Raw genomic sequence first — 144179 nt, 5'->3', positions numbered from 1 at the left:
CCTGGAAGTCTTCAGTAATATCTTGCAATTCAGTCAAAATCATCCAGATCCTTCAGCTGAATTTTCTTTGACCCCCACTTTGTAGCACACGGCTGACCAGCTCTCTCTAATTTGATGGTTGATTCTAGTCATACAGCCAGTCTAGATAATTCACTCTTTTTTCCTGAAGGCAAGTACTCGTTGCCCTAAGAGTTGAACCCATCGAGTTGGCTCCTAGGCACCCTCTTTCAGAGCCATTCCCTTGCGCCGTGGTTATGGACTGAGTTGAATAGACCTCCCAAATGTATTCTCCTCAAAGACCGTGGCTTTTGCACTGATTCAGCTAGGACAGACAGTCTGATTCCTTCCTCCTGCAGACTGAAAATTGTGGCAAGTGTTTGGTAGTAGGCGGTGTTCTGGCTAGCCCTTGTCTACAGCAGGAGGCTGTTTTTTCCTGTGGTGACCTGCAAACCTTTGATTTCCTTTTCTGAGTGTTTTTTTTCAGTTTCTTAACTCTTTGCTGTGGTTCATCTTGGCTTGTAAATTGGCCAAAGCCTTTCTTGTGCCTCTTATTTTCTGGAAAACATTCTTTTCCATGATAGTCATGCTGCTGATCACCTCTTTGATCCATCTTGCCATTTTAAACTGGGAATCTTCCAGGAGAGTTTCGCACTCTGGACACTGAAGCCTTTTATCCTTGTCTGCAGGTGACCTCTTATAAAACTCTCTTAGAAGTTTCCAGATGTTGCTTGAACTCCTTTTGCAAGGTCTCCAGCTCTCTCTGCTCATGTTTTGCATCTTTTGGTCATTTTCGATTTCTGTTCCCACTTGGTTCCAGAGGAATCCCAGAATTAGGACTTCGCCTCCTAGAAGCTGAGTCTCACTCCGGACATTGTTTCCGCAATTTGAAGATTTGCAGGTTGTTCCAGAGAGGATGAAGCTGGCAAAGATGCTCCAGAAATGCTCCAAGTGCTTCCACAAGGAGGTGCTCCAGAAATGCTCACCCCCTGCTCCCCACCCCAGAAACCATGCAAAGCCCTGCTGTCCTGCCCATGGGAGGAATCAGCTGGAGGAAGCTGGCTTCTCTTTCAGAATTCAAGCTCCCTTTGAGTCAGCACTCCCCCAAAAGGTCTCCATGTGCTTTATCTCAGGGTTAAGCTCCTTCTTCTATTTGGGCTGTGCCTCCAGTTTTCTTTCAAAGACCAGTCCAGTCAGGAGGAGAGGAATTTCATGCTGAAGGTGCTTGTTTCTCTCCACTGACTAGCAAGAGAGCCTGTAGCTCCATCTTAGATGTCCAACATGGATGCCTAACTTGGGGCAACCAATGCCACCCTGCGTGGCTAACTGCTGCTGGCACATGCCCACAGCCAGCAAGTTTCAGTTGCAGTCTGCAATCCCCCTTCCCGAGGGAGCAGGTCTATATAGCCCAGCCTATGTAAGTTTGCTTTTCTCACCAGCAGCAGATTCTCCCAACCACCTCTGTAGCAGTCCACAAGCCTCTCCTTCTGACACCCCCAAATATAACCTATAGGCATGTGGCATACATTTATGTTGTTTATTTTTAGCCCCCAGTTTAGTTGCACTGACAGTGTGAAAATGTCATCAGGTTAACAGGAAAAGAGCTATATAAGCCTGCAGTGCCACTTGCTTGCCTGCCAAGCAGGAGCCTCTAACACCTCATCGCAGCCCTCGCTGCTCCTAAAACCTCATTCGCACTTTACACACGGGCAGTGCGGTTTCAGCCGCCCCCCGGGTATAAAAATCACGAGTTACCCTCCTTGAGAAGATTCCCTGTAAAGCACGATCGTTAGAAAGGAATGATGTGAGGCTCTTGTCTCTCTTTTGGCTGGCGGGGGCGTGCTGTTTATTGGGCTAATTCCCCCCACAGCTGCTGTGGGAGCCCGAAACTGCCCTCTCCTCAGTGTGCGTGGCGGGATTGGGGGTCACGCACCCCCAGGAGCCGGAGCGGACGGAAGGGAGGGAGCAAAGCTGAACCCAATGAAAGGCAAGTGGTCAGGGCTGGCTTAAACGGGGGGGGAATAAACGCATCTCTATGGATCGCCTCTGCTGACACTTCCCGCCTGCGGTTCCCGCCGGGAATACCGGAGAGAACGCCGCCAGCCCGGCCGTGTGTCGGGGGCGGGGTGTGTGTGTGTGCTCCTCTCCCCCCGCACAGCACGTGGGGACAGGGCCGCTGCACACCCCGCACCCCCCCCCAAACACCCCGCACGTTGCAGGGCCGCACATGCCGCGCCGGCGTGCACGCACAGCACACACGCAGGGACAGACACGCGGGGACACACACGCGGGGACACACACACACAGCGCCTCTGCTCGGGGCACGAGGAAGAGCATCCCATTTCCTCGGGGCAGAAGCATCCCCCTTCCGCTGGCAGGGGGGTCCTGGCGGGCTGCCCGCTGCCCGGGGCGAGAGGGGCACGGTGCCCGCTACCCCGAGCTGGGGGGTACCCGGTGCCGCCCGGTGCCGCCGGGTGCCGGCGCCTGCTGGCGGGGGGCGGCGGGACCGGGCCGCCCGGTGCTGCCGGCGGCAGTGATGTGGCAGCAGGTCGGGTCACGTTGCCGGCCCTGTGCTCGTACCAGTGTGAGACGGGATTAGGGAGGCGGCTGCCGGTGCCGCCGCCGGCGGGGAGCGGGGGCTGCGCGGGCGCGCCCGGCGCGCAGGGAGGGGGCGGGGGGGCGGGGGGGTTCCCGCCCCGCCCCGTCCCGGGGCTGCCGCGGCGGGTCACGCTGCACCGCTGCAAATTTTCTCCCAATGTCACCCCCTGCGCCCCGCAGGGATGCGAGCTGCCCGTCAGGAGGGCAGCGTCAAAATACGGTGTGTTTATATTATACGTATACGTATTTTTATATATAAGTATGCATATATATGTCCGTATGTATACAAGAAACGATTTTGCCGCGGTCTGGCGGTGCAGGCGGATCCGGCTCCCGTCCAAAGGTTGGGCGGGAGAGCCGCCCGGAGCAGCGGCGGCCGGGCGGTATCACCGGGGAGCGAGAGCTGCGGCACGGCGGCGCCGAGCCAGGGAGCGCCCCGCGCTGCCACTGCCGCACCGCAAAAACACGCGTGTGCGCGTGTTCGTGCCCAGGCACCCGTAAGTGTATCTGAAACGTATACCAAACGTGACACCCTACCCGCACCCCAAGGAGAGGCTGGCGGCTGCCCCCCCCCCCCTCCCGTGTGGGGGTCGCTTTGCCTTAGGGGCAGCTGGCGCGCTCCGGGGACAGGGGCTCGATCCCCCGTGGGCACGTTTTCCGCGGGCGGGTCTCCTTCCCGAATACGAATAAAACAATAAAAATAAAATTATAAAAACAATAAAAATGAAATTATAAAAATGCAATAATAATGTCAATAATTATGGCGATAACAATGACGACGATAACGGTAACAGCAGCAGCCATAACACGGGGGAAAGCCGCTTGTCTCGCAGGGCGACCCCCGGCCCGGCGGCGGGGACCCCCCCCCGCCTCGGTCCCGCCCGCCCCGCCCCCCGGCCCCGCCTCCCGCCCGCCCGGCGCGCGCCGCACGTGAGCCGGGTGCGGGGCTGGCTGGCGGCGCGCGTGCCCCGCGGGCAGGCACGGCGCGGCGGCGGCAGCGGCGGCGGCGGCGGCGGCGGCGGGTGCAAAGTCGCGGCGCAGGCTGTGCCGCGGGCGTGTGCGCGGGGAGCGGGAGCGAGGCGGGCAGGGGGAGCGGCAGCGGCGGAGGCAGGGGGGACGAACTGCCGCACACTTTCGCCACTGCACGGGAGAGGGGGACGTGAGGCTGCATGTGCACAGCGTCGCTCGCGGATCTCCACAGAGCGATCTCGGCATCCCGCAGGCTCCATCAAAAGCAGCGACGAAACGTCAGCCCCTGCCAGACATGGATGAAGGAATCTCCCGCTTGCCGGAGAGGCAGCTGCTGGAGCACAGGGATTTTATAGGGTAAGGCGCCAGGGCAGCATCTCCGTCTCCCGTCTCTACGGCGTTTCGTCTTCTTGAGAAAGTGCTGTGCAGCGCTGGAAGCGGAGCCGGCGCCCCGGCGGTGCGCGGGGATCGCCTCCCTCCGCGGGCGGACCCGGGCGGTCCCTTGCCCGGCCCTTCGGGCAGAGCGCTCGGCTCCCCGCGCGGCGCTGGGGGTCCGTTTGCCCACTCGAGGAGGTGCTAGGCTAGCTCTCGCTCTTGGCCATGCTGGATCTTTGTGTTTTTCCCCAGGCTGGACTACCCTTCCCTGTATATGTGCAAACCCAAAAGAGGCGTGAAGAGGGACGAGAGCAAGGTAAGAGTAAGTTTCTGGGGCTGTTCTCGCTGGAGCGCTTAATTGGGGTTCGCTGAATTTTACAGCGCAGCTTCACTCCCAAGAGCATCCCCGGGGGCTGCGCTTTTAACTTCCCCCCGAAGCGCAAGCGGGTTTACGAGCGAGCTGGCACGGCGGGGAGAGCGGTGCCTCGGCGATAATTTGCGCGGCATGTGGTCGGCATGACATTTGTTTTGGTTTTGCTCGTCGTTCCGAGGGACTCTGTCTAACGCTCGGCTTTTCCGGATTTTGCTAATTAGGAAACGTACAAACTGCCACATAGACTGATAGAAAAGAAGAGGCGAGACAGGATTAACGAATGCATTGCCCAGCTGAAGGATTTACTGCCCGAGCATCTGAAATTGACGGTAAGGTGCAGAGGAGCGTATATGTACATGCAGGTGCAGGCGCCGGCAGCCTGCCCGCTGCGCAGCCCCCGGGGCGGCGGGGGCGCGGGACGCCGGGCGGGCTGCCTGCCTGCCTGCCTGCCTGCCTGCCTGCCGGCTGCCTGCCTGCCCGCCCGCCCGGCTGCAGCGGCGGCCGCCCTGGCCGTGACGCCCCTCGGGGACCAATTTCCCCGAAGTTACGGAGGCGGCGTTTGGCGGTGGCCGAGCGTGCCGGGAGGTAGCCGAGCCGCCCCCTTCCCTTCCCTTGGCAGACGCTGGGACACCTGGAGAAAGCGGTGGTGCTGGAATTGACTTTGAAACACTTGAAAGCGCTAACAGCCTTAACGGAGCAGCAGCACCAGAAGATCATTGCTTTGCAGAACGGTAAGCTGGCCCCGGGGGGCGCCGCCGCAGGGGCGCACCGGGGGCGGGCGAGGGGAGGCGGGGAGCGGGGCACCCCACGCCGGAGCCGCGGGCAAACGCTGTCCCCTCTCGGTCTCCCCCGCAGGGGAGCGGTCCATGAAGTCTCCCGTGCAGGCCGACCTGGACGCCTTCCACTCGGGCTTTCAGACGTGCGCCAAGGAAGTGCTGCAGTACCTCTCCCGCTTCGAGAGCTGGACCCCCCGCGAGCAGCGATGCGCCCAGCTCCTCGGCCACCTGCACTCCATCTCCTCCCAGTTCCTCCCCGGCCCCCAGCTCCTCTCCCCGCCGCCGGGCCCCCTCAGCAAGGGATCCTCCTCCTCTGCCTCCCCGCCCGCCCCCCCCTGCGCGCCGGGCCACAAGCCGGAGGGCCAGGCTAACTGCGTGCCCGTCATCCAGCGGACTCACGCCGCCGAGCCCAGCGCCGAGACCGACACGGACACGGACAGCGGCTACGGCGGGGAGGGCGAGGCGCGCCCCGAGCGCGGCTCCGCCGCGGCGGCGGCCGGGGGCGCGCTGCCCGCCCTGTCCATCAAGCAGGAGCCGTCGGGGGACGAGGCGCCCCCCGCGCCCAAGCGGCTGAAGCTGGACCGCGGCGGCAGCCCCCTGCCCGGCCCGCCGGGGTTGGCGGTGCGGGGCGCGGAGGCGGCGGCGGCAGCTGCGGCGCTGGTGAGACCCGACGCCGCCCTGCTGAGCTCGCTGATGGCCCTGGGGGCGGGCGGCGGGGCCCCCTTCGGACAGCCGGCGGCGGCGGCCCCTTTCTGCCTGCCCTTCTACTTCATCTCCCCCTCCGCCGCCGCCGCCTACATGCAGCCCTTCCTGGATAAAGGCAGCCTGGAGAAGTACCTCTACCCCGCCGCCCCCATCCCGCTCCTCTACCCGGGCATCCCGGCCCAGGCGGCCGCCACCGCGGCCGCCGCCGCCGCCTCCTTCCCCTGCCTCTCCTCCGTGTTCGGCCCCGCCGAGAAGGCGGCGGCTGCCGCCGCCGGGCTGCCCCCGGCGCCCCACCTCCCGCACCCCTTCGCTGCTGCCGCCGCCGCCGGGCTGGCCGCCGCCGCCGAGCCCGGCGAGGAGGTCGAGGCCGCAGCCGCCGAGGAGCCCGGCGCCGAGGGCCCGTGAGACGCCGCCGGCCGGGAGCGCCGCCGCCGCTGCCCTCCTCTCGGACTGGCCGCCCCGCCGCGGGGCGGGGAGGGGCCATCGGGCCGGCACCTGCGCCCCCGGTTTCCTACGGAGGGCAGGGCGGTGTCTGCAAAGGGTCGCCGGGGCCGGGCCGGGCCGGGCCGGGCCGGGCCGGGCCGGGCGGCGCCGGGAGCTGGCGGCCGCGGGGTACCGGGGCCCGGCCCGGGGGAGCCCCGCGCCCCGCTGCCGAGGCGGTTGGTCCCGGCGCTGCCCCCGCAGAGGACCGTCAAGGATAAAATTTGCTACTCAGTATTTTTTTAATGTTTGGCTTTATAAATGCATAAATATGTTAAGGAAAAAGAAAAAAGAAGAAGGAAGAAAAAATAGTAAGGATACTTTTTTTTCCTCTCTCTAAGGTAACTTAAGTGTCGCACCTTATTTGGAATGGGTTTATACAGTGTCCCTAAGTCCCACTTGGGAACTTGCACTTGTTGTCCGGGGGACCTGGGTGGGCCCGGGGCGGGGGCAGCGAGGCGAGGGAGGACAGGCAGACCCCAGCACCTGTGCTAGCACTTTATTGAGGACCGGAGCGAGGACGGATGGACCCTGAGCCCAAACCTGCAGTGCCTTGAGCACCCCGGGGGTGCCACTGGCTCCGGCGAGTTTTGGGTGTGCAAGGGAAGGAGGGTCAGACCCATTACATAACCTTGTGTTTATTTTGTCATTTTTTTTCGGCTAAGGTATACAGGTGTGGCAAGTGCATTTGTTCTCACCCCGTCTTTATTTAATTCAGTACGTCCCCGAGAGATTTTTCCTCGAACCTTGCTGTATAAAACGAATGTTTCTGCACTGAACTACAAAAAGAACACACACACCCCCCCCCGCCCAAGAAAACACAGAGCAGCTCATCAGCCTGAACTCATTTTGTCCTAAATTCCGAATGACACAAACTGGAGGCCGTAGGTGAACACCTTGCTGTGCAATCAGAAGCGATTAGACCGCTTCGGGTAAGTTTCCCATAGGGGTTCTCCCCTCACCCCATGCTCAAATACCGCGATTTCCCTTTCTGGAGACAAACCAGACGCCAGATAATCACACAGATAAAGCTCTTATAATAAGGCTTAAACCAAGACCTTGCCTAGATATTTTTAGTTTGTTGCCAAGGTAGCACTGTGAGAAATCTCACTTGAATGTTATGTAAGAGGTGAGACACAACAGCCTGGCGAGGAGCGAGTCCGTATCCGGGGTCTGTCCGTCCGTTTGGTGCATCTGCTGCTGCTGTTGCTACTGTTTGCCTCAAACGCTGTGTTTAAACAACGTTAAAAAAAATCTTACTAGCCTACAGAGTGGCTGTATGTAAATAGTTGTTAATACATCCAATTAATGATGTCTGACATGCTATTTTTGTAGGGAGAAAATACGTGTTAATGATATTTTGAGTTAAATATCTTTTGGGAGGATTTGCTGAAAAAGTTGCACTTTTGTTAAAATGCTTATGCTTGATACAAGCTTATGCTGTCTTAAATTATTAAAAAAATAAATCCTGTCTGCAAGAAACCAGCTGTTTTAGAACAGTTTAGTATGTGATATATTAGAAATCAATCTTTATATTCAGTATTTTCCAGCACTCCATGAATTCTATTATCTAAATATTTCCACACTATTTTGTGATTAAAAAAATTCTTACTAAGGAATAAAAACTTTAATACACAAAACGGGGTTGTCTACTAATTAAAAATCTTAATGATAATACATAATAATGGGTGCATTGAACTTCAAAATGTATGATTGTGCGGCTGACGATAACCATTTAATGCCTTTTCACATTTGTAATCTGGGTTTGAATTTGCTTGGTTTCCTTTAACTCACTTTAGCAAACTCTGTTTTAAGACATGCGTGTTTCACAAAGCAAAGTGTAAAGCATGCATGTGGAACATACGTGTTTCTTCCTGACATCGACTTTTTTCCTCTCCTTTTTGCAACATATTAATTTTCTCTTTAAAATTAACACTTTACAGCCCTGGTGCTGCGTGGAAGCTATCTTTGTTCACAATGAGCAAACTTTACGATTTGTGTGACAATCCAGTGATGTATCATAAACTCTGGAGGAAGGATGTGTGTCCCAGCTTGGAAATCCTCTAGGAAAACCCAACATTTTTTGGAGGGGGGAAGCAGGACGGGGAATGGAGTGGTGGAAACAAGCAAGTAATTCACAGCACGGACATGCGGCACCCTAAAGACTTCCACAGATTTAATATTGGAGCCGCTGATCATCTTTTCTTTCAAAAATTATTCTTCCAGAGAAATAAAATTAAGAAAACCCTCAAACAGTAGCCAATGTTTATGTAAGAGAGAATATAAAGGAAGCGTTTGGTGCTCCCTCTACTGGTTCTTTAACACCAGTAACTCCGTGCTCTGTAGCTACTGTAGCTACGCTGACAATGAATGGAGTTGGAAGGCAAATGTAATAGAAAACTCTAAGACTCATCTTGATTCCAGCAGTCCTTTAGAATATAGGAGGAATTATAAATTGGGTGAAAAATAAGCGCTCCTTTTAAGCTGTTCAAATGGGATTGTTAAGAAATAGGTATATGTCTTTTCACATGGAAGCTATAGTAAAATTAATTCCTATCAGAAAGAGAAGCAGAAAGGCTATCTGTACAAATACCAATGGACGCACAGAAGTGCTTTTTCCATAAAGTGATGATAATGGACCAAAGGCCACTACGTTGCATCAGTATACCTGCTGAAGTCAATTATTTGTGGGCTGAAATCAAAGCTTATCACAGGCAATGGAAAAACCCACGCCTGACTTCAGTTGTCTTCCGATCCTGTTCTGCGCCTTGCGTTATCACAGGAACGAAAGTGAACGAGGTTCAACTCTTTAACTCGGTAACTCGCCAACCACCTTACTTTGACCTGCATACTTAAACGGCTTAACACTTGTTACGTGGCCAGAGTTACACGGGGACGAACGTGCTCACGTACTCCAACTCCTCATACTAGGGAGGGAATCAGCCTTACTGAGCATGAAGCCCTTCCTACCATTTTATTATATGCACAGAAAAGGTGGAGCCACAACCACTTTTCAAAAAAATTGTACCCCTCATGAACAACTTGGGTGGTTTGAAACCTGAGCATGGGCCAGGCTTTGTGACTTTTTCAAATTTCCAGCCTTTGGCATATGAAACAGTTTAGATTCCATTGGGCTATAAACCTAGTTCCTTATAGGGTTTTATCAATTTCAGTATTTACCATGTACAATAACAGGAAGGCTTATTTTTATTAGCCCTTGAATCAAACGTGCCAAATGACTTCCCGCCAAGTTGCAGCATCAGTGGAGTCTATTAAATTTTATTACATAAAACATAAAGACAAAATATGTGTGTTCAGATAATACTAATGCCTAACAAAAGCAAACACATGAAAAAAAGGTTTGTAATTGAGGCTGATAACCCACTGCTGCTGGAGGCAAAAGGCAAATGACAGGAGGGACCCTACAGTCATCTTTAATTATTAAATTCCAGCTTCCTCAGATCCCTTTGGAGCCTAAATCGAATTGTATGTTTTGTATTTTCTCGAGGTTAAAAAAATCATACAAGCAATGGATAAGAGCCTGACAGGCTTAAATATACATTCACTTATGTGCAAATATATATTATCAACACTTGTTATTTCCTACCTACTTTCTATAACTCTGTGATATACAGACTCTCATCTGCACTTCTCAAGTGCTAAGAGTGCAGGACTGAGTGCTACATTTACTGGATACACTCAAGTACATACTCTATTTTCTCATAAACCACAAGATAAGGGATGTAAGTTGGCAAATGTATTTTCTTAAGCAATAAACTTTGAAAACAGGTCGTATTTATCCAGTATATTATAGTGGCATGAAAGGCTCTATTATAATGTGTCAAACAAACACCGCTGAGATTGTTAAGCCAATGGAAGGTAATATCATGTACCTCCCACTGAAGGCAATGAAAGTTTTATGTTTGGAAGGATTACAGTTATAGAACTCAAATTGACTATCAGCCCTGTTTAAGAAAGGCCTGACCTACCAATTCAGTCAATGTGAGTCCTCTTCTTGAGCGAAATGGGCTTTGGAGTAGGTCCTAAGTCTATGTTTTGGGGCTTGTTTGTATGTCTAGTTTGCACTTCTAGTCAAGGCAGACTGAATGTCTTCGACATCCAGCAAGCCTGGGGACTGTGCGCAATGTGTTTCAGCGCCAGTAAACTTACAGTCTGCCCTGTACCCTGGGTCTCGCAACGTATTTCCTTTTCCTTTCAAACATCAGCTCCTGGAGTCATGTGATCTCTGCTGCCTTTGAGAATTTTCCTGCCTGCCAGTTGCAGAAATGAACTTCAACGCCTGACCTCAAAGAAAGCAAGTAACAAAACCACCAAATTTCCTCTCCGCAAAAAAAGACTTGGATTTTTTAGAGCCAGTTTCACTCAAGAAAGACTGAATCTCTGTTTGCTGTCTCTGGTTATACTGCAGCCTCAGTAGCTCACTGCAAAGCAGCAGGGAGAAGCCAGTGGCTCACCTGCCACTAGCAGCAGCTGCGCAAGTCCTAGACACGTGTGGGCTGGACGTGAGCAAGGGTGAGCTGCCACTGTCACTTCACTCTCTGCATCCTTCCTGTGGCTACAGCATTTCAGTCTCCAGGGTTGTCAATCTGTCACAAACACTAAACTCATCGCAGCCTCAATTACGGCAGTGCCGCGGGCTGCGCAGAGCTGCCCTGCCCCAGGCTGAGCAGCAGAAGCTGTTCTGCCTCACTGAACTCACGGGGCACCCAGTGGCAGCGCACCTGCCGCTGCCGCTGCTGCCCTTTCCTGGGGTGCAAGCATGCCTCTTCCTGCCTGGCACCCCCGCCGCGCCCCAGAGGAGGCTGGTCACACCCGGGTCAGGCAGGAAGACGAGACCTTGTGTTTTGGAAAGCAGGGGCTGTGATCCCAGGCAGCTCTACTGGGCCATGGAGGCTGGGGAGAGCTCTTTTTCCTGCCTCCATAAAAGCCTGTTGGTCGTTTGGGTTTTTTTTACTTTTAAATATTTTTAAAGCTCAATTTCCCTGTCCCTATTTGTCCTGTTTTAGTTTAAAAGCAGGTGCACTGATTTTCACTACTCTTTACAGATTTTTTGACCTCAGCTGAGATCTTCTGGAATCAAATTAGAAATGCAGATCTGTTCCTTATTAGAAGCACATCCACATTCCCTTTCCCCTCACAGTTTATCACAGGGAGGTGCTTGATCTAACAGAAACTACACGATACGAACTAGCGCAAATCTTTGATGAGTGCTTTGGGAATGGGTCCCCTTGATCCTCCGATATCAGCAGTTCCCTGAGTGTAGACATCTGCTGGGTATTGCTGTCTGCATGACTGCAGCCTCGCAGCCAGAAAAGGGAAGCAACTCCTGATTTCATCTTGCTTGTTTTGCTCTCAGAGCTCAAAGGTGAGTCTAGCTCTCATTCTAAAATACTTCCATCCAGACCAAAACCTGGAGAACCAGGTACCAAAAAAGAAATCCTTGTGGCCAAGTCACTCTCACAGCTGAGCAATTTCTAAATAACAACCTCAGGAAAAGAGCTATGTAAATATGGTACCTTCTTACTCAGCAGAAAATTGGCTCCCCAAGTATGTTTGGAGTAATACCTGCACTACAGAGCCAACTGAGCTGACAGATACTGAAGTGGATTCTATTCTCACTGTACTTTATCAACAAAATTGCTAAGGCTCCAGCCCTGCAGTTGGTGCAGGCAGACACACAGCTTTGCTTACACATAACGTTGTTGGCAAAGAAACCCATCTGCATAGGAGCAGTAGTCCATCTGCATGGTCCTAGTTATAGCATTAAGGGCTTCAGACTTGGTTAGACCCCACTGAATTGACTTCAGGCTTGCATCCTGCGAGTGGTGATCCTGATTAGCATTTCCGTGGTATGAAGATCACAGCTTCTAGTAAAGGTTATAAGACAGGGCCCTAGGTTCCAGCTGCAGGACCTACTTTCCTCCTTGGCTGGAATATGAGTATCTCCATCAAAAACAAATGGAAACAATCATAAGCCACCGACTGCAGACTCTGTAACAATAAGGCAGCCTGAGATGCAGGAAAAAAGCTTTTCTTGGCAGCAAGATCTTCAAATGTGTTTGCAGGACTAGCAGTCAGAGAAACAGAAAGTCTTTTTTTAATATGCAAGAACTCTTCTATTCTGCAAGTGACTGAGAGGCTGAAAAGAATGGCCCTCCTGAAGATGAAAAATATTTTATGCTATGCTTGAAAAGAAAGAGACTGTCTGATTTAGCTAATCTGCATTTGTGCAGATGGTAGAAGAGGTAAAGCAGTACAGCAGTACTTCTGGGCACGTGACTGGCTGCGCACCCACCTCTGGTTTTAAGAGCCAGGGCTTATACATCCGCGTTAGTGCTGGACAGCAATTCTGGGAGACACAGGCACGGAACCTGAGGGGGGAAAAGAGGTCGTTCATCTTATTCCGTCAGAGAACCGTCTGCCTTCCCTTTAGGGTTCTGCAGAGGCACCCATAAGGCTGGCTACAGTTGGCTTGCCGCGGAAGGATGGGATCAGACCTGCCTGGAGGCGGGTCCGCCACAGAGGAGACCACCGCGCGGCGGGATCGCACGGAGAGCCGCCTCAGCCGGTTGCCTGGCGATAAGGCTGCCCCGACCCCCTCCCCCGCGGCCCCGCCTCGCCGCAGTCCAAAGTGCGCGGCCGCCTCTGAGGCAGCCGGAGGCACCAACAGCCCCCTCGCCCCGCCAGCGGCACGGCAGTCACGCGCGCGCCCACGTGACCCCGCGCACGCTGCGCGGCACGTGCGCGCGGGCCGCGCCGGCTCGGAGCGGGGGGACGCGCGGGGGGGGCGGGGCCGTGACCGTCCCCTGGCAACGGCGCAGGGCTGCGGGGCCACCCCGCCCCCGCCATCCCGCCCCGCCCCCGAGCAGTCGTTGGCCGTTGCGCAGGCTGCGCCCCTCCTCGCGGAGCCACCGCCCGGGCGTTGGAGGCGGCCCACCCCAGGGGGGGACGGCGGGCGTTACTTCAGGCTTACCGGCCGCCGGCCCTGTGGGGTGAGGGGCGACTGCTCTGAGAAACGGCCGCCACCGCCCTGGCCGGGCCCCGGTCGCCGCGCTGCTGGCTGGCTGGCTGGCTGGCTGTCGAGGCGGCTCCGGGCGAGGGACTGCCCCGCGGGCGGTGTCTCTCCTCGGCTGGCGGCGGCTGCGGGCCCCGCCGGTCTCCGCCCGCCCCGGGGCGAGAGGGGGAGGCTGCCGCTGCACGCCGTCCGCGGGTTCAGGGCCCACCCGGGGCGGGTACGATTTCATTCGCAACCCCTGGCCGAGCAGGGAAACCCGTTACGCGCATCAATCGTGTGTCGGCAGCCCCGTGTGGGCTTCGTGGCTTGATGGTCTTATGAGGAAACTGAATTTGCCTTTGTCCCTTCAAGCACCCCCCGAGCGTACCATGTAAGTGTGATGAAGTGGCACTCGTGGCCTTTGGACTGTGTCTGTAAAGCTTATAACGCCAGCAATGTCGCTGCAGATTAGGGGCGGTGGTAAGTTTTAGCACTGCCCGGGGGCAGCATTGAAGATTTAAAACAAGTTGGATCCGGAGTCCTGGCATTCAAGAGGTTTGCTCAATGCATTTTGAGCAAACAGAATGCAGCATTATGCAGGTATGGACCAATTCTGCTTTCTTGTACAGAAAATAACAAAGAACAAGAGGTTGTAGCCCTTGAGGCATTAGCTGGAGGGCTAATAAACCATGATCGGGGAACTCCTTAGCAGAGGCTGTTTTTTCACTTTGATTCTTGTCAAATAGTAATGTTGTGACTGTGAAGATCTATGGATGTAAGCGAAGCATGGTCTGTAGGGGAAGGCAGGACCTTTTATTAGCACAGCTGATGCTACTGGAAAACCAGGCTAGCTTTCAAGCACCCCAGCCTTTTCATAGGTTCACAAGAGGACTTTAGCACCAGGAGTGCTTAACCCGCTAGCAGAATCTGCTATGCATTTTATATACCTGAACTTTTTATTTATTTAGGAGCTGCTAATCCTCCCTTACCCTGCCTGTCACATACCCATTCCTCCCATGTGTGTACCTGTGTTTCTGAGACATACCTGAGAAAGCCCAAGGCTGGAGGACCATGAATGGCATCCCATGGACCCTCCTGCTTGGGCCAGGGAAAGGCATTGATACCAGCCTCAGCAGCTCTGGCACGTTTCTTTCTGACCACACCCAAGGGGCCCAGAGCAGTCATCGGTGCTGGCCGCAGCATAATCCTGCTGCCGCTCACATGACACAGTCTGGACACAAGAGCCAGTGGGTTCTGTGTGAGAGCCACAGCCACCCTGCGGACAGCTGCCTGGGACATGAATTCACCACAGGCGGTGGGGCCAGAAGAGAACCCTGCAAACTGGTTAATAGGACACATCTCTACTCCCTGCCTGCTCTGGGCCTCAGATGATTGTCACTGCCTTTTACTCAGATCTCGGCCTTAAAGCCTTTCACAGAGGTAGATGCGCAAATCAGTGTGTTTTGCAACAGCTGAACTAGATTCACTATCTTTATTTCAAAACTGTCGGCGGTGGCAGCGCTCACCAGGTGGCCAGGGAGGCTGCGGCTGGAGGCACCTGCTGGTCAGCACGGAACGATCAGAAGATAATGCCGTCATCTGAGAGGGGAAACCTAGATTCCAGCCCTGCTTTGCAGCATGTTTATGTATTTTACACTACGGACCCACTGGAAAAAAACACAGACCTTCACAGGAGTTGGGGTAGGAACTGACACTCTGGTTTCCCCTTCACCCAGGTGAAGACCCTAATCAATAGGCTAAAGCTATTTGCTTAATTATTCTGTGCAAACTAGGACAAGATCCTCAAGAGAAACAGTACACATGTCTCTGAGAACAGCTTTTGGCCAGGGCCTTTCCACAGGGAGTGGGAGATACAGAGGTGAACATCCTTGGAGGAAGAATATTCAATCCCAATCACCTACTGAGAAAGAAATGTTCTAGTTACCAAACTATTATTCAAATACAGGGCTGCTCCTCTTCCAGCTGCAGCTTTTTGTGTGAAGAGTGGCGCCCTCTGTTGTTTTAGAGAGAAGCTGCTATGAGTTAGGGGAATGAAAGCGTGAATGTGAGGTTGGTTTGTTTTTTCCAGTACTGCAAGCTCTTACAGATGCTCTGCTTTTGACATAGCCGCAGTTTGCTGGCTCTGTCGTGCTGAATGCACTACAACCGGGACTTTGGTTTCCAGAGGGAAGTCGGGAAGGAGGCATCTGTAGAGGGGTATGTATCAACATGAGTAGGAAAAGACTGTTTAATGTCAGACTGCTTAAAAGATAGAAAAGGTGTGTAGCATAGGCAAGAGCTGCTTATTACAGGTGCTATCAAGGTAACTGAAGAGTATGGGAATGTCTGTGGGCAAGGGTCAGAGTTAAGGCTGCCTATGCATCCTTCAACATCTCCTGACATCTGAGAGAGAAGGAGCTACCATGGCCTAACAAGCTGCCGTCATTAGACAATCCTTGTGGGCACTCCTACTCCATCTGTAAAGGAAAATGTGATTGTGTAAACCCGGGCTGCATGTGTTCCTGCTCCTTGGCACAACAGAGAGAAGTTGTGTGCTTGGATTGCTATTTGTTCTACAGAGCAGAGAAATGAGAAAGATGTATCTGTCTGTCTGCAAAACGTGAAGTGGCTTTGCAAAATGCCTAACACAACTCGTCACGGGGCCAATTCCGGTGTTGTAAATTACAAGGTAAGTACAGTTATTTAAAATGACCTTTGAGAGTAATCTGTGGGCCATGCTCCAGGAGCCATCTATGGGAAGCGTGCTCCCATCAGTGTCCTGCCAGGCCCAGAAGGTGTTTCCAGGAGTCCAGCTGTTTGCTGTGACTGCTGCACATGCTGAGTCTGCAATAACTGTTTTTAAAAGTACACAGTAATGTCATGGGGTTGCTTGAGTTTAGTAACGCCAAGGAAATACATTCAAAGGGGTAGAGTGCAATTCAGTTGCCTGTCAAGTCAGTGAGAAGGTACTGCATGTCCCTTCCTTTCGTTTTACTCTGAGATCATCTATACCTTCTCCAGGAATAAAGCTGCCTGGTCTGGAACGGCACGCTGCTAGTTTAGGGCTACCCTAGCATTTTCCCTAGTGGGTATAGTCAATCATTTGTATTTGTACAAGCCTGTAAAGAGGGGGTCTCCTCCCTTTCCCCAGACGTTCCCGATGAGTCCACGTGACAGTGCCTTCAAGATGCTCACCTGCCCCTTTGACTGAAGGCACTTCCATGTTTCAGGAGAGTCTCAAGCTTCTGGCTGGGCCAGCAGGAGCAGAAAGGCAGTTCAGAACCACTGCCTCACAACTGCATGCTGCACAGCTGAGAACGCTTTCCTCCTTCTGATCCATCCCTGTTATCAGTACCGCAGGGTAGGTGAAACTGCAATTCAGCCATGCGGTAGTGAACCGAAGCAGGAACACCACTGTGAAATGCCAACTTTTTTGGATGTATGGTTTGAAACCACTGTAGTTTCTTGCGTGGCTTCAAATCTAAATATAATCACAGTTGGCTCTTTCTAGGTTTGCTGCACGGCTTTTCTGGCAAAACGGGTAACTTGCATAAGCTGACAAGAGAAGCAATAAGCTAAGTACAATTACCTGAAGAAGAAATCAGAACAGACTCAAATTTTTCACCCCAAACAGCCACTCCAGAATTGCATCACTCAGATGGTGTTCCTTTTACTAATACCCCTCAGTTACCTTTCCACCTTCCAGCTTTAATCAGACATGGAGGCAGTGAAATGCAGTGAGCCTGTGCATCAGAGAGTGTGTGCATTTCTATAGCCAAAATGAGACAGAACAATGCCATTGTAGGAAGATTTCCCATATTCTTAGTTCAGGCTCTTAAGAATATTTTACATCTCGAAGGTGAAAAACTGATGGAGGTAACTGGAGTCTTGATGATCTGCACTACAAGAAAATACAAACCTGACATTTTATCATAGAATAGCTTGTTATTATTGTGGTTAATTTCGACTTCCCTGCTTGCAGTCCCTGCCAAAGAACTTAAAACAAATGGGCTTAATTCTGCAAGGATCTGAACTCCTCCTGCATATGCTGAAACCAGCGTGCCAAAATCAATGGTAGATGAAGACATTCATTTTGCAGAGTAAAGCTTTAAGTTTAAAACAGACTAATTAGATCTCAAAGGTAAAAGCTTTATTGGTCGAACCTGGCGCAACACTTGCAAAAGGAGAGATTAAGAGTCACTTCTTTGGAAGTGCTTAGATTGTTTAGTTTGGAACGGAGATAAATCCTCTGCTATCAGGAAGAGGTTTAAGCTCTGACTGAAGGGTTAGGGAAAGCTTCCCCTCCGAGTGGGTTATTTCGGTAACTCCAGACCAGGGTACTGTTTACTATTGAGCTGCCTGTGCCCATTCAGCTCTTGCTATAGAGTGAGAGGCTGAATGCTAGGCCAGATGGCCCTCCAGCCTGACTGAAGCGTTGTTGGCCAACTCTGTATTTCTGTGTGATCAGAACAGACTTTTTAGTGAAACATCCATACACAAAAGTAGGTACACAGAGATGAAGGGCATGTACTCCTTCTGTGAAGGCCCTTCACCTCCCTGGGCCTTAGTTTCCCAGCCTGACAAAAGGGATAATGATATCCAATGACTGCATACACATATATGTGTTTGTGCACATATAAAAAATGTATATGCTTGGGATCATTGTTACTCAATGATAATAACATAAAAAGACAGTTTTTATTTCTTGGGAATTTTAGGCTGTGTTCCAACAATGAACAAAGATATGTCAAACAAGCAATTTCACGCTTCTCAGGCTACTGAACCTGGTCTTGCGGTTGCTCACAGCACCCGAAGCATGTGCTTGTCCTGTGTGACTGCACGCCTGGGGCAGGCCAAGTCCATTTTTCCTACCAAAGGAGAGATGTGTTCCTAGAATTAGGTGCTTCCTGCTGTACAGTTCCTCAGATGACCACGGACAAAGGTAGCAGCAAGAACTTTATTGAGCAGGACATGAGATAAGATGCCGTGGGACTGATTATTTATTGCTTTGTCAAATGCCAGCAGCTGCACTAATTATTACCTAAATGGGTTCAGATGGCAACATCTTAAAATGATCTTTAATCTCAGAACTGAGCAGTAGGGTTGAGTTTCTGTGCTCGGGCATGCTGCAGGATGCTCATTCTGTGCAGGTCTCCAGAGTAAGTGCAGCTGAGGTGTTTGTTAGTTAATTAAATTTATTGGGAGCATGTAGAAAAAATGTTGGAATCAGGAAACAACCAAAAAAAGGCATTCTTCTACGGTTATAACTCTTGCGCACTGTATCTCTTCAGCCCCTAATACCAAAGGGCACTTAGGTAGCTACAGACTACCGTGAAATAGCAACCTGTCATGGTGGATTACTAGTTGCTTGCACATTGTTAGAACATCATCAGACTTGTGGAAACACTGGAACATTTAGGACCACCAAGCAAATCTCAGCCTGCTCAGTTAATTGTTTTTATCGATTAGGTACAACACAATCCCACGTAGCACTTGCAAAAGGATTTAGGCTGCCTCTTGTAATAGCATCGCTTTGCAAGAAGAATAGAGTTGAGCAAAAGTTGAAATGAGGTTTTATTCCTTTACTTGCCTTTTCTTTTTACCGCTTTAGAAAAAGAAATCCACCTAAACTAAACAAGAATTCATCTTCAGAAACCTCCAGCTTCCCTCAGCACATCTGCATCTTGCTCTCACTGTAACATAAAACTAATTCAGAGTGACTTCTTGTCATCCTCTTGGTACGATATAAAAATATACTTCATTGCAATAGTATCTAGATGGCACAGCCAAGATCAGGACCACATTGTGCTGAGTACTATCTGCCAAACAAATAGGAAACGAGATGCTGTTCCCCACAGGGCTTGCAGTATATAGAGACAAAGTCAAAGGGGATGAAGCAGTATTATCTCAAGCTCACAGCTGGGGGACTCCAATCCAGAGGGATTATAGTAGCTTGCCCAAGGTCACACACAGGAAATCTGTGGCAGAGCTGGGAAGTGAAACAAGAACTTCCCGGTCCTAGGCAAATATGCCAGGCACCGGATAATCTCTAAAGCGGAATGTTTTGACTCACATCTGTACAAGTTTCAGAAAGCTACCAGGCCTGAGCCCTCCTCACAAAGTGCAGGAATTGCATCATTTGTGCGTCAGCTACACACACGCTGCGACTAGGACATGGTTCTTTATAAGTATTATTGCATCCTTTCTGAAGGAACATATTTAAAGAAGGAATGTTGCATATTTTACATGATTCTCTATCATGTGCTATATATACCTATAAAATCTGCTTTTCAACTAGCTGCGTGGCTACGCTGCTCCAGGCTTGCCAGCATGTATTGCTGCCCTCTTGTGTAGACCTTGCTGTAACTGCAGTGACAGAACAGAGTTGAGGGGACAAGATTATCTGGTGCCCTGCATCTAGTGTAACCTTTCACAGCTAATGGACATTGTTATCTTTCTCATTTAGCCTAGTCGCTCTCTCGGCCTCGCTCTTTTGTACCTGAGACACAGGTACATGACAATGGAGCTACTTGACAATGGAGAATCCAGGTCACAGTCTCAGTAACCAGGATGCAGATTTGCTAGGTCAAGAGAACAGTTAAGACAACTTTGTAGCCACAAAGCATAGTTAAAGGTTGGCTGGTGTTCTCGGGTTTCTCTTTAGCTTTCCAGAAGGGGCAGTTCTACCGCACTGATCGAAGTTCACCTCAGGTTGATTGTGACTGCTAAAGTCAAACCATCTTTTCTGGGCACATAACATTTAATGAAAAGCAGTTTGGTACACCTGATAAAAGGGATATGCCATTGCAGGTTGTGACAGGTAGTAATTTACGAGAAGCTTCATAGGCAACAACAAAGAAATTCCAGTTATTCCCTACTTACAGGCTGGCCTGAATTTTATTTTAGCAACAGCTACTGATGGTACCCTGTGATGTACCTAAAGCTGGATGATTCCTTTCACCTTCCATCACACGGGTAATGAAAGGGACTTCAGGGCAAACACGAATCAGGTTAAAGGTGTTTTACTTGGTGTACATCCCCCTTGCCTCCTCCTTCCCCCTTTTTTTTTCTGTTGTTTTAACCGGAAGCCCTCCCCTTTAAAATACCTAGGCAGGTAATTATTGGCACTTATTTGCACTTCATTAGATAAGGTTTTTCTAAGTGGACTTTTCATAAGCCCAGCTGGAGCTCTTCTGAATATTTTTCTTCAAACTTTTGCTCATTAAAAAGAAATCATAGAAAACTTTTCTTCCCTCCACCTTGACCCAGGATTGAATATTAGATCTTTTATATTGCATTTTCTCACTAAGTCTTCAAATTACTTATTGCCTTCCTCCTTTTGCAGAGGGGTAAAGCAAGACAAAGTGCATAGCTGAAACAATAGGCACAAAATAGCACATGCAAAGAAGATGCATAGAAAGGGAAAACTATAGCTTGAACAATAGCATCATTCTCTATTTTGCAGGAACAGTATATGTGAAAGCATGCTATTGGGGAACAAGCCAATACAGAGGTAATTAATAAAGTAATTACATTACGAGACAGGGTTGTAGGACATAGCTTGTAACTGTTGCAGGCTAAATCCCATTCATCAGTGTGTTACGGTACAGGAATCTGTCCTGCTGATTGCACTTCACATTGTTTCCGTAGCTCTGCATCTCCTTGATATCCCTGTGACTCAAGAGGACTGGAAACTGAAATCAAAGTCTCGTATACTTAACCCGTGTGGACCAAAGCAAATACTGGAGGATTAACACCCAACTGCCAGCTCTCGCAGCTGCAGACCCATTCTGCTGTAGCTGTATTTCACCTCCTTCAACTTCTGGATGACTGAACAAAAGAGTGTGATGATACTGTGATGACACGCTCTCACTCCGCAAGAGATTGCAGAGATCCCTGCAGCCTTTCCATAGCCAGGGATTCAGATCTGAAAAGCCTCTCTAGAAATCAAACTTTAGTTTGCATGAGGGACGGATGCCTGTCTGAGCCAGGAGTCAGTGCAGAGCAAATACACATTCACGGGAGAGAAACACCAGGGCCGTCTATACGACAGCAAGGAGGTTTCTTGCCCAGGGGAAGCACAGACAGACCCACCAGAAGCGGCATGAGGACACTGGCAGTGTCCGAGTTGATCAGACAAGTGGTGAGATTGCTCAATTAAGTTTATCATCTCTGTTTGCATCAAGTTCCTTTTTGCACTAGCACATGCCAAAGAGGCTCTTTTCACCCACTGGACGGTAGCTCATGTTTAACAATCAACCCCACAGTTTGCTGATCTGACAGCACACAGAACAACAAACCCGCTGCGAAGTTTGGAAAAAAGTACACTGCATACCCACCTGGAAAAATGGAACAAAACAGATCCATTGAGACTGTCTCCATCCAATATTTCTGGAGAAAGTTAATGATGAAGCAGTGGCTGACCTAGAAAATACTCACTCATTAACACTAGCTACAATACCAAAGGTAGCAAATATATAATTTTCAAGAAAGGCAATAATGGGGACCGTTGTTCATTGTGCCCTACTTCAGACACTAGACTTAGTTGAAACAATCATTAAAAATTGGGATTATAAAGAAATACCACCTAGCTGACAAAGATGCGACAGGCAGAACTCCTTAGTACAGCTTCTCAACAAAATGGACCATTGATCTGGTCTGGTTTTGCAACTCATCAGAGGTCCAGTTACACTGAGCTAGTTACTGCTGCAGCAGTCACGCACAAATATACCACTTTGTTCTTTACAGGCAAAGCAAAAGATCAGAACCATTAGCTGTACCCCTACTGAGCATGCTGGGAAACCTTAGCTAGCAACAAAACCCAGCCAGTTGACTTGCACCGAAGCAGGAAAGGGTACCTTTCAGGAGCAGAGGTCCTCTGCAACTTACATGGTCCTGCCAATACGAATGCCACATGCTAGGGTTTCAGTGAAGCTCATGACATTCTTTGTCTTGCTGCCAGCCAACAGTGCTACTACTGTTAGCTTATTTCTTCTCACATCTAATGAGATTAGGCTCCAGTTGACTTAGGAAAAGCCATTTGGGCTATTAGACTGAGGACTGCATTTGGATGGCTTAAATCACAAGTCCCCAGCTGTAGCAAGTTCCCTGACTTGATTAACTCAAATAATCTCAAGCGATCTTCACAGGGCCTCCGGTTTTCAGCACAAGGACTAAGCCTGAATCGGGTCTTCAGTTCCTTGTTCAAAGCTTAATTTCTTCCTGCTCTCTGAAGCGTCTGTGCACCTTGTATTTGTTGTGTGAAGATTCTGTATATTCAATTCCTCTCCCTGAGCATCTCCAAACAACCCCCTGCCTCTGCTTTAAGTTACACTTCCTCTGAGCTGCTGACCAATCCTATCTTTTCAGGGTTAATACTGATCTTAGTAACAGTTCCTCAGTTGAAAACAAGCTGCTCCATTCTCTTACAGTTCCTGGGCTATATCTGATTAAAATACAGCATGTGCACCCTTTATGGTAGAGGACCTCTCTGGTCTTCCATAAGAGTCCTCACACCAACCAGTTTTATGTCCCACACCTGCAAGTAAATTGCCATTTAGGAGTGTTCACTGTGTCCTAATGCTCGACACACGGCCACTTCTGAAAGCGTTAGAGCTCTAGACACACGGAGCATTACCTTGGCCTGCTTTCAGGCTACATGTTCTTTGACGCACAGAGTTCCAGTAGCTGTATCACGAGATATGCGCGAGATGTACACTGCAATTCCAGCAAACCACGAACTGTAAAGACCCAAAGTTTCAGAGGGGAATTTATTGTATGGGAGCATATCCAATATCTTTTGTCAACCATTCATGAGAATAATAAAAAATAGAAGCTTTTTAAATGACAAAAAATATAGTTACATATAATACAGATTTTCATCTTGCATTGAAGCAGAGCAGGAATAAAATGCTCACTCGTATTTTCACAGTTAGTTTGCTTTGCTTCTCTTAGGTTAAAGCGTCAGCAACTCAAATCTTCCAGTCAGAACCCCAGGTTAGTAGTTTCACGGGGTGACCATGAGGGTGACCGTTCTCTGCATTTTGATACTCTCTACAAACGGAGCAGGTATACTTGGTCCATCTCAGAACTACGCAAATTTTCAGAGGTACCAGCTACGCCTGGAACAAGGCATCCTTGCTGCAACTGAAAGATTTTTGTATCAGAACATGCTTTTAGGCCCAGTTCAGAAATACATCTATGGAATACTCAAGAATGTGCTTAAATCCCAGTTGGTTCAAAGGGCTCCGAGTTGATCCTTTGTGACCACCTCTACTTGCTCTGCCCCTCACAAGCACTGCACGCCGGCATAAAGCACTAACCAGTGTTTGATCACACGTGTAAGTTGCTTACCAGACCACAAAGGATTCGAACATTCTTTTCAGCGCTCCATTTACTTAAGACCTACCTGCATTCGCTGCATGCATATATTTATGTATATACTACACACACTTATCCCAACCCCTCCTCACAATATTATTGCAATAATTCTTTGCTGGTATAACAGTTTATATACCAAGTTTCACCTATTTAGTTTTCTATAAATATAGAAAAAAAACACCTGAAGAGAGCTAGAACAGCTTTCAATCAGTCACTATATTGGCATTGAAAGCTTTATTTTGAAAACTTTAAGCAGCAATACTGAATAAATAGACAGAATGATTGTTTTGTCATCTCCATACAACCGATGGCCTTCATCCAAAACATTAAAATACTGTAGCAAATAGAATAAACATGCATGTTTCAATGTTCTTAAAAAAAAAAAAGGTGTAATATAAAAGTAACATTTTGACACTTATTTTAATACAGTACAGACCATTAGAGACTATTTTCTGGAAAAAATATCTGAATACAGTTTTATTATTTACATGGATCATTAAGGCCCAATTCACTCAAGTTAATGCACATCAGGAATTTATATGCTTCAAGATAACTCACTAAAAATTACAAGATCAATTTTTTTGCTCATACTCATATGATCTCAGTTCACTAAAATAATGCAATACTCTTCACACTAAAAACAAGGCAATTATTGCCCCAAGAGGAGATTTTTATTTCACTAAAGGATCTTTTCCCTCTTGCCTCACAATGAAAGCATGTTTGCATATTGATAATGCTAGTGGTAGTTCTCTTCTTCAAGAACTTCCTTCCAACTTGCTAGGGTTTAGAAAAGCAAGTAATCTCAAAGCTAACATACCATTTCCAGAAGCAATTCAGGCTTTTGGGAACCTAAGTCCCACTGAAAGATGACGGGAGGCAGGTTCCCAGCTGACTTTTCAGAGTGGGACTTGGGTTTCTCCGTTGCTCGGGCATTCAGAATGTTTACCCTAGCCTTAACCTACTGGCTTTTCAAATGGTCACCTCCCCCGCCTTTTCCCCTAACAACATAGCATCACCAGCAAAAATAAACTGTATCCTCATGGATGAGAGAGGTAACACAATTAATTTCCATTAGTAATAAATTACAGGAGTTCTCCATATAAATTCCCTGTGCACTGGAAAACAGTGCTTGAGTATTCAACTATTTAACGCAAGCAAAAAACCCCATTTTTATCATGCTGGCCAATAAATACTATGGCACTTGTTAAAATTAGTACGTGTAGCTTCCTTTCTGCTAATGCCCCATAAGTAGGTTTGAAATGCTTCTGAAAATGAATTTTTCTACATTTGTAAAGAGTGAGGTTCTGCAGTTGGTCAGAAGCAAAACTCTTAACGCCATAATGTGAGGAATTTTTATAACTGTAATACGTTGTTCGATTCACATTTAATGCAAGGGCATGCCATTTCTTTTTGGTTTATTTACAGAGAGGGTGAAAATGCTACAGAACCTTAACCTGGGTGAAATTCAATAAGCAAGAGGAGCATGGTAGGGGCAGGGGAATTTGTCAGTGTCTCACAAATGACAGGTTTGGATACCAAAGCCTCTCCTTTGCCACAACAGTGGCTGAAGCTGTAAACGTTTTTCAGATCACCTTGAGATATGCTAAAGCCCTGACAAGGAGAGTCCACTCAATGATGATGCAGTGGCCGCTCCTGAGCCAGCTCCAGGCTGGCCCCTCTGTCAAACAGCTGCTGCAATCAGCAGATGCTATTTTTTAACTTAAATGGCAAATTCCTTCCTTGATTCTATTACAAAGTCATAACTCAAGTCTTCCAAAGCTGCTCTTCCCCTTCCTTTTAATCCTTTTCCTCCTCCCTCCATCTTAAAGAATAACCTGGCAGAGAAAGAGAGCAGTTTTTATGATGCAAGAGCCCAATTCAGCTCAGACATCTGTGGGAGATGGACCAGTCACAAAGTATGACAAAAACATTAACTGGGTAAGTATGCTGATCTGCCTTAAAAATATTTTATCTCAATACAAGACTGAAGTTGCAACAGGCTTTTCCTTCTTCCCCACCCCCATGCAGCATAATTTGGGCCAGTCTTTGCAAGGTGCTGAGTGCCTCAGTTCTCTAACATCAAGAGGTGCTGAAGATGCAAGATATCCACTGGAGAGGGCCATTTTATTTCTGTAAATTGAACCCAGAATGTAAGGCATATATGCTCAAGTACCTTGGACAGATATTGTTCCCAAACTATGTATATTTTACACTTTTTTTTTAATATATATATACACACATTCTTTTTTTTTTAATACAAAGTTACGGGCACAGTAAACATGAGCACAGAATTGTGATAAACTAACAGTAAAATCTGTGAGCACTGCAAAGATACCTCAGGTAGGAACATCTCATTTTCCAGTCTGCTCACAAGGGGAGGGGAAAAAAAAAAAAGACCTAATAAGTTAAACGGTAAAAATTCAGAGTCCATTTGGAAAGGTCCTTTATATATTCACAGCCTTATCTGTTGCTGTTAGTCTAAATACAGCAGCATTTTTAGAATATATGATGCCATTAATAAGTGGAAAGGGAAAAAAAAAGCATTAAACACTCAAGAGTCCTTCATCTTCTACTATATCTTATAAAACTTCCATTTGTCAGTATGACTAGGAAGCTCCTTTTTTAAAAAAGGAAACTTAAATTAACATTTATCTGCACATCAGTAAATCAACACAAGAGGATGCTAGGAGTTAAGAATTCTTAAGTACTTTTTATGGCAAAAAGCTCGGAGTTTCCTACGAGTGGTAAAATCCAGACCCTACCAAAGACATCAGGAGTTCTGTCATTTTGCCACTGAGGGAAGCCCAGGTAGTCCATACTGCAGCGAAAGCACGGTGACCCCTTCTCATGTCAAGGGGATCTCAGAGGTGGGGATGATGGTATGAGATGCTGTTAGAACAGGAAACCCGAATGCAACTAGGTAAGGCCCATCCCTTCTTTAACTCACCCATGAGGCCAGCCTCCTCACGTACACAAAGTGTCCCTTTGATGCCAGTCACTTTCTCTGCAAACTTGTTGTCAACTTCAGCAATCAAATTTCAAGGCCTGTAACCAACATGCTACTTGGTGGTGTCTTACTTTCTGCATGGAAGCCATTTTGTCTAATCCTTGCTTAGCTTTGATTGCATTAGACTGACATCAAGACACGATTGTGTTCTCTTTTCACATTTTTTGTAAAAAATGACTACCAAATGTGTGAATTTCCTGTTTGTAAGCTTTATATTCTTTATATTTTATGTAAGTGACTGAGCAGCAATACATCTTTCAAAGGGGCTAAACGTCTAGCATTTAACACTGGGGACCTAGAATGAAATCCTGGCCCCACTCAAGTCAGTAGAAGCTCTGCTATTGACTTCATGGGACTCTGCCAGGTTTCTTCCCTCCACAAAACTTGAGTGAATTTTGGAAGGCTGGAAGAGAATGCTCATTTGTTTTGTGTTTTTCTTCTCCTCCTCCAACAAGATTTACCGCAAAACAAGAACACTGTAATGGCTAGTGGAAAAAATAAAGTACAGAATCACACTCAGTGAAAGCCTCCTATTCTCTTTTGGTAAGATATATGAAGACAACTTCTTACATTGTTCTTTTCTCAAAAGGCATATACAATGTGGCAAAATATTTCAAATATACATTCTCTATAATAAAATATCATCTAACTAGTGCATCCTCAATCATATGCTGAAAATATTTTTACCAAGCCAAGGTTTAAATTCCATAAATCTTTTGAACACTAGGTGCTTCATTCAAGGCAGATTCAACAGCAAGTACATCCCACAAGCTCACTTTTCAAGCCTTAAAAGGTAGCAATGGGTGGAACATGACATATTATGACCCACCACAGAAATTAACAAAGTCAGTGGTGAGAAACCATTTTAATGGTTCAGCACTCCACAGAACTCTGCGTTTGTTGTACTTAATCAAATGGTGGATGGTTGTACACGCAAATTAAAGTCACCGTGTCAGACTGACATACAGCCATACGTGATTATTCACAAGTTAAAAATAAAAATATAAAAGGTCAACATTCACACATCCATTGATTAAAGGGAATAAATTAAACCTCAGATAAGTTGCATACATGGTTTCCTTCACCCTCAGTCTTTTATTTATGCCTATACATGGAACAATACTTTCCCAAACACTTCTGAAGTGGCAAAAACAAATGAAGGTTTTTGCACTCTAGCTGTGTTGACAGCAAGTTCATCCTTGCCATTTATGAATCGAGACAGTTCCTCTGTCTCTTTAGCATCAGTGCACAGGGTATGGCTCCAAGTGGTGTGTGGAGGAAGAAGAAAAAAAAATACGGTGGCGTAACAAAAAAAATAAAATATCTTCTTCCATTCATCATTGGCAGAATAAAACAAAAATGTATCTTGTCCAGGGTACCTTGCTAGGTCCTCTCCAGAAGAGGTATGTACTGTCATACATAAATGCCCTCCGGGTTAAAACCAGACGACAGGGGATTCTGTAGAATCCGAAGGTTACTGGGGAGTTGCCTCGATGAGCCAGGGCGCTTCAGTGACCCAGACTGAAATGTTGGCTCTGCACAAGAAAAAGGGCAGTTAGAAAAGTCATCATCAAGGGTGATGTCTGTAGAACACCTCTCCTCTTCCTGCTTAGTGCAATATAGAAAAACTAATACCACATAGAACAAAAAATTCAAATGCCTGACTAGGAAGTGATGAGATCTAAGGTGCACACCTCCTACTCATTTCAAAACAGAAAGATATACCTACTCAGTATAATTACCCTCCCACAAGGAACGTGCACATGGATACATGCAGTACATTTATAGAGTAACGTGCAGAAAGAGCTTCTACCTATAACTCAAAGCTTCAGCTTCCTGCCCACTTAAGAGAAACTTCATACAAGTGCTGACATTTAAGGCCTGGTTGTCTTGTCTTCTCTCCCCATCTCCTCACCCTCCCAATGCCTTTTGGTTAGAAAGTTTTCTGAGAGGAGGGGCAGAACCAACTACAGAGAACGCTGAGAGAAACAGGCCCCTTGCAAGCAGGGTACTGGGTAAAGCACACCACAGCAGAGGCTGAGCCACAGCGAACGAGTTTCTGCTTGTGCCACAGTTGTGACACGCATTCAAAGTGCTCCCATGCTTCTGTCTAGGAAATTCTGAATTCAGATGTGGGCTTGTGCAGAATGCACTGATCTCGCTAGGGGCAAAGTCAATTTGCACGCGCCGTAACAGCCATCTGTGCAGGACTTCTGCATGGCTGGCAGCCCAGCTGGATTAGCTCCTATTTCCATGCGGCTGCTGTCTGGGATTTTTCGAGATCCAGACACATTCCTTTTTCTACTTTGACAACACACCCCCCAGAAGAGGAAGAACCCAGATGAACAGAAATGTCAGACATGCAATCATGTTGCGTGCCAGCTCACATGCCTGCAGCCATGGTGGCCACACTTGAAAGCTATTGGCCTAATGAGTTGCTGATGGGACAAACACATGCCCAGGCACAGTTACCTACACATTGCGTTTTATTTATAGCTTGCTGAGCCCTTGGAATGAAAAGAAGTATGTGACACTGTGCTTTCTTAATATTTTGCTAACTTCTTTGCTAACAGAGCATTCACTTCATGTATGAGTGCTAGCATTAATGCAGCAGGTAAATGCATTTGCCATCCCCTCCTCCCGCCCACCAAAAGCATGCTGAGCACTGCACCTCTCTCGAGCTCCACATGTGGGGCCTCCACCTCAACGGGGTCTGCTGGCAGCACCGTGACCTTTGTTCCTGTTTGCTGGATGAACTGTTGGAGATTGACCTGTCGCAGCTCCTTTGTCAGTTGCTCCAGTTCTTGTTCCCTGTCCTGCCAGGAAAGAGAAAACATCTGCTGAGCAGCAGCAAGCATAAAGCAGCATTTCAAGACTCTATTTGCAATTGGGCAACTAACGCTTCTCCTTTTGATGAGAAAGCCTCTGATTTTTAAATTCAAATGTAATCAGAAGAGTTGAAAGGCATTTTACTCTCATAATTTAGAAAGTGAATCAACACTCGCTTATTAGGGGTTACTACCGGTCTGTTTATATTGCTTTTTGGATGACTAGCAGATGTTTCTTATATCACCTGAGAAAAATTTTGGCACAACAAATAAAGGTTACAGTGAGCACTCTGAAAAAATACATCAGCTGAGCATCAGCCTGGCACCAAATCTTAGCTCTGCCAGAAGTGTCAAGCATGACTTGGACAGCTCATTTAGTTCTTCTGTTCCTAAAAGGAGAACAATTCCCTTCTCTTCTTGTTCTTTGCGTTTTTTATTTAGGGTGTAAATTTTTATGGACGTAACTCTCTCACTCTGCAAGCGTACTCCGTTTTGTACAATGAGGCGAAATCCTGGCTGGTTCACCACCCCTTCACAAGCACAGAAGACGATCATTTAGGATCTTTCTCAATGCTCTGCAATTCTAGCATGATATACAAAACCTACAGCTCCAATAGATTACGACAGTCTTAGACTACAATTATTTCAGATTCAGGCAGCTGCATGTGGTACTCTTCCACAGCCAGGATGGGCTTCTCCTGTTTGGCCACACAGGGGATGGGCTAGCTACCCGCATGCCAGGCTGTGGGCATTTCCATGCAGAGCATACTGGTACATCCTCATTTTGGCAAGAGATGGAGGTTGGGTCAATCTTCTTCTCCCTAATTATCTTGTCTACGCAGAATCATACATGAACTCACACAAGGATTGAGGGAGAATAGTTTTGTGGATCTGTCCTAGGAAGAGTCCCCACCAGCACAGCCCTTATTAATTTTAAACTTGCAGTAAGGTCACAGTTGAGGCTGAATTCAACAGTTAGTAAGAAAATTAACACAAATGATCTGATGTCTAAATTAGGACCTTTTAAATGCCAATTGCTTTGTCACTAATGTGTGTGTTTGACCTGTTCAGTCAATGCATATCATGTGGTTCGTCTCAGCTTCCCATGCTAGACTTGTGTTTCCATTCATTGGCTACGAGCTTTCGGAGAAACTGGACTGAGAAATGGAAACTAGGCCACTGCCAAATTTTAAGACAATTCTACAGAAAAATTCTTCAATTTATTTTAGGCCTATTAGACTCTACAACTGGGCACTTGGGACACAGGAAATTCTCAACTGTCTTTACTTACTACAATGTTAATTCTACAGCTCCGTGTTTTATGAGATTGTAACAAAGTTGCCACTGAAGGGCAACTTTTTAAGTTTAAAAAAACTGAATCGCTGAAATATGCAGGTTAGCAGAACTAACATCACAAATCACTTGTTCTTGACATTTCTCAACTTTCACAGGAAATAAGGTAAAAATTTAAGTATCACCCCAAATCCTACTGGTTTAAGCTTTTAAATTCAGTATCTAATTGTGAATCTTTAGTGAGATCTTTTACCTGAAGAAGGGTGGGATTTTGGGTTTTTGCTTTGGTTTTCGTTTTTTTTTTGCATTTAAAATCTTTCTCCAGGAACAGGGAGAGCAGATTGCTGCATCTGATCCTTAACTGAACACAGCCTCATATTGTTGGAAGGGAATGTTATTGAGGTGGCTAGAGGAAAGGAATGAAAGAGAGGAGGTAGGATAAATTACTAGAAATTTCTCACATGCTACTAAAAAAATGCCACCATCCTGTTCTTATCACTTGAAAACTAGTGAACCAAAGTTTTCTTTCCTTCCTTACTGAAAGGTCTATAAAAACACCCATGCTCAACTCTTCTAGTTTCAAATCAGCAGTTCTATGAATATTAATATTTAACTTTCAGCATGCAAGAAAATATTTCTCTATTTCCTCCCCCCAAAACTGTATAATACAGAGCTGAGTTTATTTCCTCCTGGACGTCCAGATTAGTGCACCTTTGGGTTTAGAACAAACTTGGAAGATCTGAATTTAATGGGAACTTTCCCAAGAAAGTGAAACCCTAGCCTATGAAAAAAAACAAAGCGAGAAAGATTTTGAACTCAATCTTAGCTTCACTGAGCGTTACTGCGAATAGGTAAAATACATAAAGAGGACTTGATGCTTTCTGTTATAGTGCAAATCCTTAAGCGTAGTGTGTCTGGAAACAGGATAGATAAATATGGCCAAAACTGCTTACAGTTTTTATCCATTTTGCTTTGGATGAAAAGATACATTTTTTATACATTATTGAAACAATACATTTTTTTCCCCTCCTCATTTAGTAAGAACAGCTTATACTGACATAGTTCTAGATGCTCAGGAGTAGGGATGCAAAATCCCTTTACATATTCGCAGCAGAATCACCTGACTGCAACTGCAGCACTGTGGAACATAGAAACTGTGAATCCCAGGAATACAGCAAGAATCGCAACTCAAACTGATGCGATTCAGTCCTATCTTACGTGGCACATTAAAATCCCAGAAGCCACAATCTTTCCTTCACCTTACCCAGCTAGCAGCTGGATTTCCATTTATATTTATTCTTTCACGCTCTATCAAGTTCCAGGTGGTATCATTAACTTTAGCAAGGAACCAGAGACTGGATTCTCTTTTGACACATGCGCCACAAATGCCTGAGGTGTAGAGAAAATAAAATCCTGAATACCAGCAAGTCAGACAGGAAAAGGGAGATGCTATTCTTTAAAACAAAAGCCCTGTAAAAGCTAAGAGTTATTTTAGCTCTACATCCATCTATCCAGGTGCTGCTTTTGGACTGTTCTTTTTAATTCATCTATTTTGGTGGCAGACAAACCTAGCAAGAATCAGAAGTTTAGCCTCAGAAAAGGCTATAATGGTGCAAATTTCCCTGAAATTTAACAATATGAAGCACTGAGCTGCCAAGATCTAGGACCTAAATCCTCAAGATATCTAACACCAAATCAACAGGGGTTAGAAGACTAATACTTTTCAAGTGTTACGCCGAGACCACTATTAGCACCCAGCAGCACAACAATCCCCCGCCAGCCCTAAATGTGCTATTGTTCATGCAGGAGATATTATTTGTCTGAAGTGTAAAAGAGCCCAGACCCCACTAGCACAGCAGCACCTCACTACAGCTAGCAAGCGCTCCCTCTCAGCATGCATGCATGCATTGCCATGGATGCAGCCATACTGCCCTCAACTAGTTTGGCTGATATTAGTTCTGGTGTTTCTCTACCATGGACCACTGCATGGTGAAGATACGCTTCACGTGATTTCTCAGAGGTCACTAGGCAGTCAGGGAATGGTAGCAAACCAAAGCTGTAACCGATGGGAAAGAAACTGAGCCAGCACTCAGTGAATAAATGAAAGGTGGTGTGGCACTCAGCACTAACCCTGCAGGCCTCCCAGGCCTTCTGAATGGCCAGGAACACATCCACCAAAATGTCTGCTGGTTTATCTTGAGACAAGGAACTAACTACTGTTTTTCTTTTGAGATGGTTTGAATGAGTAAAATACACACAGGTGAAATGAAAATTGTCTACTCTTCAAAAAAAAAAATCTGAAATGCAATTTGAAAATGAAAGCAACGCTTTCTTCCTTTTACCCAAGTTCACTGTGGAAACTTTCTCATGTTTTCTTTCATGGGCTCCAAATCTGTGTAAAAGGAATTTATTACGGTCAGGTCTTTGTCTTTTCTTTGCTATGGACAAAAAGGACATTCTTACCTGCAACCGTTTGGTAGCTTGGCCCAAAGACCTTTCTACAGCTTTAATGCCATTTTCCAATCTCAGACTTTGCTGGCCCTGAATATCAATTTCACCCTTCACCTTCTCGATCTTTTCCTTGACCTCTTCTTCATTCACTTGGGACTCTTGAACTTCCCGCTGCAACTTCTCTGCTTCAAGGCCACTTTCCATGTTGTGGATCTGAGACATGTAGTCCTTCAGCTTGCTCTCGCACTCCAGGATCCTCTGCCTCATTTCCTGCAGCTGCTCCTTCAGCTGTTTTTCGTTCTCCTGTTCGATCTGCAGCTCGTTTTCCCAGAACTCTTCCTCTTCAATCTCCACTTCGTTCCTTTTGATCTTCTGCTCGAGCTTGACCATTTCTTCCTCCAGGCTGGAGTTATACTTTTGTTCCCAGTAGCGGATCTCGGCTTCGTTGGACTCCAGCTGTTTCTCAATGCACTGAAGTTTCTCCGTCTGGAGGTGGATCAATTTCTTCAACTCATCCGCTGTTGTTTTACAGTTGTTGAGCACCTTTTGCTTGAACTCGGATTCCTTGCTTTTCCCAAAGATGTCCATTAGCCCTTTGGCCCCGCCCGTGAAGGTGAGGGATTTCCTTTTCGGCTCCCTCCTCTTCATGGATTTGTCGCTGGGAGGCCTCAGCTTGGCCAGGGGAGGTAAGCTTTGCCGGTACAGAGTCCTCTCCGGGATGCGAGCCACGCTGTCCGAAGTCGGCCTCTCGCTCAGAGAGGGCCCGGTGCGGCGCAGGATCAGCTGCACGTCGCTCGCGTACTGCCCCCACTTGTTCAGCGACACGATGGGGTTTTCGTGCGGCGCCAGGTGCCTCTCCGTGTCCCGCCATTTCTCGATCAGCGTGTACCTGCCGGTACGACCTGCAAGGCAAGCACAGCCGTCAGCGGGGCGGGCCGCCAGGGGGCGCTGCCGGACAGCGCCAGCGCCGGGCAGCAGGCGGGGCCGGCGCGGGCCGTGGGCGCCCCCCGGCGGCCGCCCGGCGCCGCTCTCGAGCGGGCGCCCCCGCTCACCCTCGGGCTCGCTGGGGAACGGGGGGTGCGGGCGTGGGCGTGGGCGTCCGTGTGCGAGGCTGGGAGTGCAGGAGCTGCTGCAGGGAGAGGAGAAACTGCGCAGGCAGGACCCGCGCGGAGTCACCTCAGAGGTGTCTGTGGGTGCGGGCGCTGCCCTCCCGCAGAGGGGAGCGGCCGCTGACTGTCCTGAGTGCGTCTTCTTGCTCCTTCATTTACTCAGCTCAGCGCAGTGTCTATACATCGCTTATTTAAAATGTAAATTATCTCAGGAAAACCCTCTCCACATGGAGCAATAACTGAACACGCGAGTACTGATTCCTGATTTACACTGTGCACACAAGTGAAACTGCACAGCTCCGGGGCCTCTTTCAGATTTGAAGTCACTGAAATTAAAGCAAGTGACCTAGCGATGCTGATGTCTAGCAAAGAAATACATCAAATATACATCTCTAGAGGGAGAAAACAAGAATAGAAAGAGTTCCACATCTTTCATACAGCCACATAGAAAAAAATCAAAATTCGGAGACAGTGCCTTTGCTTTTAAACTGTATCATCAATCACAGACAAACATTCATGACTGACTGCGCCTTAGTTCACCATCTCGTGCCCCCCCAGTTAGTTCAGACACTGGGCAAAGCCGGCTCGGGGCCACAGCAGCATTATGCCAGCTCACGTGGCCCGTGGCAGCACTGCTGACGTGACAAACCTTCACGGAGCAGAACACAGGGACGAGAGCGGCAGAGCCTGCCCGAGTTGGAAACGAGCAACTTGGGCTCCCTGCACAGCAGACTCCTCATCTGTAACAGCAGCTGACAAGTCCCCCCATGGGGCACACAGCCCTCAGGAAGACGCCCGAATCCTTTAACAACGGTCATGATGTTTTCTGACCTCTATATTGACAGCTAGCTGTACAATGAATGCAGTGTGGTTTACTTTTAGGGTAGGGGGAAGTACAACTTATGTCTATGGCTTCTTTTGTGCTACTACCAAACATGCTTAAATTCAGCTTAGCAGTCGTCTTCCTCTGAGACCCCATATAGGATGTTTTGAATGCTACAAAAATACAGCATTTGAGGTTTTCCACTATTTTTATTTTTTCTGAACACTCTTACTACTCTGAGATACAGCATTCTCCAAATGCAGAAGAGAGTCTCCCTTGTCATGAAAGTGACTTCACTTAAAAGCCACAACATTGTTTACAAAGAGACATGAAAGATCAACTGCTTTTGAAGAGTGTGATCCTGATGAATTTCTGAACAGCTCCACAATTGCCATTAACCTTAAAAACATCATTAGCTATTTTAATGCATTAAATATATCCATTTCCACGGTAGACCATCATTCAAATGAGAATTTATTTCAGCAGTAAATGCCTAAAATTCCTGTCATATATGCAGCTATGGAGTGGGGGAGTTGGAATAAATGTAGTTTTCAGTGGTAACCCATTTGATGCATTTTCTTTCTTCTTCTTACGCCACCCGTCCAACCACTGCACTTTTCCCAAAAGAACAAAGATATCCTAATCTCAGGCTGGAGATCTGCCTCCGGCCTCCAACCACAACACCCGCACAGATTCCCCACCTCAAGTTTGTAGCAGACAAGCTCCACTGTGGTGATCAACACACTATGTGGCCCCCTAAAATCCGATATTGACAGACCAGCCTTATAAAGTGCTCCCCAGGATATAACTACTGTGCTGGAAATGGTTCCTCTGATCTCACTTTCTCACAATTAGCTCACGATGCAAAGAACAACAACAAAAAAAATCAGCTGCACAGGCACCGCCTAGAGAACAGGCTGCTTTGGCTCATGGGTCATACTAGTAGTAGTTAGCTGGCCAAACAAGAGACCAAAATGTCTATGTTCACTTCCAAGTTAGGAGTGAGAGCTGAAAGAGTACATGAAAATTTGACTGACAGAAGTCAGCAAAACAGGCAAGCAGCATGGGAACAGCAATCCACACCCCCCCCCTCCCCCCGAATGCCTTATAAATAAATGACTTGAGGTAAGCACTGGGAACAAAAAACAGAAAAGGAAAAAAGAGAAAAAAAAACCCCAAACTATCAGCATTACCAACATGCTTGGCCAACACTCTCAGAAACAGATTTAAAGTTTATTACAATAAAGTACTTCAAAAACAAGTTTACTACACCAAGATACAAAGTCAGAGATTTTTGCCAACCCACAATATTGTTCATTGATCCATGAAGATTTATAGTTTGTAGTAGGCATCAGTGTTACTATAGGAAAAATAAACCTAGCGTGCTGTTTGCCATAGCATACTAACAATAAAATCCTGGATAAGAAAAATGAAGTAAAAACATACCACAGAACCCAGGACAAAGGTTGCATTTTACCATTCTATTTTGCTAATCTTAAAAGCTTTCAGCTTGTAATCATGGTAATGCTACTAATGTTCTTGCGTCAGAAAGAGCCAACTTCAAAGAAGTCTTGAAATTGTAAACAAGAGCATGTACCACTAGGGGAGTGATCAGCATGCAATTTCTATTCACTTTGCTATTAAATGCACTACTTGAAAGAAACATAACAAGAGGCAAAAAAAGAAAATGGGGGAGGGGAATAAAGGTAACAATCTCGACCAAAAGTGAATTAAGGAATTAAGCGAGGCTCTTGCCAAGAACTATTTCCATCTTAGCTCAGACGTCCAAATCAACATGCAGTCCTAAATAATGAACTCGGCACTCAAGATCCACATAAAAGAAAGTGTTTTGTAGAAGTAATACTTACACAGTTCAACAACCACACCTGGAGTTCAGTACTAGTCTAAAACAAAGCTGACCTCATCCGAGATCATTACCCAGGTTTACTGTATTCAGCCTATGTATGATGCAGATTAACAATACCCAGACAACCACAACTGTGATGTTTGCTTGCATTAGAAGGGATTAATTCACAAATGAAAGGGTGAATGAGTTAATTCAAAACTAATGACAGAATATTTCAGAACACAGGCACCCTTGTAACAAACTGCTGGTTTTGATGTGCTACCATTGACAAGGAGAAAGCAGATTGCTTGGGTTGTTGACAAAGAACAGTTCAACACCTGCATGCTGCTTCTTGTCTTGTATGTTGTCCATACGCTTTCTGAAATAAAGATTGTTTGTGCTTATGCAGCACCTGGCAGAACTCAGTCCTACCTCGTTCACGCAAACCTTATCATCTTAAACATTCGTTACTGTTGTATTCATGTAATGCACCCCGAATCAGCAATGCATGACATTCATTAAACCATAGCGTGTTTTTCCTAGCTGTATATTGAACACATTGAATCTCATGCAGATTTATGAAGTATTTCCAGGTAAAGTTAGACGAGCAGTTAAGCAGTCAATTCAAGGAGCTGCCAAAGCACAGCTTTAGTTACTGTACTGATGTTCACAATGGGTACGTGCCTTGCCAGTGGGTCCCTTACAACTTCTGAAATCAAACTTTTCTTTAACAACATGTACGACTAGAACATATTAGACCAGTTTTGGGGTTTTTTTAATACTATCAAAGCCTTGTACTAATGAGAATGGTAGAGAAAATGATCCAGACAGCCCCAAACAAGCACCAGCAGTGCTGTGTTCTATGGTTCCCTCTTCAGAAAACAGCAATTCAGGTGCTGGAGAAAGCACAGAGCCTCTACACCCCATTCACTGGCCAGCTACTTCTCATTAGTATCCTGTGCTGACCCACCGAACATATAATGGTCCCCCACATGGACCATATAATATTACCGTCTCAAAACAATCATCAAGAATTTGTATCTATTTTGCAAGACAGCGAATGACAAGCTATAACAGAAGTAGGTATATATTTACATATATAAAGCACACTGCATCTGCACAAAGGGCCAGTGTCAAGGTTAACAGGTTAAGTTTACACCTACAGCTACCTAAGCATACAGACTTGTCACAGGTTCTATTAATACAGGAACATCTTCAAAACAATCTTTTATTTTAAAAGTGAGAAAGAGATCAAAAAAGGAAATACACGGACTCTAGAACACTGATATTCTGATAGCCTGCAACCAGCTGTCATGAGTGGTTTGAACCCATCTCTAATGCCACCGGTTATCGCTTGATCAATGAGACCTTAAAGAGCTAACTACAGCCGGTGTCCTGGATCAGCCACTGCTCTGCTGTACAGCCAAGCAGCAAGCTCTGGATCTGAGTGCCCATGTCATGCACCCAACCACTGTAGTCTTAGTTTCGGATTGATGTAATTCGGTAATTTAAACACAGATTCCATTACAATGAACGGTGATTAAACTAATGAAATATAGGAACAAGGTAATCAAACATTTTTTTTTAGACTCTCAAGAGGCAGACTTTCAAATTACACTCCATGAAGGTAGTAGAAGCATAACTATTATTCACTTTAAGCTTCTCTATATGCTTTAATATTTGCAGCTGACACAGTAGACATGAGCGATTATTTCTGCTGCCAAAAGTCAAAATGAAATTCCAAAGGAAATTAGCAGTAGAAGTGTTTCTCATGCAACTCTTTTGGCAGGACTGTAACCTGAGAGCTCATCAATACTGTTTTTCAGGACAGAAATGATTCATCCATTTTTGCCCTCTCAAAAGTGCATCATCCTCTACATGCAAAGCATTTCAGGGACAGGCACTACATTTTTTTTGTATGCAGGTAGCACGATGCACCATGTAAAAACTTATCTGTGCCTTATCTTCCCAGTAAGGCTACAAAAGTTTATTTCAAGCACCAAGCAAGATCCATCTTTTCATTAAGTGTCTCCCATGCTTCACAGCCAGGACCTACAGCAGCAAGTCAGTGCGAGCAGGTGAGTCATTGCCCTGGTCTCATATTATTTCTGGGAAAGGTGGCTAGATGAGCAGTCTTAAACATGGGGGTGCATGAAGGGAAGGGGCTAGGGTGGGCAAGAGCAGGCCTTTGACGCTAGAGGTCATGCAGTCTTGCTCCCAGTTTCTCCTCTTTCCCCAAGACTGCCAGGGTACACTTGGTGCCAGGGGAGCTGCTCTCTGGCAGGCATACTCTTAGCTCCCATTTTTCCCAGGGATCCCACCACCTTTGCTGCTGCACAGCAGCTGTGCCAAGGACCTTCCCTGCAAGTTGGCACTCTGAACAGAGTCTAAAAAAGAAAATGCCACTTCTGTCTTACATGCAAGTCTTAGGACAGCCAAACTGAAAAGGAAGCTGTACTAGTCTTGCTCTTGAGCTAAATCTGAATTAGTACGCCAAACTCACAACAGTGCACAGTGAGAATATACATACTGTCGCCTGTCTGCGCACAGGTTTCCAAGGAGGTAAAGCCAGGCATTCCAACACATGCTCAAGCCAAACCCAGACTGCCCAGAGCTCTGGCGGGCACTGACAAATGTACCCGCTCCCCAGCCTGGATACAGCTTTCTGACCACCTCGGTTTCACAGAGATAGCCCTCTAGCCCTAGGCAACTAGATGCTGTCTTTCTTAACAAGGCAATATAAAGAAAAATAATTTTACATGGGTAAAATCTTGTAAGAACTCTTAACATACGAAACACGTGGGAGAAAATACTCCGCCTTACCAAAGGGGCAACAGCATTAACTCCTAAATCTTTAACAGCACTGATAGAAAAGTAATTGCTGGCAATTCTAGTAAACCCAGTATGATTTGAACTCAATATCTTTGAAATATAAAGCTGACATTTCATTCATTATGTGACACTTAAGTTAACATCCTTAGCAATTTAAAAAAAAATACCATTCTAGCTACCTGAGAACTCATCAAATACCCAAGAAAGATTAAGAGTAAAAAAACCTTTAAAACAGAGGTTAGTGTTTGTGTTACTCAGATTTCTTAACTCATGCCATATTTTGCACACAGGTGTATGCATAGCATAGAAAACAATGAAAATCAGAGGAGGAGTCCAGTCCTAGGAAAACATGCCCACAGAGATATACAGGCTCAAGTCTAATGACAGTGAGGGTGGTCTGCTTAGTTCACTAGGTGCAGCTGTGCTCACAATGTGATTATGTGTCTTTATCAGGACTGAAGTCTTAGTTTATTCCTATTATACTTTCACTCAAAAGAAGTATATACAAGAGTGTATCATAATCTTACAAAACAAAGCACTTACAGTCATTTCATCCTTTCAACTGCCTTTCACCTAAGCACCCCGAGGTACCGCACTTATTTTAGACCCTTTTCCTAAATAGGTGAAACAATGCAAAGGAGCAGTTTGGCCGAGGTCAAAGAAGCAAAGCAGATAAAGCAGCCCAGGTCTCAGTGCACATGCCACCGCTACGCTAGATATACCACACCATTAAAGGTGGCAAATCATCCCACCCAAACACCATGTCACTGATGACACCACTACTGTCACTAGATGTCTGAACCATAAAGTTTATATGATCACACACCATGGGATCACCACAGCTTGCAGCTTTATTGTACTACTTCTTACCCCTCTTAATGTTGCTGTTTGAAGCAGCAGAGAATGACATTTTGGGATCAAAAATAACACAAGTTTAAGTGATTCTTAGCAGTAAACTACATTATTAATTCAATGTTTAAAAACTTTAGTTTGTACACAACAAGAATTTTTCTCTTTTCCTAATCCTCTTCAGACTCAGCGCTACGATTCAATTCAACCTCAGACTCTTTTCTCTCTCTCAAAGTGTCTGACAGCCAGCTCTGGCACTTGCTTTAGCAGGAATTATTTGGAGGAAGGGACGAACGTAAGAAGAGACAACAATGAAGTAGTGTGATTATTCCAGATACAACTCTGGCTGAGCCTTACAACACTGTAATGCATGTTTGAAACAGCATGAACAAATCTGTGCTTTATTTTCATAAATACACCCCATTTATCTTTAAGGAAAAATACTCAACTGCAATAAAAAAATTGACAGCTGCATTTGTTTAATTTTAAAAAGAGACAGCTGTACTTCTTGTTCAGTGAAGTGTTGCTCATATTCTCCTGATACTGTGCTACAGCCAGAAAACCAAAATCCACAGCACTATTTAAAGCAAGTCTGCCATTTTAATTATTTGCCATAGAAAATTATGGGGAGTGCAGAAAACAAAAGTGCACATTGGTAAGAAATTCAAGCTTCATGTCTCTAGACTGAAATATTCTCTTCCTAGAAAACAAACATGTCATTCTGAGTACAGAAGATACACTCTAGCCTCCAGAGGGAAAAGACATCACAACAAATGCAGTAAAAATCCTCAAAGGGGCTGGAACTGGGAGAAGAACACTTCTGAAGAAACAGGGCAAGTATATTTGTGACTGTGCTATTCATCACCATATCCCTTTGGAAGACTTTTATTTTTTAGATTTGAATGGAAAAAAAACAGTAAAAGCCAATTTAAGAAACAAAAATCTTCTGTAGTTAAACTACATTTGCCTAAACTATCAGCTAACACAATTATCTCACTTTCTTTCAGGATACCATCTGTTTTTCCCCTCAGTATTGCAATGAGTTTTTGAGAGGAGCCACTTCGCTCATGCACACTCAACTGTAAGTCCATATACTACTTTGCAAAACAGACTCCTGACCAGATTCACTAACCATCTCATCATACACACAGTTGAAAAGTATCAATAGCTTGTTTTTGCTTGTTTTTCAGTTGCCCAAATTAAGAAAAGGAATCAAAATGAGCAAGCAACAATTCCGTGAAGCCATTCTGGTGTGATTTTCACAGAATGCACAGAAGAGCTAGTGGAAGCAGAAAAACAGGCAGAATTTGCTGTCAAATACACATTTTTAAAACAGACAATGATGGATGTGATAAAGTCTAGCTCATCTCTCCTGGCAAAAATATTTTTAAAACAAGACTCTCCATTTAAACTGTGTGCTGTGGTACATTTTTACATTTTGGTGAGGGCTTAGTTTCTCATGATGAAATGATCACTTCTCTTATTTGTATTATAAGGCCAAATCTTCCTCTTTGTAACTTGCAAGTAGCTTGAGTTAAAAAAAAAAGAAATAAAGCAGCCCGGGATAAAACTCATAAAAGGTACTATCAAGTGTTCTTCCAGATCCCAGTGGGAGATGATTTCACTCTGTGGAAACTTCTAACTGGGTAGTTTTATGCCCGTCTTGAACAGAATTCCAGAGACCCTCCCTCCAGCTAAGGCATTTCTACTCCTTCTAAGTTAGAGACACAATCAATTTCAGTATCCAAAATTATATCCAATTGATATTATTCTCTCTCGCATTCATTAAAATATATACACGTATTTTTAAAATAAGCTTTGCTGGGATCCCCAAAAGAGACAACTCTCTCTTTTCTTTTTGTTTTAAAGAATGAGGTTTATTTGAGGTTTAATTCAAACCCTTTAACTTCAAGCCAAACGGAAATTAAAAAAACCTGATTTGTACAGAACCTTGGAGTAGAATCAGTTCTTATCCCTCAACGATCAAGAGATGAGCAACAGGGGAAGGAGATCACAGCACAAGAACAGGTAACACAAATGTTATCCATCAGGAGCGCAGCCTCAAAGGAAGAGAGACATGCAGGCCTTTCCACTGAAAGAGTTAATAGCGGCAGATACCAATTTGTAATAGGTCAAGGAGCATTAGCCAGGCAAGTTAAGTGACAGAACTCCACTGCCAAAGGATTAGGCTAGACTTTGGGTATGGGACAGAACCTCCTACAAAGGGGCATAACCCAGCATGACTTGCTATTTTTGTTCAGCTAAAATAGCCCTGGAACATAAGTCCTTGTCTTTGCATCTAGAGAAAAAAAAAGAATACTTTTGTATCCTGAAGAAAGTTATTACTGAATTTCCATGACATAACGGGAGAGTCGGAAAGTAAATAGACGGAAACCTTTTTGTTGCTCTTATCACAGTGGGAGATCAGGAGATGTAGCCCTGCATTTGATCAAGTGACAGCAAAAGAAATTTCTTGAAGTACAAGAAATGCCATTTAAACATAAGGAAAAAACCTCTTACTGCAAGGGTGACTGAACAGCAGAACAGGTGGCCCAGGGAGATGGTGGAGTCTCCCTACTTGGCCATATTCAAAACCCGACTGCACATGGTCTCAAGCAACCTGCTCTAGCTGTCCCTGCTTTGAGCAGTGATTGGACTAGATGATGTTCAGAGGTGCCTTCCAACCACAGCCCATTCTATAATAACTTTGATTTTCCTATCTTTGAAATATATTGTAAAGCTTTACTTTTCATGTCTCTAGGATAGAGGCAGCTTCAGTTTGTCCATGAGAAGCTTCTTGAACTATGGATGTCTTAATCCAAGCATCTTTGGCTTGTGCTTTCTTCAGTGGATGCGGCTGTCAAATAAGTTAATTTGCAGATATTCCAGACACTGCACTTCAACACAAATTATGTACCTACTGCAGTTCGTATTTCAGGCTCATGAAATATGTTCAGGCTCAGTTGAAATGCGTTGTGTGTCTGTGTTGCATTTCTTAACTCAAGGACCTAGCAATAAACTGTAAGACACAATAAAACAAAAGGAGCATCTCAAAAACTTTGCAGACAGATCAACAGACAGACAAAATAATATTGAGTCCTGCTAAGCTATGCGACTGCTGAAGGAGCCAGACTGCAAAGTGGAAAATAAGATCAGAGCCAACCAAGGAGGAAGCCAACTAAGACTGGCTACTTTCCACCACCAAATGTCAGGTGAGAGCTAGAGGGATACATTTTATACATTTTAACAGATTCCCATTCAAATGCAAGGGACGAATATTCCTGGTAAGCTGGTACCTATAGCCAAATCAAAGGAGCAGGCATATGGTTGCTTTTCTGATGCATGGCCTGACAGGAGGGTTGGGAAAGCCCTATCTGCCAAAGACACACAAGTGTAATTTATATGGTGTTTAATATTGTCCTAGCAGCTCCTAGTGGAGTGCAAGTACTCTAGGTGTTTTCTAGAGAGGATATTTGCCTCAGGAAGGAATTTCCAAAGGATTATCTTAATTTGGCACTGGTTGCAACCGAAATTTATCCCTGTGTGGAACCAGAGTCGCATGCCCCAGATGAACTGGTGACGTGTCACAGAAAAGGAAATCTGCCGAGTTGACAAATCTGTGTGCATTTCCAAGACTGATGGGAGTCTTTTCAGAGTTCAGCCTAATAACTGAGCATACAGAAAAAACAAAGAGAAATTACACAGGAGAACATTAAATTATTGTCTAGAACTGGGAGTCTGACAGTTTTTGTTTTGGGGGAGGAGGCAAGGAAAACAGGATGAAAGATATTGAAAGCAAAGTAAAGAACAGAACTCTCTCACAACCAGTTTATTTATTTTTTCTAAATATGTAACACTTCTTAATTATTACTAGGAAATAATCATGCTAGCATAATTGTGTCTTTAAAAAAACCTATAGGCAGAAAATGAGATACGGAAGCAAGCAATTCATAAATCAATTAGCATTAAATGAAAAGCTGCAACTAACACAAACAGTAAAAGCACACTTATCAGTCAACCACTGAATACAAGATTTGAGAGACATACTGACTTTCTACAATTTTTAAATGAAACTTTAAAAGGTATTTGACGTGTATAGATAGAGTATACACAGACTAGCCTTATGTTCAATCCCCTTAAGACATAAAATAAAAAAGTGCCAGTTTTCTACTCCATCAGATGAAAGTATACAGAAATGATGTTCAGAAGTACATGTTTAAATAAATAAACATCACAGAAATTCAGAGAAATTGACTTCATGCTTATAGGTAGACTATCTGGCTGACATTCATGGCCCTAAGTTGTTCTTTATCAGAAAATTATTATTTTGCAATCAAGTCAGATGGCTAGTACAATCTTGCAGAATTGCTGGAATACTGACAAGTGCAAAAGCTAGCCCTTAAATTATGAATTTAATTTTAGGTTAAGACAAAAGTTTTAACGCCTAAATTTAAATAGTATATAAAGCCAATTATAAAATTTTAGCAAAGAATAAGATTCAGCATAGGAAGCACTGAAAGGATGAAGTTGAGGTTTATTCAGGATGGTCTCCATCGCTGAGAAAGATCTGACAAGACTGAAGGAATGTTCTTTCTTGTAGTGGAGCCTGAAAGATTTTTTTCCCCTCCACTAAACTGTTCAGCAAATAGCTGACACTGAACAGACTTCAAGTTACCCTTTCATTAGTACTGAGTTATGTGGCCTGCAGCAGTAAGAGGAGAACTTGAAGGATCTATTTCATTGATCTATACTATTCCCAATATAGCTAGGGATACTTACAATGTGTATAATTTCAATGAACATCATTAGCTTGTGAAAGCGAACCCATTATTTTGCACTGCTTTTATACTTCTCTGGTACTCAAAACATTGTCACTGTAAATACAACCTGGACTAAAGAAGGTGCCAAACTGTCAAACGGCAGCATATTATTATTTAGAAAATAAATTTGTATTGAATGAAAGTTTATAGATTTCAAAGTATTTCTTTTCTTTCTTTTTAATTTCTCTCTGGCAGGTTAAAAAATCAAAGGCTGCAAGTTTACACTGTAAGGTTATCCCACTGTGCATTATACGTTCATGCTCCACTGATATTCAGTGCAACCCCACCTCCCCTTGGTTTAGCTTCATAAAAAAAGCTTCACCCCAGTTCCCAGACACCCAGCTGACAGAGTTACTTACCAATAGCCTGAGCAAGGGCTATTACAACTTCCTGGCATGTTGTGACTTCGGTGACCCCACACACAATTCTCTGGACTCCATCCACCCATACTTTGAGCTCCATGGTTCACCAGATCATCCAAGAGCCATGAATGCAAATCAGTCAAGTCATACTTGCAGCTATACCAGAGATAATGCAGCAGACTTCTCTCAGCAGCTAGAAGAGAAAAAAATCCTGGTGTTTATAGTGAGGCATTACCAATTTAAAAAGTTAACAAATCCACCTTAACATCTATTGGGTAGAAGAGGCAATGCAGCCTCCTTTCTTTAAAAATAGTAACAGGAATCGAACATCCCTTGCTTTAGCAATGTCTACCCATTCTGTAGAAATACCAGAAGTTTCATTGCAGTTTATTTCCTAAAATATTCAAAGTTATTACAAAAAAAGCACCAAAAGAAATAGCATTAAATAAACAACTCTGGAATAAACTCGTAACTGTTTCCAGTAACAGGTGCCCCTCTGCCTTTATATACTGTCTGGATGTCTCAAGGGGCTGGTTATAGAGACTTTCGATGTTTGTTCAATAATTCCTAGCAGGTAGTGGCATAGCATAGTGGGAAACATTTTTAATTCAGCCACCCGTGAGAGTCCAACCTTGCTCTCTATACAGAAGCAGCTGAAGGTTCCTGGTCCCAATAAACCTCTGCATTTAGTACCAACACTGGAAAACCCAGAAAGGAAAGCAAGCAGACAGATTGCTTTTTTTTTTTTCTTTCTCTAAAACAAGGAGATGCATCAGGGAAAGCGTTGTAGAGGTGATTTAACCCCTGCCAACACTGTGCTGGCTCTATAAGGAAACAGATTTTGGCCAAAGTGTTATCCTGGGTTTTTCCATAGGCACTGCAATGATGCTAAACCAAAAAGCAGGCCATATCATCTAGCCTAGCCAGTTCTCGCTTTTGAGCATGGTTCTACTGCCTTCACTGAAATAATGCCAAAGTTATAGCAGCTAGTATAGTGTACTAGCTCCCAATTTCATTTTAATGAAGAAAATTCCCAAACTTTGTAAATGGAAGAAGTGTTCAGAAGGTTGCTTTTTTCTGAAACAGAAAAAATCCCGTCAGTCCAAAAACCTCTTTCTGCACTCAAATGCCAGAAAAACTCTGCGGCATAGAAATAAAATTAGAAACCTAGGGAACTAGGTTAGGACTTAGCAATCAGCCATTTGCCCTCTGCTCTCTTGTTACCAACAGTCAAGCTGCTCAAGGTTTATCTAGTGTTAACCTCTAGATTAATTACTGATCTGAACTCTAGTGGTTTCGCTATGGGCTCAGCTTTTGTAGGAGCTGCTTTTCTTCTGCACAAACAGATCCACCGGCATCATGGCTCACAAAAGTTAATTTCTAAGTGGAACTGCTGAGATGCTGAATTTAAAAAATCTCAGAGTAACAACTCCAAGAATTATCTTAAGAATTAAAAGAAAACCACCCCAAAACCAAAACAAAACCCAAACCACCAATAATGGTGATTTCTCTTTTAAAAAAAAAACAAAAACAAAAAAACCAAACCAAACCAAAACAACAAGAACAAAACAACCCACCAAAAAAACAAAACCAAAAAATAATGAGAGAGCTGGGGTACTTAAGCAGATAGAGGAAAAATAAACCACGATAATACAATAAAGGAAGCTCCTGTATTCAGGTAATCTAATATGGATAAAGTGATAAAAATAAAGACAATATTTTTGAAGAATTAAGTATTAAGAAAATGGATAACAGGAATAGAGTAAAAGAAATCTGAAAGTTATTTAGAGGAGATTAGTAAAGACAAGCAGGGTAGGGTTACACAAGAAACATGGAATCTGATGATGCTGATGGATTTAACAGAACTGCACACAGAGGCAGAAATGGTGCAGGAAAAACTCAGGAAGCAAATATTTAGTACAGTTCATGTTTTACAGTCTAATCAGAGCTGCTTTCTCCTGGTGAAGTGAACATCTCTTTCTGCATCAAAAAGATATACTAGTGCAGTCCTCAAGCTAGAGTGGAAAGATGATTTCTCTTCTACAACGAAATCCTTCATTCCACAGCTGACAAATATCGACCCATGATCCAGAAGACACACTGATCTTCACCTGACAAGCTGTGGCAGTCAGCAGCAACACACCTCAAAGCCCGCTTAGAGCCAGAGCGGGCACACCACATTGACAGGACGAGCTTTAGTGGGGAAGCACTAAGCAAGTCTGCTGCAAAGTCAGCCCAGCACACACCCCAAAAGCCCTGTCCAGGAACAAAAGAAACATGAATAAGTCCAAATGTACAAGTAAAAGCAGATTTCAAATATGCTTGTATAATTAATCAATAAAAAAGTGATAGCTTTTAGGAATACCAGTGTATTCAAAGTAGGGTCTTCTGAGATATTAGTAAGCACCTGCAACCCCAAAGAGGTCAAAGAGTTTAAATAAACATTTCCCCACATACAGCGACATACTTCAAAGAAAACTACTATCTACACAAGTATTAACAGTGTACAAATACAGCAACACTTCAGTCAGGTAACACCGTTTGAATGCACCAATAAACTAAGCAGAAGAGAGTCTTTTACTAGCCTGTAATATAACAGCGACTGAGAAAACACCTAACAGGCCCCATCAGTGACGTCCGTTGTTTATTCCTGGACCAGTTGTCTTCACAAATAAACAGACCTCACATTCCAAGCCCAGCCATAAAGAACTTTATTAATTAACTTAATATCTTGCGGAGAGTTGAACAGTTCAGATTTACTGGCACAAAACAAGCCATCTCTCCATGTGACAACGCACACGTCAGCAAAGCATCCGACAGCTCTAATTGTTTTTCTGTCTGTCAACATCCAAAGTATTATCTCAATCTAGCAAGCCAGCAAATGCATTTTTTCCCCCCAGTCAGCACACAATGTACAGTCTTGCGTTCAGTGCAGACCAGTTTTGGTCATCTGTTTTCCTCCTGTCCATCTTTAAAAAAAAAAAAAAAAAGACAAAAGAGAGGCATCATTTAATAATGAAATATTTGCTGACGCTTCCAATTTTGGAAATAACATTGACCAAAGTGGCAAATGATCGGAAGAAAGTGTCTTTGAAACAGTCCCAGCTTGGGGGAAATATTCCCATTCATTTCTTACAGGGCAAATAGTTTTAATAGACTAAATAGCAACAGCGAAACAATACAAGCAGCCTGCGGTGTGTGCTTCCATCAGACCAATATGCAGGGCTGAATTAAAGGACTGCATGCCCCACAAGTGCCAAGGGGATTCTTTCAGGGACCTGTGACTAAAAACAGAAGACACACAGACATCAGAAATGTAAGATCTATGTGCTGAAATCACTGGGTCTCGTTATAGTTTCTAAGCAAAGCTAATCTATAATAAGTAAAAAAAAAAAAAAAATCTAGGATTGGTTTGGTTTCTAGGATTGTGCAGTAGAAGTTCAAAGAGAAGTCTGAAAACCAGAAAACCTTTTGGCCCCATGTCTAACTCTGCTTCCCGATTATATCTCTATAACACCTTTTTATTAGCATTTGGTTTTCCTTCATACGTATTCAGTTCTTTATTTGCTGACAGTTAACTCATATACCATTAATAGTTTCTTTGCCTTTCCACTGAGGGCCATTCTAACAGCCCCAAATACATTTTTCAACCTGAAGTTTGTGTCCAGAATGCACATCGTGCTTTTGCAATACAGAAGGCAAAATAACCCTTACCTCCAATACCGTACAAATTTTTCTCTGAAGCCAATGGAAAGAGTTGGGGGCAAAAGCTCACCTGAGGTTTCACAATCCCATAAAAACTCAAGTTTCAAAACCAGTTCACCTTATGCATAACTTCTTATTTTAGCAACGATTGGGAATAGGAATGCAAAGCTAATTTACTGAGGAGAGGCACACAAGCGAAAGCATCCCCCCCCCCCAGTTTTTCAGTGATCAGCTCCATAGTGACTGGTATTTCTGATTGGAACCAAGCATCGGAAATCTGACATCCCCCAGCTACTTCCTCCCCTCCCCTCTCTCCCATGTGCTTTTCGTCCTCTGCTACCTTGCCTGAAGCCTTCTCAATCATGTTGTTTGCCACGCATTAAACAAATTTTCCCTAAATTCTCCTTTTATCTTAATTGGCTGATGATATCTTACTCTTTCAGATGTTTGTTCCGTTTTCAAGCGTAAAGAAAAATCCAGCATATATATACACACACACACACATATGCTACTATTTGGTTACCTATTCACAGCTAGTTTACAAACTATAAAAAGACTGCAACTTCACAGGAGACAGGCAGAACTGACAAAGCGCAAAGGGCTTTTCTTGTATTTAAGAAAAAGAGATATTCCAAGCGGATGTTTGCAAAACCTACCTATCCTTGACATAAGTGTTAAGTCATGAGAAACCCTGAGAATTAAGATGTTGATTTCACCTTGTTTCTAATCTTTAGAAGGTTCACATCATCTGAAAGCAGCATGCATCTCAAATCAGGGCTAAAATTCTGCTGCAGCTGAAGCCAACTGCAGAATTTTGACCAACCACTTCAGCAACTTTCTGTTCCCCCAACAAATAACCAGCATGCTGTTTAGCATACTTAAAAGTGAGCACACTTTCATTCATAATTAGCTATAACTAAACATCATCTCAAGTTTGACACTTTCCCTTTATTTCTCATTCTCTGCACACTATGGCCAAGTTGTGCTCCTTGCCCTTCCCTATTATGATACCAGATAGGGCTCTGGACAAAGAGGCAGCTTGTTCCACCCAGGCTGGAAGCTGTTAATAAGAACAGTTAGTGCAAGCAAGGCTTGATTGAAAAATAAAAAAAAAAAAAACAAAACCAAGTACAAATAAGGCAGGTGAGCTACCCAGAAAGAGCTTGTAAACCATGTAGAAGAACGTGACAGTACCCACCGTGAACAGGGAGCCATTTGGCAGATCCTCCCTACCATAAGAATCCTGGTATAGAGCTGTGCTGGTTTTGGCTGCGATAGAGTTAATTTTCTTCATAGTAGCTAGTATGGGGCTGTGTTTTGGATTTGTGCTGGAAACAGTGTTGATAATACAGGCATGTTTTAGTTACTGCTGAGCAGTGCTTACACAGAGCCAAGGCCTTTTCTGCCTCTCACCCCACCCCACCAGCAAGTAGGCTGGGGGTGCACAAGAAGTTGGGAGGGGACACAGCTGGGACAGCAGACCCCAACTGACCAAAAGGATATTCCATACCCTATGACGTCATGCTCAGCATATAAAGCTGGGGGAAGAATGAAGGGGGGACGTTCAGAGTAATGGTGTTTGTCTTCCCAAGTAACAGTTACGCGTGATGGAGCCCTGCTGTCCTGGACGTGGCTGAACACCTGCCTGCCGATGGGAAGCAGTGAATGAATTCCTTGTTTTGCTTTGCTTGTGTGTGCGGCTTTTGCTTTCCCTATTAAACTGTCTTTATCTCAACCCACGAGTTTTCTCACTTTTACCCTTCCGATTCTCTCCCCCATCCCACCAGGGGGGGAGTGAGCGACCGGCTGTGTGGTGCGTAGTTGCCAGCTGGGATTAAACCAAGACAAGAGCAAAGCAACATTTTCCAGATGAAGATGACTGCAAATACAGAATTGGCTACTGGAAACAAGCTGACTAGTATTTACCAAAAAGCCTCCTCCCTTGGACCGGTGAAGGAGAAATACCTACAAGATACGCTGCTTCCCATCAGTAAATGGGCAAAAACTTTTCATGGCAGGTTCAAGTCAAAATATCAAGTGTAAATATTTTGCACATAAAATTTTATTAGAAAGGAACAGGTTGTGGTTTTGAAATCAGTGCATGACTTTCTTTAAAAAGTAACTGTTGATACAAAGGTAGCATCCAATTTTTTAGTGGGACTAAGTGATTTCCTCTTGTGGAGTGTTATTCTTTTGCTATTCCAGAAGAGCACTCAGGAGATAATAAGCACTGCTTAAAACAAACAAACCAAAGGTCCCACAACCACGAAGATGACAGTGTTGAGAATGAGCTTGAGAGAGAGTTTAAGCACCAAGGAATTTTCCTCACATGAGACTGGCCAAGAGCTGGTCTAACGCATGTCTGTGTGAAACAGGCCAAAATCCAGATGCCACAAGTGTTATCCAAGACACACACAAACTATATATACATACATATATACACATACACCACCTGTGCCAGGACAGGACAGCAGCAATATGTGAGTTCATATAAACTCTGAACTACAAGAGGTTGTTTCTGCTAGAAATGGCTGCTAGAAATCTTGCCTCCAGATAACCTAGAATTCCCCAGAAGTCCCAAAGTCATAGTTTCCCAGGCAAATTAGTAGTTGACTTGCATCCAAGAACCCTCAACTGTCTAATCCAGGAGCTGTTGCTTGCTTTGCAGTTTCTCCTTGTTCAATGCAGCTAACAATATGGTGGGGAAAAATGAGGAAGAGAAACATTGTTTTGAAGCAGGGGAAGCTACAGTTGGTATTTTTCCCTAATTACAGAATATCCCCCACCTCTCCTTGAGCTACAATCTTTACAGCACAGAAAAAAATCAAATTGGAAGTCTCTTTTCTCTTTATATTGGTGAGAACTGGCCAGAAAAAATTATTAACCTGTTTCCTTTTGGGGTTGGGGGAGTGATAAGAGGAGGTAAAAAATTCATCCACACCTTTTGGCATCTCTTTTAAAGATAAATTTTATTAATGGCAACTATCAAGTTATTAGTTGAAATGATTCTTCCACCTTGAAAATTATACTTGTAACTTCAGTATTTTATTTTAATTCTTAGTCTGATCTCTGACTTCAGGATCTATGTTTGTCTTTAGGGCATCTGCTTCCCTCACAATGTTTTAATTTCAACCCTTGCACCTCTTGATTTTTCATTGTCTGCTGTTCTAAGCCATCTTTGTCCAATATGTAATTTGTTTCCTTTTCAGATACACAATTACTTATCTTTAAGGTCTCAGCACAATCTGTCTGTTCCCCTCCTCCCCCCTTTTTCCCCCCTAGTCAACAAAAGAGATGGAGGCTGAATCCAAGTCTTTACTGTCCCTGGTGACCTTTACCAAGGAAGCTGAGGGCCACACCAGTATACCAAGATCATCCCCAAATTCATTAGCAGGGCATCAGTGCTCTTCCTCTACTATCAGTTAGCTTCATTAAGCTGGCTCATGATTACAAGTAACAATCTGAAGAAACCCGAGATACCATTTAGCAATGATTTAACTGCAGCACTACACAGGATTCACCAGTTTGGGAGCTGCAGTAGAGGAGATGAGGTAGCTAGAAAGCTTCATGATCACAGATCGTGCCTAAAATTCACATGCCTTCATAAAAAACTAAGCTCCAACCTGCTGTCACCAATACACATTGATGGCTGGAATGCTAATGCTTTCAAAGCCCATCACAGTCTATAACACCTTGTATCTTGACTCACAATTTGGAAGCCACAAGGCTTGACCCAACTGTGTTCCCGAACACTTTCGAATCACCACAAAATGTTTGAAAGAAAACAAACCAGCAGGTGAGCTAATGAAACAGATGGCTTATTAAAGTTTCTTTTTATTTGGTCACTGTTAAGAACATAACTTTGCATTTTTAACAGTAAGTTTCACACTCTCACACTTGAATTAATTCAACAGGAACAACAACTCTGAAATTAACACTCTCCTTTCCCTAAGATTAGATATAAAAAGCATCTGAACTCCACATAGACTTGGAAGTACAAAAACCTAAGGGCATTTTAGAGATGGTGATAGCACTCAAGTCAGAGTCCCAAGGATCTTTGCTTCTACTAACTAGATTTCAGTGAGACAATTTCAAAGCAGAAGTTTAAAACCTGAGTTAAGAGCGTTATATTTAGGATATGTAACAGCAAACCAAAACAGTATCCGACACAGTGCTTTCAGCTCTTGAGATAGACAGGATTTATTTTGATGCAAGTCTGAATCCGGTTCAAGCAGGCTTCATCACTAAATCCCAGTCTTGAATCTGTTTCAGGATTAGGACTAAAGTATCATCGCTAGGTGGTTTTACATGAAGCACTCCTTTTCCTCACTCTGTATTCCAGCTCCTGGCAAGGTTATCAATACGAAACATCACAATCCTGCTAGAGAGGCAGGACCGAATGGACCCATCATAAAAAGCCTCACTGTTCACCACCATTCCAGGAAAGGTTGGATAGCTGGTAGCAGCATGGCAGAGGTTAAGACAGTTAGCAGCTGGGATGCATTTTATTCTGTAGCAGAAGAATATCCTTTTTCCAGGTATGTTAGCAAAGGAGACTGTACTGCATATAAATTCTGTGACAAAAAGCTCAAAAAAGCCATATGCATTAAATAAACATCTCATGATTCATCACCTCAAGTCAACAGGCATACATTTACTACACTGTAATGTCTTCCAAAGCCTTGTAAGTATTTGTTCTTCATTAGTATCAAACATATAGTGCATTTGAGAAAATAACAACCACAACTTTGTTAATAACAGCAACATTAAGTGGAAGTCACATTTATACATTTCTAATATGGTCTAAATACTGTGTGGGAGTGAAAGAAAACAAAACAAAGAGCAGAGGAATAAGCAAGCTATTTCACTGCAGGAGAAATCTTTATATGAAAGTACAATACACACAGCTTACTTCAAAGTTGCCTTACATGTCTAGATGCCCTAGCTTCAAAGGAGAGAATATAGGTCATTCTCTCAGCTGGTTTCAAGGAAGACACAGCCCCACCCATTCAACATGTCCTTCTCCTCTTACTGTTTGTCTGCAAACGCTTACAGCCAGTTGAGGGATTGATTGAAGGCATTTGTGTGCAATTGCCAGTATTTACACTAACAGCAGTGAGGTCATCTGCTCCGTTTTGGCAAGAACTGGCTTAACTCTTGGTTTTGTAGGGACGAATCTGTTCTTTACACTTCAGTCAAGCCCACGTGCAAGATTTGCTGTGCTCTGTCATTTGACTACAGCCACCCTGAGTCACAGCTGTCAAAGTGAAGTGTTCCTTGGACTCCAAATGTGAACTGAGGGCAAATTTCATAAAGCTCAGCAAAACATAAAACCAACTTCATTATACTTCCCATGTTTCAAGATAGGGACCAAAACACAACACCCTCTTCCACTATATTTTTGGGAAAGTTGCATGCAAATGAGCCCATTTCTCTACTTCCATGCTTGCACCGAAGGATGCAGAAAATAAAATACATCTTACAATTGAAATATCTATTTAGATTTGAATCAGCTGAAGTTTTAGAAGTCAATTAAGTTTATGGTTTAAAGCCATGGTACTACATGACTACTGAAAAGAAATCTCACTGTAATTAAATGCAATTCCTGAAATAGAAATAAGTGAGGCACTTTCAACTTAACGAACATAACTGTTTTAAGAAATTATAATCTCAAAGCTTTATTCAGAGCAGCTACATTATTCATTAAACATTATCTAAGCAATTTCAAGTCACTCTCCTGGCAACCTAGAAAAGTCTGCAATACGAAACAGAACATACTTCTACAAGGAGTCTTTAAACAGTTAAGGCAAGTAAGAGAAACGAGTGGGGGGAACCCATCCCTTTCCAAAATTTACACTTGGCTGTACTTACTTCCATATTTCCCCAAGCACAAAAGAACTTCTTTGTTTCTTCTGTTCTCTATTTATAGGATTCAGCTGGATCACTTAAGTATTTCCCCTCTCTCGACAATTGTGAGCTTGAGTAATTTTATTTATTAGAGCAAAATCTGAGGTGATCATAATACACAGCAATAGCTTACGGAATAAAATACTCTAATTCCCCTAGCCCTGCTTTTAGTGCTGTGGCAGTGCTACAGGCAGCTCCAAGCCAAGCCTGCACCACTTTGGCCAACTGGCTACACTGTCTCAAAAGGGATGTGGAACTGCAATACCACCTCAGGAGGTGAGTATACTTAGGTATCTCTGCTCTATTCCGCTGAGAATTTTAGGGAAACAATTACGAACTTCATACTTTCTAAACGACTAATTCTCTTTAAGTTTGGCTAAAACTCACCTAAGAGGCCCAAAACTCACTAGGAGGGGCAAGTGTAAAGATGAGTAACATCACTGTAAACACACTTCCCCGTGGGAAGCAGTCTTACAAAGATCACATATGGCATTCATAGAATGACCCAGCAAAGAGCTCTTCAGGAAAAGCAGGATGCTATGCCAAAAAATTGACAGCAATTAAACAAAAGTCACAGTCTGCAATAACAATGGAAAATGGACGTTAGGTCAAATTCAATATAGCAAGAAAAAAAAAAAAGATGTTTTCATTTTCCTGTTCCTACCGTCTTTCTCTGTTTCAACAATTTTTAAGCCAGCACCACTTTCCACTTATCGATTCCCCCCACTATTTTCAGACGCTGTCTACATTTCAGACGCTGTGTACCTTCTGAGTACAGGCCTTTCATTACAGGCCATGCAGTTACAGGCTTTCATCTCCAGTCTTAATGACTGCATCTTCCTCCTCACTGCACCCTCAGCAATCCCATCTTGTCCATTTGCCCAGAATGATGATGTCAGGACAGTTTTCTGGAGTCAGCAGACTTGCCAAAAGCAGAGCGCGCAAAGTAGCCCTCCCCCTTCTCTAGTACATTATATGCAATCTACTTATTTTCATTCAGGAAGCCCTTCTGCACTTACCTCCGCCCTTCTTATTTCTCATACATTTTTCCAAGTGAACTGTACAGCTTTATGGTTCGTTTGTGAAAGTCACCTCAGACACGCGCATAGAAGAGAAACTCCACCAAGTTACTGGTTAAGTGTCCTCATTATCCTCCTTCAACCTACTTCTGCACAGTGCCTACCAAAACACAATGGATCAACAGGTGGCATGTGGTGATCCTACTGCTTTTCATGCTAACTGATCTTATTCTACTCAGCTCCATGTGCCCTACAAACACCTTGGGCAGGGTGTACCTTCTTTTAGGAGGTTCTATTCCCTTTTAGAGAGGCCAAGATAAACAGTGACCCACTTAAAGAGCTCCTGGAAAGCATCCAGAGGATTGGCAACTTAACCGAGCCTTTTGGGAGTACGTTTGCCCCACCAGAAGGAATTTTAGCATCATTCTTCCTATCATGGTGGATCTTCACCATATGTCTCTGAACTTAATTACGAGATGCCTAGGATGCCAGGCACTGGTACTGAAGAACATACAGTCCAAGTTAAACAAAACAGCATCTCAGCTGCTCAGTAATGCTGTGATAAGAGCTGAGGTGCTCATGTACTCTCCGCGCTACCATCATACTACTTATGAATTACAAAGCCCAGCTTGTGTTTCTTTTTTGAAACAGAAAAAGAAAAATCAGAAGATCCAATTAGAACATTTTTAGTTTCCACTGCTCTTTCTTACCAAACTTAAAAAAATTAGCATCCACTTCTGTGGACAACTCCTCTTCACAGAAACATGGAGGACAGGCTGTGTAGTCTGGAGAGCTATGAGCAGCAGTGAATGAGTTAATAGACAGGCTGAAGGATTTAGAGCTTTGCGACAGATCTTAACAAAAAGGCCTGGCCAGTTTTCTTTTGAATGAGAAGTGGTTGCTGGGATTTCTAATCTTTATTGATATGCAGCTATGGAAGTGTACAATACCAGGTAACATTAGGAGGCCAGAATGGTTTATTAAGCACAATTACCTAGCAAGCAATCTAAATCCTGGAAAGAACTCAAGCGGAAGTGCCTACAGAAAGTTTCTGCTAATTATAAAATAGTGAGCAAATAAAGACCTAAAATTATCCAAAATATAAAGCATTAATGAGTCCAGACATCCAAAACATGACATGTAAATTAAAAAACAATTACATAAGTATAATATCTCAGAAAAGAGAATTAAAGTAGTTTTTTTTAATGAGCAAGTTGAAAAGCCACACTAAACATCAATGTCCAAATTGCCCATGTTTCTAAAGATGCTTCTAAGCACCTCTATCAAAAAGAAGGTATCCATTCCTCTAAAGAAGGTATTAGGCATTAGCAATCCTGGGGAACAGTTCAACATTCTGTGGTTTGGACATCTTTAGCACAGTTATATATCAAGTTTTCTTAGTTTTTCGTGCAAAATAGAGAGTACAATAGAATTTTACATTATATGCATGTAATGCAGGCCAGCTTAAAAGAAACAAAAACAAACAAACAAAACACAAAAACAAAAAAACAAAACAAAACCAAACCCCTCAAAAAACCCCCCAAAAAACCCCCCAAAAAACCCAGAACTGTGCAAGTCCTTGGGACATCTGCGTGACTGAAGAGGTGACAATAAAAGCCTGTAGTTTCAATAGCAACTAATTTAAGATTATTCATGTAGCACATGTTTATGTGTTTCATATGTTCAAGGGGCTTTAATTTCCAGAAAGTGCTGTGGCCTCAAGCTCTGCAACTTCAATCACTTCAAACACCTCAAATGGAGTGGCCCAAAACATATGTACTCCAGTGACTCAAAATTTCCATCTCATTTGCTAGGATTCCCATCTTCTGTTTTTATTTTCCTTAAGGTTTTCACTGCATATTTCATTCTACAGGCAAACAATCTTTGTGTTAATTATTTCAGATGAGTGAACAAGTTTTCCAAGGAACCCCTGGCAATTTAGTCACCTAAAGAACCCTCCCTCCTCCCCTGCTTGCTTCTCTCCTCCTCATCTCAGTTATAGAAACAGCTTCTAGTGTCACCATCCCTCCTCACAAAATCATTGCATTGTAACAAAGTCCAATATGCAAAGAACAAGATTCTAGAACCAATACTAATTTAAGTCTTCATGGTCTTCTCCCTTCTCCTTTTCTTCTTCCTTTCTTCTACAGCATAAACAATGCAGCCATTGGTATGGACAGAGCTGAGCAACCTCCACAACAGCAGAATAAAGCAATATAATAATTGAAAACATATCCTGCAGCTTGATAGATGTACAGACAACACATGCAGTTGTTACGATTAACTTTAGTATAAAGTCTCTTGTATACTACACGGGGAATGTATTAGGATGGTTACAATAATTTAATGGTTATCTGCTAGAAATCAAATATGGCAAACTGGGCATTATAACAGAATTTGCAATGGCAGTTCTTTGCATTTCATGATCCTGCTTCTCAATGTATCCATATCCATTCAAAACCAGGAGAACTGGATTGCTCAAACCTTTATTATTTCAGAGTGGAATGTTCTTGCATAAGTAGTAAGTTGTGCACACAGAGGCGCCCCATACTGAAGTCCTCTGAAAGGTATTACTATTCAGAAACAGCCTGTTCTGTAGAGATGCAGTTGCACATCTCTGAAGGGAAGGCACTGGAAGAGGCAGGCCTGCAAGGCAGCAGCCTTCCACTGGGAATGGGAAGATCCCAGACTGTCCCTGAGCCCCTAGAAGACACTTTCAGGTCTGCTGTCTACAAGCTAGTATGACTGTTCACTCAACTCCTGCTCAGATTTTGGCTAACACACAGCTCATGCAAAGGCTGGAAGCAGCGCTATTAGGTCAAAGCGAGGACAACATGTAGGCAGGACACGGTAGCCAGAAAGAGTCAAAGGTCATTATGCAGCCATATCATCTGCAGCTTGCTGTCTCCTGCAGCCACAATCCTTGCATACTGGTTGTCTGGTAGTTTCTTCAGAATCTGCTAACTTGTGGAAACAGTATAGACCAAACTTCCAAGCTGGAAGGTATAAATACATCAGCTTACCCAAAAAGCTTTTGAAGTGGATCCAACAGCAGCTGGACTGCTGAGGCTTTCATGCTTCCTGGTGTGATACAGGGGACACCTACACCATGACGGAAGAGAAAGGAGGAGTACTCTCACCATCGGCTAGGTAACTATTTTGCTCATAGGTGCACGAGTTACAAGTTATGAGTTGTGAGTTGTGAATTAGACAACTTGTGAGTTAGAAACCTCATGAATTAAGTGATGAATTAGCAAATTCATGTGTTAGACTAGTCTGCACAAAGGGGACTGAGCCCTTGTTTGTTGTTTGTTTTCTTTCCTAATGAGCTCATAAAACAAAGTTTATTTTACAGAGTAAGTTGTCCTATAAATGCGAAGGATCCAAATGGACCGTGACAGCTACACCGATACTGGTAAGAAAAGAACAAGCTATTCACAATGTTCCAATCACAAAGTTTTGATAGGTTTCCTCTTTTTGAAGCAATATAGTTCAGCAATCTTTCTTTGAAAAGAAAGGATTAAACCTGCTCTCAGTGGAAGAAATCCAGTCCCCTGACCTAAAGATCACAGTAAGGTCAATTCTCATGCGTTTTCACCACAACCTGAATTTGAGTGCAATTCCCTCCTTGACATACTGACCAGCCTAAACTTTGACCTGGAAGAGCTACTATCATTGCCCGAGAATTCATCTGTGTGTATGCAACCAGCACAGTCAACAGTAGATAGTAGTAGTTTGGATTTCTCTGTAAAATGAAATCATGTTGCACACGGATTGCAAGAAAAGTACAATCAAAACTTTCAGCTCTTATTTTCATTCCCAGCCAATCTCTGCCTGGAGAGGAAGCAGTTTACTTTCACTACAATATCTGCATCCTTTGTAGGTGGTCAAGTCTCTTGTCCTCCCAGGGGAATAAAGAAAAATTCTATGCATGAAAACTTATGAGTTTCCAACCCTCTATGTGGGAGTAGTCCGCAGAAGAGAAAGCCTGTAATTAAAAACAACTTTGGAGCTGAAGTCCTGCTTGTTCAACTATTTGCAGTCCTTCCACTTACAAAAGCTCACTGGGATCCTAGATACAGGGAACTGAAACATTTAGGCTGAACTAACCAAACTTGAAAGCGTTCAGTGTTAGTAATATACTTTCTTGCTTTAGTAGTGCTTTAATAGGTATATCCAGAGAGAGAGTATAATACCTCCCAGCTATTTCTGAAATCTTTGTTTTCACAAAGTTAAGGCACATTCAACTACGGCATAAAGCTATGCTCATACAATCTCATGCCTTTTACCAGAGGAATAAAAAAAAGCTAGAGAACAGTATCATTTTACCTGAATTCCACTGCTAGGGCTGGGGTCATACTGTTTCCATGTGCAAACACCATGTGGTATATCCTGCACTTTGCTGACAAGAAGCAATCTAATACGAGGCTTCTGAATCCTAGACAAACAATATTGTAATCCACTGTCAGCTGCACAATAACTGCTGTGCTCTGTCAAAACATACTTTTAACGATAAACATGCTATGAAAACCTGCAGGAAAAAAGATCAGATACTAGCCCTGCCTGAGTTGTAATGCTTTCTTCTACATGCCATCACCCCTCAAATATTACACTTGCAGAAATGCAAAAGCAAATGGGGATATGAGTTCTTACCTTCACATGAGAAGAAATACACTGCTGCATGAGCACTTTGAAGAATATTATTTAGAATAACAGCAACTTTTAAGTCGTGGATCAAGTAAGACTGTTCAAATGAATCACCACCAGAAGCTGTTATTAAGTTCTGATCTCAGCATCCAGGGAGTAGTCAGAACAGTTAAACCTTCCGTCCTTCCTTATGCTAACAGATAACAGGATTTCTTGCTTCTGCTGACTCTTCTCCTTGTGATGTTGCAAGATGAGAGGAAATGTAGATTGCAGTACAATTGGTAGATAATGTTCAGGCTCCAGTCTTTTTTTTTTTTTTTAAAAAAAAAAAAAACAACTTGCTTGCAGAGGTCAAGTTGCCCTTCAAGTATTTTATGAAACAGGACTTTGCCTTGAAGCCCAACCCTAGTTACCTAATCTATGGTTAGTTTTAACCTTGAAGTTGTCTCTGTCAGACAGAAGTGCCAAGGATATTGCCTTGGCCCAAACACAGTGGTAGAAAACGCTCGTTTTCTCAAATGGAGGAAGTCTACCACAGAACAGTGTTACTTCCACACTTGTTAAAAACAACAGATTCCCAATAAAACTTTTGAACTGGTCCAGCACGAAGAAATTTTCATTAACACAGAGCTTATGAGATCTGCACAAAACTTTCTTAACCTACTTACGTCCTGCGGCATTAGTGCCAGCTCACTGCCAGAACACGTGGAAAGAGACTAAAATTGCACCAGTGAAGGCACAGACTGAGCTCGAGGCTCAGAGATCCTTAAATTGGCCTAGGGTAATACCTATGTAGAGACTGCAGGCAATCTCTTGCAGAAGTCAATCTACAGTCTCAATATTTAGCCAGCATTGGCACTCAAAAAACCCCCGAACCCCACACTCCAAATCCCCTGCATGACTCCTGAGAGAACATAAAAATCAGCTAACAGGCCATAATGACTAATTACGCACAGGTATTTGCTCATTGCAGCACAAGAAAGCTGAAGAAAATGCGAAACCCTAAAACATAGTGTAAAGCCTAATTAAAAATAGGAAACCTTAACTCAATTCAAATCCAGTTCAGCATAAAGCACTGCCAATGGAGCTTATAATCTAAAACTGTCAAACAGGCACAACCTTCCTCTCTCAAGAGAGGAATCAATCCAAGTAGGCCAAATGTCAGCTGTCAGCTAGTACGGAGTGTGGGATAAAGTACTGAGAGACAAAACTTTCGTTAAATAGTGAAGTGAATGTAATGAAAACCAAACAAAACTGCTACGGGAACACTGCACTCAAATCCTCCTAGCTTGAAACTAGGAAATTCAGCATCAGAACCACTTGCCCAAGCCTATCAAGACATGTACACAGCTCAACCTCCAGTTTACCTCTGTGGTTTCATACAGAAAGGCAGATGGCAGTTTTAGAAACGCTCTTTAGAAGGAAACTATTGCTACTTTACTTTTATTTAAAAAAACAAAAAAAAAACAAACCACACCATCTTGCACATTCCTACAAGCTTCCAAGTGAGTGGATACCACATCCATTTGACTAGTAAGCACTTTACCTCATTATTCCTAAATTTCTGTGCCAACTTAGCACATAAAGTGTTGCTGGTATACCTAGGAAAAGGTTATGCTATTATAATGTATGCACATGCTTTTATACCCATTTTACACCCCTGCAAAGGCGTCTACTGCAGCCCAAGAGCATATTTTACCAACACTATGCATATCTCAGATCTGAGATAAGGAAATAAAATGATGGATTCAATTTAGAATCTCTTACTAACAGAATAGACTTTACATGTCACAGTAAAAAGAGAATCTAAATCATTTGTGATAGACTATGACATACAGGTCCCTTTCCACGTTATTTTAAAACCTCTATTTTTCTTTACCTGTAAAGCACTTCTATAACATGTTACTGGCACTGCAAAGAGAAGTTGGCGATTTAAGTAATTCTGTACGTACTTTTGACACATCTCCCAGGAAAGTAAAGGCATTTGAGATTCCACTGTAAAACTGCATTACTGCCTATATTTTCTAGATAAAGTTCTCTTTTCAGTTCAGCCATAGCTTTTGCATTAACTACACATAATTCCACACTATGGAATTGGAAATGGAAAGCTTAATGTTACTCACAGAAATCTGTACTTTCTCCTATCTCAGACCACATGAGCTGTGAGATGGAAACTACTGCTACTTACAAGTTATTTTTCTAGGGGTTCCCTGCCTTCACATTTAAGTTTTGTATTTTGTAGAGCTATGCTTCAGTGAAGAAAATATGAGATTCTTTAGCTATTAAGACGGCAAAGATTCACTCCCCACCCTTACCTCCCCCCCCCAAAAAAAAAAACCCAACCCTCTAAAGAAACTCTTTAAGGCTATACTGAAAAGATTGAACTAGAGACTGTCAACTACACAATACACTGCTGACGTCCTTTTTCTTTGTTTTCTTCTAATAAAACCATTGTACTGTTTACTATAAGGTTAGTCCTTCAGATACAAAATAAACAAGGAAGAAGGGCGATTTCTTTTCCTCACCAAATTCTGAAGTGGATTTCAATACCAAGGTGTAAAGTCTTAAATCTTACCAAAAAGCTTTTATTATACATATTCATAAGAAGCTAGTTAGCAGCACTACTTCTAGTATTTTGGTTTAGCCACTACTGCATTGAGAGAAGTGTCTTAAGACATTTTGTTTGGAAGTTAGAGAGTACTAACTCCCCCAGGACCCCAGCATGCTAAGATGGGAGAACAGAGCATTCCAACCAGCATCCAAAGAGCTTGAAAGACCAGGGATAGCATGGAGATTCAAAATGGATATTAAGAAAAACTTCTTTTCTGGGAGGGCAGGGCAGCCCTGGAGCAGGCTAGCCAAGCTGGTTGTGAAAACTTCCACCCCTGTAGGTTTTCAAGACGTGGCCAGACCAAATCCAGAGCTGACGTTATACTGTGTTGGTGATGGTTCTGTTTAAGCGGGATGTTGGACTACATGACCTCCCAAGGACTCTTCCAGCCAATACTTTCTACGACTATGTGAAAAAGGTGAGAAAAGTACGTGTACGGGAGAGGGAATTACATAGGTTGCACGTTCGGAATAGTAGGCAAAGATTTATGACTTCATCTGACAAGGACTCCCACACTGTGTTGTTTTTCAGGATCAATAAATAAATTACACAAACCCTTCTGAAAATCTCTGATAACACTACATTTGGCAAAGACACTTCTCGTGTGGCTGAAACAACCCTGTTATCATGCACATAAAGCATGTAAAGATACCTAACAAATCTGCAAAAGCGTTTTTGCCACATCTTAGTTTGAGAGTCTGTATTACCACGTACCTTTATTTATACCTCCAGCTTGCACTGTCTACACATACGTGAAACCAGGAGCTGAGCTAGAGCACGCACAAGCATATTGACCAGCAAATCACAGCGATAAATGCATTGCTAACATATAGCATGGCAGAACGTAGCCTACACAGGTTTTAGGCATGGACTGCCAGATTGCTTTCAGCAACAGAGAAGTACGAAGAGTGCTTCACCCATGATACGGCTGAAGTCAAGAAAATCATACAGGTTTACTGAGAGAAAGAGTAGAGAACTAAGCCAACACCACAAGTTAACAAGAGATATATTTTAATATACCTCATGGTTCTTGCATTCACTTGTCTGCCACGACTTATTTCAAAGAAAGGGCTGGAGAGTGCAGTCGCATGGAAGGGAGGAGACGCACAAGCCACACATGCTGCACATGGTGTTTACAGCTAGCTGGGAAACAAGCCACTGCCACACCATTCCCCAGCCCCAAAACTGAACAACTCCCATTTTTCCAAGACTGATCTGAAAAAAACATTATCATCACTGGTTACACTGAAATGCCAAGGCCATATTAACTGCTATATTAAGTTGCTTGAATAAAGCCGTTGTTTCTATATTTAAGATTCAAGCAAACTTCTTCCATCTATTCTATACTTGAAAATGGTAAATAAGCTTCATCCTTACAAGACCCTCAGCAGAATAACACGTTTCAGCTTCTTGACTGTGTATCTACTTCAGATGCAAGTCTTCTGATGTTTATACAATTAAATGACCAGAACGAATCATCAAAACAATTTGTGTTACAGGAAGCACACTAACAGCATTTTCTCTTCAAGTACTATTACAGCTATCTGACCCTCTCTGAGCCTTTTGAAATCAAGTGCATTTCTGAAGTCTTACATTTCTAAACCAAGGTAAAAAAATATGGAAGGGCATTATTTTCAGAGAAAAAAAATCCAAACCTACCAGATGAACATCACTGTACAGCCACTCCTCTCCCCATTTACTGAAAACCCTGTTTGAGCAGAGTCATTAATTACCTGTTTTCCTGTTTGGATAGGCAGTGTTCTAAGAACATCTAAATAACATCTCATAACTTTTTCCAGCGTGGGGAAGAAGAGCGGGCATACATATGGTAGCTATGTTTTAGTTACTCTATTTGTACCTTTTACATCAAAAAGGTTGCCAACAAAATTAAGCATCTATTGTCCAAGCATGCTCCAGAATAAGATATCTCTGTTTCAACTAATAACAGCAAACTACTAGTAATACATATTATGATACTGAACTAGTGTAACAGTGTTGGAGTTTGTACTTTGCAAGTAAGGTTCTTGGCTATGGTAAGAGAAGACACATTGCCACTCTCTCCTGCATAATCTATGAAGACCATCATGGTTTACAAAAATCTTTTTTTCCACTCATGAACACAAAGAGAGAGCCACAAGCCTAAAGAGGCTCGAACACATGCTTCACTTCATACATACTAGTAGATTCACAGGAAAATTAAGCATACACATAATGCCTCTTGAGAGCAAGGATCTGACTACAAAAACATCTTTAAAAATACGAGCTTTCTCCAAATCAGAGCAGAAGTGAAATAGTTATAAACCTCCTAAACTATGTTCTGACTTCAGATCAAGTACTTGCGCTAGAACTACATAGTTTTTTACTTAGTGAAATACCATAAATGCACAAGTGCATATACCAGTTCCCTGCCAACACCCTGGGTTAAGAGATCTTTATCAATAAATGAAAAACCAAGATGAGAATCTCTTATGCCTCAAGAAGTTGTGCTAATCATCAGGCCACAGGATTTTGAGGAAAACCATTCCAGACACCCTCTCATTTTGCGTGCACAACTAAGGTGTTCCCTGCAACAGGGACTTTGAACCCCAAGAATCTCCTGGAGATACGGCCGTGAAGAGAGAGAGAAGCAAAGTGTCTCAGTGTACCAAACTGAGAAGATTCAGCTTAGCAAATCCTGTTCAAATGCCCTCTGGCAAGGGAGAGGCTTGAACCTTATTTAGAAGTATTTGCACCACTGATCTGTTAAACAAAAATATAATGCAATGAATTCTGGCAGTCTAACCCTTTGCTTCCCTTCCTTATTGATAATCCAAATCGATGGGAAAGCTTGGGGATGAAATAAAAGCTGAAAAGTTTGATTTTGCCCCCCTCGCCCCCACCAAAAGGGGGGTGGGTGGGTGGGTTAATTTTTAATTTTTCTGGTTTGAAAAGGACTTTGCTTGTGAACTGAAAAAGACCACTCTGAAAATACTAATTTCCTCATCCAGCACAAAGAGACACACATAACCACCGAATATTTGTTTTTAGAAGAAATCTGGAATCTTAACCTTTTGGTTTTGTTTGAAAGCACATGGGCTTTCAGTCTTTTTTTGTGAAGAAACAAAGCCTTGCTATGGAATTCAAAGGGATGCTTTGTCCAAAACATAATAATCCTGTTACAAGTGACAGGTGCCAGACTTGGCCAGCTCCGAGACAAGCTGTATGGTTCTACAGCTTCCTGGAGAAGCTTTAAGACTTCAATTAGAAGCCTTCTCAGACCTAGGAAAGGTTATACAAAAGAAGTCTGAAATATACTTTTAGAAGTACAAAGCTAGACTTAAAGAGTGAAGACATACACGTTTCTCTTCCTATTCAGCGACGAATGATCTGAATATTAACTTGAAGGTATTTGTAAGTGAGATTTTTGCAGATTTGACAAGTGAGATAGACTTTAAATCTATTTTTTCTTCCTGACTTAAAGATATCAATTACTAAAGCATGTTTCGTTAACAACTAAAATTCAAGAGTTGAACTTTTATTTCTTTAAAGCCTAGAAATTCTCATTTTTAAACATTGTGAAGCTATCCTTTGTAGGAAGCAGTCTACAGAATTGCCAAACCTTCATGGAAAAAAGAAGAAAGATTGTATCAGAATGACATGTCTCCAAAAAGCAGAGTTTCTTTCTGAGAGAGAGAAATGACTTATGTGCATTGCAGTCAGTGCAAAAATCAATACTATCTTTGCAGTTGCAGGCTGGGAAAAACTACATTTTTAGTTACTGCTATGCAAACAAGCTGAAAAAACTTTGAGCTGTTGTTAGAAGTTGGGTAATATGCACATATTTTTTGCTCTCAAATGTTTAATATCATTAAACACCCATCAAGTGAGATCTTCTACATCTTGCTACTCCAAACAGTAGAATATTGCAGAATTCTCTAGTAATCAATAAATTAATAAAACCAAACTATGACCTCAAAAAGGTCAGTCAGGCTAGCTTACCATTTAAAGTTAGACTCCGCAGGAAATGCATGACCCCATTGTTTTCACTGCTCTACAGAAAAAGCCAACCCAGCAAGTGCAGCAGTGAGAGGATGCAAACCTTGCCAAAGTTCAATGAATTCATCAACAAAAGTATGAAATGGTTTGCCTGCAACACCAAGGGCTTGGACACAGCGACCCATGTCCCAAGTAGTAAAGAACGAATTAAACATTGTTGAAGCAGAAAAGCTAGGCTTTCCTGTCTCTTCAAATAAGCGGCATTTCCACACGCTACCTCCCCGTCGTTTATTATCAATACTTCTGTCCTTCTTTCCAGACATACTGTCTCCACTTCAGAGACATTCCGTTTTCAGTTTGCCCTCAGTTGTCAAGAAAACAATGAATCCCAATTTTGAAAAACCACTGGCAGAATTATTAATTTTTAAACATAAGACCATATATTGCCTCAGAAACATAGTCATAGTATTCAACTTTAAATGCATTCCAGAAACTTGAAGTACAGGTGCTGCAAATGTAAACAAACCATTTAGATCTGGATATAAGATCTGAGTTTTATGTAAGGACAGATTTACATAGGACAATAAGAAAGGGAAGGAAAAGAAGCCTTAAATGAGAAAGCAAGAAGCTACATGTAATAAAAATGTGAACAAGTGAGGAAAAGGAAAGAAACAGATGCACACACCATGGTATCTTCAACTTCAGCTATGCTATCCCACCAGTCTGAACAAGTGCAAGGTCATCAAAGAGCTGCAACACAGATAGCAAGGGAACAAGAGGTACATTGTGCAGTATTCAACTCCAGAGTAGGGAATGGAGAGACAGAAGAGATGAAAAGCATTTCTCGTAATCCAAAGAATGCAGCAAAATTCAGGGATCCCAGTGATAACATTGTCAAAGCAAGCTGTTTTTTTTTCCTGTAGTGACTCAGTCCAAAAGACACGATGAGAAAGGTGTATACACAGTGAAACGTGCAAGAGAAGCAATGAAAATGCAAGAGGCAGCATGCTTCCTTTGCGATTATTTCTCACATCAACCAGAACTTCCTGGCCTGTCAGAGAAACTCTCCCTGAACCAGAGATCCTTTTAGAAAGCACCTGGGAACTTGTCCCATCTCTTAATTCCTTTCAGTAGATCCCAGCATCAAAGATTGGAGGGAGGGGGCGCGAAGGGAAATCACAGCGAGATCAATGAATGAGATATTTTCCGATTCATGACCTGAGACACTCAGCCAGTAGCAGAAGTACCTCTTAGCTCAGGAGGGTCAAAGACATCTACTTCACACACAACGCAAGCCACAAAACACTCCAGCAGTTACTCACAGCTGGAGGATACAAACAAAGTCTCAATGCTCAAACACCAACAAAGTCTGGTTTTGTTGCGTATTAAGCTTCCCAGAGAATGCAGTATCTCCCTTTTTGTGTTCAGAAACCGCATAGAGTGGATAACCAGGTAGAAAACTTTTCCCTTTTGCAAATGGAAGAGGAAAGGCTGTTCAAGAAAGCAGTACTATACACTAGGCTCCTGACCCAGTAAGGAATTACTACTCAAAAAAATGAAGTAGTGTGCTACCAGTGAAAGCCTCTGAAGTGACTCTCAAAACAAAGGTTTTGTCAACTGTATTTAAGACTTCGTGCAAGTTAAATCGACGTAGAGAACCATTAGACCTACACTGAACTTTAAAGAAAAAATAAGTCTATAATTCTCAAGCAAGCCAACTTTTGTCCACTTTTCATATTTAAGTTGTGGAAGAAGAAAAAAGTTTCTCAAAGAAAGTTACTCCTCTGTTTTGAAATCAAGTAGAGACACGACTGAAATTGAATTTATCAACTGAAGAAAGTTTCATGAGGAAATATAAGGGTCCTGGACCACCTACTATTCACACAAAAAAAAAAAAAAAAAAAGCAAGCCAAACTTATCCTGAACTACTATTTTTCAAAGCTGTAGAGACAATTCCAGAGAATCTACAACACCCGAAGATCGTAAGAGGAGGCATACTGGGCCAAGACCAAATGTCCATCCAGCCCTGTAAATCTGTCTCCAACAGGGATTCATCACTCTAAGCAGGTCACTGATACTGACCTTACATGGAAGATCTTTGAAGCCCCTGACAGGAAAATCCATCAGCTACTAAGATTTTTTACCATCTGGTGATATAAAACACATTTATTCTGACCAGCAGCAGCTTATCTTTGCTAGTAAACAGTTCAAAGGCAATTGCAACTGCGACTATGACATTCAAAAGGAAACAATTTGCACCACTACAAAGTCTCAGCACAAGAAAGAGGGCTGTCCTACATGACTTGGATGAAGAAACAGCATAAGTGAGAGGGGGAGTGCCCCTCTGGAGGAACATGGAGCAGGACCTTGACTGATGCTGTTGTGGAAAAGATTGAGACCTTGCCACAGTAAGCTAGAAGACAAGAAATATATTGGACATTAAAATTCCTAACCCATAAAACCAAAAGGAACAAGGAGTCATAGCGAATGCTAGGGAAGAACAAAAAGGCTGCAAGGATACTTTATAGTTCTCCAAAGCCCTGTTGGCTTCCAACTGTCCCCAGCTCCAGGACTCACAGACATGAGCTGTATTTATTAGCCTCAGCTGGATTCCTCTTCCACTCTTCAGTCTCCACGGGTTCGTGGCAAGGAGTTCCACAGATCTAATTCTTGTGGTATGAAGAATTATCTACTTTTTGTTTGTTCTGAACTAGGTTTCCATTAGCTTCATTTGATGTCTACTGGTTCTTGTGCTGCCAGAGCAAATAAAGTAAGGCCTGTTTGCCTTCATGTCATTCATGATTTTGTAGGGTTCCCTTCTAAATTAAGCGGTTTTTCTTTTGGACTGAAAATTCCTAGCTTGCTAAATTGCTCACATCTCTCATCATCCTTACTACCTTCCTCTAAGCATTTTCTAGTCCTACTGCCTTCTCTCTGAGATGAGGGAACCAGACTGCAAAGACTATCCAAAACGCATGGGAACCACAGATTTATATATTGGTATAATGTTGGTTTTCTTCTGTCACTTTTTGATTGACACTGAATAAAAGTGGATTTTTTTTTTTTTTTAAGTACAAAAATCTATTATGACTTCATGATTTCAGCTGAGAAAAAGTGTTTTAATAAACCACATAACTACCAGCTGACCCTTTCTCTTGTGCCCAAAAATAGACAGCAAGCTGAAGTCACATAATAGTAACAAATTAGTGACGCTTATGAAGAAAAAAATTAGTTTATTCAAAACAAGTGAAGGTAAATAAGTAACTTTCCCCATGTGAGGATGGGCAAGCACCATCCTGACGAATTTTCAGCAGGCACATACCTCCTGTTCTCATACAGTAAAATCATTCAAAGAGCATAACTCACATGGCTCATCTCAAAGTGACAAATAAAGGAGTGACACTCTAGTCACCTGGCAGCTAGCCACAGATTTGCTCCACTGAAAGGAATTTACTCAAATAATAGTCACATGAAATACTTAAACATTTTCACTTGCCAGAAGAAAACCTGACTCAATACCACCACATTCTCAGTTTCCTGGACTTACAGGTTAATATGCATATACATACACACACATATGCGCTCTGGCTAAATGCCACCTGGAAAAAATAAGAGACTAGTGTCTTTATAAATTCTGCATGCTGTTTCAGTCAACAGGACTATCTTCATTGCTGGTACTACTCCACTATACAGAATCATACTCTTTAGCGAGAATATGTTGTGTCAGTTGCAGGCAGCAATTAACACTCCGGAAATGTCTGCTTTAGAAATTATTAACTGCTTTATATTAAAGAGATACATAACATGTCTAGAATGTGACACTGAAAATATGTTAATGAATACAGCTTTTTCTCAGCTGAAATCGTGAAGTCATAATAGATTTTTGTACTTAAAAAAAATACAGCATTTTAATGCTGTATATGCATACACAGATATGTGCTACTCTTCAAGAAAACTTTTATCTAGTATATAGATTGCATTTTATATATGTGTATATATATATTTCTACTAGTTAACATTCTACACTATATTAAGGACAACGAAAGTAAATACTTTCAGTCATGCAGTATTACTGCCTATTGTTACAGGGCTTGGAAGAACCACCAATAGTGGTGTGCTTCAGCCTTTCCTGTAGTAAGAAAAAGCTGCTGTACCTTTATGCTTGCCTATACTTCAGATATACAGAACTTAAACATGAGACAAGCTATCATTTTGGCAAATGACCAAAGCATTTTATTCTGTTTAGTTATATGGGTCCCTCACCTGCTTCAATTATCAATAGAATACTACTACAAAACATTATATTTGAAATAGGAGTTGTAGAATGGTATTCTATACATAAAAATGCTGAAGGAGGTGTGATTGGTATAGAAGTCTACCACTTAAAAGCTGACATATGTACATGAGACAAATTAGCTGTAAGTAAGGCCTGTAAATGGTGATGAGCCAGAGAAGAAACTGCATTCTGCTCACAGACTCCAGGACACATTAGCAGAGTGATTTTCCCCCACTTGCTTCACCACCTTCATTTACACCATAGAACAGGACTCAAAAATCAAAGCAATATGAAAAGTAATACCAATGCATAATCTGCCAGTGTATATTTTTATAGCATTGAATTCTAAGTTCTGATATTTCTACTACATCAAAAATTAATCACATTGTCAGGAAAAGCATTATTTGCTACTGTTTTCTTTTCCTGACATCTCTTCTGGATTTTTGGCAATGTCTGACTTGCCAAGCTGAGGACATCTCCTTATATCCAGCATTGTGTTTGAAATGTACACTCACATTAAGAATGGGAAACAGTTGGACTGCAGGGTTGTTGGGAGTGGCAGTGTTTTACACAGTCACAGTACTTCTCCTGCAGAACTTCTATTTGAAGAAAAAAAAAGAAAATGCCTCCCTCCCCAAATGAAGTCAAGAATCTATCAAACCAGAGGGGATCAGGGCTCTGCTCAGCCCGGAAGACAAGGACGACGAGCAGGATAAACCCCCCATAATTCAAGAGGATGAAGTTAATGACCTGCTATGCCACCTGGACGTTCACAAGTCTATGGGGCCAGACGGGATCCACCCGAGGGTACTGAGGGAGCTGGCGGAGGAGCTTGCCGAGCCGCTCTCCATCATCTACCAGCAGTCCTGGTTAACTGGGGAGGTCCCGGACGACTGGAGGCTCGCCAATGTGACTCCCATCTACAAGAAGGGACGGAAGGAGGATCCGGGGAACTACAGGCCTGTCAGCCTGACCTCGGTGCCGGGGAAGATTATGGAGCGGTTGGTTTTGAGGGTGCTCACGAGCCATGTCCGGGACAACCAGGGGATCAGGCCCAGCCAGCACGGGTTCATGGAAGGCAGGTCCTGCTTGACCAACCTGATCTCCTTCTGTGACCAGGTAACCCGCCTCGTGGATGAGGGAAAGGCAGTGGATATGGTCTACTTGGACTTCAGTAAAGCCTTTGACACTGTCTCCCACGGCATTCTCCTAGGGAAGCTGGCGGCTCACGGCCTAGACAGGTGCACTCTTCGCTGGGTAAAAAACTGGCTGGACGGCCGGGCCCAGAGAGTTGTGGTCAATGGAGTTAAATCCAGTTGGCGGCCGGTCACGAGCGGTGTTCCCCAGGGCTCAGTACTGGGGCCGGTCTTGTTCAATATCTTTATCAATGATCTGGACGAGGGGATCGAGTGCTCCCTCAGTAAGTGTGCAGATGACACCAAGTTGGGTGGGAGTGTTGATCTGCTGGAGGGTAGGAAGGCTCTGCAGAGGGACCTGGACAGGCTGGATCGATGGGCCGAGGCCAACTGTATGAGGTTCAACAAGGCCAAGTGCTGGATCCTGCACTTCGGCCACAACAACCCCAGGCAACGCTACAGGCTTGGGGAAGAGTGGCTGGAAAGCTGCCCAGAGGAAAAGGACCTGGGGGTGCTGATTGACAGCCGGCTGAACATGAGCCGGCAGCGTGCCCAGGTGGCCAAGGCGGCCAACGGCATCCTGGCCTGTATCAGGAATAGTGTGGCCAGCAGGAGCAGGGAGGTGATCGTGCCCCTGTACTCGGCACTGGTGAGGCCGCACCTCGAATACTGTGTTCAGTTTTGGGCCCCTCACTACAAGAAGGACATGGAGGTGCTGGAGCGTGTCCAGAGGAGGGCAACGAAGCTGGTGAAGGGCCTGGAGCACAAGTCTTATGAGGAGCGGCTGAGGGAACTGGGACTGTTTAGTCTGGAGAAGAGGAGGCTGAGGGGAGACCTCATCGCGCTCTACAACTACCTGAAAGGAGGTTGTAGCGAGGTGGGTGTTGGTCTCTTCTCCCAAGTAACTAGCGATAGGACAAGAGGAAATGGCCTCAAGTTGCACCAAGGGAGGTTTAGATTGAACATTAGGAGAAATTTCTTTACTGAAAGAGTGGTCAGGCCTTGGAACAAGCTGCCCAGGGAAGTGGTGGAGTCACCATCCCTGGAAGTATTTAAAAGACGTGTAGATGAAGCCGTTAGGGACATGGTGTAGTGGGCATGGTGTGTTGGGTTGACGGTTGGACACGATGATCTTAGAGGTCTTTTCCAATCTTAACGATTCTATGATTCTATGATTCTATCTACGGCACAATCCAAGAGGCAGCTGCAGCCTGCGATCCCCAAACCCATGTGCAGCCACAGCTGATTGCCTGACCTACAAGCCACCTACCAGCCGTTGCTGGCACTGAGAGCTGCTGCCCAAGACGACCTGACAGCTAGAGGAGCCAGGGCCAAGAGTCTCCTCTCATCCAGGGCACACTCTCCAGAGCCAGGTTAGCCTTGGGTCTCCCTCTTACACAGCTGGAGGGGGCACATACATGGAGGTCACATCATCACAGGAGAGAGAAACTTGGCAGGACCATCGCAGGTCTGCTCCGGAACACAACTGTTTTGAGAAAAAAGATGTTGCCTAGAGCAGGGGAGCTGGGATCTTGCTCAGATTTCTAACCTTAGGAAGAAAGGGGGAGTGATGAATATATATTTATGAAGTTCTTTAAGCTTTGAAGTTCTTGGCATGCTTTAAGTGCAAGTACTTTTGGAAGAGAGAAGGAAAACTCTTATTTGAAGTTTTTTTGGTCATAAAACTTCTTACCTGTAGATGAAGATAGACAGAGATGTCTGCTTATGCAGTGGGCCTAGCGCAATCTGCTACTGCAGGCATTGGTGTCAACTCTGCTGACAAGGTCAGGTGCTAGAAGAAAAAATTGAAACATTGTTATACATTGGTAAAACTACCTTCTTGAGGGTAAAGTCCTAGTCCCCCTCCTCCCCTTAATGCTTTGGAAAAACAGTGTTCACCTAGCACCTATAGATCTGGATATATAACAACCTGCTACATACAAGTAGTATTTTATTTTTTAAAAGTTAGTTCAAAAGAAATGTGGAATACTGCACTTAATTTGCTACCTCTTATACCTGGTGTGGCATTTTTTTGCTATAAATAACGAAGTGTGGTAAACAACATTTCAACAGCTTTCCAGAACATCAGGAAAAACTAAGCACTGTATTAGGTACTCACGAGCATCTACCACTGCTAAATTGTAAATATAGGAGATTGTGAAACAATCTTCTTTCCTAATTTTCTTTTTAAGGAAAACTGGAGGTCTTCCAGACATAAAAACCTCCAAATGCTCTCAAACTGCATATCCTGACTCCCTTGAAGTAGTGAATCATGGCCAATGCATGCATAAGAAGTCAAACTAGGCAAAGGGTAACAAATCCCAAACTGCTGATTAAGACTAATATTAATCAGCTTGGAAGGGATGCTCACTACAATGATGTTTAACAGCATCATTGTGACAGACTTAGAAACATTGCCTAATACTATGTCATAGCCAAGGAGAACATGTGAGAAGTGGTTATTTTTAAGCCTTCACCAAAGACTTTCTGAATATATTTTAAAGGAACATATCTATTATGCGTAACACTAAATGGGAACTTTATAGTTTGACAGAAGCATAGAAGAATCAATCTAAATCAGGAAAACTTTTCTCTAGCCTTTTAGCGTCTCCTCTTCCACTGTTGTCAGCCATTGAATTTTGACAAGACAAACTGTTTTTCTCCTAGTACCTGTCAGAGCTATACAAAAAGATTCAATAAACACCAACTCCAGCGTAAGCATGTCATAAGGGTCCAGAAAACAACAAAAACCTCTTAAAGATCTGGAAAGGAAGGACTGGCCTGTTGTAAAATACTAGACCACACGCACTATGCATCGAAGCCCTATAGGAGTAATTACTTCTTTCATTATGGCCAAAACCTTCAAAATGGGACATTCAGGAGCCCCAGAGATCTCAGGCAAATATCAAATTGCTTTCACCACCACCAGTTGAATATGTAGCTTTCATTCATAAACCAGTATTCATTAAATTCCTGAGTTGTCAGAATATGTTTTTATGAAGTGATGTTTTGTGCTTTCCACTCTGTGGACCCACTAACAATTACTAATGGTTCACATGAGCCTTTTACTTTAGCTCCAAAATGACCGTAACCAGTTTTTGGTGAGTTTATTCCCCTCAGCTGAGAAGCTGTAATTTCATCCAAGGAAGAAGTGCTTGTTAAATATCCTTAATGTATTTGCTTGCAGTTACATTATAGAACATTGCTTTAGATTCTCTACTCGGGTTTATTCACCACGTAGTCCTAACTAGAGTCAGACAGTCATAGATAATGCTGAACATTCCTTTAACCCACAACATCAGGTTAAATCACCACTGCTTGAGCCTCACTTACTTATCAATCCCCATATACACATGCTAGATTAGGAAAATAAATCTGGTTACAGATGATGACTCAGTTAATCCAGAGATGTATATGCTTGAATTTTGCTGGGGGAAGGAAAGGTAGAGAGAAGAGAAATATTGTCTCACCCCAAAATATAAGAGCTCAGTTTCAAGACGCTAAAGTTGTCTTCATCTATTGCAAGCTGATCAACTGCCAAGATACAAGTAGTAAACATTTCAGTTACTGTTCCTTGTTAACTACTCCAGAATACTTTACACAGCAGGCAAAGAATAGTGATTTTTAACCTGAGAATGGAGTAGCTGTGATGCTGATCCAGCAGTAGGGACCGACACTTCCACTCAAACAGAGCTGCATTATCTTTGGCTCTATTGAAGCACTAAAGCTCTTCTCAGACCACTTTGCAAACTGAGTGGGAAGGAGTAAGGATAAGAGCCGCATTCTGTCCTTCGGGACCCCTATTAAATCAGATTCTCAACATCAGCCACTTCCTCTTTGTTTTCCTCAAGCCATATGGCTTCCTGACAAAATCTGTACAAACAATAAATCCATTAATCAAGCCACTGTTGGAGGAAAAGACTTTTTTTTCCCCCCTTCCCTTCATCAATCCAGACATTTTAATGGAGATGTTTTATATATTTTATTTTATGGAAGTCCCAAGGAAAATTCTAAAGTCATCTTTGTTCTCGCACTGCAGCCTTGTAGACTGGAGCCCCAATTCCAGTACCTACTTGTAGAAGGAGATCCTGACATGTTAAAAGGCAAAAAGATACAGGAATAGAGAGAAGTCAATCAACCCAACAAGAAAGGGGTCCAGCCTTATTGAATCTATTACTAGTTATACAGTATAAATTGCTGCCTAGGCTCCCAGCATACTGTGTGAAGAAACAAAATAACAAAAGCTCCGTGGTGTTTTTTTTTTTTTTTTTTTTTTAAATTATCAGAAGTAGGTAGAACAAGAGAGGCATTAAAAGTCATTTCTATTCCTGTAAGGCTCTGAGGAGATGCACATATGCAAATGCCAGAAGTAGGCCACAAGCAGCTGAAAGGAAGAACTTCTTCTAAGAGATGCGACAATAAAGGACTTCCCCAGAGGCCAGATTTCTTAGCAAGGTGAACTAAGATGACCAGTTCCCCACAACAGGCTACATAATCTGTCTGGTGTCTCCAAACTGGTAAAATCATGCACGTGATCATCCCATTCTGAGATTATGAGGAAATAAACACTGCACATGCAAGGAACTCTATGGTAGGGAAGAAGCATAAAAAGAAGAATAAGATTTCTAGCTCTTGTAGGTGGGAAACTCCTTTTCTTGCAGGTGGGAAGATCCCCCTCTCCTGTGGGAGAGGGGAGAAGAGAATTAAAAATAAACCTAAGCAGGCTCATTACTTCACCAAACCAAACTTGAGACTCTGCTCAGCTTCAGTTCTGCTGCTCTGTGCCAGCGGACACAGGAGTATGCCAGCTTTACGCTGCTGCAGGGTAAAAATCTGTTCATAAAGAATATACATACACTGTTGGGCAAGCACATAAAGAAAAAGTGGAAGTATGGTAAAGCACTCCCTTTCTTCCTATTTGATCAATAGGCTCAAAGAGCGTACGAGGCTGAGAATTCAAGAGCACAGAAAAGGAGGAAACAAAGACCTAATTTTCTTTGCTTGCAACAGCTTTTGAACAGACCCTTCTTGTACTCTCAGATGTTGCTTTGAGACACATCGTGTCTGTTATCCCCGTCCATCCCAAGCAACTACTTGCATCACACCTTGGAGCCTACCGAGCAGAGAGGAAAGGGGTTTCCTAGTGGTGATGGAAGAAGGGAGAACCAAAGACAGTTCACCATCTGAGTATATCATGGCATTACCAACAACAGCAAACTGAACAAGGTTGACACGCCAGTCACCACTTTAAAGAATATGAAAATGCAAAATTTCTGTTTCAAGGATCTGTTCCCACTGATGTTTTTTCCAAAACTTCTTTGACTAAACTTTTATTACCTAATAGTCTACAGTGCAGAAGGAGGATTGGGAAGAACAAGAAATTACTTTCAAACTCAGGTGGTCTCTTTCAGTCACACATTTCTAAAGCAACTGTGACCCTTCTGCTCACGTGGAAGGAAAATGGGATTGGCACGGTAACAAATCTTTTTACCTTAAATCATGTTTTATTTTCTTCACAGTTGTTCTACAGCTTATTGGATGACCAAAACTATGCCCCAATTCATGTGAACCAAAGTAATCCCCTGTTGAAAGGAAGTTCAGGAGAAACACGAAGCAGTTTATGACACTGAAAAAGACCTTATGGAGAAACAGCATTAAAAAAGGAATGAAGTTGGCTTTTCAAAAGTCTTTTTTTTTTTAAAAAAAAAAAAAATACAGGAAAGCAACATCCTTGATTACAAGCAAGAAATCTTTAAAATGAAAGCCCTCTCTGTCTTTGTTGAAGTTAAGTAGCAATTAGCCATAAAGGAAAAAAATATGGAAAGAGGATTCTCAAAAGATTGAGTCATTATCTCCAAGGAGACACATCTGTAGTTTTAACAAGGTCAGAATGTTTTGGTCAGTTCTTTGGGGTAAGGGGAGATACACGATGTTAGCTTATGTTTCTATCAAGGTAATGACAATTCTGAAAGACTGCAGACGTCACATTGAGCCTACCACTATGAATTATTAGCCTTGAGGTCACAATCTAAAAAGATACACCATCATACCCAAATTACAGATGGATGTGTAAATGCCTTGAGGGAGTGGTGAAAGGTATGTTTGTTTTGGACAGAGTAGCGAGGAAGATTAGGTGCTGCGAGCTAGGGAGGCCTTTCACCACATATGGGTCAGATGGTCCCAATTATCCTCTCATCGTTGTTAATCAAAAGTTATCCTTCAGCAGCTATATAATGACCTATGTAAAAATAAATCTGGGATTGGTGTACAGCTCCTAGCAAGTAAAAAGCTTCCCTGTGACAAACCAGTTAGTGCAAGCAGCATCCTTGCTTGAAGTCTCATTAAAAAGCTTGTGCTATGAAGGTCTGCAGGTGCGAGATGGTGTCTTCACATCAAATGTCAAAATGGAATATAAGAAAGGTCGACAAGAAAATTTAGGGGTACACCAGTGGAGAGAAGGTAGTTCTCCCTCCTGCTAGCTCACTATTCTGTCCTTTCTGACCCTATTAATAAACAGCATGTGCTCCCAAAGTAACAGTATCTGTATCAGCCTGTTTTGGCTACTGCTCTTACCTATGGGGAGAAGACTGATTCCAACTGGAAATAAGACACATTATTAGGAGAATATAAGGAGCATCAACTTGTTTATGTCTTCCCTGCATGTAGACTGTAGGAGGTAGCCAGTCACAGCAAGATCAAAAAAATTTATTCCCCCTCTTCCCCAGAGCAATCTGATACCTCAAACAGAATTGCCAGAGGAATCACCCAACCCCTCACTTCACTGCATCATTCAGTCCCACGTCTGCTTGTGTCCAATTTGTCTACAGCACTCATCTAAAGTCCTGCCTGCATTACCACTAGCCTATGGTCACATCTGAGCAAGCAGCCTACGTCTGTGATTCCCACATAGTTTTGTGTGTTTGTTTTTTAAACCATATCCTGCGTTAGCAGGAACAACAGCATTAACATCCCTTTCTACATCAGTCTCTTTGTTACTACTATTTAGCTCTTCTCAGGAAGAGAAAAAAATTGGATGATGATCTCTTCAAATCCAACCCTAAATTACTCCCTCTTCACTCCACAAACATGGTATCCTAGTTCTTTAAGCTCTACTGAAGTGCTGAAAAGCAAGTGCTACAAAAATCATGTTGATACATAAACCAAAAAGAGTGAAATGAAAATAATAAAGCAGCTTGACATTAAAAAAAAAAAAAGTCTTCACCATGATCTTAAGAGTTCTGCCTGTCAGTTTTCTCCTTGCAAGTATGTGAAGGGCATTTGCTTTCCATACTTTGCTTTCCAGGAACAACAGGCTTGAATTCATTTAATACAGTTTTAAACCTTTAAAATTCCAGTTGTTGAGAAAAGGGAAAGAAAAGCACTTGAAGTGATTTATTTTCTTTTTGTTTAAACAACATATCCAAGAAAGCCCCAACACATAAGCTAAGAGGACATCATCATGTAAAGTGGAATACTTACAGGTAGGGCACATTATTTTCTCTTCCTCCAAACTACTAACATCTTACTTGGCAACACCCATCGTTAAAGCCCACTGTAACAATTAACCCAAGATTAGAAGGGCATGCTGATACAACAGAGCCATCAAGACTCATCCACAGACTGCGCACATACTGCATTACTCCCTCATCCCCTCGCACGTTCTGTGCAACTCCATTTGGAAGGATACTATAACAACAGCAAAGAAACTGGTAATTTTCTCTTCTTGTCAGCAAGTTTTTTCTTAAGACAGCAGGCATTGCAACGTTACACTTACTGATAGGAGGCATGCTTTTGTCTGCTTCCTTCAGCAGTCTTCGAAGTGCAAAGGTTCCTGCAGACAGCTGATCAGAGACCTCCGTTAGAAGACACTGCCTTGGCCATACTACTGTAGTTAGATGCATTCAGGCTCACTTCACAAGGCAATTACCCAACACAGCTGTAGAGAAGGTGTGAAGCCATAGCAAGAATTTGCTTTGCTGTTGAACATTTCTTTTTTGCTGATAGTCCTTTCTGCTCACGATCAACCAAAGTCTGCTCTGTAGATCTGAAGTACAATGAGCAGCTCCATCACTTTACACGCTTGCCTTATCATTTGAAACAAACTGTACAGTTTCACCCTTGACTATTAATTCTTCGAACAGCATCAAACTCTTGCCTTGCCTACATATGACTAAATATTTTGCACTGATTCTCAGAAAAGCATGCATGAGAAAACATATTTAAAGAAAGAGAAAGAGACTGAGGTAATACAGTCGAGTGGAATTTAGCAGAAATCAGGATTAGGTCTGTGTATTCACACATCCACTGACCTGTTTGGGTTGTAGGTTACCAGAAAGTGTGTTGAGTTAGCTCCTGTTGTTATTAATCCTAGCAGTTAGAACCATAGGAAGACATTTTAAAAGAACAATTCAAGTTAAAATGTGCATTAACCATGCATATCTCTGAAAAAGTATAGTTGACAAGTCATCCAGGTATCTAGGCGACGTAAAAATGGTAGCATATTGGTAGCATATAAAAGTGGTGGCACAATGATGTGGCATTTGCTTTATTTTCTTTCCTTAAGGATAAGTCTGATTGACAGTAACTGAAAAAAACTGGAATGAGATTCTGTTTTACTTGCATTAGTGTAGTTAAGGGCATGCATGCACGTAAAACTAATGAAGAATAAAACCAGATTTCTCTTCCTTTGCCACTGAGCATGTGTCCCAGCCAGCGTAATGACTGAACTAGTGGCAAAGCAGTAGTTTAGCATGCGGCCTGTGTTCGCAACACAGACAGAATCCAGGAGTCCCTTCAGTTCCCTCAAACAGTTGATATTACAATTCTTGAGGAAACCATTCTTCACATTTTAGGCACTGCCAGACAATTTCTATTTCCACATCATAGCAATTTACAGTCAATTCTGGAGAGCCTGTTCCATTAAAAAAAATCCTGCTGTCATCTTTGCAAGCAAAGGCCATTCTTTTCTGCTTCCATGGGTTGTTTACACAGCATCATTTTGCATGATGATTTAGCCTGTTTTTATATGAGCACTGAGGTAAGTTAGTTTGCAGAATCCACATCAGGAACAGAAAATAATTGAGATATCAGAATTAAACATTTACTGCAGATTATTTGTAAATTCAAATTGGTTCAGTTTAGCATTAACCCTAACAAACAAAAAAAAAAATCCAGTTTCAAGTCAGTTTTGTCTTAAACATTAGCAGGAACATTAGACATCTCTCTGCATTTCCAACTAACCCTTTCGATACAAGAAAGTTCTCAACCAAACCACTGATTTCCCAGAGGGTTTAAAGGTTAACTTCAATTACCCTTCCTTGGCAAAAAGAGTTATAAGTCACTCCTAATAACGCCCCGATTCCAGCCTTCTTAGAATTGCACAGGACAAAGTGAAGCCCTTAAGACAGTAGTGGCAAAAACTAGCGGGAGAGAGAGAAAACCTGCACCTTTTCTAAAGGCCTGCAGTGCTTTCTTTTGTGATTGCCATCTTGCATGCAGTGCACTACAGCCTTCACATGTGATCCCACAAACACATCTTTTCCCTATTTCAAATGCATATAGTTCCGTTCACGCTTTAAAGCGGACGTCAGCTCTCCAGTCAAAAATTGTACCATTCTCCCTACCCACTCCTTTTCTTCCTGTCCCACATGGCACCCCTCAATTTATAGTGAGCTGGGTCAGGAATCAAATACAGATTTATAAGAACCAAAAGCTTACAAACTAACAGCCCAGCAATACACACAAGCTAATGAAACTACAGTGCAAGCTATTTCATACGGCTCACCACTGCTAAGAGGATAAAAAGAGCCAGTGAATTCCTCCCTGTGCATGCCAATGTTCATCTACAAGGAAAGGACTACATCAAGACAAAAAATTTCCAGTCATGAAAGACGCCAGAAAGGCCACCTCTTGGTTGTGTCTTTTGCAGACAAGGCAAAGTTAAAGTGCTCATGGGCCGAAGAGACTTTTTATGTTATCATCAATATGTTAAGAGATCTTTATTTCAAAAGTAGTTCTGAAAAAACCTCACTAGTTTAGGTTTTTTTGTGCTGATGCACATGAAAAAGTAGAAGACAACACGTCATTTCATTGTATATGTTGGAACACACTCAAAGTAACTCAATTTCAGTATAAGAGTAATACAGCAAGTTTGTTAAGTAGCAGTCTCTTTCAGGTAACTTCTGTCTGCAAATAGTCGGCTTCTATACAATGAACTCCAAATGTCTCTAACTGAAAGCACACACTGGGTAATAATAGGTAAAATACTGAAGTATACAGTTGTTATGCATTTCATGGTTGTAAAACCAGTCACAGATGGCACCTGCAGAGAGCAGAGTTGCGCCTGAAAGCTTGCAGATTTCTAGCTTCCTCCACAGGCATTTCTCCTTGTTGAAAATCAGTGCCCTTCCATCAGACCTTCAACCAACATCTGTGTGTCCTCTGTCGTCATGTCCCCACTCCCCATATGTCAGGAAATGTTATTAGTGGGATTATAATACACCATTTCTTAATTGTTACTAATTAAAGGAATAAACATTTTATAACAGCTACTGCTATTATATAATCACAGATTTCTTTTCCTTTGGAGCTTTAATTTCTTACTTCATTATGTAGTCAATAGAATCCAAACTACCTTTTTCTTTCCTTGCAATTAGCAACGAGTCAATGGAAGACAAACAGAAAGCTGATTTCTGCTGGTTTTGCTGCCCTTCTTCAAAAGAAGTTTAATCAACCCTCTGGAAGCAATCCTCCCAGTGCAATGAATTTCAAGTACGCTTGGACCTTGCATAGGTGCAAGTGTAAAACAAACGTGAGAGATGGAGGAAAATTTATTTCTCTATCACAAGCCATTACCTCCATCTCAAACAGCAGTAAGTAAAGCCATAGCATTTGTCTCAGCAAAGACAGGAGAGAAACCTTGTAGAAAACAATCAAGACTCCCACTACAGTTTCAGAAGTAATGATGATCTCTAATTAGACACTTACTGGTAGTTAATTACTACCCACTAGGAAATGTCCAAGAGGCAATTTATGCCATTAAAGTCTTTGAAATTTATTTATTTGATAGTATAAAGGTAAATAGCAAGTTTTGCTTTATCTACAAAACTTAAATTTGTGTCATTGGCAACAGAAGTCAACATTTAAAAGGCCACTAGTAACCCAGAAGAAAGCAACACTTTACCGTCCCAGATTACATTAGGTTTACAATTAACAAAAACATGTCTGGGATTTAGTTCCTAGTTCACAACAGGATGACTATGTCTTTAAATGACTTAGGATAACAATTACATCTTAACTCACTCGGGGCAAAAAACCCCAAAACAACCAAAAAACCACAGGGCTAATTTTAAAGATCCTAACTCGAAAAGTACAGAAAAATCAGATGTGTTCAGTAATTGACTAGAGAAAATGTCAGGCTGCTCATCTCAGAAAGGCAAAAAAAGAGAAAAATCTCAAGATATTCTGCCTACAGTGGAGGGGGAAGAACCCAATCCTAAAGATATTTCTATGAAGCTAAACAAACTCTGAATGCATGTAGATGGCATTAATTTAAGCAGAAGTTTAAGATGGATCACAAGTTGCTACACTTTTAATAGGTATAACATTGCTATGAAAAAATAAAACCAAACCTGGCAGATTATTAGCTCTCCTGTAAGAGGTTCTAAGTTCAGCTTATGGTACGGGCTGGTGCTGTCACCTTTAAATCAATCACTTCACATCTCAAACTACTGTGGTTGTTAAATGCAAATAATTAATTGTGGCTATAACAAAAACGTTAAAACAAGTTTTCTTACACAAACATTATCTATACCATTCACTACTTTAATTCTCTGAAAAAGGTAAAAAAAAAAATCAGTGAATATACACTTCTGGGTAAATGCAAGGTATGGGATGGGGACAGGCAGAAGCTGTTTTTATAGACGACTGCTCAAGGTTACTAGGTCAAATAAAAAAAAGAAAGTGACCACAAAAGGGTATGTTAAATAAAGAAGGTAATGAGTTAGTTAAAAAGGATGTTGTATAGCAAAGTGAAAATAAATGTAATAAAGCTTAGGCTAACCAGACTCTCCAAGCATTGGAACAGTGGAAATAGAGACAACCCTCATATCTCCAAAGCCATTTCTTCATGAGAACTTCAAGTCAGGAAATCCTTTCTTTTTTAGATTTTTCTGACTGACTAATGAAGTTCTTAACATTAACTCCAAAGTCAGGCCAAGGCAGTAGTCACCACATATTCAAAGACCTTTCCTTACAGTTGAACAACCGCTTTTTTTTTTTTGTTGTTGTTGTAAAGGACCATCAGACTCATTACTTAATTTTAAGTGCTCAACATGCTTTCAACATGGAAAGCTTTTCTTCAAAGTTCAAAAGCAGGATTCAGATCCTGCTGCCATTAGCAGAACAAACAGAAAGAATCGAGATAAAGAGAAAAGCAGCAATAAAGCCTATCATGTCTGTTATGCTGTTTTCAGCCGCCTTTGGCAACGTTTCTCTTGATTTAGAGCACTGGCCAGCAAACTCCCCAAATTCCCTTTGAAAAGGTCGCATGCACTGTAACATGTGGGAGGTACACACGCTCTACAGCTGTTTATCAACCTTCTGCAGTTCAAAGCCAAAAAGCTGCAAATATTCATGAGGCAAGCATGATGTAAAGATGTACTGCAATGTTAACGTGCCAACATGTAAATACCAGCACACGGAAAGTTTTACTCCTTCACCGCAACAACATGCTTCACGGAACACATAAGGCTTCAATAGGTGTTGGCCACCTCTCAGGAGAAGTGTGAAGACCTTTAGAGGGGGGTGAAAGAAGCAGTTCCAAACACTCACCCCCGAATCTGCGTTGGGATCTGAAGATCCTCACCGGCTTCAAAGTACTGCTCAGTTAAGGGAGACCTGAAGCTAAGTGGCCAAAAAATATGCTGTCCAGATCTGCTAATACATGAAAATAAGTCTGTCTGTTTTGATGAGTCACTACTTTGCCAACTTTTTATGTTTTTTCAGGAAAGCTCTTTTTTCAACTACATCTAGACATGGTTTAATAAATTCCTCTCCCCTCCTCCCCAAACCTAGTTATTTGTTTGCAAAATTGCAAACATTTTTGATAAGGTATTACAAATCTAATTCTTCCTCAGCCAGCACACAGCTGAGAGGAATAGATCAGAATAGAAATGAAATTAGTATCCCAAGATCTGGAGATGTTTTTAGTTAACAATGACTCAGATTCCATGCAAATTACACTAATTCTGATGAGCCCTCACTTGCAATTTCCAGGATTTCAGTGAAAATCAAGAAACAACTAATTAAGGCCTTAGGATAGTTTCCTCCTTGAGGGCAAATGGAATCCGTCTACATACAAAACTTTCAAAATAGTCAGTAGCAAAGTGTGCATATTTTCAAAACCAACATTCACAAACAATGAAAGAGTTTTTGAAATGGCAAATATCAGAGACAAAGGAGGCTGAACAGGATGTTTTGACCTTCTTTGAAAATGACAAAGACTATAGGAAGAGTTAAAAGGCTTTTAGAGCATAAGAGATGCACAGCTTGTTTCTAGAAAAAGAAAAGTATAATCCCAACCCATTTAAAAATACCATCTTGCTTCTACATCCAAACAGTAGCGCTACGAGTACACTAGATGGTCGTGACATAGAAACAACCAAACTATGAGTAGAAGAGTCCCGTAGTGACCAAACTCTTCATCACAAAGCTGCAGTACGCTGCTACCTCTGCAAATTATTTGAGGAAAATGTGTGTTTTCCCCCTTTATGCTTCATATGAAAGGATCTTAAGATACCAAGTGGAAACAAATGAAGTTACTTGAACGAAAAGGTACCCCCAGACCTGAGCTATCCCATGATAGGATTGCTCTCCCATGACTGCCATCTCAAATATTGCATTATAAGCAAGACTTACACAAGCATTTGATACTGCAAAACTTTGGAAACAGACCACTAGTAAATATACAACTTCCCTCCCATGCCCTCCACCAGAGCAAAACACATACAGGTATAGTTATAAGCAGCTCAGTAAGTGTTTAATGCCTGAGCTTACCTCTACTGAAAAGTCTTTCAAATTGGAGGAGAGAGACAAGATCCTTGCTTGCATGCTGCCGTACAAACCAATCAGCCTATTCCTTCACTAGGTAAACCTCACTGCAAATGGACTTAACCCAGCAGATTCCAACAACAAAGAGAAAATGAAGATAAAACATTTCCCAACTGATAGATCTATCGGGCTTTACTACTTTAAATAGAGTCAATATCTTCCTTCAATATGCTTCAAGCATTTTTGGCTAATTTCAGCAGCATTAATGGTCTGATTCATTGTTCCCCTGTTCAGCTCCCATCTGTTACTCAAAACACTCATTCCTATCTCATTGCACTTTATTTTTCTCTTCTCTTTTAGAAAGGAGTCCTTGATACTGTGTGTGCATGGTCACTACGCCATACAAGATGCTGGCCTTGCTCCAACTGAAGGTGATGAAAACTCGATAGGAGAAGAATTTAACGGAGATCACAAATATAATTCCTGCTAAAGGTAATATGCAATTGAGCATAGCACCGGCCTGTCAGCCAGCACTGGGCTGAAGCCAGTGTTTGAACTTTCCCTGGCCTAAAGGTTTCAAAACAAGAAGTTAAGGGAGGAGCTCTACCTTGCTGTTTCCATTTTCCAGTAACGACGCAAGAAAAGCTAGCTATAGGTCAGATCACATATTCAGCTAACCTAGCATCCCATCTCACACAGTGGCCAGAGTAAAGGCTCCCAACTGCACATAGACACTGTGGCAAGAGTTTAACAGCTTAACCACAAGCAGTTTCACAGTGGAACCATGGTATGAATTATAGGAACACTGGACAAGATTTCTTTGGACTTCTTTCATTAAAAAGGCAGATTAGAAAGGGTTACAGGCTCACATTCAAAGACTTAACCTAAAGACATCTGAAGTTTCCAAATGACTTTAACTTGCTATGCATCAAGACAAACACCAAGCGTAAGAAGGTAGAGCATTAATGAGCTAGCAGTTGCCAGATTTGGCCCTCTGTAAGTATGAGGTAAAACATACTAGCTTAAAGTCACGCGAAGAAGTTTATACAAAAGCATTTTAACTTGAATAAGAATGGGTTAAGAACCTGCACAAGGTTACCACAGCCCAGCAGACGCATATTAGCTTGTTAAACTATTGTAACTGAGCGTGTCACAGTCCTTAGTCTCTCAAGTCTCTTTTGAAATGCTACAGAGATGATAATAAGACAGGTACTTCACCCCTGTATTCCAAGAAGGTAACTTCTCTGGTTGAAGGATACTTCATCACCTCTATACCCTCTTCTCATAATACCATTCCTTTTTTTTCCCCATTAGTAGGCCTTTACCCATAATTCAGATTCACTTCTTCCAAGGTTAAAGCAGTTTATAATGCTGCAAGAGCAACAAAGAGCAGTGAGCAGTATTGACGGCATTTCCAAAGAAATCTGTAGTTGTCCTACATCACTGGTGTACTACACACTAGAGAAGGTGCTTTTATTCCACCTCCACACTGTTCTTTTCATCACTTACACAGATCACTTGATCACAATGTTTTGCTGTACTTTTAAATGCTCCCTGATTTCTAGTTTATGATCTTCTGTAGCTGTGAGCCAAACAAAAGAATTCACACACAAAGGTTTTTGTATTTACTCAAGACATACTGAACGTGAATTTGTCCAGTTCCTTCTTCCCTACGCTAATTCCCACAGTGACAGAAGACAATTTTGCCTCCAAAGAGACCAGCACAAAACAGTAATTACCCCATTGATAGCATCCATTTCCAAATCAAGCAGAGAGTCAGAACGCCCACAAAGAGCCTCAATAATGCCCTTAAGCAGGCAATTTTTCACATATTAGGTCCTTATGGAAATGCCATATAGGCACCTAAACTTCCATCAGGAAGAAAGAGTACAGATATCCCCAGGGAGTCTGCATTTGTTTTTCTTCTATTGTGTGCTTTCTATACTGCTTCCTCTTTAAATAAATGCTTTGTGAAAAAACACAGCTACAACTCAGTTATTAATATTAAGGATTAAGTATTATGTTAAGAATGCACCAACTCATTTGACTTAGTATTAGCGTGGTTATGGTTTATTAGCGTGGTTATGGTTTAAAACTATCAAAAGCTTTAAAGCACATTTAGACAGTTTCTAAGATTAACGAAATATTAAGTGAAAATACCACTTTACAGCTAGAAAATGGGCCACTTTTCAATACATCAATGACATCTTAATTGTTTGACATTCAAACATCTTTACTAATTATTGCTGTTTATAATTGCTGGAGGATGTCCGAGGTCAGACAATCTCTTCATTTGGAAAGAAGAAATACATCTATAGCAATGAAAATTTTATTCAGCTCCACAAAAGAGAAGAGTATCAACCTATAGCTCTTTTTATAATATAATACACCAGTTGCACGTGATATTAAATTCAACTGCAGTGATTAAGCATTCTCTTTGCAGACAGAAGCACAAAAAATGACTGATTTTTCTCCTGATTGACTACAGCTAAATAATTCTATATTGTAGAATGAAAGGCAGTTTTCTGCCATAGCACCAACTGCCTGTGTTGAGACTTCTCTGTATTTCCAATACCAGAGTTTAACTGAAACTACTGCTAATTAGATAATTTTTGGAGTAAAGTTCTACAAACCAGCTACAAGGGCAGCAACACTATTTAATAATCTTGACTTGCCAAGTGGATGCTCTGTTCTAAAGAAAGCATGGGTAACACTGTTGGGCAGAAGCACTTTTAACTTACCTAAAAGACATATTTTGCTCCCAAAATCTAACAGTTTATGTCAGTACTAGTTTCCTTTGCCAAATTTATTTCAGGAACACTGTAGCTAATTGTTCTTTGTGTTAGTTCAGATCTGCGAGGCTGGCATGACTGCAAGAAAAAGAAGAGATATAAAGGCCAGGTAAGTAGTTTTCAAATAATTCTGTATGTATGATATGATTATCACAGGAAAGCTAATAATTCTACAAAAAAAAGGACTAGAAAAATGTAGTTGGCAAAGCATTCAATAAGATTTTAAAAACTTCCACAGAAGGCATTCAGAAATGAAATAAGGGGAAAAAACAACAAGAAACAAAGCAATGTAAGACCACTGGCTTTCAAACCTGCGCTACACAGAAATCAAACGTGACTGCATTCATTGCTTAGCACAGTCTCTTATCAGCATTTTCAGGAGCAAGTCTTCCCTTACCACAAGTAATAGACTGCTAGAATTGATGGAAAAATCTGATAGCTGACCCACAGCTTTTACAATACTGCACAAAAGAAAAAAAGAAAGTTAAAAAGATTTTACCTAGCATGTGGAGAGCACGCTACTTCAGAAATTAAGGTATCTCTTCACCCCACTGTGCTGGTGGTATTTGCAGAAGGCAGAAACTAGCTTTTTTTCAAGCATTCACCAGGCACATGCAAGAGCCCAGTAGCACCAGTGACAGCGTGGAAGTGATGGACTCCCGGCTAGAGCAGAGGAGTTCACCTAGACAGCAAAGCATTATACAACCTGGAACAACTTTTCAATTAATGGGAAGAAGAGATGCTTTTGAAATCTAAGTCTTCAGCAAAACACATCAGGAGTCCCACCCTCCCCAGGCACTGGATGCATGCTCATACTCGCTGTGCCTTCTCCACTAGAAGGCAAAAGGGGCTGTCCACAGCCACCCAGCCAGTAGCAGAGTGAAACATTACTTTTCTGTTTCAACAGAAAAACTTTCAGAAGAAGAATGAAAGTTTAAGTAGTCCAGACCTTTAGAAGAGGTAGCTAAATCTTTTAAGGCTATGTCCAACAGTGATAAGGATCAAGAGCAACAAGAGTTACCTGTATTTGATGTGTAGTAGAGGAAAAAACATCAAACCCCACCAGCATTAATATGCTTATTATTCACTTTAATTTCTCAGATACATTTTAGAAACGACATTCCTTGGTTTTGTTTGGTTTGGGTTTTTTTTCACTTGAAAATATAAATCTTATTTCTCTACTCTTTATTCCAGTAATTTTTGTCCTTCTTACCCTTGAGATTAATTTGATGTAGGAAAGCACATACTTTGCATAGGACATAATACCCCGTTATGAGAGCAATTATTAGATTTCATAAAAAGTGACCAGGCATCATCATGCAATTATTTCTTTGTTACACAAAATATTTTTAAGATGGAAGTAAGACAGGACAAAAACATTGGTTAGTCTCCTCTGAAAGAACTCTTTACAATAAATAAAGAGATTATACAGGTAAGACATTTCACTAAGTTATCATATTCACAAAAAAAAACCAAACCAAAACAAAAAAAACACCAAAAAACCCCCCAAAAAACCAAAACAAACCCGCACAATCCAAAACCCATATGCTTAATGTTTGATTCTTGGAAACAAAATAAAATTTAAAAAAAAAAAAAAAAAGAGTGAAGCCTCCCAAGTTACCAAAGCTGCATTGTTAATAAGTAATTGCTAATATATTGTTAAGTAATTGTTAATAAATAAGTTTAAATGCATTAAAATCAGAATCAGCATTTTCTTGGCAGTTTGCCATTAACAGACCAACAATTATTTCATCTTTGGAGTAGTACTGCCAGCATAGCAAGCTGGTAGCAACCCAACTGAAAAGTTATTCTGTTTCAAGCTTGTTTCCTACCCGACATTAATTGAAATTGGTTTACATTACCTGACTAATGCAATAAAAGCAAGACTGCTGTCACTTGACTATAAGAGTACATCATCCATTGGATATTATTGCATTATCCATTGGATATAATTTATATATATATGCACAAAAATTCCACAATATTTAATATTGTAGCATCTTATGTCCTAGAAAAGCCCTTGATCATAGCAGCAGGTTTGCCATAGATGAAGTGTGAGGCATAGATGGCAGCCTCACAGGGAAACCTGGAGGGTAAAACACACCTACACCATCATTTCCCCTGGCAAATATTTGCTTTCATTGCATCATTTAGAATTGAAAGCTTATTCACCAAAATAAAGCAATGTATCCAGAAAAGAAATCTCTTGTGCATGTTTTATCCAAAAAGAAACACAAAAATTAGACTGAACGCAGTTCAGAAAGTTCCTCATATACATAGACCACCACCTATTCTCATTTAAAATCGCAGCAATAATACATACCTACAAAAAGCCTCACCTAGAAACAACCTGAGAACCTTGCAACGTTCTGGAGAAGATCACAGAAATTGGAAGGAAAGTGGTGCTCTTCTCTTACTAGAGAGGTCAACATGGACCAAGCTGGAGAAGGTAACTGAAGCGTTTGTCACCAAATATGCCTCAGCCCTCCTAAGTGGCTGGACACAGATCTCCATGACTACCGAAACTGCAAACTAGTTCATTCTTAACTTGCAGAGTTGCCTTTCACAGACAGCAACGCAAGTCTTCAAGGCCGTACAAGTGAGGTGTCTTTGACAAGCACACATATCCCTTCCCATAGCTACTCCATTCCGGAACACCTTCTGGGAAAAGTGAGTTACAGGCAAAACAAACTAAAGAACAAATCACTAAACCTAAACCATGTGCAAAACACTGGGCAGCATGTAGAAGTACAGTATGTCATTCTTCTAAACAAAATGCTGGCCATCTCAAAAAACACAAAAGGTGTGCCTATCGGTACGCTGTAGCCAAATGGCTCATTGCATAAACTGCAAATTAGGATCTGTTCATCATTATTCACCCTATTTTAGTTGTTGTTGCAGTAGGAAGGGGGAAGATGAAATATTTTATTTCCATTTACAGCAGAAAGAAGTAATCCACAAGCAATCCGGCTGAGTGCTTACATGAGATACACATCAAATCAGGCATCCCTTGAAAATACAGAATCAACATTGCTGGCCCTTGGTCTGCTGCATCACGTGAAAGCAAATATGAAGCACCCCATAAAGCAAGTTACAGTGCAGTTACAGAAGGGAAAATCCCAGATCTGTACGCCCTATGAAGGAGAAGAACAGACCAAGCAGTGACTTGACATCAATATTAAGAATTGTTTCACATTAAAAACATAATAGGACACAATACCTCAGAATAGCTATTAAGACACCAGAAGGAAATATCATTTGGGGCATAGGGGTTGATTCTACTAGCCAACCACATTAATTAAATACATATTGCCTAAAATAAACCTGGAACTACACGCATAGAAGTGTACATTGTCATAAAGGAGTGCAGGGGAAATCCATCAGTTTAAGAAGTATGCTCATAAACCAACCATAATTACTATTCTACGGACTTCAGAATTGGCTTCTTACGTATATTAGTTAAAAAGCCAACCAAAAGTTATTTTCATAGTTTATGGTCTACGTAAGTCTTGGAAACATAAGATTTAGAGCTAAGTCCCCAAGACAAAAACAGTTTTTTAATCCAAGGTGTGAATGAATTGGTGTTACTGTCTTCAGCGAAAGGAGCTTTTCATCTCTTCAAGGTGAGAGAAGTCACCATCTTCTTCTGAAAGCAAATACAACTGCAGGTCTGCCACTACTAACATTTGCATATATTCAAGAGAAAAGCAAGAGGCATGACAGAGCTTTTTAATTTTGTCTGCTTTCACTGATAGCATAGTACATGAAGTCCTCATGCAAAGTAAAATCAAAGTACAAGCCTCTATCTACTTTAGGGATAGATAAATTGTTTATGACCCAGAGCAGCTCAAGTGCTTTCCTTTGCATTCAGCTGTGTTAACAATACAGGACTATGAGATGCTGCTAGCTTTTCCTGTGCTTGTGATTCTTAACAAACTATGATTCTGGGGAAAACATGTATATTCCTAGTACTGATGAGGTTATTATTTAATGCCATTAAAAGCCATTTGACCAGAACTGAGTATGTGCTAGATAATGGATCAGATCACTCTTCACAGTAATTCAATTACAACATAACTCCTTGAGCCTTCTAAAAATAAGTAGTATAATGTAACTAGTGTGACTATTGGTAAGCAAATTACATCCAAGAATGATGTGAATGAGAATCTTAGCTCTTAGATTCTGGGTGGAGGAGATAGCTACTTACAGGTATCAACAACTGACTAATAGCACCAGAAAACAGATTATCTTATTTATTTTGTTCATTATATTTATATATGATTATGTTTATATCTATTATCTAGACATATTACATGGCAGTGGAAAAAAGGAAAAAAGTTCAGCATTTCTGTATTTCTGGAGTTGTCTACCTGCATCTTAGCTTTCTACATACACTGAACAAAATATAAATAACAAAATCCCTTGTAAACATCCCCTGTTATGCTCAAACTGCATGACCATTGTACAACATGGACAGAAAACAATGAGTGAGAACAATGCAAGATTATTCCCACTTGTGAGAGGAACAAACCTCCAAAGATTTTGAATCAGTCAGTTATGATACACTTGCATCACACAAGGCTCTTACGCAATAATACTCATCTTTTCTATTGTTACTGGGTTTTTTTTATTTTTTTGTTTAAATCTGTAACCTACATAAGTGGAGAGAAGTAATGTAATCATGGGAGAACCGAACACCAGGGATGAAACAAGCAGCTGAATAACCTATTCACTCAGATAAGCAGCAGCTGAATAATTGCCCGACTGGGCACACAGATATCCTGGCTTGGCCATTTAAATAACACCTGCTACACACGAAGAGAAGTTGTGCTTAAGTTTACTTGAGGTTTTCATATTTATTCATTTAAATTCCTGTGCAAGATAAGAAACACCAGCAGGAAGAAAGGTTTTTTGCATGTTAAAGCACCTCTTCAAGTAACGTTTTAAAAAAGATTAGAAGCTCCATTGGGTTACTTACTGTTTCTGCATTTAGCTGCAGGTAGTTTGGGAGTATTTTCCCCAAGTAAAGGTTTACCTTGTACGTATACCTTCTTAAAACTTGTCTTTAGCTTTTAGACTTACTGACTGTTGGAACAAAGAACAAAAGTCATTGCCAAATAATCATTATGGCAACACCTTTCAAACATAAGGCAAACTTCTTAATACAAAGTCACCTCTTCTTTTGAAAGCAAATATAACTGCAGGTCAGCTACACCTAGTCTTTACAGGTAGTAACAGAATTATTCCATTATAGTTATTTCTGCCTCCTTCTCCCCCAACCCTGTATTTATGTTCTAAGAAAAATGGATGTCTTTTTTTGCTACCAGCTCCTGGTTTTATTCTGGCAAATTCCAATTGAATTCCAGGCATCACAGCAGGGGAAGAGTCCTCCATATTTTAGAATGAACCTGGAACCTCCTACCTCAAGAGGTGACAGACAAGGCCACCACAGCAGTGATGTTGCAGGTTCCCAAGACAACCTCCCCTTAAACAAGCCTGCTATATTGCACCTAAACAAGCAAGCACACTGAAATCTGGAATTAAAAAGGGAATCCAGGCAGGAAGACAGATCTCCAGAAGACTTCAGCTCATGACCGAAGAGTATGTGCAAATCAAATGATTCTCCCTTTTCACTCCTGATACTACTGAGTTTACTGACCTCATGATCATTAAAGGAAAAAATACACTAATGAACAAACTGATACTTCTGTCAGGTAAAAGAAACCATAAAATGCACAAAATTAGATCTAAGTTCTTAATTGCAAACAATTTTTTCTTAGATGTTTGAGAGACATCTCTGCTAAGTTAAGATCTCAGGCACTGCTTCAGAACCACCTTACTCATTTTTTGAAATCAAAATGGCACCTTGCTGTAGCTTATTTACAAAGCTGAAAGTTTTAACTTTTTTTATTTTAAAAGTAGTACTATTTACCTACCAAAACAGTTTATGTTCTTTCAAACTGCCATATTACGGCCCAAAAAACTGAGAGGAGCTCTTTCTGCAACCTTGTTTCTGTTCGTACACATCCAGGACAGCCTGCATGCTAGTTGTCCTCACAGAATACATCACTTACGTGGAAGAAGGTCACCTCCTCTGACTGACAACTGAATATTTTAAGCCTCAAATACCTACCTACAGAGAAGAGGACTTGAAATTTAGTGCACCTGTTGAAAGCCAAACTGGCATCAGTGTTTCTGGTGAAGCTGTTCTACGTGCAGAATCAGGACCCAAACAAAGTTAATAGCCCACACAGGCACTACTACACTACTATTTTACACCAAAGAAAGAGTAAGCGAACACATTTCTGGCCACAAATCTCTAACATAATGCTGTTTCCCCATATGCTTATACTGTGTCATGTTCTTGTACATTAAAATGAATGGTACAAGTTACAGAAATACAGAAGTGCCAATCCATAAAGAGTACTTGCTTTCAAATAGTAATTGCAGTGATTATAATGCTCCCCGAAGCAACTCTAAGTGAAAATGGAACACTGATAAAGTATGTCTAAGTTACTGGTGGGGGGGGGGTGGGGAGTTTCACTTAATCAGCCAAAGCTTCAAGTTACCTTCTCACAATAGAGAACACTCACTGATTGACCAAAGGATTCTAAGTTTCTCCTATCAACTCTTGTCTTGGACACAACATAGCGGTACATTCTTTATATTCTCCATGATCTTCTCAACAACCCCCTTCCACTTAGAAGCAGGGAGAGCCATCAGTTCCTTCAGGGCTTCTTCCAGAAAGTTAAGCCTTCACCTACTTCCCCCTGGGGTTTGGCATAGCTATTCTGCTATTATAAACTCCACGCAGACTAGGCCTGGGAGCTCTGTCTTGCTGGCAAGAGCGTAAGCAGAACTTAGAAAATTTTCATAACGAGGTGGTGCAGTTGAGCCCCAGGGTCAGTTAGAGTGCAGATTCATGATGTCTTTAGGTGTAAGTTGTTGCTGCAGCTGATGCATGCACAGCATTCCACGGCTGGTACAAGGCAAGGGAGGACACCTGCATCACTGCACAGCCAGTTAATAGAAGAATTGGGTTTGCTTCATAATCTGTAAAACTACACCATAATGAAGAAACTACCCTCATCAGGAAACAAACCATGATCTTATACATTATGTACGTGGCAATTCAACAATTAGATAACCTGGCACAAGCTCTGAACATTTAGATATCTGATCTGTAAGCAGTTAAAGTTAAGCATCTCTCAGAAATTAAATGCATGAAATAATTCTAGTTAAAATTTCTCAGTCTCCACAAAACATGTGGTGCTAATATACCAACATGACTCTCGATTCTGAAAGGTTTAGTGTAAGGGAACAATTTAGTCTCCCCAAAGCCAGCCAGCAGCTGAAGTTGACAAGCGAGAGTGCTGAAGTTCCAGTTTCCATGGAAATAGAATTTGGATCAGTACAAACAGAGATTTTAGAATTTAAAACCAAACACTCTCCATCTTACACTCTCTACTCCAACATTCATTTTCCTGGGTAACAAGGGTTCAAGAGAGACACAGATGCTGTACACATGAGTGATTTGTAACTCATCCTGCCTTGCGGCTCCTCATTTTCATTTAGAGGTAGCCATCCCCTTATAAACCATGCACCACAATGGTCATTTAGTGGCAGCCAGCCAGACACATTTTATAAACATGACAGTATCCCAAAACTGTGCATTTGGGAGGACAGTTCGGTTACTAGTTATGCGATGGTTATACATACGAAATAACTGCTTTACAGCCCAATGCTGAACCACACTAAAACAAGAAAGTCGTACCATACAACACAACCACAGGGAACAATCAGTGAAAAAAAATCTCATTCTTATTGTTGATATCACCCACCAGAATAGCATAGCGACAGAACTGTGAGATTTTTAAACTGTAAAAATCCATTGTCTTTAGGCAAGAACCAAAAAGGTGTATTTTATCACCACTAATGCAATGCTTCCGCAGCAGCCGCTGCCCAGCACTGCAAGGGAGAATTCCAACTTGTTGATTACAACTGCAGGATGCTCACTGGCAGCTAAAACAATTTGCCAACGGTATTTATGGCTCCCGCTCCTTGCGTTTGGCAAGAGCGGAGGAAGAGTAATTTTCTGGAACTATTTACATTGATTTTGCAACTGATGACAACACTCCATCTGCTCTCAGACACTTTGGTGCCTCTGCCAATTTCTTCCCTAATGTATTGCTTTCTCCGAGCTTCGCCAAGGTTTCTCTAGTTCCTGAACTTTGTTCTTTCACCAGGTTTGAAGGAGCCATTTCAAGTTGTGGGCAAAAACTTGATGTATGAACATCTAACCCTATGCCCTAATCACAGATCAGCAGACAAATAAATGGTATATTTCAAATGACTCCCCTTCTCAAGACCATCACCTCCAGCAGCCTAAGGATATGGCTGATAGCTTCAACAGAGCTGCTGAAGTCCCTGAAATAGAAGGGTCTTGAGGCCAATTAGGAGAAGCAGAATTTAAAAAGAACCAAAACCAACTTGTTCTTCTAAGAAAAGCCCAAAAGCCCCATGGAAATCAAGATTTCACCTAGTATTTAAAAATGCAGTCAAGTAAAGCAACGTCCTCTCTACAGCAAATAGCGGGCTACCCCACAAGGATTTGAGATTTGAGATTCCTACCCAGCAAGCACAATTCTACCCACAAAACTTGTGGTATAGATCGAACAGATGGAAGGATTCAGCTTCCACCTGTTTGCCTGACACCTTTCATACACAGAGTTAAACATTAAAAGAACCAGCAAAAGCAAATAAAGATTTGAAAGCCTGAAATTTTTAACTTTAAGGCATTTATCAAGGAAGAAGCATACACAAATAACTTCACTGTTTTCTCCAACTTTTATACAATGATCAAACTACCTTTATGTCATGCATTATGAGGTCATCTTACAGCATCACATAAGTGAAAAATAAGCCCCCAAAAGTCACATACAAAACTCTAAGATCAAATACTCAATCCACCATAGAAAAATGGATTGCAAGGTCAGAGATTCCTGAAAAGTGACTATAACTTCCAGCAGCTCATAGAAGAATCGTAAGTATTTAAACCCCCAAGGGCTGAAATAGCATCAGTCTGCTTATCTGTTTCATTTAAAAGTAGGAAAGTAGGTTAGTGTGAAATGGTGTCCCCAAGACATAATCCCAACAGGATGAATGCAGAAAATAAATGCTTTAATCCCTTTTGTATCAGTACATATGTCTGTAGATTCATTTACTACTAGGCCCAGCCCAGAGAGAACTTGGATCTGTGGTGTGCAGGTTGGATAAGATGATCTTAAGGTTTCTTCTGGCACAACATCTGTCTCAAATTATCTATCCTATTTGTTGACAACAAAAGAAAGAATTTGCCTGTAAACACAATAATCCTTTCTTCTAACAATTTGCTTTTTTCTTCTCATTTCACTGACCACCTAAAGAGGGGGGAAAAAAAAAAAAAGGCAAATCATGGCAAGTTGGCAAGTTAAAAATCAGGTGTCAGCCTTATTCCACTGCTGCAATTTGTCTTTGTTACTTTGTTACCTTTAAAACCCAGGACCACAGTGATAAGCCCAGGGAAAAAAAAATGGATTTGAAATAAGCCTTTTTCTCTTCCGGGAACCCCACAATATGTAAGCAACCTACTGCTTCATGTTATAGGTTCTGAGAGAAATTAAAAGCTGAAAAAATTTTTAAATGACCAACATCTTTGCATTTAGGCATTAGACTGAGGTTTGCCTTTGTATCTATCAAATAAAAGAACAATTCAGCAGCTACATCAAATACAGCAGCTTGTTTTGGCAACCTCATTTTTAGGAGATCAGATTTAGCTACTCAGCTTTAATACCCTTGGTTTTGAATCAACCATCTGTTCTGTAACATTTAGATAGACAGACCTAGTAAAGTAGGATGTCAATCCTGGGGGTCTTGGGGCTAGAACACACATACATACATGCCCACAACAGGCAAACAGAGCCCATCAAAATAATAGTCAACCTTTCCAACAAGGAAGTTATGATTGTTGATTTTTGTATCTAGTCTGTGGTTTCATTTTATCCAATTAGCAAGAGGAACTTGGGCCAACACAGTACATATTTTAATCAATTAACACAAAAAGGGAACAATTTTAAAAGGCTTCATAACAAAAAGACTTTTATTTACTATCAGCTGTAGGTCAGAGATCTTAATTTAGGCCCTTTTAAGAAGATTGCCAAAAATAAAGCATGCTGTTTCACTGTAAATTATCACTGTAAAGGAAGTGCAAAATTCTTACGTGAAAAGACGCAGTTAAAAAGCGCTCCATAGGCAATGATAGGTATTTTTAAAGTACAGTTGCTGTGAAAGTATGGAAGCTTTTTTTCCTCTATCAAAATGACATATGCAAGCACACAAACGCTCTGTTAAAGTTACATCAAAAGCAACACCTATAAATCCTGTCTTCTTGACTAGTGAATTCTTAACAAACACTTTAATCAATTGATCCCTTTAAGAAAAACACACCATCAAGAAGCCATTTATTTCAGCAGACTACCAACACAAGTGGCTAAAAGATGGCCAAAGTATAGAAACAATTGACAAGCTCAGAGTTCCCAGATCTTTAAACACCCTTTGCTATCTAAAAAGCCGTTTCCAGTAATATCAGTGCATTTTCACGCACTTTGCCTCCAATATCATGAATACCATGGTTTGCAACTGATGCTACTACAGTAGGCTCGCCAAGATCTAGTACGTCCTACTTCCACAACACGGTCAGTAATAAGGGCTTACTGGTCCCAGGCAGACACTTAACTGACCTCCAAGACCTTCTTACGAAAGTCGGTACAACTGCTTTTACAACAGCTCTGGCAACGAGCCTGCATATTACTGGTAGCACTGAAGTACAACGTTTATTTCAGCTCTAAATGAAAGTCTTGCAACTACACAACCCTATAGACACAGGGCCTACTACAATTACTCTTCTATTCCCACCCGTCTTCTACAAGAAAATCTCAAAATCAAATCCAGCAATACACCAATATAGAGCAATTTACGTGTTCTCTCACTCCTGCACACAATAACCTGTGTTCAGTGCACACTGGCTTTCCACAGCACAGACGATTATATTTGCAAAAGTACTTAGCAGTGGCACAGTTCCACCGCAGCCCACCTCAACTGGCATTGGGCCACTGACTTTGGAATTGGCGTAACGTGTGCATATTCAAGAGTCCCATGCTCAAATTTCAGTAGTTAGTCACTTTTCACTTCTTCATATACATTGCTTTTTAGTGAATAAACTAAGGAGCTAAACTATGAGCTTCCAACACAAGCTAGCAAGCAGTTAAATCTAGTCTTGTCTTTTTACCAAAATCAGGAAGCAACAGATACCAAAAATTCCTCAAGAAACCGTTCTGAGACACCACAGTGACTCCAAATCATTATCTAATCTTGATTTAGAAAATAGAAGTTATCATTAGGATTGATAGTTATTGATGCATATGATTAAACAATCAGCAGCGGATGCTAGAATATACCGCTATCCTGAGATTTCCCTTTAAACCTCCCCCTGATTCATACTGTAGGTTCTATTAAATTAACTTTTAATTTACTGATTTTTAAATTAAGAAACTCAAGATTTTGAAATTCAGGTGCCTATACAGAAGTAACTAAACACATGCTGTGATGCTCAGGTATTTGCCAAACCTTCTAAGAACTGATGCTGTAGTTGCTGAGTATTTTTGCAAAAGTGACCATTCAGTGAGCTTCCTTTGTGTTCTTACTCCTGTAAAGTTTCATCCATCTATTGCATCTGCTATTACCTTCTTGCAAGATTACTTCATCTATAAGTAAAATAGTGAAGAATTAACTTCCCCCCCCCTTTCTCTTGATAGCATGTTCCAGCATTGTTTTACCAGAAAAAAAAAAAAATCTGGTAATTGAAAGGAAGAAAATAAGATTTCCATGATAAAGGTATACCAAGCAACCTACTCAACATAAATTTTATTAATTGTATAAAGTTTGTACTTGGTACTTGAACTGAAGGGGAACCCTCTTCCTCAACAAATAAAGTGACAGTAGAATAGTTTGATCAAGGATTTAATTTCAAGAAAAAATTCTGGTGATGTAGCACCCAGTGAAGCACAGGGTATTAATCAATTATTCCCCCTCAACTTCATTAAAAATCTGTTCTTCTGCTCCCACTTCAAAATTTGTAGCTGATTTATCATGTTGGACCCAGAGTGGGATGTTTCTGTAAGCCTCAGAGTTATCACCAGTGAATTACAGGCTTATCTGTGACACAGGCCACAGAAGTCTAAATACACGAAGGAACACCCACTCCACTATTCCTTTCACAAAGGAAGTGGTGTGTGAACAAGCAGACCTGAAATCCTGGATACATTACCAGGCATATGTTTTTTTCCATATGCACCTTACTCAAGTATGCACACACACCAATTAAAGAGATAGATCTGATTGCTCTTTTCCTATAGAAAAGTCTGTATTTTTAACTCCTCATTACAGGCCTCATCAGGTGAATGTATAAATCAAATTTTGTTAGAAGTACCCTGAATAAAAGATTTTTTTTTCTTCTTAGTCAATACATTTTGCATTATCATCTCTAACGTTCACTATGTTTATAGCCATTTTTTTAAATTAAGTAATTCATAGGGAATTTCAATATATTATACATCTGTGACAAGTTTCCCCAAAGCACAGTTTGTTTGTCTGCTGCATTTGAGTACAGAATCATTAGATTCTGTATAAAATTCAGCTTCTGGAAAACTGAGAACTTACCCTAGAATTTAGAGAAAGGTCATATCAGCTTGCCCTACCCCATCTGTTTAAACAAAGATTCTGCAGTGGCCAGAAAAAGAGATGCAGAGAAAGTCCTAGATGTTCTGTATTTATCCAGTAGAAGTCCTATAAAGGCAAGCAAAAAATGTTATTAAAAAAAAAAAATCACTTAAGAGTAAGGATTTATTTACACCTCTGGTTTAATTGCTGGAAGTATCAGCAAGGCAATCCCATTATGGTGATGGTGGTTGTGTGGTACAAACACCTCTCAAAAAGAAAAAGAAAATAAACAAAACGACAGAATCCTTCAGGCTGGAAGGACCCGCAGGAGTCCAGCCTCCTGCCCAAAGCAAAGCCAACACTCAATTCAGACCAGGTTGCTTTCACCAGCTGGGTCTTGAAAACTGACTCAAAGGATGAAGATGCTTCTCTAGAAGATGAAAGCCTCTGATTCTTTACATATGGTCATTAATAATGACACAGTTCAGAGGTCACTTACTCAGACTAGCCCTAAGACAGTGACAAATCTTGATCTTTTTCTTTGTTAAATACCTTCAGAGTTAATGAAGTTCAGAGCCACTGAGTTACTCCAGTTTTCCAAGACACTCCAAAAGCTTTTCTTAAAGTGCAAAAAGTATCCCCTGTTATTAATGCTTAATACATTTTTAATCAAGTCATGTTCACTCACAAGTGAGTCACGAGTAAACCTATACACGCGGAGTTGAAGTTAAGTCTCAGAAGACAACTAGCGTTGACTCATTTAAAAAAGCAGCTGGGTTTCTCACAGCCTGGGACCAGTGTCTTCAAGTGGAGTAAGTCAACTTGAATTTCATATGAATGACATATGTAAATAAGCTTGCACATTAGTTTTTAATGTGAATTGTCACAATTCCATCGCTTTCCCACAATTCAAGATACAATACTAATCAGTTACCACAGACAAACCCAAATAAGTAAACACACAAAAGCAAACTTACGTAAGAAGTGATTTGTGTCACAAAATTTGTTTGGGGATGATAGTTCCTATAGACTTACACCAAATCACCGTTTACCTCATTTTCTACCACTTACGTTTCTGATGCTTCAAATAATCTCAGCATTTATTGACTGTATTGAGTGTAAGAGCATCTCGCATGAAGACCAACACATTTATTCTTACATATAGTATAATTTTTAACAGCATAAGCTGACAAAGTAACACATTTTTACAGGCCTACATAAATCCATACTTTAAGCCTTTTTTTTTCTTTCCAAATAAAACCCCCACATCTGTCAAATGTGCACAAAGCAGCTCACGTCATATACAAATCCCAGGAGGTATAAGAAAGATAAAAATAGGTGACTTGAGATGTTTGGGAGTTTCAATACTCACTGACCAAAACCTGGTAAGAGTTAATTTTAAAAAATAAAAAAGACAAAGAAACACAGCCAGCAGGGTATCTGTCTTTGAGCGTTAGCCCATAATCATAAACTGCATCTCCTCTTCCCAGTCTGCTCTCAAGACCAAACCAGAAAAGGCAATACTGTAAGAGGCAGGCAACTTGGTACCACACAGTTCTCCAACAGCAGCACAGGAGGTGCCAGGCTTCTTTCTGCGGGCTTCCTACAGCACAGGAGACTGCAGAGAGATCCTTGTGCTCCCATCAACAAGTACAAAGGACAAGCCCTGGGTAAGGGAATCCCATTTAGCCGAAGAAGTTCCGAAGTTCCACGCACTTCCTAAGGACGATTCTTCCTCAAAGTCTCCCAGGCAACTCATGCTGTTGAAGCTTATGCAAAGATTCACCATATATCTTTACAGTCATCAAAGAAAGTTCATTTTGGATTAAGGTATTATATTCCATATCAGCAGAGTCATGAATATAAGTCTTAAATAAAATTAAGCATGCTAATAAAATGATAGAAATTTTGAAATAACTGAGAATTCAACCAAAAAACCTGAAATTTACCTAAGAGGCAAATGTAGACACAAGTCACCAATTCAGACATGTTCAAGCTCTGCCTCAGGTTCACACGCTGTCAAATCGGTCTGCGCAAATAAGTACTAGCAGTGCAAACAATATTGTTACAGACAAATTTCATAGACATGCCTGGCCTTCATTTTAGTGAAACTAAGTCACATGAACAAAACACGGAAAGAACATACCTCAATACATCCACAGGGTTCAGCCTGAAAAATGCCTTTGAGATTAACAGAAACCATTTGCATCTCAAGAGTGCTAAAGAGTACAAGGTAACCAGTCAGACACCCTGATGATGGGCTCACCATAGCAAAACAGAACCTAAAGTCCTTCCTGCAAAACTGTTGGTAAAAAATTTCTCAAAGGATACTCTCATCAATTTGCTACTACATGGACTTTAAAAAAACAACCAAACAGTAAAAGCTTGTAGGTTAGTATTGTTGGTTCTTTACTTTGTGATCTCTTTGAAAATCAGCATAAATTCTCAACATCAGGAATAAATCCATGTCCTGGTTCCGGCTGGGACAGAGTTAACTTTCTTCCCAGTAGCTTGAGGGGTGTGCTGTGTTTTGGGTTTAGTGTGAAAGGAGCGTTGATGGCCCATTGATGCTTTAGCTGTTGCTGGGTGGTGCTTGCACCGGGGTGGGGGGGGGGGTGGGGGGGCACAGCCGGGGTGGTGGACCCAGCTGGCCAATGGGGTATTCTATACCATGTGACATCATGCTCAGTATAAAAAACGGGGGGGGGGGGGGGCGGGCTCGCGCCCCCCCCCCCCAATTCGTGACACGCGGTCAGCGAGCAGTTGCATTGTGCATCGCCTGTTTTGTGTATTCTGTTATTGTTGTTGTTCTCATTGTTATTATTACTGTTCTACTTTGTTTTATTTCAATTATTAAACTCAATTAAATTATTTTTATCTCAACCCAGGAGCTTTCCTACTTGTGCCCTCCCGATTCTCTCCCCCATCCCACCGGAGAGGGGGGTGAGCAAGCGGCTGCGTGGGGTTTATTTGCTGGCTGGGGTTAAACCATAACAATCCATTACAGGAAATCATATGATCAAGACAGATTTTTTTTTAAAAAATGGCTATAGAAATGCACAGGAGTCAAAATACTCACTAAATTTGCCTTGGCTTTAATGTCTCACTTCAACATCAAGTTTAGCAGAAAGGACCCATGTTGGGCCATACAGCTATTTCCATTTTTCTAACAAGCACAGGACTGACTTTATTAAAACTGGTTGCAGAAGTCAGTAAGACACGGAACACACCACAGAGCAAGATGACCAACTGTACATACAGCAAAATTATTTTGAAGTTCCATCAGGCATAAGAACACACAAAGCCTCATAAAAAAAGCTCTGTATGCTCTAACAGTATTAGAGCACTGGTCAATACAGTTACTCTTTTGTAGGAAAAGCTGAAGTAGGAGTTGCAGGAAAAGATGCTGTAAGAGTAGCTAGTAGTTTCTTACTTGCTACACAGCATCTAGGTACCAACTCTTAGATTACACTTTACATACACACTTTGCAACTGCTAGAATCAGCAAGGCAAACTAACAATTCACCACTACCTCTGAAACCAATTAACAAGCTTGTAACGTAATACACTCTTCTAGTTAGCACTTTTGACATAGCTGTGTCCACTTACAAGATGAGCCTTTCCTTTGACACTTATTCCTTAAAAGGTCATTCATAAAGTACTGTTGTTAAGTATGCCATAAAAACGTGACGTTTTAGATTTCTCTTTGCTTGAGATTCTTGCCAGCAGAGCTGCTATGTGCATGCTGCTATCCCACTCAAGGTGCTAGGTATATCAGGTTAGGTTAACATCTTTTACAGAAGTTTCCCCTGACTTACGTGACAGTCACAGCACACAGGCACAGTTACTGACAGTTATGCTCATGCTCGTAGGTGGCACCTTGTTTAACCACCATAACCGTACATCTATGCCTTTGCAACTTCAGAACAACATCCTGCTGTTAAGCATTTCAGAATACTGACAGAAGTGGTCATGTTGACACACAAGTTAATCAAGTACTTGTTTGCAGAGCAGGACTTCATTACAGCGAGATCTTGCTGGCATTGCCAACAGTCTCCTTGACTCAGGATAGGACATACACATATTAACTGCTGGTTTAAGGTCTAATTAGTCATCTAGTAGCTATACCTTTTACATTTTCATGAAAAAAGCCGCTGAGAAGTAGTGGTTGGATATCCAAAGGAAGTTTGCCCTGTAATCTTGTACTAAGGTTTGTACTATGAATGAAGCATCTCAGTTAGCTCCCTCCTAATATTAAAATCAAACCAGAGAGATTCTCATCCGCCCAGTACTTGAAATCCCAGCAAATAAGAAGAGACTCAACAGTACTGCTACACATCGTGACATCACACTTTTTATGATCATCACAAGGGATTCAAATAATACCATCCACTGATCTAAAAAACAGTCCTTTTTTTTCGTGAGATCCCAGTTTCAGATTGTGTCCAAACTTGTGTTAGCTCCACTTCCTAACTGTGGGGCTCAGAAGCCAACCCCTTCTGGTAAGCCCCAGAGCTGAAACAGAAGTCCTGTTGGGCTTGGGATTCCACATGGGTCATGGTGCATATGAGGGAAGCATTGTCTGTTCACAAAAGCCACCTACCCATGTCACTCTATTGAGCAATAGGATCCATTCTCAAAACTGGGGACTGATGAGATATATCCCATCTGATGGAAAGCTGGGAAGCCATTATCCACCTTTTTCATGTCAGAGAACATTTTACAGCAGGAATGTAGGGAGGACATTTCAGATACTACAGCACAATCTTCCTCTTGTTTAATTTTGCACTCCATTATAGCAAAACTGTCTTCCGCCTACCACATGCTTTATGTCCACGTGAGGAAGAAAAAGAAGGGTACTCTTAAAAATAGCGTATACATTGAATGTTATTCTCATTCATACTAGTCAAGCTGAAGATAATGGAGGTTAATTTGAAATGTTGTCTTCCAAAGTAAAATACAGTTTGTCCAGAGATCATTATGGACTATTAAAGTAAATTTTGGTCAGAAAGCATATAGATTGCTAATTATTTAGGCTTTTGCATATGCATTTAGAATGACAAGTATGAAGGGCACTACAAAATAGGAAAAAAATACCCTTGCTGCATATATTTAAATAAATCCAGTCATCCTCTTCTCTGCTATCCACATAATTAAAGCAAGTACGTCTTTACAAAAGTTGAGGAAAATTATTTAAGTCTTTTAAAACAAAATAATATTGTCTAGAGGTGACAGAACATTTCTCAAGCAATTAGGAAGCCATAAGCCTAAGACAGGAAAGTACATTTGCCATTTCCTTCTATTTATGTCACATTTTTACCTTACAGTGTATAAATACATTTTAAAAGCCATTAATGTTTACTACACAAAACAAAGTTTGAACTTACATGCCCTTATTATATTAGTGATTTATGCTCAGGGAGGGAAACATAGGGCTCTTACAACAGGTAATATTGGTATATTGTAATATGGAAATATAGCCACTGCAGTTCCTTACCCTCTGCTGAGGACAGATATTTTTGTCATGACAAGTAGTGTACACAGAAAATATTTACCTGCCATAGGCATTTTAGTATTAGAGTCAAACTAAAAAAAAACCTAAGGAATTTGACTGTATTTGACTGTTCTACACATCTGTAATGGTTAATGTTTCTAAGCAGCTCCTGGAAAAATAATCAAAGCTGAAGAGTGAAGGGAAAAGCAGCAGATAAATGGAACTAAGAATCTTGTCAAGAAAGATAAAAACGTGATTAGAGGTCAGTGAAGGACAAGGGCAGAGAGGGGAAGAATTCTAGAAAATTCCTGGCTGGGGTTTCCTATAAGGGTAAGGCAGAGAGCTGCCAGAAACAAACACACTATCTCCCGGGGAGCAGGGGGAATGAGTACCGACAGGATGTCAGGATCACAACAGGACAGGTGCTCCATGTAAGTTAAACCCAACTCCAGGACAAGGAAACAGCAAAGCAAGCGTCCCCCTTGCCGCCCCTGGCTCCAAACAGCTCGGCAGCAGAGGAATTAGAGGAATGCCTCTATCTGCAGCTGTGAGAAATGGAGAAAGTCCCAGTATCTTCCGCCTCCCCCCATCAAAAAGCAAATGCTGCACTGCAACCAAAGAAACACCTAGAAAGCCACTAGTTCATGAACAAGTATTTAGGAAGCCTTATGGCAGAGCAGAAAGAAGTGGCAGTGCTGTCAGACACACGGAGCACATGAACAATTCTCAAACTGAAAGTGTTAACAGAACGACAGCAGGTGCAGTGGGAAACTGGCAACATCGGGTTGAGGAAGAGCCCCATATTTTAACAGGCACACTGCAAATTCAACATCTGGCAAGACAGACCAGGAGAGGATATTCCGGACTACACACAACCACACAGATGACACAGGCAGGTCACTGACAGGGCCTCTGAGCAGGACACTGGTCTGGAAGGCAGCAGACTGCGTTTCCAGCTCGCCCTGCCGTGCCACGCGGGCAGGTCACGCTCTCACCAGCCTTCCGTTCCGGCCATGACAGGAGGGGAGCCTCACCTCAGCAGCACTCGCACAGAGTCCAGCAGTAGAGGTCAGGATCTCATTCAAGGCCTCCAAATACTACAGTAACAAATCACTGCTGATGAGTTGTTTTGCAATGCATCACAAACAGAAGACCAGCAAGTCTTAAGAGACCAAACACCCAGAAAAACCTTCTGTCTTGCTAAAAGTTTAAGTAAACCAAAACCACCACTTGAGTACTTTTTAAAGTGTGATTCTTGGCTGCTGGTGAGAGCCCAGCTTCCTCCCACCCTACCCAGGAAAGCTGAGCCTCCTCCCTTAACTTCTGCTACAGAACATGACCCATTGTGCACAGAACTTCAGTTCACTGACGGCAAACTCACAATCAAGCCTTCTCCCATACCACATATCATCTTGAAGGTGTGCTCCCTTTATCTTCTTGCCTTGCTTGCAGGGACTGCAAGTTCCTCTGCTTAAGTAAAAAAACAAAGGAGGCAACTAGTCAGCTTTTCCTGCTAATAAGCAGCAGGCCTAAGGTAGAGTATTATCTTAATTCTTAAGTTACGAGGTGGGACTGAGTTTTCTTGCACCAGATCACCCTTGCAGATGTCCATCCTACTTGTATTAAAAGGCCTCTAAAGAGAGTTCGCCACAGTCTCACACAGAAAAGCTTAATTCCACGTACCGCTGCTGTATTCTATATCAAGTTGGTTGCCTTCTGGTCTGTTCCTGGGAAAAAAGGGAACAGTCACATACCATATTTGTTATGTCAACTTTGCACATATTTCATTTTGTCATCCCCTTAAGTCTTCCATTCTTGGAAGAAAAGCCCAAACACTTTTTATTTATGTTCTATCTCAGTTTGAAACAAAGGCTAAATTCACAGGACATGAGGTGAGCAGGTAAACTGGTAAGCAAATACAGGAATTGCAGTGAAAGAACACTGGTAAGAAGACAGAAAATTACTTTTCTATTCAGACTATTTTGTAAATTCTTGTTAATTCAGTCATTTTTCTGACAGATCTGGTTCACTAGAATGAGTTCTGATGAAAGATTTTACTACGTTATTTACCAACTCCTTCAAAAAAAAAGAAAAGATCAATGTTCCCTTGTGTGATGAATAGCCTTTGTTATCTCTTTGGAGTATCAGGTTACCAATTCCAATCCCATTAATAGCTTGAAAGCATTGCATTGTATTCAGTGACTGTTCTTTGTTAGTCCTGTTGCTCATCAGTGCTGATTCCACTACTTCAAATCCATCGTCTCAAACACGCAGCTTATTCATTAGAATTTTCTGTCCTTGCTCCCAACGAAACCAGTGCAAAGGCTTTGATTGACTTGGAGCTGTGGATGAAGCCCAAAGCAAGCACACACAAACACACAACATGGAGGGAGCGGTTCTGATGAGCGAGAATGTGTTTTAAAAAGCAACACAATCACTTTCTGATGAGCAAGGACAAGGGCATCCCACTACTGCCATATGTTTTTCTCCAGATGCCAGTTATTCCAGGTAGTAGTGCTAGTTAATATTGCCAGCCATACAGCTGCAAAGGCACTTTTAAGCATTGGTATCTTGATTCCCAGTATCAACTTTTAAATATTATTAGCTGTGGCATCTTCTTACTTTCTTCTCCAGGAAGAGTTTGACATCTGCAGATGTCTGATGAGTTCCTTACTGTCCTCCTCTCCTTCACATGTGCTGTAGAAGCAGGAGAAGCAAGACAAGGATCTCCAAGGATCTTACAAGTCTTTAAGAAGTACAGGCCAAAAAAAAGGTGCAATTTAGTACAGAACTGGGGGATTTGAGTCTCTAAGAATACTCTCCCCTCTATTTGCAATGAAAACTGCTTTCTTTATATTGTTCACTTAATGCCACACCAGTCAGAGTTAACATTAGTATTAATCTACTGGAAAATAGCTATAAATTCACTGATTGCCAAATTACATGCAGCTTTTCTATGGCTTTAAGCTTAATATTAAGAAACACAAACTGACAAAAAAAAAAATCTACTTTTTAGAAAGCAACAAAGAATGCTTTGCTCTCAATCTCAGTTTACTTAAAAGGAGGTGATCACAATCAGTACAGGCATGGCAGGAGGGAGGGGAAGGGAGAGGAGAGAAAGCAGATACAATCTGTTGAAGATCCCCAAACAGTCCAGTGACAAGAACAACAGACTCTCCAACTCCTAAAGCCACACTGTCTCCCCACTTTGGCACAGACACAAAACATCTGGCTGCCTAGTGGAATTACAGCCTTTCCTTATCCGTGCTCATGAAACTGCTGACTGACGATAAAACGTAAAGTTTCAAAAGGTTGCTCCGGAAACTCCAAACCTCCTTTGAATAACAGCTTGAAAACGTTGACAAACACTTCAGGAGTCCAAAAATCTTTTAGCAAAAGACTTTCAGTTCAGCTGAAACAAAAGGAAGTTACAGCTCTTAAGACTAAAGGGAAGCATACAATAAAAAGAAAGCACCAACACTGCCTCACGATTTTAAAACTGGATGATCTAGAGACACAGCAAGGTGCATGCTGGAAACACATCAGGTACTGTTGCAGTATGGGAAGTGAGATGCAAGGTTACACCTAGTACAGCTTTCAAAGCAAGTAAATGAATTTAAACTACAATGTCAGCCCTGGAGCAAGGGCAGAAGCTGGATGGAAGTCAGTTACATTACACATTTCTAGAAGTTTCCCTCCCCTCTCCACTCAAAGGACTAGTAAGGCATTAAAATCTGATGTCTCAAAATATCAAAAAACCATCACGACTGCCAACACTGGGAGAAAGAACTATCCTTTCAAAGGCATAAATGTCACATCACACTACAAAGGCAGGAGTAATACTAGAGCAGAGGACAACATTCAAGCTTACCTCTAGAGTTGTGCTGCTTGTTTGCAGGCGAAAAACAAATCCTGGAGTGTCTCACAATTTTTCAAAGTTCAAAGATCCTCTTAGTGCATCTGCATGATCATTTTCCATTCATAAAGAAGATTAAACCCTCTTAACTGAAACACACGTTACTTGCTACAGTACTCATCCCAATCCTCAAAATGAATGTCAGTCCCACACAGAAAAACTTCAAGGACAGTTACAGGTTATCAATAGTTTACTTGTAGTCTCTCTGTTAATATTCCCTTCTGAGTTCCTGTATCTGGGACTATAGAGAGCACATAGGCCATGATTTTAAGATTCAGTTGGCAACCACAAGTTGAAACCTGTCTTGCACTGTGAACTCCAATATCAGAATTTAAATAAAAACACAAATTATAGTACTTGGAATTAGCAGCATCCTATTGTACACAGGTTTTCTTTAATTTGTTACCGTGGATTGAATTGTGGAATATTTCCCCAAACTCATTCTGAAATAGCACAACGTAACTGGCTCCAATCTTTTAAGATAGAGGACTTTACTAGTAAGTTTTGGAACTGAAATGAATTCAGTAATGTATATTGCTAATGCTACCTTTGCAAACACTTGAGTCATCTGTTAACTATCCCGTGTGTTTGGGGAAAAAAGTATTCACCTATATATATATATATTTTTACTCGTCTAAATTACAGATGTAGTTTGTTACATAGGAAAAGGAGACTACAGAGATGACCTTCTGTCCTCATTACCATTCTTCCTTTCTTGTGCTAAAGATAGCATAGAGAGTAAAAATAAATAAATCCTCAATAGCATTAGGAATTAGACAATGTCATGTTGAAAGATACCCTAAATGATGAGCCTTATCTCCTCTCGCTGGCTGAGAGAGCTCTGACCCATAGAGGCGGGGTAGCATGTAAGCCTTCGCTAGGTGGTCTCTTTGCAGTAGGCTCTGTTCCCAGCTGTAATTGCTTGTCAGCCCTAACTGGATGCCTGAACACTCTGGAATAGTTCAGCAAAGTATTTAAACAGATGGATGGTACAGGCCACTGGAACAAAACTCGTTTTTTCTCTGGCCACAGCTCTCTTTCAGCACATTCCTTTGAAGTCTGTGCCACTGAGGAATCAACAACAGCTGAGAAACATGTGTTATCATACAACATTGAGCACAGCAACAATATTGCACAGCAAGACACTTTTGTTCAATAATCCTGGACTATAGAAAGCATTACAATGTCTTTTGTTCTGGGTAAGCCCTTTTTCCAAGCACGACAAGAAAGTAAACAGATTCCTCCCCCCTTTAAGGAGTAACTCAAAAGTAAAAAGGTGAATTAAGCAGATTTCTCAAGTGCCTCCCATCTGAAAGCTTACAGTACCTGTCTCCTCAAGTCCTCTCAGATATGTTCAACGCTCTCCATATTTACGTTATCACAAAGACGACTAGATGCTTACAGAGATCCGAGGGAATAACAGCCCGGAGGGGCTCAGGCTGCAGTGCCCATGGCAGATGTGACAAACCCCTATAAGCTACAGCTCAAACCCACTTTCCTTTCCCAAGCAGGACAAGCTCTGTGATCTCAGCTTCACAGGTAACAAACTGGAGAGAGAAGCAGCAGCACGGCACCGCACGGCACAGGCAGGCCAATCTCCCCCGTCCCCATACTTTACCAGTACAGAAAAAGATGACAACAGTAACAGGAGAAAACAACATGAATATCCTCTCATCAGCCAGGAAAACTATTCTTGTCAAAACTATTCTTGTCAAAACTGTGAGATCACCATGTGAGATCACAAAGTGAGATCACTTTGAAGGTGGTTAGGAAGGATAGAAAGAATTAGTTATTTATGAAACTGAATTTGAAACTAGGCTAACTGTCCAGATTCAGAAGCACGGAGCTAGCTATGTGCATACGCAAGAGGACAGTAAGTTATAACCCAAAGCTGATGCAGCTGCCTAATAGCAAGTTTCTACAGAATCAAGTCTCTCATTTTTACTGGAGAGAGAGAACTACCTGCAACAGGGTAGAGCCTTGTATTTACAAAGTTTACAAGTCTCAAACATTACAGGAAGGCTGGCATTGAGATTATAATACGTCCCATTATGCTGTCCAGTCCCAACCCCGGCATGAAAAAAAATACAAGAAAACCTGAGCTTTCAAAAAACCACACAACCCTTACCTTTAATTTCAAGATAGAGATCTTAAAGACTTAAAAACCCAGGCAAAAACCTAAAATTAGAAAGCAAACAAAAAACCCACATGTACTAAGCCAATCTCATAACTAGAGAGCTCACAAAAAAAATATACCAGGAACTGCATGTATCACGCTGAGGGGGGTCCTCAGCCCAGTCCCCACAAAGCAGTTTTCCACCCTGCAATTCAATTTAATAGAGTTTCTTTCTGGAGAGGCCAACAGTGCCCTTCAAATTCAGCTTGAGGCAGACTGTTAAGGTACCACCGAAGAAGCATGCACTGATACTGTCAGAGATATAAAGGGGATAAAAATAACTCTAGTCTCAAAACCATTACAGCAATGCAAAAATCTTACGCCGCTCTCAAAATAAGTGACGATGATCAAGAATTCTACTTTACAACTTTCGAAGAATGAATATTAGCACAAGCAAAACTATCACCCGACCAGCATTCAAAACCACAACTAAACAAGGAGTAATGCATTTACATGTAATTATTCTTAAAATCATGTGTAAAAGCACTTAACAGAGATGCAGGAAAATCCCCATATCCTATGAGGTGCAGGCTGGAAGGCAGCTTAGGCAGAGGTCACACTGCCATGCGATGGCAGAAGCAGGAACAGAACCCACCATCCTCAGCTCTGCATTTCAGCAACTAAATCTCCTTTTTTCTATCTAACATGTTTCTTTTCAGGGCTTCCCTCAAAAGGATTTTAAAAAGTTATGCTAACCCACTTAATTTGGCTCTTTAGAATTATTGGTGCTGTTTCCAGAAACAGTCCAAGGTACAGTTTTAAAAGACTTAAACTTCTTGCTAATATGACTTGTTATTTTTCTCCTTTTATTTCCCCCTATCCCAAAGTTTTTCATCTCCAGAAAAGATAAAGAAGTTTAATTCAAACAACTGATCAAATTCTGTTGGACTTGTGGGGGTGGGGAAGGAGAAGGACAGAGAGATTACTTAAGTGTAACCACCTTAACTCTCTTAGCTGTCCTAAAGGGCATACAACTAAACGCTATGAATGCCAAGCAATCACTTCAGTTCCATCAGCAATTCATCACATATCAAATAATTTTTTGCTAGAAGATACAAAGATAAGTATTTCTAGTTTAATGTCTAGCTTACTTTCTAATTAGGTATCATCAAACAAAATTCAATCTGAAATGGTATTTTCTCTCTTCTTTAAAGAGAGAGGAAAAAAAGTAGGGCTTACTTAATTTGCAATTTAGCCGCGTAACCTTTAGCCGTCTTCTGGAATGGTATCTATCATCAGAGGTAATGCAACACAACCAAGATCCACACTGTTTCCTTCTGACCTAAAAAGTTGATGTTTTATTCATAAACTACATACTCTCTACCGAAAAAGACTTAGCCCCTTACTTTTACAATACTTAACACAATCACACCACTACCAAACACAATTAACTGGGAGCTTGAAAAACCTTAAACAGGTGTCTTTGCAGAAATCATTAGGCAATTGATGTACTTGCTCCCTACAGCCTGGCACATACTTAATTTTAACGTGTGATGCTGACTAGAGCTGTGGCAGAAGCTTGTGAGGTCCGAACCAGACTTCATAAACCACACGACAACACTTTTTGACATGGATGTAAGCAGTTTCCAGCAATTTTGTTAATTTGGGATGGAAAGCGTGACAGGTGTAATTCTAAAGGCGACACCAAAACCTGTAACCTTGCCCCTGCCTTCTGATTTTCCACACTGATGAAACCCATGAGCAATACCGAACCACAATTTAGCACACCGCTCTGTTGGCATATTAAAACACCACTTTGCTGAACAGAAAATAGGCTAGCACACACCAGACTACTACAACCCCAAACCGGACCCTGGACCAGACCTTCCCAACAATAATTTAGAGCTGCATAAACCAAGGAGCAGGATCCATTTTCTTACCCTTTAAAGTTCATGCCTCTTTATTGTCCTACTGTACTGTATTTGCTTAAGCTTTTCTCATCAATCGTCTCCCACTCCCCACCCCCCGAAAAAAACCCCAAAATCTCACACATTCCCTGCTGGCAAAACAGATTTTCTTTTAATCTTTTTTTCTTACTGGTGGAGGGAAAGAGAGAGGGAGGGGTTGGGGCAGGCATAAGAGAGATTAATCGTGAAACAAATCGGCACTATCTGGAGAGGGGAAAAAAAAGACCAAAACACACAGTCCACGTCGCAAAAAAAAAAAAAAAAAAAAAGAGAGAGAAAGAAAGCAAGAATAATAGGTTTAATTTTCTTTTCGGGGACAGTAAGAGAGAAGGGAAAAAAAGAAAACTACTACAAAGATTTCCCTGTGTAAGAAAAGTAGCTTGTGAACTCCCTTTCCCAAGGACACAGAGAAACACCGCTTACTTTTCCACACGATGCCCGAAGGAAGGAGAAAGACAAAACGCCAGGAGAGGGAAAGCTGGCGGGAGCGGGGGAAGAAGCGAAAGGACAGGAACGGGTGCGAGCGGGCAGGAGAGGCGCGTGAGGGGGGACGGGAGAGCCGAAAACGGGGGGGGGGGGAATAAACCAAGCCAAATTGAAAATTCGAGGGGAAGTGGGAAACGGGCAACACCGACAGGAAAGTTGGCGAGTGTGGGCAGAGAGGAGAAGCGGGCAACGGGGGAGAGGCGGCAGAGAAGGGACACCAACCCCGCAGCGGGGACGAACCGAAAGACGCCGAGGAGAGAAGAGACCGGGGCGGGACGCGGAGCCGGGTGGGCTGCGGGAGAGGGGCTGCAGCGGGGGAGGGAGAGAGCGAACAGGGCGGCGAGGGAAGGGGAGGAGGGCGGGCTCCGGCGGGACGAGACCGCGCCGGAGTTGGCCGCGCACTTACCGCTCCCCCGGCGGCGGTTCGGCGCCCGTCCCGCGGCGGCTCCCCAGGCAGCGCCAACGGCCCCAACGGCCGCCGGCTCCGCCTCGCGCCCCGCGGGGGGCGGCGCGGCCGGCCCGCGGCGCAGCGCCCGGGGGCTCGGCTCGGCCCGGCCCTCCGGGGCGCCCCGCTCCTCCCCCGGCCCCGCCGAGCAGCCACCACCGCCTCTCGCCCGGCCGCGCGTGGGTGTCCTCCGCCCGGAGCGGCCGCCCCCGCCTCCTTCCTGCCTCTCCCTCGCTCCCCTTCACCGGGAGAGACATGTAACGGAACTGGGACGCCAGCACGGCATTGTGGGAGCTCTTAAAGCCGCAGCCGCCCGCTGCCCCCCGCCGCCAGCGCCGCTGCCGCTGCTCCCCGCCGCCGGTCCGGGCGAGGGCGCGTCCGCGCCGCGTCCTCCGCCGGCGCCGGGGGCAGGCAGCGGCAGCAGGCTTTTGAAGGAGAGGCGCTACAGCCTTGCCTAAAGATACCCCCCCAGCCGAGTGTCTGGGACCGGACCCGTGCGGGGGCAGCGGGAGTTCGGGGCGGGCCGCGGGGTCGGTGGCGGGGAGAGCGGGGCGGCTCGCACGCACCTCCGCCGGGGCGGGGCGGGGGCGTGCGGGCAGGGAGCCCGCACCCCGGGAGGGCGGGAGGGAACCGGGGTCCCGCTGGAGGGAGAGCTGCAGGAGCTGGGGGAGAGCTGCGGTCCCAAAGGAGGAAGGCTAGTGAGAGCCCTGGCTGGGGCATAGACGTGGGGTGGTGGTTTTTTGTTTGTTTTCCCTGAGATTTTTCTATTGTTTCTGGAAGAGGCAAGAATGCCTTTGGTGCTTATTTTTAACTGAAAAGTGGAAAGCCGGCAGTCAGTGTTTTCTATTGTTTCTGCTTTGGGTTTTGATGATGGAAAATTCCCCGGGAAAAAAAAAAAACAACCAACAACTCAGAGCAGCAAAGACTCCTAAGCAGGCGGCTCTTTTGGGCAGAAAGTTTTGAAGTTTTAATCAGTTTTGTGTTTATGCAACTTGGAATAGGAAAAATGACCGTTCCTAAAAGAACGCCAAACCTATTTGAAAATGAACTTCAGAGCTGCGATTCACAGGCGTTTTTCACCGTCTACGAACATTGGGGCTGGGTCCGCTCTCGGCTCCCCGCGGCGGCGGCGGCGGCAGCAGCAGCAGCAGCAGCGGCGGCGGCAGGGCGGCAGTGGTCATTCCCAGCTCTTCCCTGGGTCGGTGGCCTTTTCAAAACTGCCTGTGCACCATGGTCAGAGATCAGGACACACTGGTCGTTTGAAGAAGAGTCTCATCCAAAGAACTTTTTTTGTTTGTGTTGCAACCATTTTAACAATATCCCCGTACCATTCCTCTTGTGGGCTTTTAAGTGTAGCACACTTTCCCTTTTCTTTTTTGGTGGGTTTTTTTAAAGTCCTGATCCTTTAGATGAGAGCAGGATTTTGCTTCCGCGTGACTCTGTATTCATGCTACATGAAGAACATTTTCAAGAGCATACACATGCTTCAATTTATATGCAAGCATATAAATATTTGCAAGATTTGGGTTTGGGAATGTTTCTACAAATATTTCTAGTGGGTCTGGATCTTGGGTTATGATCACATCTTCCTTCATGGCTTTGTACCACTGAGTATGCTTTTCGTAAGCACACCTGGCAAAATGTAAAGTTCCTGCTGAAAAGCCTTCTGGATGCAGAAGGTCGTTGCTCCTAGTTCTAACCTGCATCTATGCCTTTTTATGCTCTTTTAGACAGAAAGAGGTGCTAAGCAGTCTGTGAGAAAGACCTTAAGCACAAGATAAAATTAGGTATGGTTAGGAAGAAATTGCAAATATTAGGTGAATCTGTTGTGGAGCACGTGGTTTACATGGTCAGCTACACACACACCCCTTCACCTTAAGAAACTGAAAAAACCCAACACTGGAGGGATACCTCCGGGAGAAAGGAATGGTGCCGATGACAGATTCTCCTGCAATCTACTGGATGAGATTTGTTTGCACCAAGTATTTTTTACTATGACTTTCAAGAGTGTCAGCAGACAACTTACAAGTGGGAAAAAGGGATGTCTTTTCCAGGTAGATTGTTTGTTGCAAATATTTAACCAAATATTCCTGTAAAGATCCCAAGAAGTACTGTGCTCAGAATACCACTGCTTCCTTTCTTCATGAAGCCTGTAAACACAACAGGAGCTGTAAAACTCATGGAAGACCCTTTCTCAAAATACAGGCTTCTCAGGGGCTCTTATGAAGGAAGGCGAGTGATCTGGGAAACTGTTGAAACTATATGACCTGGGAAGTTATTGCTAGGAGGAGAAAAGCCTTTTTCGAGGAGTTAATGGTTTACTGAAAATAGGTACTTGATAAGTCATTGAGTTTGTATTGTTTACCACTCCAGGTGTTCAGCAGAACTGGGAGCCAGAACATCAAACATCACATTTTCTATTGAAAGCTAGCTTGCCAATTAGTTTCTCAAACCCAACAAATAATTTTTATACACTTGCTATATAATTTCCTGTTAGAAAGTTTACATTAGGGAATGACAATCACCCTTTATGGAGGAGAAATTAATGGCCGTAATTCAGACATTTCTGGTGAAGATGTTCAGAACATACATAACAAGGCATAAAATGTTTATGCTCATGTATTTATGCACTACTGGCATGGTACTTCACTTGCCGGCTGTGACACAGCTTTTGTAGCTAGAAAAAGCATTGGCGTTTTTAATATTCTAATGTCGTCTTTTTCCTATTTCCCTTTTGTAATTTACTTATGAAGGCACCGAAGATAACACATTTCTGCTGCTTCAAAATAATGTTCATGAAATTTTCAGAGTAATTTTTGCACAGGTTGACAAGCCAGTATGTCCAGGGAGAGCATCAAATACATTTTTGAGAGTGATTTTTCACATCAAAAATGGAACTCTTTGGGAAGGTGAGGTGGTGGCAAAAAGAGAAAATCAAATCTCTATATTGCTGGAATGGCATAAACATGTAAAATTTGACCAAGGCTATCTCCAACAAGGAAGATGACAATGGTCATTTAAGAAAAAAAGGGGGCAGCTTAGCCTCAAATCCAGCCATAAAATAGGGCTAAAATCATACAGATAGCTTTGTATGTAACATAGCAGCCTAGTTGGCCTTTGAGCTATATTGAAAGAACAAGATGCCTTGTTTCCCCAGAAAATCGGTTAGGAAGATATTACGGAGTGATGCTAAATTGTACCAGCCAAGGACACGACTTATTCACCTTCAGTCAATCCTTCCGTCGCCCATTGCTGGAGAAGGGTAGGGACTTTAATTCAGTAAAACATTTAAGCACATCCTTACATTTATGTGGAAATCTTGAGGATCTATCCAGAGATGTTTTAAGATCTGGGTCAGTGGTTGATGTTTTGGGAGGTAGTTTTCCCATAAAGATCCTGCTTCATTTTTGCCAAAGAGGTAATTAAAGTATCCCAGGAAAGGAGTAAGACTGAACTAGTGCTGAGCGTTGCGCAGGGAGTTCCTTACACCACACAGCCGCACACGCACGGAGTCTTACACATATGTTCTTAATGAGGACAAAAAGGAGAAAATAGGCCCACATGCCTTTTGGTTATGTAAGTTTTCCAAGAATTATGCCTCTTTGACCAAAACCAGGAAGAGAATGTTTCTGAGGTTCCTTAATTTCCTCCTGCCCTTGATCTATCTTCAGCTACCGCTGCCCTTTCCACTGTCATTTCACCTTGAGAAATCCAATGTCTCGGTGGGCTGTTTAAATTTAATCCAGACTATAAAATCAGGCTCACTGAGAACAGAAACAGCTCTGTGTGGCCAGTTACAAGTAATCAACGCAGCTTTCAGTATCATGTATTTGCAATAAACTCTTCATGGTCAGAATAAAACAACTCTGTCTCTGCAAACGCTTTCTTAAGAAAAAGTAGATCTGGATTCAGCAAATTATTTAACTGTGTATATATATTTAAGCATGTGAATAGTCTCAGTGGGACTGCTTGCATGATCAAAGTTATGCATGTGCTTAAGTACTTTGTTGAATTTGGTCCATAGCAAATAAATCTGAACTGATACTCCACAAGCAGAAAAACAAGCTAATTTGGAGTGGGGTTAATTTACGTCCTGCAGTGTATTTGCTTAACTGCAAAATGGACATTTCAAGAGACTGTTTTTTTAAAATAGAGCTGCTGTCTGAAATTCAGGGGAAGTGAAAAAACATCAGATTAGAATTTAAGTTAAGTGCATTCTTCAAGCTCTTTCTTCTTAGTTTTGTTATTCTCTTCAGTTAATATTTATTTCTTGGAGCCTGAAGAGCAATAATTCCTTGTTGTTTCTCCTCCGGGTTTTCTAGATCTTGCCTAGTTATTTGCTGTTTATTGAGTATGGGTGACATGCTGTGTTAGATGTACAGAAAAATGCAATCTCGGTCTTAAAACAGAAATCCAAAAGACTGATATTCCAAGATGCAAAATATGTTCAATTTTCATTTCACACAGGAGATTCTGGATCCTCCCAGAGACTTGCAGATTTCAAGACTCAGTTCCACGGAAGAAATCCAAATTAGCTCAAACAAACAAACAAAAAAGTCCCGACCAAATCCGTCCCCCTTCTTCCTGACCTGGCCACGTATGTTAACTGACATTAATTGGGGAACTAGCCTTGAATAAGTAACCAGGGCGATCCTATACTCTTATTTTTGTTGTCAGTACCAGCAGTAATACCTGGTAACTCTCCCATTTGACGGTTCCAGCCTAAGCACAGTATGAATATATTCAGGGATAGTTACAGTTCTGGCAGGCAAGATACTCATTACTCATGAGTGTGGCTCTTCTGTTTAATGCACAGGAATGGGAATCAGGTAAGCCTGGTTCTATCTGTTAATCAAGAAATGGCTCTTTTCCTCTGTTTTTCCTTGATTAATAGAAAGTCATCTCCTTCTTTCAGAGAGAGTTCAGTTCACTCAAGTTGAAATCTAGGGGCGGGGGGGGTGTTTCAGAGGAATGAAACATGACCTGCGGACCTCACCCCTGTGCATTAGCCATAAGATTATAAAATCCGGATGAATACCTATGAACCAGGTTTTAAAGTTTTCACTGGCCTGTTTAAATCAATAGTTATCTGGCATGGTCAGTTGTAAACCATATTTTTTAAAGTATTTTTCTTAAAGTTCTGTCTTCCATAGATCATTGCACAAGACTCTTGGTTTTCATTAGAAAAAAAGTAAGTAAGTTTGTAGTTGTCATGGTTACAAAGAAAAGCAAGAAAGGTGTGAACCTTGACAGTTCTAAAACCAAAATGCAAATAAGAGGAAATCTAAATGTCATATGATATGGGGGGAGAAGTTACCAATATTAGTCTTTAGAGATTTAATTTTAATGTGAATGACAACAAAATGCTTTGCCTATTAAGTTTTATGCAAGTACGTTGTATCATCTTTTTGCCAAATCTGGCAAGAAGTATCAGTATAAATCTCAAGCAATTTAGAAGAGAGAAAATTACTTACTATAGCTCTGATAAAGTATAGGCAGATATCACCTAAAACAAATAAACGTCCTTATGGGAACTCACATCCATCTTCCCTAGAGAAGCTAAATGGTGACAGTACCACTACACTAACCAAGGACTGAGAAACCATCTGAAGATCAAGCTACCTAAAATGAGTCTTCTCTTGAAGAGTTGGTTTAGTATAGAAAAGAACACCAAAAAAAAATCCAATGACAGGGACAAAAATAGTTGACTTAACTAGGAGTGAATGACAAGAAAAAGATTTTAATTTGGAAACCTGGAAACGTGCACTTGAAATGGGTATGATATTTAATGTAGGAGTTAATTTGCTTGACATCTGAAAATCTGTGCCCTTCTCTGATCAAGGACATTTAGACAAGAATATTCTTTTATAATACACAGAAAGGTTATAAAATCTTTGTGATTCCAATGTTTGCTTGCTTGTTTGTTTTTCCTGTAAAACATAGAGGAATCTCCTCTCTCTCCAGATTAATACAAAGCCTTAAGATACTAGGATGTCCCTTCATGAAGCTCACAAACCAGCAATACTTGAAGAGCCTATCATGGTACTATTGCTTGTGATTTAGCACAATTATAATTTCCAGTGTAAATGACTGTATACATTTTTAACTATATTCACTTTCAGTTTATAAATCACAGTTTTGTTATTCTTCCGTAAAGCTGGCAAAAGTATGCCAAAAGACATGTCTACTTTTTCATTATGCACAGATTTCTATCATGCACATAAAAAGAAATACGAAACCCCTTTCATATTTTGCCGTTGTCAATAAATTCTAAAACCTCTCTTTTTCCTACTGCACAGTACTTCATCTCCATGGAAAATGATGGGAATTACCTGTCCCCTGAAGCACCAAAATCAAGTCTAATATACTTTAAAATACAAAGAGTGCAAAATTTCAAAAACACTTCAGTAATTCCAGAGCTTAAGCCCCATTTTCATAAGTAAGTTAGGGCCAGATTTCCAAAGCTTTTGGAAAATGCAAATAGATGCCTGGAGGGCTTTCAAAAGCACACATCAAAATGGAGCAGGAAAAAAACCAGAACAAAGTATTGCTGCTGAGGTTTCCATGTTAAGAAGTTTGCATGGGAAAACAGAATAGTTTTTTACTTCTCATGGATTTTTGGAAAAGCTTGGGAATAAACACTAAAACATCACTGTACAACAGATCTTCAAAGCTTTGTAATAGACATTTTAGGTCATCCTAGCAAACCTGTTGCAGCAAAAATTGATGCTTTGCTTTGCAAGGTCTGTATTTATCATGAATTCAGCAAATTAATTTCTTTGTTGAAAACAGTTTCTCTCTTGTTTTGTAAAGTCTTTTTCTCAGTCTCATTCCTTGCTTTTGTGGTCCGTCAGTTGGGAAACGTGAGAGGGCAAGATAGGCACTTTCAACAGAGAACTAATTTCCTGATCCTTATGACCTGAGCGCGCTAAGCTTCCCCACAGAGAAACAAATTGGATGACTATTTTAGGATAATTGGGTAGTTTGATGCCTTACAAGTAAGTTATTGAAAATCAGAGCTGTGAAAAGCTCTTTCCTGACTTTACCTGTAGTTGCCTCTCATCGAGCACTTTGTTTTTGGGAGGTTTCTTTTTTTGTCTACTTCAGACACAACTGAAAAAGAGCAGAGAGACTAGCAAAAGCAGGTTTTTGAGAAGGTTTCAGATATGTGCATTATAAACTGGTTGTTATTGGGATTAAAGTTTCCTTCCTGCTGCTTTTCTTGTCCCTTCTCCTCTTCCTTTTGCATGGTATCTTTTTAAATCCAAAATCTTCAAAAGCCTTGTGTGCCGGTGTGAGGCTCCATCCACAATCACACATGTATTTACAGATCTATGCATGTCCTCACTGGATCAGGGTTTTCCGTGTTAAACTTCTAAGGGCATGTAGCTTGGCTTCTTACATCTATTGGAAGAACCTAGTTTACTGGTGAATCAAGGTGGGAGATTCTCACTATTGGTTTGTGCCTTGTGTTTTTCTCCCAGCTCACAAATCTTGCAAATACATTGTGCGACACCCGAATTTCCTGTCCTCCTTGGGGCACCCTGTGCTGGGATCGCTGATGGATCTGATCAGTCACGCAGTAGCATGTGGAGTCACAACCTAGGAGAGACTGCGGCGGGACAGGGTGCTGCCCTGCAGGGTCCCTGAGGTGCTCCACGGGAGCACCTAATGCCACGCACAGGCTGGCCAGGTGGCCTGGCACAGCCGCCTGGTTGTACCTTCACATAACCTATGTCTGGGCTGACGTTTCCTGGCCCAGGAGAGAGTAGAGAGCTCTGCTGATAGCTATCAAAGGGGCTGCCAGGGGATAACGAAGCATAAATCTGTTTCAGCAACTTGCACTTGAGCAGACCTGACGATCTTGGAGACTATAAATGAGATAAAGCCTTCATGCTCCTCTGAGGTTCGTAATGGTTTTGTGGATGGGTGGGAACTATACCCAGGAGTTGAGCCGGCCAGTTTTAAGAAGAGGGCACAGATCTGGATTTCTTTTGGATCAAGTGTTTGAAAATATCATTTGACTGGTCAAAAATCACTCAGCTAGTCAGTAGCAGAATTTGGCAGCTGAGCTTCAGGCTCTGAACTCGTGTGCTCTCACCGCCTGACCGCACCAGGCTGCTCCACAATCAGAGCAACTCTACAGCCGGAGTTACAGCTCTAGACAGAACCGAAGGCCGATGCCCGACGAAGCTCTGCTCAGCTGCGCGGAGGTGCCTCTGAAGCAGCAGGTTGGCCCCTCTTCCCACAGGCTGTTTTCTGCACAGCCAACACTCAGTCTTACGGGCGCATAAGAAAGGTGCATTTTCCAGCATCCCGATGGAAGGGAGAAAGCCTCACCCAGGCTAGCTGAAGACTAGAGTATGGATACGCTCCCGGGAGTGACTGAAGCACAGTAGAGAGATACCCCAGCCATTATAGCATAGCTGTAACAGTGGTGTTGTAAAGTCAGGTCTGACCCGAGATTAGGGCAAGCTAATTTACCTTTCTGGGAAATAAGCTGAGCACAATGTACTCTTTTCTATACTAGGGAAGTATTTTAGAGCAGTTATTTAAACTGTGGCTCTGTTGCTGAATAGCAAGCCCATTCTGGCCCGGCCAGTTCCCTTTTTGTGGCTCCACAAAACCACATTATTTTGTAACTGGGAAGGATTGGTGAGCTCCACAGAGCTATCAGAAGGGGGGTTGTTGCTGCTTATATTCCGTCATGGTGGTGGTTATCTGAACGCCCACCTAGGGTCCCTTTGCGGTAAGGACTGTACACCCCTCTTGCAAGGAGGTAGGGCTTCATCTTACAGAGTACGCAGGTCCTCTGGGGCATTCCTAGAAGAAGGAAGAGCAGAGTCCTGGTAGGATGGAACTCTCTTTCTGAGACCATCTGCTGGTGGTTAAAGGCAAGTGGCACCTTCTCCTGAATATAAATCCACAAGAGAGCTCAGATCTACAATCATATTTTTTTTCCAAGAGAAAATATCATGCTCATATGTGAAAATATAACTACAAAAACTCTGAAAATGTTCATGCACATAACTATAATGCCTGGAGAAGGGTAATTTTAATTTTGGGTCCAAGGCCATCTTCACAGCATTGCTTCAAAAAGACCTATAGCAATTTATACTAAATGAGGATCTGGTCTGTAATTTTCTATACCAAGTAAAAATGAGCACTGGTTTCAATTTTTTTCCCTACTCCTTGTAGCCTGAAGCACAACCCTCCAGTTGAACAGCATGATGAATATTCCAATGTCCTGAACATGATGGATTTTAATTTCTTATTAGAGGAAGCAGAGGAAGAGAGAAAGTAATAGCTTTAGAGAGAATGGCTCTGTTTGTTTTTTTAAGTACCTACACTTGCCTGGTAGTCTGCTACGTAAGTGAATTTCCTTGAAATCTGATTATTGATGTACCTTTTTTTTTTATTATATCTTCTATGTCAGACAGCCCACCAGCGTAGTTCCTCGAGAGAGAGTGAAAGGGGTGTAAAAGCAGAAAAAGAGGTGTAATGCTAAATGGCAGGAAAAAAATTAGTATGAAGTATAGGTGGTCAAAAACCAGCAAAATAGTTTTGTTCGATTATTGATGTTTTTCTAAAGAACTCAGCTGTAAAAGGAATCTGTTATGTGACATGATAGAAGTTCAGGGTAGAAATTTCCAGCACAAAGACATCATTTCATTTGTGCACGAAAACTTTCTATTGAAATGTAAGCACGGGAGGTGTAAGTAATGCAAGCACAGCCCTCTGACAGGAACTGGATCAATACTGGATGTATTCTTCTTCATTGCTGTAAAATCACAGCTCCAAGCTGCTCTCAAGGGACTGGTCAGTAAGTAAAGGCAAACAGTGTGCCAAGCAGAAAAGCAGTAAACACACAGTAAATTGATTTAGGCCAATTTTTATTCTTTCAAGCAATAGCAAGTAACCTCGAAGCGCTCTGTTTTTCTGACCTGTCCCTGACTTCTTCTGCTGTTTGTTTGCTTTTTCATGTCACTCAATTTGTGTCATGCCTAAATAAAAAGATGGAATGATCTTTTGTTCTTGGTCACTTTTCATTTGTTTTCTACGAGCTGTACTTACAGACGGCAGAGTTACAAGGATCGTAGTACTAAGGAAAGCTGAAAAACAGAAAGTCTTGAATAAGGTTAACTTATTTTTAGGTATTGTAACAGAAAAGGGTTTCTCAACTAATTAGCCGGCCTTTCAGCCAAAGAGAGGAACAAAGGAAGCATCACGCTGCTATAAGATAATCATCCTGTTTATCTGTGCTGGACAAACGCTGCTCGCTGCTCGTAAAGCAGTGATAAGCCCTTTGCACTTAGATACCGGAGTTGATCTCAGGAAGGGACGAGAGGAAGGCAGATTGAAACTCCTTGCTCTGTTTCAGAGCAGGAATGCCAACCGGGGTCTTTTTGGCTCTGCCTATCGCCTGTCCGCAGGGGTGCAGTTAGTTCCCTCTCACCTCAGCCCACCTTCATTTCACGGCTCACATCAGTGAGAGGGGCATCAAGGGGCCGATGCTCCGTTTCGCTCCTGCGCTTTGAGCGAGGACGGTTTAACCTCGCTCGGAATCCCCACCGTTCAGCGTCTTGCTCTCTTCGGGGCTCTTCACTGATTTTAAGCGTGCCATACCTGAGTTGTTCCTCTCAGAAGTTGTGTTGAAACGTACATTTTTAGATTGACTAATAGGTGTTTTCTGGCACATCCCCCCCCGGTCTTTCCTGTTGATCAATGCCTTCTTGGCTGTCTCTAATTATAGGAGCTGGGGGTCTGCGCCGTCTCAGCTTCCCTCACACAGGCTGGCGTTGAAATCAGAGGCACTTTGGGCAAGCAAGAATAGTTCCTGTAGGCTGTAAAATGAAAGAAAGCCATAATAGGGCCTTGTTACTTGGAACACATGGAGAGAGGCAGGCTGACTATAAGGAAATTCGGTTTAGACAGAGTTTTGTTTCTTGGTAGTGAGAGGGTTATGAAGACGACCCTGTTTGTTATTTGCCAGTTATGCCCTGCTGTGAAGCTACTTTTGTTTTCTGAGGGCTTTTTTTTCATCCAAAGACACTCTTCCTAAAACAATGCTCCCATCCCTGTTTCACACCAAACTTTTGGGGAAAGTTTGCCAGAGTCATACACCTGTTTATGCCTAGTACTGTGTGAATATTTCATCTTTCACAAGCCGTGCCAAAGAGACTCACCATGAAAACAAGGTTCTAAATAATTTTGGGACAAATGAGGGGTGTTTTTCTCTCTTCCAGTATTAAGTGTTTGTAAACTTCAAAGGAATAATAACCTTGAAAAAAATTACAAAAGCAAACATTGCTTTGAAAAATCAATGCTTTATTTCAGAAATGCTACAATGAAGCGTCTGGGATGGGTTTGATTTTTTTTTTTATTCTCCGGTCCCCGCGCAAGCAATTTGTAGATACCCACAAGACCCAGCTTCCTCAAGACTAGCCTGGCATCTCTTCAATGAAGAAGAACGGAGTGTAAAGAGTTCTCATTTTATGTGTGGTACGATGGGCCTCCACTGACAGAGAGGGCAGATTGCATATCTGAGCAAGTATTCCTTTTTAATTTGTTTTCTCATGGTCAGTATTTGCTTTCCAAGTGGGTGAAAGAGTGCTGCTATTGATTATCCCCTGGGAGATGCCTGCACAGATAGACTACAACTGAGGAGCGTGCCTCAGAGCAGGGCTGTTGTCCCTGTGAAGCCTTGCAGATGTCCGGCAGTTCATTGTCCCAGGCATTTCCCCTGATTCATGGCCCCTTGGACCAGGTACGGCCTGCTGGGGGATCATACATGAGGACAACCAGCTACGCCTGGCATGGTCCCAAAGAAGAAGGAGCTATGGTGTAAATGTGTAAGAGAGAAGCCAAGGGGCTAAGGGATGTGAAGCAGTGGCCTGTTCTGCAAGTCTTGTGTTCAATGTGTGGGACTTGAGAGGCCTCATTATCTGAGGGCTAAGACAGTGTATGATTATCACGTTGGCCTTCAGGGTTTGGCAGTAGTTGCAGAGCCCAAGCACGCGATGATCTGTTTTGTTACATGGCGGGCTGGTGCAGGACATCATCTGGGATGTCAGGGAAATGTTTTTCACTCAGTACCCTGAAAATTCCTAGAGTGTCAGCAAAACCCCGTGCTTTCTGCTGAGGGAATTTGTATGTTTCCATCTTCCTAATTTGTGTAGACTCAGAAATCCCCCAGACCAGCATTAGTTTTCAAAGCCATTCTGAGAAAATATCTATTTTGCTCTGGTACTGGCAAAGTCTGCCGGTACAATCGGGCACCCTTCATATCTGCCTTGCGCACGCACCCTTTGCGACCTCACCTCCGCGTAACAGAGAAATCCCTCTGTGTATCGGCTACGACACAGGAAACTAGTGCGAGTCTCAGACAGCTCTGGCCAAACGATTTCTGACTAGGGTCCCCAAAGAAAACTCCACACATCTGTAATATATTTATGGCTTTGCTTACTCACGATTTCTCCTCCCTGTGGTCTCTTTTAATGAAGGGCATGAAAAATTAAACTCCTTCATAGACTCCAGCAAACTAAACAGACCTAGCAAATGAACGGTACGTTCCTCAAACACCATTATACCAGTTACCGGTTGACAAATGTACATCGATACACGGAATGGGATTTGTTACGAGTTTCCTGCAACCCATAACATGCTCAGGGCCAAACGGTGCCAGAAGCGGGACTCACGTGAGCCCCACGCTGTGACTGAGGGCACGTTTATGGCCCTTAAATGGGCAGCACTGTTTGTGCAGCAGTAAGAATGGCAAAGTGAATTTACAGTGCATAACTCCCAAATTACATTTTTTAACTGTGTAGCAGCAAAATAGGCCAGAGAGGGGATGTGAACCCAAACACCCTTTACGGCGTATGAAGCAAAGAAAAGGGAAGGTTGGAACTTTTGTTCTCTATGATGTACCTTTAAAAAAGGTAAATCACCTGTAAACTGGAGGGAGACCATTCAGTCATTTCAAGGTGGATATAACTATAATACACAGTGCGATTTACATAAGACATATCTTGGGTTAAATTCTTTTAAAAGGATACCATCAATTTAAAGATTACATTTTGCTGGGTCATTAAAGTTAGGCACATACTAATTTATTAAAAGGTAATGTATTATATCAAGGAAGAGATAATATCTGCCAGAAATTCCAGGAGGCTTTAGAGGTCTTGCTGTGATGAGTCAAGCTGATAACGGCATACAGTGAGACAGCTGCCTGTTCATGAAGGAACAGGGGTGCAGTGCGGCGGCAATAATCGTTTGGGAAGGCAGCATGGAGAGACACAGCAGTGGAGCCTACTCAGAAAAAAGGAGACGCATCAAACCTTACTTACTGGGTAGCATTGCAACATATCACAGAAGCAGCCACTAACTTCACTTAGCATGTGCCAAATACTGTCCAGCCACGTGTAAATAAAAAGCTCCTGTACTAAAGAGCTTTCACAATCACAAGGTGCAAAAAGCCAGTGTCGATGCCCCATCTAGTAACTAGCCTGTCAGGAGATTTGAAGAAGGCTTGCAATGTAAATGACCCTTTCCTAAGTTATGTCTTGGTAGATGTTTGCAGTTAAAATGACCCCGAGGGAATACGAAGGTGCCCAGATCACACTGGCTGAGGTGGAGGGAGCATGGCCGTGTTCCCAGCCCGTGTGGTGTCAGCAAAGAAAACGTGTGAGCAGCAATTTCAGAAGCCAAACCTGAAGGCTACACAAACTCCATCAGCAAGAGGATGAGCCACTGAGGCTAATAACTTGGCTGGGGAGTTGTTACACTGCTTCAGTGTAACAAGCACTGAAGGAACAACGTGCCGGAAAGCAGCAGCGTCAGCAAAGAGGCAAGGTGACAGATGTGAGCTGGAGGAAGGCTGGTCCCTCAGCCTCGCTCGATGCACTGGGATTATCCCTGCAGGTCCACTGCTTTCGCTGAGAAACTCTGAGAGCAGAGCTGTTAAGTAGAAAGAGGAGGGGGAGAAAAATCCCTATTGGAATCAATGCAGAGGTTGCTGCAGCAATAAGGGCAGGAGCTGGGTAGAGACAATCATGACGGCAAACCTATGGCTAAGAGTGAGGAGGAAAGAGCAAAGGTTGATGATGTGAGACAGCGGCGTGAGAGGCCCTGGAAGTTGGTCTCGGCTTGAACTTGGCCTCTGTGTCAGCAAGATTGTGTAAGCGGGGAAGTTCCTGCCAGCGTCTCGCTCCGGGGCTGGGAGCCGGAGGCTGGCGGGGATGGTATCGCTGCGAAGGCTGAGTTTCTCTTACGGCTGGGTAATCTGTACAACGATTCCCTTATGTGAATGCCAAACTAGGCTAGAGGGAGAGGGCTGAGATAAGGAATATGAAGAAAACACGCTTTATGCTGAAGTTATTTTGTTAATTATTGCAAATCTAAGCCAGTCTAAGAATTTAAAAATAACACCCTCAAAGTTCAGCACTAAGTGCCCTACCTGATGTCCACAGTTTCGAGACCACAAATCATTTCCAGATCTTTGGCTCCTAACAGCCACCATCAGCACAAACCTTTTCCCCAAACTTTTCTCTGTTTTTAACCCCTGAGAGGGTCTGGGAAGCTCCAATGATGTCTGCTTTTCCCTAACTCACCAGGAGCCGTCACTGAGAACTGATAGCTGGAATGCCATGGAGCGGGAAAGGCATGTCCCAGAGGCCAGAGCAAAGATATTTTCCTGCAAGACGTACTTTAGGCTACATCGTCCCGTACCATGAGTAACACACAGCCTCCTCCTGCCCCGCCTAGGCACAGGAGGAGCAGGGAGGCAGGATTCAGGATTCGGGCAGCTAGCCGGCGGCAACCCAGCGACAGACCCTGACTCAGAGTGTGAGCAACCTTGCCCTTCCTGTGGATGTTTCCTTGAAAGGAGTGATTTGGCCTTAGGCGTAGGAGGCGAAAAGGAACACCAAGAAATCATTTGTATTCAGGAATTGCTTGCTTTCCTTTTGCACAAGTTTGGTTTGGTTTTTTGTTTTTTTTTTTTTAAGGATGAGCCTGGTTGTTTCACATGCTCATCTTTTGGCATTTAGCAACTTTTAATGTGAGAAAGACACATGGGAAAATTAATACTTATAGTTTCTGAATTGTAAGATAGCTTTCAGAGGAACTGAATGTGTTTTTTTCAGTGTTATTGTCAATAAATCTTCGGGGCTTTGAAACTAAAATCCCTTTTCCTAATTTCTAAAAAAAATTGGCTTCATTGTGAAGGTTTGATCTGAGCACAGAATCTGAATTGTGCTTTGGGCTCTGACTTGAGATGGATTTGTGGCTTAAACAAGGAACTTCAGCTTCACCTCTTCCCTAGTTTTCCCATCTGTGAATTATCGTTTTTCTTCCAGCAGAGCTTCATAAACATCGAAGCAAAAAGGCCTTGGAGAAGTATACTGTTATACAACTGCTAATCATTACGATTCTTCTATTGTATTTGGTGACGTAAGAAAGTCTTAGCCAGATGCCTTAAAATCTGAGGAAATGTCTGCAAGGCATCTTTGTGGTAACACATGGGTGCAGATTCCATTCATCATTTCCTTGACAGTTTAACTAACTACTCCCAAGCCAAAGAAGATCACTGAAACCCCTTCCAGAAATATTAGCTGAAGGACAGGAGCGAGTCACTAAAAGCTCAGGCAGCCTGTATAATTGGAAATGCCAAGGCTCGCAGACTATCAGGAAGGGGTCTGCAGAAGGTAATCAAAAAATGCTAGCTTGCTATGCATAGGCTTAAATTCTATACACAGGGATTTACACCTTCACTGGAAAAAAAAAGAGAAAAAAGTTTAGAGCTCTGCACATTGTACACAGTTGGAACCACTCATCCAGAAACTCCGGTTTGAACTTTCCGAAGTACCTGTGGGATTTAGAACAAATCCCGGTTAACTTCAGTAGAACTGGGGCCCTCACATCGCTTGAATAATTGAAAGCTCAAGTCAGAATCACCAGAAACATGTTTTTCAACCTTTTACAATTTGCAGCACCTTAAAACTTTTTTTCCTGTGGAAGTGTCAGTTCCTGTATAGTGATTTAAAACTGCAGAAAATGGGTTTGCTTTTCTTAGTTACCCTCTGCACACCCCTTAAAAACATTCTTTGAACACAGAGAATGCAGGTTAAAAACTGTAACTTTGACATATCTCAAAATATTTATTGTGTTCTCTAGAGCCCTTTGTCCCGGCATCATTCAAACACTACACAAAAGGCAGCATCTAGTCCTTGTGTTCAAAAAAAAGCTGAAAAAGATCAACTGTAAATGATCAGTATTCAAAATTTTTTTATTTGAAAGCCAGTTTCACGATTTTTGAGCTCTAGCTTACAATTTTTGAATGTTTGATGTTGGTAATGATGCATTGCTGACTTTTTCCTGATACTACATGCCTTATGTTGGTCCTCTACAAATTATAAGCCCAATATTAAAAAGTCTTTTCGTATTGAAATATGGGTGGGTGGGTGTGTCCCGCTTGTTTCCGACTGAGTACCTTAGAAAACCTGAGGAAGCAATCTGTTCAGGACCGTCAAAATATAACATTATAAAATCATATAGTGACATATGCGAACTTCAGATCCAGATCCATGCTTGCTTCCGGGACAAAACCCTGTTCTAGCAAATTCGAACTCATCCCTACTCTCTATTAAAGCCCGCAAGAATGGCAACCTGAGGAGAGCAAAGAGAGCCAGGAAAAGGCCTTCAAACGCAGCTTTAAAGGTTGTATTGCTCTTGGTACCAGAAAGAAGAATGGCCATGAGCGATTTGCTTTGTGTTTATAGCTTTTACCTTGGTATGTTGTTTGTCTTATAATAAACTTCTTGACTCACTAATCAGCCATTCAGAGGAGCTTTCTGAGCTGTGACTGGGGAAAAGATGAATGCGTCCAGTTTTGAAATTATGCAGTGAAATGCTACTCTGCATATTATAGCTACAGCATGATATATTAGCTAATAAAACACAACACGAAAAAGGCTTTGGACGGCACAATGAGCAGTCAACGGGCTGCTGAGAAAAATGTGAAGGAAGGATTCGGTGAGCTATGTGAGGCAGTTGAGGGCAAAGGCTGAAGGCGTTAGCCTTGGGGAGGCCTGACAGGTAACGGGAGTTGATGGCTGAGGGGCTTTGGAGTGAAAAATCTGTGCTTGATATGGTCGTAAGAGAAATAGTCTGCATAGGACCGTAAAGAGCAGCGGATGAAAGCGATGATGATCTGTTTGATGCGAAGAGACAGAACACCACAAAAATCTCTTCAGAATTGCAATATATCCCAGCTGGATACAACGGGAACTGAAAATCACAGGCCAAGAGTTGTCACTCCACCGCGGACAGCTTGACCACACCAGGGCTACTGTCACCATCCTTACGCACTGCAGTAACACCTGATACCGAGACAATGACAGGATTTTAGGGACTTGGGAAAACAGCAAGGCCCCCTCCGAAACAAGGTGGCACACGGGGGCTGGGAAACAAGCGAGGGGCATGATTTAGGTGTTTGATTTAAACCACGTGCAGCCTGAAGGCTGCAGTTCAAAAGAAGTTCCGTGTATTGGGACAGCTTTCTCCCTCAGCCCCAAAATCACCAAGGGTTGGTAGTGACTGACCTGAAGAGCCTGACCTGGCTGTTTGTCTAATGGTTTGGGTCGCTTTGTTTCTTTTGGTTTGGTTCCTCTAAATAAACCCTTAACTGAGGACATTATTAACTGGAGTGGCTGCAGTGTTCATTGTCTGGTTTGGTGGGCAGAAAGACAAGCCTACATATACATTCTGGCATTGGAAAGAAATTGTTAATTGTTGTGGTTTGGAAAAACAGACTTCTCCAAGGCTAAATATCTGAGGATGTTAATAATATGAAGCATAGACTTTCAATTCTGAATCACAGATTAAAACCAACTCCAAATGAGGAAGAATCCAAAGTTGCTATTTCTTGGAAAATGCTTGGTAGCCTACATGAAGTTAGCTTAGCTTCCTCAGATGAGGTCTGCCCTTTGATTTGCACCAATTTAGTCAGTTTTTGAAGTGATTGAATTAATCTAGTCCGCAGCCGTGCTGAAGTGTTCACAGCTGAAATGTAGCAACATAAACAGAACTACTGGAACAGGTCGTATGAGCGCTTGTTTCATCTGTTCATTTGTTTCAGTGGTTACTCCCATGGCTTAGTTCAAACAGCCCTCCGTGGCCGGTAAGTTAAGGGAAATCTTGGGAACTTGCAGCCAACATAGCAGTTTTGGGGACAGATTTGCTTTTAAACTTTTGGGGATTGGTTATATGGCAGTATGGCATAACAGTGTGACTGAGCACAAACATTAAACAAGCCATTAAAAGATCATTTCTGCTCTGAAAAGGCAATTTCTTAAGTGCCAGGAAAGGCCATAGCTGCATGGTCATGGAAACCTTTATCTGGTCTCTTGTTCACAGTCACTCTGAACACATCTTTACTTCCATGACCTTGTACTTTTTTCTGTTGAAAAGCAATGGCCTCATTAAATAAACCTGACCAGACTGGTCCTTGTTGCACACCCATACTCTGTGTACTAAGGGTCACAAGGACAGAAATAAAAAGCTATTACTCCACTGAACATTGCGATGTGCATAAAGAACATGAAATAAGATTATATATTTTGAGAACTGGAGCTTTCTGGATTTCAAGTACCTATTTTTACACTGGATGAGCATTTCCCCTGCCCCTCCAAGCCTTGTTAACGGAGCATCATGCGGCTGTCCGGAGTGATCAGAAGCAGGATGGGGACCCTCTCTTCTGCTCAAGCATTTCTGCTATTTGGGCTTATGGAGTGCAAAGAGTGACTATGAACTTGTCACTGGAGAGGCATGACGCACTTTGGAGCACGCATTTGCTGACAGCAGAAAACCAGTGGACTCCTGATTTCCTCTCCAGGCTCCAGACAGGGATGTGCTTTAGTGGGCACAATCTTCTACCTGTCTTTTTGAAGCATGGTCTTTCCAGCCTCTCCTTTTCATTCTTGGGACGCTACTCAGCAAAGCGCTGCCTGTGCATTCACCCGTCATCTTGGGTGGGGTTTGCAAACCACATGGAGTTCCCAGGGGCCACAGCTACACTTAGCAGTTAGATTTAAGGTAGGTTTGGTATATCTGCAGGAATGGCAATGGAAATAGCGTGTGCAGTAATACATACGCCTAGTCCTGTCTCTTCCCCACCCCAGTTCTCCTCACTCAGCTAGCCACCTTTCTCCTCCACATAGTCAGTCCCAGCATAGCCCCCCTCCCCAGACCATCGACATTCATCCCTACTGACTCTCATTCATCCCTTCCTCGACTTCTCATTCGATCTCAGCATCTTTTTTCTCCCCAAATCTCGGTCTCTTTGACAGCCAGACTCCAGTCTCACGTCTGACCCTCATGTCATGCTCAGCTCCCCTCTTGTTACCCCAGGCACCCAGTCCAAAGCCTGTAAACCTCAAGACCCTGTCCTCTGCCTCACAGTCTAATCTCCTTCTCTTGTTCCCCATCTTGCTTCTCACACCACTGTGCAGTTCTAGTAGCTTCCTTCTTCCTGGGGTATGTTCAGGAGGAGACAAATCCTGGGAAAGCAGGAGGGAAGGAGTGCCTGCTCTTTGCTTTGGTGCCCCATCCACAGGCTAGAGGAGCCAGAACTGCAACTAAAGCAAAAGTCCTGCTTGCCCCCAGGATGCCAGGTGCGTCGTGCGGGAGAGCTTTAGTAAATCTTTCGAAAATCAAGCTGTGAAGCTTTATTGAGGCTGAGTTTTACAAGCGCAGGCGTGCTGATCTAACAGCTCACTGCCAGCAAGTGTGAGGTCTCCCTACCTCCTCTTCCCTGCTGCCACCCTTTATCTTTCACCAGCGCTTGTATCCCTCGGACCTACCTCTGATAATCCAGCCACTTTCTGTAAGCTGAGTGAGGCGAGCCCACGGAGGGGCCTGATAAGAGTGAGAAGTGACACATGGAGGGGGCTGAGACAACCTGGCCAGGAGAAGGAGCAGGGCAGGGACCTCCTCGTTCTGTTAGCCCAGAGCCCCTCGACAAGCTCAGCTGTTCAGAGAGATGCAGTCTCTGGTTCTGGTCAGATGGTGCTGCCTGCAGTTTTTCAAAGCCTCGTAATGTGGTCAAATTGGGGCAGGCTTTCACAAAGGCAAATTTCATGTTCTTTTTTCAAAGGGCAAGGGCATGAAAGCCTCTCTGAGAAAGATTACCAGAATATTTTGACAAGGCAAAATATATCCTAGCCCTGGTCTTAGAGATAAGAGAAACTTCTGGCTAAGAGTTTCCCCATGTAATTCAGGTTTAGGTAAATATTCAGCGTGGAAATTTTAGCTAAAATGTCTAATGTTTGGTAAATGTACTTAAGCAATCTTAACAATAGAGCTGCCAGCCCCACCTACAAGAAGTGGTTTGCGCCCTTTTGGCAGAAGGATCTAAGATTGAATAGGTATAAGGCAAAGCTGGGAAAATTATGTTGTTCACTATTTCCCAATGAGTCATCAACAGGTTTTTGAAAACTTTGTAATAACAGCATTTTTTTAGAACACATGAGATGCTTTTCTTCAAAAAGTAGCATTATAATGAGGGAGGAGTGGAAGCGCATGTGCTTTTCATCTGCACAGAATACAAAGAGACTATGTAATGTAAAGCAGACCTTAAAAGAGACAAATAAGCATGTTAAAGAAAAATGCTGGTAGAATAAATCTGGAGAGAAATGTTTCAAGTGCACACTGAAATCCTTTCATATCATCTGAAGTATATGAGTTAGACAGAGAAAACTGCGCCAAGAGTCACGGAAGGGCTGATAGATAGGCTTACACGCCCAGAACTGATAAACAAGGTTTGTGCAAATCTCTTTCATACTGTTTTGCTTTTCTTCTGATAAATATTTAAAAAGAGATTTGTCTTACCAGGATGACTTTAGTATGAGAAAGTGAAAAGAGCACGGGTTTAATATTCATGGATTAGAAAGAGCTTTACAAACTGTTTTGGTTTTTGGTTTGCTTTGCTTTGCTTTACTTTATTTTAAACAGTGTGCAACCAGTATCACGTACAAACTCCCACACAGAGTCTTTGCCACCCTACGCTGCTGTGGTTACAAGCCACTCACAAGTAGAAGTCGGAACGATTAGGACAGATACCTTTATGGTCTTCCAGTTTCCCTGTTTTTCTCCTATTGCCTCTCCCGATCTGCAGAGCCTTGGAAACACGATAGCCCAGGCCCCACCCTGCTGGTGGAAAGTTCATGGAAACCATCAATCAGAACTAGTTGCCTTTAGCAACCAACAACAAATCTGCCCCTGTTAGCCACAGGGATGGAGAGTACGTGGTTATTACTGCGTTGATGTTCAGCTGAGAATTCCTGGCATCAGGAAGACCTAAGCTGTAGGAGCTTCCAGAAAGAAAGTAAGTATTAAGTAATGTCTGCAGGGTGTGATAGGAGTCTCCTCCAGCTTGGCTGCACCCCAGTCACTGTCGCTTTGAGCGGAAAGAGACCCTAAGCCAGTTTGGAAACTAATGACCAGGGGGTTCCTCATTTGAGGTGCCTGTCTCAGTTGTGGGGGGGAAAGGCACGCTAAAAAAGCCACTGGACAGCCTGCCTTGCAGTCCTCAGCAAGGTTTCTTCTGGTTGAAAATCTGCAGGAGTGGAAATGTCACCGTCAGCCTTTCTAATAGCCTGAATTATAGTATATTTTAATGTTATTATTGCTGACTTGTTATGTAGAACCTTAAACACCTTGACAGGGGAAGAGATCTATATCTATTTATAGTATATGTATAGGTGTGTGTGCTATACATATCTATATTTCTATTGAGAAACCATATCTGACTCTCGATACCTGTACCAGGTAGTCCTTGATGTGCATGCAGTACCATCTCCAGTCTCACCTAGGAACACCTTCTGCCCCTTCACACCACAGTGAAATGAGACAGTACGAGCTGCAAGACTACGAAGCACAGGAATGCCCACAGAATTGCATTCATTCGTAAGCCTTATCCGTGGACCAGTTGCTGCCTCCCACAGAGAGGGTCTAAAAAAAGTGCAGCAGTCTCTGAAGCTGGGTGTCGGCAGAGGGATTATAGATTCTGACCCTCCCAACCCGAAATGTTTTCCTAGGTCAGGGCAGCGTGGGTTTCAGCAGCTGCCCCTGTGCTAACACCTATGCCCTTGGGAACGGAGGCGGGGAGGAAAAGAAGGGAAAACATGGACATAGACTTCATAATCGGCTCAGGTTTCAAGGGGGAAAAAGCCAAAAAGAATGATTTCTCTTCATTCCTTTCCTCCCCTGAGCACCAGATGTGGGGAAGGAGCCTGTTGTGGTGTTGGAGGGAGGCAGAGCTGCTGTTAACACAGATCCCAGCATCTCTGTTCAGTACAACTCATCCTGCCTTCGGGGATGAGCAATTTCAACACCATCTTCAGGATTTTCCAGAGGGCACAATCTGCCAGTTAGTCATTCAGCCTGTTCTCCTAGTGCTCTTTTGAAAGAATCACGGCATTTTCAAAGAAGTCAGAGGTCATCACTGGCTTGGCTTGACATTTACACTTGTATTTTTTATCAGGAGATAGGGGAATAGCATTCAGTAGCAGTAAACCTGAAAACGGTGGATTTTTTTTCCCTTGAAGAGCTTTAGAGCTCATTTTCTCACACTTATTCACAATCTAAAAATAATTCTCTTCTTTCAAGGATTCATTAGCAAAACCACATTGCAGTACACTGCACCTTGTTATTGACATTCTTAGCAATATAAACACTGCTGCAGAACAACTGTCTGACCGCTGCTGCTGGACAATCAAATGCCAGAGGATCTACTCATTCCATTGATAAAGCAATTAATTTTTCACTCCCCCCACTCCTTTTACACCTGTCTGAAAGGTACAGGAATGGCTGAAGCCAGAGTGTGTAGGTCCTGCTACCTGAGCACCTGGCCTATCATTTGGTAGGTCTGGGCATCAACATCCTTCCTGAACGTAGCCGGTGCTGCAGAGCTGAAAGTAGAAGAGCCTAAAATAAAATACCCAGTTTTGCATTCTTTGGACTTCCTGGTGATAGGGTGGAGAATTTTTATTGTTTTTTGGATTCACTATGAAGTATATACAGTAGATTTTCCAGCAGATAAAGGGAGAAATGTTGAACAGTATTATTCTTAATTAACACTCGGTGAACATTTTGAGGTCTCCATCAAGCTCAGAATCTCACTCTGCTGGGCTAGGTGAGAAGGCATTCCTTGCCTTGAAGAGTTTAAAACCTGAAGAGACCAGTGAGTCATCAAAGTCAGGGACAGCCCTCTTTTCACAGATAGAGAAACTAGACCTGCAGAAGCCCCGTGTCCTTCTCCACAAGATTATTCCTTTTCCCAGAGATTCTTTTAATAATAAGACAAACTTTGCTTATTAGCAGTATTGTACACATGATCTGTTATTTGGCAAGTGCGTTCCTTAATGTGCCAATTAAAATAATTCCGTTACCTTTGGCCCTCTCCGTTTATTTACAGACCTCAAAGTACATCAGCATACACGCAGTAATAACTGATAAGGGAATAAAGTTATAAACAATCCTAATTTGTATTATGCTGGGTACATCAAAAAGCTACTTTTCCATAATCCGCTTATTGCCTTTGTAATCCTCACACAAGACCTCTGAAAATCTCCCTAGAGCATAAAGATAGAAAAGAATCAAAGAGGGAGGGGAAAAAGGAAGCACATTTAATAATTGAGGAAAATCTCATTTGAGCAAAGGCTAATTTATGAGCACACGAAGCTTCGTATGGTTGCATGTAAAGGCTCCAAATATGGCTGGAATGGAGAAAAAATAGTTGCATCTAGCAGATCTAGACCAAACATCTAGCATCTAGACCTGGACTGATCAGTATCGTGGACCTAGGGAAAACCTGAATCTAGGATGGAGGGACTTTGTTGTAAAAGGTATACAAGGAAGCAGGCAGAGCTAAAGCAGCTTTAACCCTCCTCTCCGATTCAGAAAACACCACTTTCACATTTCGTTACCCTACTACTCAGAACTCATCTGTTTCCAGCACAAGTAAACACAGCTTTACTTCACATGGGGGAACTTTGTCCCTACAACATAACCTATCCATGGGGATAGCCCTCTGGCCCTGCCATGGCAACTAGGTAAATTCAGTTATTTCAGCTCCATTTTTACCATAGTTTTGAGCCAAAAGTGAAGAGGCCCCCACAAATCTCTCTGAATTGAAGCTGCCATGTTTTGGACAGCCCAGTTTCAGTGCAGGTTTCTCCCATACTTCTGCATGCCACACAGCGCTTGGGACAGAGACTAGTAGGTAGGTCCTGTTAGCCCTCAGAGTGCCAATGTGTTAGACGAATACCCAATGTACAAAATAATGTTAGACTTAAAGGGAAGTGTAGACCCATACCTGTGGCTTGCATTCAGATAGGTTTAAATATATTTTGAATTTATTCTCCTTTATTTTGGGCCTCCCATATTATTGTCTGGTATTTTCTGAATAAGTATGCATTAATAACCATTTGTGCTGGGCTGCACACATGTGGGGGGTCCAGCATGTTGTAGAGATGCTGAGGGCACTGCACATCCATTGCACAGAGGGTTTGTGCACGCATGGTAATTCTGATGCAATCAAGATGTGTAGGACCCACTAGGGATGTGTTGCAGAGTGTGTCTGTATGTACAGAGTAACCAATTACGCAGCATAGTCAAATATTCTGTCCATAGTCTGGACAGAAATACTGTTCTGACTCAGTTCCTGGAAATGTAAAGAGATCCTAGGAATATGTCTGAACTCCCCTTTTAACCTCCGAGATAAAAATTCTAGCTAGAAAATCTGGCCACATCCAGGAAATGCAGGCACATGTATGGTAGTCCTACCCAAATCATATCCTGAGTTCCCATGGTGGGAAACAGACGCAAAGAAAAGGGCATCGGGCTGACGTGCATCTCTGCACAACACAATAAAATGTTGGGCTACATTCCTTGCTCAGTACTATTGCTCCTGGTAGTAAATCCACACCCAGCAGGGATGGAAGAAGGAAAACCAGCCACAAGAGACAGACAACAGGCACAGAAGTGACTGAAGCCAGTCTAGGGAGAAGCAAGTTCTGGGAAGCATAATGCTCCCGGGCAGGCTCCGGGGGCCCTACGGACCCCGCTGACCTGGCAGAGCCTGTAGCAGATCCCTGGGGGCAGTGCTGGTATTGCTTTTGCTTCCCCCTCCTTGCAAGAGTTTGCAAGTAAAGGCTGCGCCATGAAGGCAGCTTCTTTTTTGTCTGTGGTCTCTCTGAAAGCAGAACACAATTTCTTCAGCTTTGTAATTCAAAAGTATTTTAATTCTGTAATGGCATTTATTCTTCAGGCTGTGAACTGACCATAAATAGTTCTCTGCAAGAATTTGCTATTGGGACTGTGGTATTTATTAGAGACAAGTCAGATAAAGTACCTTAGGCTACACTGCAGCCCTTTGGTCTCTGTTCATAGCAGAAAGGAGGCTGGGAGGACCTGGGGGGGATCTCCCCACCCGAAAGCACATCACAAGCTTTCCACACTGCTTCCTCACCGCATCGGCTGCATGGGAGGGCTGGGAGAAAGAGAGGGAATGACCTGGGCACACTACGGACCAGAAACCTGTACCCCAGAAAAGCTGAGTGCAGCCAGGCGGGCGTGCCATAAATCAGAGCAGCTTCTTGGACTTACAGATAGGTCTAGAGGAGCACCTCTACTCTGAAAAGTGGAAAGAGGCATCAATACTGCCCTCACCCTCTCCCATGCTGTGCCTCCCGTGGTCCCTATGTTGAAGAGCATAGTGTGGAGTACTGCCCACCATATTTTGTGCCCTCCTTTTGACAGCATCACAATGTCCCGGCATAAAACTGCCAGGGGTGGTGTGCGCTGGTGGCACTGCTAACGTGTTGCTGGGGCAGGGACTGAGGACCCCAGGCTGGGCTGAAATGTGGTGCTGGGCTGTGGGCAGGGTGGGAGGGCCCCAGGGGAGGCTGGGCAGGGGCAGTCATGGCTGGCAGTGCCCTCAAGGACCTGACAAAAATTGTTTTGGGCAGGCCCTCAGGATTGCATTCATTGTACATGAACTTACGTACCAACGCAAATATTCTGTGGTGGGTATTTATGGATGAGCCTCAGTGATTTAGGAGCACATGTGCCAGCAGAGCTCAGCATACCGCACAAACCCTGAATAAATGCATAAAGTAATCACGGACATTGCTTCAAGTAGCCCTATTTACAGACATCTAAAAATAGCAATGACTAAAACAAACTGCCTTGAGTTAACACAGTGACCAGAGCTGTCCTGCACACACCGTGGTTAAAACAGTTCTCAGCTCTTGGAAGTCAGTGGTCAGACACTTCTTTAGAATGTTTTAAAGTTAATAACGTTCTTTATCCTCAAAGCAGACCTACTTAATTTTGAGTTGATTTTGCTGTACAGTCATTTTGACACCTACATGTACTAACTCATCTTTATGCAGTCCCACCAGTGAGATCTGTAGAGTGGGAACACTCTTTGGTTACAGAAATGATTGCCTGAGCTTTGATGTGGTATAAGCGTCACCACCTTTCACATCAAGAAAGGCACAAATCCCAGTATCAATCAAGGTAAATCTGCTGTCTCTGATTTGAGTTTCCCGTGTACTTTATTAGTTTAACCTTTACAGTGAACATAGCCTCACAGAAGAAGCCATGTTACAGAGGAAGAAAAATCAGCTGAACTGTTTGTCTCCATGGATCAAATCCTAAGCCACTTCGCAGGCAGGTGTTGGCTCAAAGACTGATGCAGCAGGATAAAAGAGTCTCGCCATATAGGATGATTCTTTTGGAGGCAAAGCAGCCTAAGAGTCAATCCATCCACCAACAAGGATGTCATTTGTTGTTACTTGGAGAAAATATATTACAATGTTTACCAGTGTGTGTGTCTACTGCTTATTAAAAATAAACCCCATTCTGTCTTTCTGTCCCATTCAAGAACTTTCTGAAATTCTTGTACTACAAAAGGGTGACTGATGTGGGACG

At 42.6% G+C, this 144179-nt stretch overlaps 2 protein-coding genes across 2 annotated transcripts; one reads left to right on the top strand and one right to left on the bottom strand.

Moving 5' to 3' along the window:
- The first annotated feature begins 3593 nt into the window (after positions 1–3593).
- On the top strand, positions 3594–6218 carry BHLHE41 (basic helix-loop-helix family member e41). Its single transcript, XM_075164510.1, has 5 exons — positions 3594–3921; positions 4192–4255; positions 4534–4641; positions 4932–5043; positions 5168–6218. Exons 1-5 carry the CDS (start codon positions 3860–3862, stop codon positions 6196–6198), a joined length of 1377 nt encoding a protein of 458 aa, XP_075020611.1. The 5' UTR covers positions 3594–3859; the 3' UTR covers positions 6199–6218.
- A 17669-nt stretch (positions 6219–23887) lies between these two features.
- RASSF8 (Ras association domain family member 8) lies at positions 23888–117240 on the bottom strand. Its single transcript, XM_075161118.1, has 6 exons — positions 117147–117240; positions 74858–74956; positions 45886–46081; positions 33260–34149; positions 29347–29491; positions 23888–28210 (listed from the first exon to the last, which is right to left on the bottom strand). The coding sequence occupies exons 3-6, from the start codon at positions 45986–45988 to the stop codon at positions 28089–28091; spliced, it is 1260 nt and encodes a 419-aa protein (XP_075017219.1). The 5' UTR covers positions 45989–46081; positions 74858–74956; positions 117147–117240; the 3' UTR covers positions 23888–28088.
- Between the last annotated feature and the right edge of the window lie 26939 nt (positions 117241–144179).

The sequence above is a fragment of the Calonectris borealis genome, chromosome 1 (assembly GCF_964195595.1).
Source record: "Calonectris borealis chromosome 1, bCalBor7.hap1.2, whole genome shotgun sequence".
Lineage (NCBI taxonomy): Eukaryota > Metazoa > Chordata > Aves > Procellariiformes > Procellariidae > Calonectris > Calonectris borealis.
The sequence above is the reverse complement of the archived record's forward strand: the minus strand, read 5'-3'. Positions and strand labels throughout refer to the sequence as shown.

What these genes read in the sequence shown, in the direction of transcription:
- BHLHE41 (XM_075164510.1), top strand. Translation starts at nt 3,860, where the DNA reads ATGGATGAAGGAATCTCCCGCTTGCCGGAGAGGCAGCTGCTGGAGCAC. An exon ending in GAGCACAGGGATTTTATAGG is followed by an intron (nt 3,922 to 4,191) that starts GTAAGGCGCCAG and finishes GTTTTTCCCCAG; the next exon opens with GCTGGACTACCCTTCCCTGT. An exon ending in CCGAGCATCTGAAATTGACG is followed by an intron (nt 4,642 to 4,931) that starts GTAAGGTGCAGA and finishes TTCCCTTGGCAG; the next exon opens with ACGCTGGGACACCTGGAGAA.
- RASSF8 (XM_075161118.1), bottom strand. Translation starts at nt 45,988, where the DNA reads ATGGAGCTCAAAGTATGGGTGGATGGAGTCCAGAGAATTGTGTGTGGG. An exon ending in AGCCCTTGCTCAGGCTATTG is followed by an intron (nt 34,150 to 45,885) that starts GTAAGTAACTCT and finishes CTTGCCTTGCAG; the next exon opens with GTCGTACCGGCAGGTACACG. An exon ending in ACATGTGGAGCTCGAGAGAG is followed by an intron (nt 28,211 to 29,346) that starts GTGCAGTGCTCA and finishes TTTCTTGTGCAG; the next exon opens with AGCCAACATTTCAGTCTGGG.